The sequence below is a fragment of the Amphiura filiformis genome, chromosome 11 (assembly GCF_039555335.1).
Source record: "Amphiura filiformis chromosome 11, Afil_fr2py, whole genome shotgun sequence".
In the NCBI taxonomy this organism is placed as follows: domain Eukaryota; kingdom Metazoa; phylum Echinodermata; class Ophiuroidea; order Amphilepidida; family Amphiuridae; genus Amphiura; species Amphiura filiformis.
The window spans coordinates 29,980,004-30,096,222 of record NC_092638.1 but is presented as its reverse complement, the minus strand read 5'-3'; the positions used below and the strand labels follow the sequence as shown (position 1 = coordinate 30,096,222).

Genomic DNA, 116,219 nt, shown 5'->3' with positions numbered 1-116,219 from the left:
ATTTCGCAAAAAGGGGGAAAACTACAAATTTGGGGATATGAATTATAAAAGGGGGAGTTTGGCGGAGATCAGACACCGTACATTTGACAACAAATCAGGGACTTTGCTGCTACAAGAGCGCACACCATAGACATGCCACAAATACCCATCGCAATCAGGATCAGCTCCCCGAGTTTCGTACGGGTTACAACGAGACAATTAGCAGTAAGTTCCTTGTCCAGGGGAATTTCAAGCTCAATTTTTCCACGAGATCGCCACCGCCAGGGCTCGAACCCGCAACCTCTCGCACCATAGTCGAACGCCTTATCGAATTGCTCTAATATGGTTACGATGGCTCATTATACGATTGATAGAAGAAATAACCTGACAGAAAGAGGACCTTAGCAAAACGCTATGTGGCTAAGGTAATAAGACTCGGCTCAATGTTCCTATTCTGGGTCATGATACTCAAAATCCCAAGGATTTCTACCCCACCCCCCTCGGGTGTCAGTGGTATACCATAATATACTGTCTTAGCCCATGGTTCAGCTATGGTGCGGTAACCGCTGTAGTTAAACTTTTAGCAACTACTCCCTATTCCAGAAAAATACAGAACTAATTTTTTTGAATAATTTTTTTTCCTGTTTTGCTCAATGAAACACAGCTAAATCCTAATCCTTTTAGTCCTAACTAGCAATATAAGTTCAAATTTAATGTTTAGCCAATTTTTGGAAATAAGGGCCAAAAACATGCGTTTTTAGGGTGTTTTTCCTATGTAGTGACAATCAAGCCCAAAGACTTGTCCTAAGACTAATTTCAGATTTTGCATTCTAAATTTGTGAAAAGACACATTTCATCATTCTTATAACCAATCATTTAATTTAAGTAGCACAAAAAAGTGAAAATTAAAGCAAACTTTCAGCATATACTCAAGATTTTGAATGCTTAGACTTGTTCCAAGTCTGTGAATTTTGTGACTCGATTGTCAGAAAACATGCCGAAAGTGCATGTTTTTGGCTCTTTTTTCAAGAAATCAGTAAAATAGTGAACTTTATTTTTTTATCCCCAGTTAGGACTAACTAAAGGATTAGTATTGCGCTATGTTTAATTTGGCAAAACTCGATAATATTTTTTAATCCCAAAAAATGAGTGCTGTATTTTTCTGGAATGGGGAGTAATTGCTGGTAAGATAATATAGTGGATGAACTATATTATGTAATAGTTAGGGAGCAACATGTCATAAAACAAAACCCCAAGAGTATTTTGTGGTGAAAGTAAGCCACCATTCTAGATACCTTCAGAGAGCAACAACAAAACAGGAAAAAAACATGTTGCTAATAATCTAGTCCTGTAGGGGGTGTTTTATGCACCTTTTTCAAAATGGCCACCAAAAACATCAAAAATGCCTGAAATATGCTATATTGAACAGCGTTCTTGTAATTGAAGCACACCAAATGTGTGGATAATGCATATGATATGAAGTCACATTAAAACATAAAAAAAACAACAACATCGCACTGACAAATCCATTATGGCTGCCTTAACACAAAAAATCAAAATGGCGGACAAATATATCAGTGAATTTTAATCAAAATTACTTGAAAGGTATTCTTAGGCTGATGATTGTGATTTTGGTGTCTAGGTTTATGTTTTGGGCATGATAAAGTAATTCCAAAATGGCTGCCTTATGATCCAAATTTCAAAACAGCGGGTGAATATAATCTTGTGAATTTTAGTCAAAATTACTTGAAAGGTACGAGCGTATTCTCATGCCGATGGTTGTGATTTTGGTGTTCAATGGTAATTGTTGACCAATATCTTATATCCTTCCCTTTCTGGTGCTGGTTGGTGATATTCATCAAACTGTAAGTATCAAGCCTGGAAGTGAAACCCTCCCCCTCTAGGGAATATTGGCGACAACTTTTTGGAAACGCTTTTTTCAAAATGGCCGCCAGAATCCGATATAATGGCTTTTTAATAGGAGACTCAAGCAGTGCATCAAAATATTGACAATCAACCTGAAATGGATGATCAATATAATATTACTTTTTCTTTGGGGTCATATTCCGGCATAAATGAAGTGCACCAGGAATCGCTCATTCAAAACCTGTTTTTTCATTCAATCTGTTTTTCTCTGGACACTGCCATATAAGAGGGAAAATGACTGGTTGAGAAAAAGAGTTCTATTTTGTAAATCGTCCTCTAGCAGCACCTTCCTTCAATTAAATAGCTCGACTTAGATAACTATGCGAAATTAGGCTACACAAAGGTTATGGTAATAACTTTAAAATAGCTCGTACAATTTAGTCATCTAAATGCATTTTGGCAACCATTTATTAATGCGCCCTCTATCACAGCTTTTAATTGACAAAAATGAGCTTGAGTCAATATTACACCATACTAGCAAATAGAATAAATTTAAAAAAAATCTAACAATTACTTCAAATTGCTATTTAAATGCCATTATATGGGATTTTAAGGCATTTTGGCGGCCATTTTGAAAAAAGCGCACCCTATCATAAATAGGCTTGAATCAATATTACCCCATACTTGCAAAGAAAATAAAATAACAAAACTCAGAATGACTTCAAATTGCTATTAAAATGCCATTATATGGGATTCTGGCGGCCATTTTGAAAAAAAAAACGCCCTCACCGCTTAACTCAGGGTCAACATTTTTGCAGACAATCTGATCTCAATTCCCAGGCGGCATAGGAAGCGCAACACGTGACGTACGAGGCTGGCGAAGATACAGGGCTGACAGCCCCATTCCAAATACACGGTTAGCAATTACAAATGGATAATTAACATACTTGCAGTGTGGTACACGGTCATACCCTGACGGTTTTAGAGTAAGATAATTTTGCTTTGGCACCACATAACAAATTTAGAATTGTTTGTAAAGATTTCATGATTATGTGTGAATCCAATGGCGACCTCAAAATTGGCGATATCGCTTCCATCACCGCCTGTCAATTCCCATATGAGTAAGGTTTCCAAAAAAAGATTTTCTCCAAAATCCCTAGATGGAGGGGGTTTCACTTTTAGTCCAGGGCCTACCGATCACGTTATTGTGGCCTGAACATTTGATGAAAATGGCCATTTTTATGGGCTTATATCTCAATGCGCCATTAATATAGCCCTACCACAGGGCCTTTTTTATTACACATTATATACTTTACACCATGCTATATACTGAGAACTGCTCAAACCCAGTGACAGCTCACAACCCACTAACCGCTGTCCCCGAGAGCAGTCACTGGCAGCATAGACCCTGGAAGGGTGGTCTATGCTGGCAGCAGCTCTCTGGACATAGCCAGGTTTTATGATATAGCATGGTAGGGCTACCATTAAGATCCCATGAAAGAACACCAAGTTCTGAAACGTATAAAGTTGTCGGGATCTTGTTAGCTCACAGAGATAATACAGGTCAAAGGTAACATTTTACCATTCTGTTGCATTTTTGGACTATCATTTTGTCACAAGCTACGAGGGGCGGTCAATAAGTTTGTAGAACAAGGTACTTGAAAGAGGACTAGCCAAATTCTTTTTATATCACTCTTGAACATGGTCAATGCATACCTTAATAATGCACCCGTCGCAATTTTTCATGAAACCTTCTATGTCAACAAATTGGAAGTCTTCCGATTGCTCCATGAGCCCTTCAGTGAAGGCTCACCAGCATTGATCACCAGCAAACCTGATAGTATGAAGGTAGGACTTAAAATTCAAAAATAGGTTTCATTAACTGGAGGCCATGCCTGGACCACAATATGGTTGATTTAACTTGACAAACTGAGAAAAGGGTACAGGATACAATCCAAGAACAGTCCCATTCCTACCACCAACCTTCTTCACTTGATGGCTTGCGCCTTAATTTTGCTATCAACATTGTATGATATTATGCCTATGATTGTACTTTTATTTGGCAAATGATCTGTCATCAAGACTCCCTGAATCTCACAAAACAGCGACGACCACTATGGTGACCGAGTGAGGATCTTCTTAGGGGTGGGAGATCCAGGTGCTTCCACTGAATGGACTCATAATTCTAGTGATTAATGTATGTCATATTCTAAGTGTATAGAAGGTGTGGATCTGATTATGTCAACTGATATTAATTTTGTGCGTGAAGATTCTGGGACCAAATGTAGAAGACACCCTGGAATACCCAAATGTTAATGGATTTATGTTGAAAACACTTTCATCAGAGATGTCATATTTTGTGGCCATCTCATCTTTCTTGTTTGGTTATTTATTAATTATCAATGCCACAGTACCAGCGCGTATATCATTAGTGGTGACGTTAGCAAGTCTTTTGGACCTTGGATGATCTTCAAGAACGATCATTCCATTCTTGAACTCTAAGAACCATTTCGTTGCCGTTGAATATCGACTTCATTACCATTTTCAGCAACTGTACATTGTTAAATTTCATTTGAGTTTTCCCCACCGTCCGGAGAAATTTCCATGATGACCCTGTATTCATTTTTGGTAGTACCTGTGAATTCATGGAGGTTGGCTTCCTGTGAAGAGTGTCCTGCCCATTATACAGTGATGCAAAAATTCTAATATCATTACAGTAATGTTTTGAGGGAACAAGCTTTCAAATGAGACCAAACTCAATACCGTGCTACAAAGTAGCATACCGAGTTCTACGAACTTTTTGACCGCCCCTCGCATTAACACGCAACGCGAAAAATCACACCAGATGGTAGAGAGCAGAGAGAGAGTTACCCTCTAACAACAAATTAAAACAAATATTTTTCAAGTGATCCTTGTTCGGGACCATCTAAATAAACTAAACATGAGGTTACTTTGATGGGATCTTGTTGGCGCATGGATCTACAAGGACTTTAAAAAGTGCATTTTGCCCGGTGTGTATTACGTACTGCCATGAAATTTGCAATGTGCCAAAACATGCGGGATTTGATATTGTGTCGATCATCTAAAACATGCCCCCTGTCCCCCGGGATGTTATATTCTTGGGTGTGACCTCCTCCCCGTGACTCCTCAGAAAATTTGAGCAAAAAATGGGTTAAAAGCTGTTATTTTTTCATCGTTGTTTTTACTTTCTTTGAATAATTATTGGGGGCCCAAGGTTATTTGATCCACCGCACCCAATTTTGAGCCCCTCTAACTCCCCTCCCATTCCTCCTTCCGGTTTCAGAGTCTATTATTTATCGTGGGTATGCAAATGATAATGGCCCATCCAATCGAAGCAATTTAAAACTTCCATTGCAGATAAATGACCAGTACTGCCCTCCCTTCCTATGAGAAATGTGGCTTATATTGCAGTGGGCATTTTCTTGGATCCGTTTTACATCAAAATTAAACTTTCGACCATGCACCAAAATGGTACCTGAAATATGCTAATTTTGATTTAAAGTTGATTAAAGTACAGTACATTAAATGTACCATGGTACTTGTTTTGGTGTAAAGTATAATTAAAGTACAGTACTTTAAATATGCTTTTTTCTGTATGCTTTAAATGTATTTTTCTGTTCACTGTGCTTTATTTGCACTTTAAAGGTACTTTATTGTCGTTCCAAATGTCGCACATTGGAATGTTGTTTTAAAAGTATATTTAAAGCAGAGTACTTTATATACCGTATTGTTTGTAATAAACGCACCGGGGCGTTGCATTTTTACAAAAGGGGCGTTTATTGAAGGTGAATTGTCAGTGAAAAAAAACTTTAAAATCGGGTTAAATTTCCCGATGGTGCTCCTGTAGAAATGAGGAATTTACGGCTTTACGAATGGCGACGCCCATGGAAAATATCATTTTCGTTGTAAATGCATCAAATTTACTCCCGCAAGTACATCATCAAGCAAGAATCTAGTGAAATTCTACCATAATTAGGCAATGGATAGGATGGAAGTGTGAGTCATAACAGGTTTTGTCCATGCAATTTACCGATCGTCTCTGACAAGACTGACTGATTGATGCCAGTTTTAAGCTTACTCACACGATATAGCATGGAATTTTTGTCAATTTTTCAAAAAAATTGGAGGGGGCGTTTATTACAAACAATACGGTATTTATTTTTGGTCCAGGGTATTACGAGCATAGTTTTAATTCAAAATGATACTTTCTTCGTGAGGAAAATAATCATTGGCTGCACGTTGCACTAACCGCTTGATGTAGTACAAAACGGAATATTTCGACGCTTTGAGGGCGTTAATTAGAGGATAGGATGGAAGTGTGAGTCATAACAGGTTTTGTCCATGCAATTTACCGATCGTCTCTGACAAGACTGACTGATTGATGCCAGTTTTAAGCTTACTCACACGATATAGCATGGAATTTTTTTTAATTTTTTAAAAAAATTGGAGGGGCGTTTATTACAAACAATACGGTATTTATTTTTGGTCCAGGGTATTACGAGCATAGTTTGAATTCAAAATGATACTTGCTTCGTGAGGAAAATAATCATTGGCTGCACGTTGCACTAACCGCTTGATGTAGTACAAAACGGGAATATTTCGACGCTTTGAGGGCGTTAATTAGAGCGCGTATGCGTGTGTGACAGATATCAATCGCAACCTCGTTAGTTGTGCGTGATCTTTCACATACAAAGTAACGGACAATCAACGCGTATGCAGATCGCGTAATACATATAGCCAAGTTGTCACACCTCAATATTTTTATACTCGTAACAGAGCTTTTATTTCGTGGCAAATAAAAAACAACAATATTAGTACATGCTCAAAACAATATAAAATGAACACCTATACAAAATACAGACATACCAGCAAGAGTTACATTTAACCAATGTTTTACAATTCAATGGTTATTACTAATACATTGTTCATTGAGTGGGCCAAAGCCGAAATCAATAGAATCCCAGACCAATGAGCCACCCTCCTCATAACATACCCCCCCCCCCCCCCCACACACACACACACACCCTCCCCACACACATCAGGTAACCTCATTGGCAATCACCCTTCCCGGTACGAAAGATCAAAACCACATTTCGGGGCACTCGTAATTCACGGACGTCTCTGATTTCAAGTACGGCATGCACGGGGAATCTGTGATATCACATATATCACATATCGAGCTTTGTTGACAGCTGGGCACTCGATGCAGCACATCGGAACAAAGCTGAGTGTATTAGAATAAGCTTTCCTATATTTAGCAAATATCTACCTGTGCAAAATTTATATCTATCTGTGCAAATTCTAACTAACGGTCCCAGAACACACTTAGATTGCAAAATCGAGCCATTTATGGCCAAAATCGAATTCATGAATTGGATAGTAAATTTAGCAGGCACTCAACTTGGGCTAGCCCCCCCTGATAAAATTTTTCCCACTGCGCCGGTTCACGTTCACCAAAATACTAATATCGTTTGCGACTGGGTTTAGAAACTAGGGAGTATGTGATTTATGAGACGTCCCTGAAATATGATACTGTTATGTGGCATGACCCTTCAAGACTGCACTCTCTGTGACAAGTTCAAAGTTTTATTAATATAGGCCTCTGGTCCAACGTTATACAAAATACAAACAGTTATAACTTATGCAATACATTATAAAGGTTAGTGAACATTATGTGTAGTTAACATTTCTATTTTTTAGAGCAAAATAAATATATTTTCCAACATTTTGTTGAATTTCATCTATGTTACACATTAATAAGTGATTCAAAGTGATATTTGAAGGGTGTATATAATATATACAATGGTAATGGTTTAGATCTTAGACCGGCATCTGCAGATACGCTCTTTGGGTGGGGTACCCCAGCAAACACACGTTTTCGACATCATTCGAAAAAGGTTAGAAAAGTTTGCCAGAAAGCGTTTAAATGTCGGATTATATAAAGAACATATAAAGGGTATAAAACGTTTTCATAACATTCAAAAGCATTTGTTGATAACCTACTGCAAATATTCTAACATAATGTTATTTAAGTGTTGACAAAATATTTGGCAAAAAAAGTTTGCACAAAATATTTTACAATAACATTTTGAAAACATTTAAAAAATATTGTTGTAATGTGTTTTCATACAAAACGTTTAAAAACCTTTCCATGATCTTTATATAACCCGACATTTGTTGTTATTAAAAGGTTTTTATCTAAGCCCAAACCCAAAATATAACATGTTTAAAACGTTTTAAAAACATCCCACATCTAAAATCAGCATAGGATTTACGAAATCAAATTATATTATTTATATGGAAGTATGCCTCAGCTTTGATGCTGTCTTGAAAAAAGTCTATACATACGATATCGATATAAGTTGTGATTCGTTCTGTCCATTGTTGGATTGAGATATCATTACATCTAGTCTTAAGGTGGTACTAGCTACAACCCTGGATAAATTTGTGTCTATTTTTGTATTTTTCTCAAAAACTATGAACACACTGGTAACAAACGTTATGTATATTATAGGGGCAAGGAATCCAATTACTACACTGGAATTTTAGTGACTCAAGACAAGCTGTACGTCATTTATGATAAGAAATAAGGTAACGCTAGGATGTACCTCATTTCCTATCATATATACCCAGCAAACACAAAACGTTTTCGACACCATTCGGAAAAGCTTATAAAAGGTTGTCAGAAAACGTTTAAATGTCGGGTTATATAAAGGGTATATTAAGAGTATAAATCGTTTTTTGATAATCTACTGCTCAGCAAACAAAAATGTTTTACAGTAAACGTTTAAATGTCGGGTTATATAAAGGGTATAAAAACGTTTTAATAACATTCCAAAAACATTCTTGAAAACTTGATACAAAACATTCTAAACAAAATGTTATTTTGGGGTTGAAAAAATATTTTGCGAAAAATGTTTGGCCAAAATATTTTCAATAACGTTTTAAAAACGTTTTCATGACCTTTATATAACCCGACATTTAAATGTTATTAAAAGGTTTTGGAAAAAAAAAATTAAGAACATTTCTGTGTTTGATGGGTTCAAATATTTTAACATAATGTTATTTAAGTATTGACACAATATTTGGCAAAAATGTTTGCAAAAATAGTTTACAATAACATTTTTGAAAACATTTAAAAATATTGTTGTAGTGTGTTTTCATACAAAACGTTTTAAAACGTTATCATGACCTTTATATAACCCTACATTTTAATGTTATTAAAACGTTTTTACCTAAACCAAAAGCCAAAATATAACTTATTTAAAACGTTTTTAAAACGTTTTTGTGTTTGCTGGGTACTGAACCGCTTGTCTTGAGTCACTGAAATTTCAGTGTAGTAATTGGATTCCTTGCCCCAATAATATACATAACTTTTATTACCAGTGTGTTATTATTTTTTGAGAAAAATGCAAAAATAGTCATAAATTTACCATAGGGGTGTAGTAAATATTATTAATAAACTTTTTTATATTACCAACATTTTGTTAGTAGAGTCTTTACTTTTCCTGCCCAACAGTCAATACTATGATCATCCATATTCAATTGCATTTGGTAGCATTGATAAACATATCTATTTTCATTCATATATAAATATAAATAGTCCAATATTTAATGATTTGAACAAGGCGAGATACAATAAGGCTATGTCTATCAAGTTCCGCATGAGCATTATCATTTGGGGGTATGGTTATTTACACTTAGAACAAATTTACAAAAATTGGTATGGACTGGTTCGAGTTCAAGACCTTCATGGAATCCCCTATTAGAATAGGCAATATTTGTTACCAGCTTCAACAAAACCGGGAACAAGTTGCCAGGCATGTATTTTTTGTTATAGGCTTTTAAAGATGACATTTCCATAATAAATCAAATTTTGGAATAGTTTCATGGTATTTGAGGGACTATGTGAACTTTCAAATCCTTGAAAGTGCTTATTAAATATTAAAGAATGATTTATTTAATCAATAAATGACAGTTGAACTATGATAATCTCAATTCAATCCTTTGTAAGGCAGGAAATTAATTTGCCCATTACTCAGAATAGAAATTTTACAAAAATATCAAGGTATCATTTACCGAATTATCCCTATCTTAAAAAGTATTGATGCTATTTATATAATTTTGGTATCAATTTAAAGCTTATTGTCTAGTGCTTACATTTCTGAATCATGAAATGTCAAAAATGCGACTTGTTCCTGGTTTTGTCAGAGCGGGTCACATTTTTGTATCAAATAACTTATTGTACATATAGACAGGTAAGTGACCTATTTTAGAAAAAGTTGTTTTCAAAGAAAACATTGCCTTTTTGGCTTGATCAGAGAGGTATTTTCGAGTGAAATTCCATTTACCATTACATGAAAATTTTTAAACCAAGATATACACATTTTCTTTCACCAAAGGAGTACCATTTATGTCCCAATGTTCATAACTTGTAGGAACATTTCCTTTTTTTTTTAAATACAACCACATTTGTTTTTTCATTATCGATAGCCAATTTCCATTTGATACAGTATTGAAACAATTTATTAATAAGTAACTGCAAACTGAACATTACTAAATAACCAACATACAATAAACAGTGTATTTTAGAATTGATATACCCTTGAACTGCAGTAGATTCAAGTTTTCTTTTCATTCGTTCATTTTCGTTTCGTTCATTGCGCAAACATATTTTTGTGTTTCCTTTAAAAACTATAAATTAATGAATATTTTCAATCTAGATCTTTGCTTTTTCGGGTGCTACCCATTTTTGGAATCACATTCCAATAAAAAACTGCAAGTTGATGTTTAAATTTTAAAAAAATCAAATGTCAAAACCCGGACATTCTTAACAGTGTATCTATGGCATCAGCTTCCATCGCTGTGTAATGTATGTCAATGTAGCTGCAGCAAAAGCTGCGGGTATCACGACTACCGAACCAGCCACTGCACCTGCAGCAATAGCTGCATAGGCAACAAACACAACCGCAGCAGTCTTTGGATTGCGTCCAACCAGATACCGACCAGTTTGCGCAATACCTGTGCCATACCATCCAAGTTGCTTGACTAGATTGTCATAGTCCTGGTTGGTAAAGCGTTTGTGTCCATTTACAGCAAGCATGATCTCTACTTCTTCTAGCAGATCGACGGCTTCATTACCAGTGCGCCCTGCAGGACGGTTGTCGAATGTAACATACGCTGCACTCTCTGTTACGAACTGTTTGCCAATATCGTTTCTTTCCGCGATTTCCGTGATGATGTCTTCAATACGTCTGTTACCTCTTTGAAGTTCATCTAAATGCGTGAAAATTACGATAGTGTGTCTGCAATGTAAAAATCAATCACCTCAATAATGATCTATAGGCGAGAAATGTTAGGCTTTTACCACTGCGCCGAAAAATAGACCCACGTTAAGAGTGCTATTAGTTGACCTGTCTGGTCTATATTTGTTTGTTACAGAAAGTACATAACGTGTAGGACTTCTGGCGAGATATCACAAGATAAAAAATATAATATTTTGATATTAATCCGCGATGTTATACGATTCGCCAATTACGTGCTGATCAAAGTGTAATTAGATATATTTTCTCACAAACAGTGGTCGTTATAATATGTTGCAAAATATTAGGTGGAAAAGTTTATAGGACAGTTGGACTTACCTAAGCATTTCATCGCCAAATGCATGCTTCAATATCTGCAGTGATTCTCGAAGTTTGGGTGTACGTCTCATGGTAACATTGATAACAACAAAGAAGGCATGGGGTCCCGGTAGAGTGTACAATAGGCACTTACTAAGTTCCCTCATGGTCATTTTGTTGTTATATTGAGGACGAGTATCAAATAGGCCGGGTGTATCCACCAGCTGTACTTTCCTTCCTGCTATGTAAAACTCTTCAACCTGACATTCCTCTGTATTCGATGTTTGCCCCACTGTTGCATTGAATCTATCGTCATTGCGTCCCATCGCTGTTGAAATAATGGTGTTTCCACTGGCACTTTTCCCTGTACCCGTATGACCAAGGAGAACCAAGTTGAGAACTGGCAAGGGAAAAAGATGAAACCAAGGTAAGTCTCATGTAGCTAAACTTTAAGAAAGAAAGTTCAAGTTGAACTGATGATCGGCAGATGAATGTGTTAGATTTAATCAAAATATAAATTAAAATGAATAACAATGCTACGTTCCCGATGCAGTGCTTTAGATAGCCTCATTAGACGTTTTTGCCTAAATTAAATACTGACATGATTATGCTTTCATAAAGAACACCCCTTTGCCAATTCGATTAGATCACATGACACTATATCATGTATAATAACCTATCCAATCAGTTGTCTAGACTCCAACAATGCACTTGGCAGCATCACCCTGGGGGCAATAAACACAAATGACCATACGGGCATTCTCCCGGGAAATCCCCTGTTTTTGGACCACGCAGCTCCAAAATACCCCTGAATTTGACCAAAAAAAGCCCTAGATTACTCTTTAGCCACATATTATCTGGGTTTTTATCAGGTGAGTTTCAGCTAGAAAGCCAAGAAAGCACCCTTGATTTTTGACCGTTCGCAGCTCTGAATGATCCCCTTAACCGGTGCTTCGTCAGCTCCCAAAGACCTACCACTTCGAGATTCCGGGGGAGCACAACCCCCCAAAATTAATGTATTCCCGCGTAGGACTATAAAATAAGTAAATGTCCAGCCCCGAGCGGCACCTATTCTGAATTAATAACTATTGATTAGTAAACAATAACATGCTATATCTGTTCTTCCAAAACTAGAAAGCACTTTGGACAGTGATGTTAATTATACTAACGAGGATTAAGATTCATCACTTGTTTCACCAACTCCATCAGAACTTCATTCTGATTCGACCGTGACGCATTATCTAACCGGACTTCCACGTTCTTATTCTTGAAAGCGACACATCTCCAGTGACAAGCTGAAAGTATATCCCTTAACGGACCTCCACGCATGCGATGGAGAAATGCTTTGAAGTTCTGCCTTCCGCGATCCAAGAAGTCTTTCCTAGTGAATAAAAAGATAAGCTTCCTGGAAAAAAAAACAAAAAAATAATAATGAAGAAATTATGTAAAGATTTTGAAACATTATGGGAAGGGGTATGAACGTTTGGACAGTATTTATTGTGGGACATTAGAGCATATCAGACATATCGAATTGTATTCTGAATACGAAGAATGTCCTTCTGATATCAAATAATTTTGATTTTTTGAAATTCGCAATGTAATACACATTTTATGGCAAATCATTAAAAATTGATATTTTTGATATTTAACAGTACTTGAAAAAAAACTTTATAAATCTGATGATTTATACTTAATGTGTATGTAGGTGGGATGAAAAGCCGACGATCAATTGAAAATTTTGACCTTTCGTATTGAAGATATGATTTTTTTTCCCAAAACACCAAAAAAATAGGTCTTTTTCGGAAAAAAATCCATATCTTCAATATGAAAGGTCAACATTTTCAATTGATCGTCGGCTTTTCCTCCCAGCTACATACACTTTAAGAATATGTCATTAGATTTATAAAAATTTATTTCGAGGACTGTTATATATCAAAATGTGAAAAATATCAAATTTTAATAATTTGTCATAAAATTTGTATTATATCGTGAATTTCAAAAATGAAAATTATTTGATATCAGAAAGACATGCTTCGCATTCAGAATTCAATTCGATACGTCTGAGGTGCTCTCATGTCCCACAAAAAATACTGTCGAAACGCCATAAACGCTCATTCTAGATCCCTTAAGGTGATCATAATACGTGTCTCATCAATGTAGTTGATTATCTGTTATTCTGCGGACTTTTAATCGGGTTCAATGATTATATACCTTTCTGCTGTGTTAAACCGATTTTTAAAACTTTAATACTCATATGACCAATACCAAGAATCTATATAAATACAATAGTAAAACATACCCTGTATGATCTTCTGGCAGCTTGTTTCTAATGTACTCTATGAAGCGAAGCTCGTTGACGCCAGGGTCACGATCACATTGTAAAACTATCGCGATTGGTCGTACGGTTTTGTCAGGAAGAAAGATACACTTCTCAATTTCTCTAAAAACATGTTCATCGAGTGGTTTTAAACTCGGTGTATCCGCAATGAGTACTTCATTCTCACCGATAGTACGCATAGCAACTGAAACGCGACTAATGATGTCAGCCCCTTGTCGTCTTTCTGTGTCAAATACATGATCCCCGTCTGGGATGTTGAGAATGTTATTTGCAGTATGACTTTTGCCTTTCCTGCTGGGGCCAATAAGCACAAGAGAAATTTCCTTTTCTGCAACAAAAAGGTATTATAACTTAAGAAAAAAGATATTGCTCATCAAAAAGGTATTATAACTTAAGATATTGCTCATCAGATATACGGTAAACACAGTCCGACATGATCGACATGATGTTGCATGTTTTGAATACCATTTTGGCGTTTTCCTCACAAAATTGTCCAAAACAAAGCGCAGATAGTGCGCTACGCCTAGACGTTGATCCACAAGCCTCAGCATACTTTACAGGTTGTAGCAGACCACTGCACTACGGCCCCATATCATGCCATAAACCATTAATCAACATTAACAAAACACAGCGATGTGTAGTTAGGAAGCGCATACCCTAGAGTTACGGGTTACATTAAATTTCTGAAAGGCGTTATACCAAATCTCATTGTTTTGGAAAACCTGGTATCTCAAAAAAAATCCAATCAATGTACTCCCGAAATGTTTTAAATATTTCCCATAACCTAAAGAACTATTGTAGAGGTGCTTGGCTTGAACAATCGTTAACTTTGCCCATGAGTGTTTGCCTATCAAGTATCAATTACATGTAGAAATTGCCAATTGACCTTTTCGGTAATAATTCATTGCGGTACTGATGTCGTCATTTGATGTTGCCAGTTAGAACTAACCAAATTGAGCTATATTTCATTTGGCAAAACAGGATTTAAAAAAAATCCAATAGGGAGTAGTCACTTACTGGCTATTGATTGAAATAAGTGTTGAAACTAGAGCTAATTGCGTATACACATATACGCGACCTTAGCAATAGCTAATTAACTAGGCCTATAGCTAATTAGCCCAGCTATCTAGCATGCATGCATGTATTAAGGCATATAAACAGCCAACAGTAGTATAATATGCTGATTTTACTGAGAGGTCTTTTTTGAAATGCACTGTAATTTGAAATTGACCATAGGGACAATGGGAGCAAGGTTAATTTGTTAGCTCACCTATAGCATATGTGAGTTCAAAAGGTCCAGCAGTTTGGTGTAATTCATTGGAATATACATGTATAAGAACAGAAGTTTGTAGTATCATATAATTAGGCCAAGTAAAATAAAAAACATATTTCAAGTCCGGGTTTTTGAAAAAAAGGAGGAAGAGGGGCCTTTTTATTTTATATTTTCATGGCAAAATCGGTGTGAATACCCATAATTTGAGCTGTTTTAGCATACACAATAATACCTGGAAAAAGGAGGAGGCCTCTTTTTATTTTTGTTCTGAGGATATAGGCCGGCCCCTCTAAATTCCATAAAACCTTCCAAAAGTGTTTCTTGTATATTAGCAAGGCTATAGAAATATTTCTGCTTCCTGGATATATTTTTTGAAAAGTTATAACTGAATAAATATATAATTGAAGAAACCTCAAAAAAGGAAGCAGGAGGGTACGTGAAACATGTTTATTTTTTTATCTGGCCTTTTAATTATTAATTCTATTACATATAATTATTTTCCATAGTTGTAAAATCATTTTGTTGACCAAAAATTATTCAATATTCATGTAAATATTTCTGTGCAACTTTGGTCATGCGCTATTACAGTGCGACTTCCTAAGGTATTTTGCTACATACCGGAAATAATATCTGCATGACCTTTGACCCCAATGACCTTTGACCCCAATGGATGAATACAAGTAATGTCATCATGCTATATTATAATTTGTGGAATGACATAGCATTTTTAGTAACAGAACAGAAAATCACATCAGCCATAATGACCTTCGCATGACCTTTGACCTCAAGGCTAATGCATGTGTCAAGTGACATCATCTTGCTGTGTAATTCATGTAAGGAGTAGCAGTTTTAATAAAATAACAGGAAATAACATTTTCGGCCATAATGACCTTTCCATAACCTTTGACCTTGAGTTGGTCACGTGACATTTGTGCCACCAGCTATTGGTCCTGATGACCAAGTAACATTGTTGTACCATATATATTTGCGACAGCAGCAGCATTTTAGGGTATTTGGTCATATACCGGAAGTATCCCCTTAATGACCTTTGACCCCAATTCTGGACAATAACTTTTAGACACTGGGTATAGCTGATGCATGTACCCAAGTGCCATCATCGTGCTGTATAATTTGTGGAAGAAGTAGCATTTTTAGTGGTATCACGTTTTTGGCCATTGACCGGAAGTGGATGACCTTTGACCTGAAGTTGATCATGTTTCATTTGTCCCCCCACCCAATGGTCCTAATGACCAACTATGGTCAACATGACTCAAAGGATATGGCTACGGTGGCTCATTATAAGATTGACAGAAAGAAAGAAAGAAACAAAGAACTTGACAGAAACAGACCTTAGCAATTTTGCAAATTGCTAAGGAATAAGCAATTTTTTTTCGGCCCAATGAAAAGCAGTAATTTTCTTTTCAGTATCAGTAAAACCGAACTTGCTTGATACTATTTATTTTTATAATCCTGGTGTTAAACTTAATGAGTAACATTTAGTCTTCTAGTGTAAGATTTTCGACTTTGACATCAGGCCTTAACTTGCCCCGTGAGGATTTTTGAAAGTCAACTTTTTAGCTTTTCAAAGTTGTATAGTTCGCTAATTTTCGCCGACTTTTTAAAGGGCTATATATCATAGTTTTGTCAGAATTTCTGTTTTGATAGCACCATTTTTCACTTCCGACTGCTTTTTTCCCTCAAAATCAACGCGTGAATATACCCATGGATCGATGATTCTGCACGCCACAAAAAAACTAGATCTAGCTATAGATATAAACCTAGCCGTAGCCGTTAAGCAGAAATGACCCTAAATGACCTTTGACGAAATGACCGCTAAACTTTGACTTTTAGGGTCATAAATATTTATAACATGTTTAGAATGTTGTAAGGATCATTCCTGTTGAATTTGAGCTCGATCAGACCAGTTTATAGCCGATGCACAATATGTGCAAGTGACGTCATTGTAGGATGTAACATGTAAGAGAAGAATCATTTTGAAATTTGTTGCCAGAAAGAAGAAGAGGAAGAAAGAACGGATTGGATTTCAATACCTAGCAGGCAAAAAAATATCGATTATTTCTGCTGGTTAATTGTATTCGAAATAAAGTACTGCGTAGGACATTTCATAGTCGGAAGTTAAAAATGGTGAAATAGCTACAGCTTTGTGGTCTGTGAAAAATAGATCAGATGTATTCTGTAAATCCAGAAAAAAGCAATAAGTTCTTCCAAAAAAAATTCTGTGAAAAAAAACCACAATTCTGTAAAAAAAAATAACCGCAGTTTTGTCATTATTTACGGAAATATGTTTAACAATTTAGAGCTATAGGTTCTACGTACGTACTTGTAGTTTCAACGTTTTTTGCAAGAGACATGATCTTGTGCTGGATATCAACAGTACCGATAATGAATCTTTCACCCAACTCATTCTTTATCTGGCGTAAAACCCGTGGAACGGCCTGACGTGCCCTATCTCTCGGTTTGAAAACCACTATCAAATGCCTGTGGTAAAAGACGAATAAAAACAGGAAACGAACAAAGTAATTGGGTTTTTCTAAGTTTAAATCCATTGTGAAATTGTTTGGGCCAACTGATGCAGTGATGTTGAGTTATGTTTCGAGACAGGTGCTTCGTATAATTATTGTATTGAAAAAGCTAAAGACAAATTTATTTGTATGACGGTAAAAAGGTTGACGAATTATCTCAAAGCATAATAATTGCAACAGCAAGCCACAAATGCAGTCCAATTCATACAAGACTAATCCGCTAAGTATAATTATCGCAAAAGCAAATCATAACATAAAGGTCTCTATTATTAAAATCGGAACCATAGGTAATAATGGCCGCATATTTTGCTATATATTCGCCAGCGAAGTGTTATGTGAAGTCCGATTATCACCATGTCAACTGGATCACGCTTTTGAGTTCTGCACCACGATCGAAATGATCGCAACACAAACACTATGGCGTGTACTACCATTTCCAAAAGGTGCGTGATCCAGTTACCAGGGAGTTATGTAACCACTTCGCTGGCGAATTACCCCCACCCGGTCCCGCCAAATAAATTACCTGCGAGCAGCCTTCCCAAAGCGTTTCTCGAAGACATTCAAACAAGCTGACATATCGTTTTCACGTTCTTCGTTTTCATCAATCACCATAACATACACTCGTGGTCCAGGCGACGTGAGCAGCAAGCTTTCACCAATTTTCATCTGGACGTCAGTGAAAGGTGGAGTGGCTGTCTCCGATTGTACAGCTGGTGTATTTACAACGAGTATTCTTTTTCCATCAACAACTCCTTCCACGACAATACATTCAGGTGGTTCTGATTTACCAAACACATTTTTGTTAAGAAGTAAATTCCCAATACTAGACTTTTTACTATCTCTACCTCCGAGAAGAATGAACCGGTGCTTGAAAGGTCCTAATGAAAGATGCAAAACCAAAAGAAACGAATTGTTAAAGAAACAAAACACAAACACTCAGTTGCAAAATTCTAGCGTAAATTACGCGGACAAAGAGAGTATAATATACGAGGGTCATTCAAAAAGTTCTACCTCCACCATCATATCTCAGCTTCTACATTTAGTAGCTTTTTCATATTTTGTAACCTAGGGTCTTACCTAACATGCCTAACTTGTGAGAATTATTTTAAATATCTTTTTCCATTTGTTTTAAGCAAATTAAAAATGAAATCAGGATTCGGAGTCACGGAAATGGTGACAATCTGTGCTTATATCTATAAAGAAGACACATATAACAAGTATTATTTTTCAGGTGACTAACTTTGGAATTAAAAGTGCTCAAACCCATTACAGGTGAGCGTAGAATCAAATTCAAATTATAGACCTCTGGAAAAGGCAACCGTTACTACTAGTTTCACAACATACCCTCACTTACGATCATTGGGTATACTGATCATCAGACGGATTATAAGTCGCTCAATACCGGTAATAACTCTGTTATATCCGACTGTGTGAACACGACTTAAGATCTGATATCTAACGTCTCAACGCATGAACAGTTTTACACGCTTCGCTACGTTTAGCCCACAAAATCGCCATGATAAATCAACATTATTATTATCTATTAGCCGGCGAAGTGACGTAATAATCGGATTAACTACCATAGCAATAGGTGAAAACAATTTTTGATTATTCTCTACCTCTCCATTATAATGCTGATCACTCACACCTTATTAGTATTTTTGAAAAGAGCGGTATTGTATTCAATCTATGAATGCAACATACACAAGTGATGAGTGCAACCTGCTTGTAGTGCAGCGCGATATATGTGACGTGTCATGTCAAAATCAGACACTTTTGGGCAGGTTATCAATTTTGAGGTTTTTACATATCTAAAATATAGAGATATTTTGCTCCACAACGCTGTTTTCCCCAATGAAATAGGACATTCCTAAGCGAAGATATTGAGTTTGTAAGTTATGGTATTATAACATTCGAAATTGAGATATTATACTTCTCCGTAGTCCACTTGCACATTTTGCATAGGCCTACTCTGGCTTTTACATTTAAGCATAAAACTCCGATTTATATTGATTTGTGTGCAACTGATAGATTTTCACATCTGTATCTGATCTTTTCAGTCACCCCACTCCCTCTGTTTGTTAGCTTCCCAAGTGGACTACTGACTTTGCCTTGTGGTTAAGATTTTAAACACGGGACTCTATGGAGAGTTAGGCCAATTTCTGGCCTAACTAAAATTGGCCATGATGTAATGCATCTTTAAATGGATCTGCCTTGTGATTGGTCGCCCATATCTCGCTATGGTTTAAATCTTCCGGGCCCGCGCCATTACCATTAACTACACCGTACACAACTATCTGTGGTATTTGCGGCGCTTTTGTGTTGACGCGAAAGTTAATCTCTCATCAAACATCTAGCGCATCTATTTTAAATAAAATTCGACCATGGCATAGTCTATTGAGATATCGGCATTTAAATATATTACTGACAATGTTGAGAGTAGGAATTACCTTGAAAAATGTCTCAAAAAATACAAAATGCCAGTTATATTCTGGTCTGAAACTATCAGACAATATTTTTAACATTAATAACATCACAAATTTGCAACAAACCCAAATTGTGAAAAAACCACCCGCGGGCAGATTTTTGGCTATTTCTCCATTTACGATCCTGTCCAAAAGGACCTATTGGACCTATTGCTATGGTAGTTAATCCGATTATTACGTCACTTCTACGGCGAATTCGCCGTAGAAGTGATGTAGTTAATCGGATTAACTACCATAGCAATAGAGGAATACAATTTTGACTATATCGCCCTCACTTCAACGTTCACATGATACCAATGCATTGAACCATAGATGTCAAAGAAAATGCTAATCACTGGCACCTGTAAGATTAGTATCTTTGGAAAGAGCTGTATTGTATTCAATGAATGATTGCACACATGCAGGGCAGGGAAATCTATTCAAAAATTGTATTCATCTAATATTGCTATGGTAGTTAATCCGATTATGACGTCACTTCTACGGCGAATAGTGATGCTAGGTGCGCACAATGTATTGCACAACAATCACATAATGCTATATTTAATATCATCCTTTCTTACCGCAATTTTCAGCTGTGACGTCATCTATGCACCGTTTCAGACATTGTATTTCATCCTCGCTGACTGTATCATTACCAACATGGACAAGTACCCATCGATGTTCGCATTTCTTCAATAAGTCCTTGACTTCCTCTGAGCCATACTCGTCGATGTAGTCAACTGGATTATCAGGCCCTGTCTCCTCACATAAAAGTACCACAGTTATGTGCCTGAAAAAGTAAACTTCTTACTATTAACAAAATTACCGATGGTGCCGATTACAGTAGTTTCGCCTGAATTTTAACTAGGGGGAGGGGGCAATGAGTGACATTTGCCACCAAATTTAAGTCAAATCGGAGCAATGTAAAATTCGACCTCGATCTTTGACATCGGAAGACATCTGGTTCTTTTAAATAAATCTCCCACACATTCATATTTATTTACAACACGTATTTGCCAAATCAAAACAATTTTCCAAAGTTGTATGATGCCCGTTTGACTTTTGACATTGGTATCCTTGGCTCCCCACTTTATCCCTCCCCTAAAAAGTATTTTCACTTTATTTCATTACTTGGGCATATTGACCTCATTTTACCCCACGATGACCCTTGATCTGAAATGCTTCAGCTGATCTTAGGTGTCCTACCCAATGGTCAAGTTGCTACTATGTTTAAGTTTACTAGTAGTGAAGCTTTTGGAATCTTTTTACGAAACTTTAATCTAATTATAGCACATACATATACACCCATACACAGTCAAATAGTGATCAGTGACCGTATCCCTTTATAAACAAGTTCAGGCAAGACAAAAATATGATAGAGAACTCGATTTTATCAAAAGGGTGACACGTGATACTATTATTTGAAGCTATTTGATTTAGATCAGTTATGTAAAAGGGATTCGTTTAATAAATGTAGGCGAAAAACGCATACCGAACTTCTTTTTGTCAATTATTCAAATATACTGGGAGTATCTATCTATTAACAAACAATAACTTACAATGTAGTTTTAAATAACTACGCAAATCATGTTTGATTGGTTAGTTTAAAGCCAGAATGCACGATTTCAGTTTTAGGAAGAGTTTTGGTCCATTTTAAAAGCCGATATATCGAGGTTAAGTGAAAGAAAACCCACTGACTATTTTGAGTATAACGAGGAGTCCTTTAGGGGACTTAAAGGGGGAAATTAATATGTACATTATGGCTTTAAATTGGATTTCAGCTTACGAAACGTGTCTACCGGTATCATGGTACGTTATATCAGGGAAGTGGTTATAAATTATTTTCACCTGTAAATACTCTTTCCAAAGTGATTGACCAGTCTTTCTTTTCCTGCTAGGTCTAGTGTTCGATCTCTCAGAGCTTTTAGATCAAAAGCAAGTATAACTGTATCGCATGGCTCGTCTGTGCACCTTGAAACAACCACCCGGTGACGTGCAAACAGTTTATCTAGTCCTGGTTTGACAAAAACTGTGAAACGGTCGGTTGTCGCTTTGTCGGCCAAGACAAGAATGTTCCATGCTGTTAGGATACACAGAATCAGGCTTATATTAGCTTAAAATAATTATGTCTGATTAACAGACATAACAATTAGAGATTGTGTACACCCAGTGAATTTTATAGTGACAAATGGTGGTACTTATTTTGGTATTGCTGAATAGAGGGGACCCATAGCTATCCTTTGGTACCAAACAGAACAGAATAGGGGTTAGGTATCCATATGGGGTTAATATTTTCTTTTAAAGTGGTAACCCAAACATACATAAGGATCAATGGTGTTTTTTTTTTTAATAATCAATGCTACACCTCAACAGCCGTGATTACGCTTATTTAAGGGATCTAAAATGAGCGTTTATTGCGTTCGACAGTATTTTTTGAGGGACATGAGAGCACCTCAGACCTATCGAATTGCATTCTGAATACGAAGCATGTCTTTCTGATATCAAATAATTTTCATTTTTGAAAATCACAATATAATACACATTTTATGACTAATTATAAAAATTAGTATCCAAATTTTTGATATATAACACTAAGTAAATTATTTTAATCTAATGACATATTCTTAAAGTGTGTGTAGCAGGGAGGAAAAGCCGGCGGTCAATTGAAAATTTTGACCTTTCATATTGAAGATATGGAATTTTTTCCCAAAAAGACCTAATTATTTTTGGTGTTTTGGGAGAAAAAATCCATATCTTCAATACGAAAGGTCAAAATTTTCAATTGATCGTCGGCTTTTCATCCCACCTACATACACTTTAAGTATAAATCATCAGATTTATAAAGTTTACTTCAAGTACTGTTAAATATCAAAAATATAAATTTTAATGATTTGCCATAAAATGTGTATTAAATTGCGAATTTCAAAAATCAAAATTATTTGATATCAGAATGACATTCTTCGTATTCAGAATGCAATTCGATATGTCTGATGTGCTCTAATGTCCCACAATAAATACTGTCCAAACGTTCATACCCCAGCCCTTAAACTAAACAAAAAGACCTAGCTATTTGACTGACCATCAACCTGCTCTCTTTAATTTTTCGATTTTTTAAAATAGATTTTTTCAATCTGATTGAACATTAGCGGAGGCGCCCTATTTAATATAATAATATTATTTTCTTTACTTTTCACTCGGGTAAGTCGGGTGGAAATTAAAGAAAATAATTAAATGTCCAAAACTAACATTAAATAGGGCACCTCCGCGCCTAATGACTTAGGGAAACCGTTTTCGACTGAATATTGAGTCTACTATATTGAAACTCTTTAATCAATCGAAAGGAGTGATTCTCAATCTTTAAGCGATTAATGTCATGAACAAATAATCTTTTTTAATTGAATACCCCATCGAAAGGATTGATTTCAATTAATTTTCAATCTTTTGTCGGCTGATGTTAGGGACAAATCCTTGAAAACAAATTGAAAATATTCACTGCATTCATGTATATGCAACACATGCCAATTGGCATTTGGCAGTACACTAGAAGTAACACATGATTGGATGGTGAAAGTAGTGTACAAGAAAGAATGAATCCAAAAATTTTAAAAGTATCTTATTTTCCTTTCATGAAGTATTTAAATTCTAATAAAGAGCTTTGGGATTAGGACTTGAAATTAAATATTTTAGGCAGCGAGGTAGGTACCAGGATAAATCACACGTCTTGGTAGATGCGTCTTGGTTCACTCGTCTCGGCTAGTCCGTCAGATTGGTAGTTCTATTCCTCGGCTCTTCATTGTAGATGTGGCATTGGTATGGGCGCTTATAAAAAGCTCTCCATAGAACTAGAGGTTCGACCAGGGTCTTATTTAGGCTTTCAGACTCAGCCAAGCACGAATATTATCACACCAACATGAATGACAAAACAAAATTGATATTGATCAAAGTTTGTATTATAAATATATAACTTACGTTGTTTACGCCCGAAATGGGCGATGGAACAAAACAACAGCGGGATAAAAACTGCAATGTACACCACTCGATACATATCAGACGATTTAGCCCCTAGATGATTCGAGAGAAATAATAAAGTATTTATTTGAAATTATTTAGTAAACTAGTGCACCTGTAGCTGTAAGAGCACCTGTAGCCGTGATAGTGATAATGTTGCTGTGATAGCGGTACTGTTTGACCCCTGATGACCCTTCCTGTCATATTGAAAATTCTTTTTACCACGTTTAAGCCCAATTGGGCGTACTTTAACGCTTGACCCTCATTTACATGACCTTTGACCTCGGGTGACTTAGATTACCTTTGACCTCGGATGACCTCGATTTAATTTTGTTCGTGTTCCCCTCAAACGAATGATTCCTACCACCAAGTTTAAATCCAATCGGGGGACGTTTCAATTTAGCCCCTAGATGACCTTTGACCTCGAGTTCATTTCGTCAACACACCCACCAAGTTTAAGCCCAATCGGACGAAGTTTAAAATTCAAAAATCATTTGCAGCAATGCATTCTGGGTTGACATTACAGTGTATTTCAAATTGGGCAAGTCGCTGCTTGCTGCTTTAGGCCTATTTGCTATCCACTTGGGGTATTCCCCCAGATGACCTCGAGGGGGCCCTTCGAAAACCACCCGGTCAACACCCGTTACCTATCCATATCCGAAATTTCAGCGCGATGCGTCGAAGCGCGGCGAAAGGCATAGCCAGACAGATAGACACACCGACACACACACAGACAGATAGACAACGCTCATGATTTTATTAATATATAGATAGATATATTCTCAATTATGCAAAAAGGAAGGTCACTTCACTGGTTGTTGTATTTAAAGTTGATGCTTAGCCTTAATAGCCATTCGACATGTTACTTGATGATAATTGTGAATAATGTAAATAACGTAAATTAATATAAATATATTAGTAAATGAATTGATAAATAAATAAACGAATAATTCCATGAATAAAATGAATTACAAACATAAACATGATAAAGGCTCTCACTTATTACAAAAATACCATTCAAGTGGCTGCCTTATTAGTAGACCGGAAGCAGCTTTATTTATTTTACTAAGGCCATCTTAATAGTTCGTATCAAAGCCTTTCCATGTTTTAAAAAACCTAATGAGGAATGCGGTTGTTAGGTGTTTTTTTTTACTTTAATTTATTATATGTGGCACTTGCTTTTAGACAATAATAGACCACCTTTTCATTCCCCAAGGAGGTTTCACTGTGGGTAAGATGAAGAATTTTATTGAGATTTACGATTTAGGCTATTTTTATGTGGTGGATTTGAAGAAACAAAACCCTTTGAGACGAAGTATCAAATTAAGATGGCAAAACCTTCAACAATGTTAGCAAACAAATAGCTGCCCCATGAATCTCGGATTTTGACAAAACTACAGCACACAGGGTCTTAATTTTTGCAGGGTATGTTGGTTTAATAAAGTACAATATAATCGTGTAAAAAACAGAATTTTGAAAAATATTGAGGGCGCCCTCCTCAGCAAATGTTATAATATGTCTTTAAAGCAAAAACACCCCCCCATTAGTTCGCAGCTGCACAGCCATATGGCCATTTTTCTCAACTATTAGTTTTGAGCCCAAATTTTTGCATTTTGCATGTAACTCGAGAAACATACCTCTCAAACTTACTATGAAATGACCCCTGTATGACCTCAACTCTTTTCTGAGCAAGGTGCATTTCATGAACGTTTTTCCTATTCTTTGAGGTCAGTTTATGATCATATAAAGCCGTAATCACAAAAGGCTCACGATATTCTTCTGAAAATGATCGTTAATTGATGCATGGATATTAATCAGAATGGACACTACGAATGAGCCGTAAACTCGGCACATTGTATTCTGAGATACAGTGCAAAATGTGTGTGAAAGTCGTATTCATAGGCGTCTCAATAAGGCTCGACATGTTTCTCATTTGATAGCATTTAAACCAATCAATAATCCTATTGCTGAAGAGGATAATAATCTTCTACATAATAGAATCATTAAATAGCACTAGTCTGTGTTTGCTTTGGCTAAACCCTGTTCAAGTGGTGGGTTACAATTGCATTCTATTTTGTCTAGGTATGTATAACCAACAATTACAATGAGAGGACATTCCTGAACCTCGCTGACTTGGGGATGATTTGAAATGATCGCTAATTATGACTTTATTACCAGCAATGTGGAACAAGAGACACATGTAGAACCGAAAGAAGTTACCATTTTGTTGAAGGAGCAGAGTTCAACAAACCATAACCCCGCTTCTGGATATCGTTTGAAGTCAAATGATATACTATTTTAAAGCTTATGATATTATTTTCTAAACACGAAATAAAACAAAATTGACCGGGCCGACTTTACGGCTGATTCGTAGTGTCCAGTCACATATACGCATTAACAAAGCAGGCAAAGTTGAACTTACCAGGAAGTAGTGCTAATAATAAAGCGAAAACAACCGCCACAATAGCATATTGCCACAATCTAGTACAAAATCAAAGAATTACACATAGTTGATCAATACAGTTCACGATATGTTGACTCTATTATACAAATTAACATTGAAATCGGACCTCGGGCACTTCTTAATGATAAAAAACGAATGAGGCTATTGATTAGTAACAAAATTTAATGTTTCTAATGAAAACAATATAATATACTAGCTGGATAGCCGCGCTTCACGTGGGGACCCGCTAGTTGAGTAAAAGCGAGCAGTTAGTAAACTGGAGTGGTTAGTAAAGTAACATTGGAGATATAAATCATGTTACCTCCTGTCATGTTAAAGAAGGTAAAAAATTTAAGTGAATATAGTAAGACTCATATTATTTATCTCTCATAATTCTTTTCAAACAGTTTATGAGTGCCCATTGGTTTCATAGTGCACATGGTGCATGGCGCTATTGGGAGATTTTTGAGTTAGTTTTCCTACATCAGTGGAACCAATGTTTTTCGCGGGTGTTTTTTGGCATCCTTACACCTCAAAGAATAAACTAGAATTGCTTCCATTTTTTCAATGCCCCCTATACTTCCCACGAGGGGTCGAAGGTCATAATGGGGCCAAAGGTAAATATCTGTTCTATCATGCTGCAATACGGTATACCTCCAATATTATTCCTCTCATTGCTAGGAATAAAAAACAGACGACGGTGGACGACATTATTCAATGTGGCAACAGCCAAAAGCGTAAACAAAACAGACAATATGACGGCAACACTGCCTGCACGTTGGACGCAATTATTTTTTCCCGAGCCAAGATGCGTTTTTAGCTCTATTGGCCCCATTACAGAAAAAAAATGCACAAAATATATTTCCCAGTGCAATGTATACATTTTCACATGAAAATAAATAATTTTAGATGCAAAGAAAAAAGAAGAAGAAACATTTTTAATCATTGCCGGGGATGGGAAACGATCTTGGGACCCTCTGCGTGGGAGGCGAGTCTCTTAACCATTACACCACGTAGTCGCATTGGTAAACGTGGAGGGAATTTTCAGTATATATCGTAACATATCGTGCGTTATTCATACAAAAAATTCAAATAAACAGTACGTACAATGAGGTTCATTGTCGAACCTCAACGGATTTAGACTGATAAAATAGTGCTTGATAACATGCATACACTTTTGGAATTATTTGAGACATTTTTGTGTTAACGTGTAAAACCAATGACGACGTCAAAATTCAGTCAATCTTGGCCGGCCCCCCCTGAAAAAAAGTCAATTGTCATATTTGCACTAGGGTGCATAATTAAAAAGGAGTTATAGGGTAAATAAGATCAAATGTTTTTAAAATATCTCATGCACAGAAGCCAAACTTTCAAAATGCACCGATTCAATCGAAATTTGTCTTAAATTATTCCTCTCGGCAAACCAAATTATGAAAATAATTTATTTGAGAAATTTCTAACCTCAAAATCGGTTGAAAATATGGGTCAAATGTTATGCTTGTACACATTTCTATTGGACTTACATGACAATACACAAATGCACTCAAATTGTGAATTAAATATATGTTTGAGATTTCTTATGTTAAGGGGAGTAATCTTTTAAGGGGGCATAGAAAAAATGGAACCAATTGTGACACGATCTGGTCCATAGGGATCCAAAGGCGGCAAATTTGAAACTGAGATAAAGGTAAAAATATGGAGTAAAAACAATAAAATACATAAGAAAATAGACTTGAAAGAAATTCATAACTTTAGAACCAAATATGTTTTTCAGTAAATGATAGCCTATTGTATGTATAATGTAATAAATACAGTAACTCAATTTCCAAAAATGCCTCTTTTGGCCGATCGTGTCACAATTAAATTGAAGACCTGAGCGCAAGAAGACCGTAAATCCACTTGGCCCCTCAACATGTATACACTAAAGTTGCGCATAGTTTCGTATAGCTTGGTAATGTTTTATACATGTTCAGGGGCCAAAACAAATCACAACTTTTCATGATGTTTTCACCCTGGAACATGTATTAAACATTATAAAACCCTAAGAAGCTATACGTAACTTTAGTGTATACATGTTGAGGGGCCAAGTGGACTTACGGTCTTTTTGCGCTCAGGTCTTCAATTCTTATCACTTCAGGTTCATCATCATTAGAAAATGTTGAAGGGGACCAAGGTTCCCTAACCTTATCTTATCTACTGATACAAATACGCCCGCCTTTGTAAAAATGCTCGCTCAGTCATTTACTCCAGTAATTAGGCACTAATTTTGAAAGAAAATGCGAAATTGTGAACTACACTTTTTCAATCAAAATGAATTTTCTCGGCCAAATAAAAATCAATAGAATTTACTTTCTTTCAGTAAATACCAGAAGAAAATTATAATATGCTTGATACTATATTTTTTATTTACAATCCTGGTGTTAAACTTAAGTGTGAAATTTTGTCGTCTAGTGTATGATTTCCGATTGAGCTTTTTTACTTGAGTCAACTTGTTACCTTTTCAAAGTAACATATTTCGCTAATGAAAGATCTTTCCCAACTTTCTAAAGCACATCATACAGGGCTATATCCCGGGGGCTATATATCATAGCTTTTTTCAGAATTTCGGTTTTGATTGCACAAATTTTCACTTCAGACTGCCGTTTTTTCAAAATCAACGCGTGAATGGGATGGATGATTTTGCATTCCACAATAGAAATATCGATTATTTCTGCTGGTTGAATTCGAAATGAAGTACTGAGTTAGCTATTTTGGCAGTTGCAAGTGAAAAATCATACTATGTTTTTATCTGACATTACTGAAAAAAAATATAGTTTTTTATTTGACCGAGAAAATTTATTTAAAGGCAAAAAGGTGTATCTCTGATTTTTTTCCAAAAACAAATGTAGGTATTTGGGGGATGTATATATTCAATATGAAAGCTCAAAATTTTAAATTGATCGTCGGCTTTTCATCCAAGCTATATCATACACCCTAGCTACATATCATTAGATTTATAAAGTTCACTTCACGGACTGTTAAATATCAAAAAAACTTTATGATTTACCATAAAACTTGTATTATATCAGCGAATATAGCGAATTTCAAACAATCAAAATTACTTTATATCAGAAGGACATTACTCAATAGTTACGCCGGGGTCTGGGAGTTCATAATTTCTATGTGACTTTTTGAAGCCCCCCCTTCGTGTACACTTCTTCGTATTCTACAATTCCAAGCAATTATCACATTTTACTCCAAAATCCTGTGTAAATGATTGTCAATGTCACACAGACATTATCCTAGAAAAATTCTATTAACATTACAGGCAGAATGGTAGTCAGTTAATGCCTTAAACAAGACCCACCCAGTCACTTAATTATGCGCTTGAAACGATTGAATTCGGTGTTGAAATAAACAAAATGTTTAGTTACACCTTTTCATTTCATAATTAATTTTCTCGGTCAAACGAAAAGCAATAATTTTCATTTCTTCGGTAAATGTCTGAAGAAAACTATAATGCTTGGTATTGTATATTTTTTCAACCCCTGGATTTTCACAGGCTTCATTTTGCCCCGCGAGCTTTTTCCGGGGTCAACGTTTTTGCTTTTCAAAGTAAAATAATTTGCTAACGAAAGATATTTCCTAACTTTCTAAAGCACTTCATATAGGGTTATATGTCATAGTCAGAATGTAGTTTTTGATTGCACCGTTTTTCAATTCCGGCTACAATTATTGTCAAAACCAACTCGCGAATGTACCCATGGATGGACGATGGACGATTTTGCAAGCCACAATGGAAATATCGATTATATCTGCTGGTTATATTAGAAATGAAGTACTGATTGGACATTTTGGCAGTCGCAAGTGGAAAAAGGTGAAATCAAACGGATATTCTGACAAAACTTTAATATATAGACCCATACAATGTGTCTTACAGATTTGTGAAATATCTTTCTTTATGTTTATATTATTTATATTAGTCTGAAACGCTGAAACATGAATTCCGAAAAAAGCTCGCGGGCGAAGTTAAGGCCTATAAAAATCAAATATCTTACACTAAAAGACACAATTTCATGCCTACTTTTAACACCAGGATTTAAAAAAAATGTATATCCAAGCACTATGTTTTTAACTTACATTACTGAAGGAAAAAATATTGCTTTATATTTGACCGAGAAAATTAATTTCATAGCAAAAAGGTGTATCTGAATTGTGCTGATTTCAACATGTATTGATCGGCTTTTAGCGCGACTATGCACAACAAAAGAAGCTGGTGACCACCGTTCTGAGTGATTAGAAAATATTGGACTATATATCTTGATGTTATACTAATTATTATTAATTATGAAATCAGTTCAAATATACTTTTGTATTCACTTTGTTTCAAAATAGACTTATTTTCTTTATAATATACACTAATTCATTACTTTTGTATTCGTTTTGTGTAAAAAAATAAAAATATTCCCATTTTCGGTATAATATATTATTGCACTGTGATATTATTGTATATCATTGTAATATTGATGTATATCTAATTCTAATGTGTATTATGTTATTGTATTATTAATTTTCTTATCATGATCAAGGATTATTGAATAATGAATAAAAAATTGAATTGAATTGGAAATTGAAGTAATAAGAATTCAATCATCGCGGCATCGGCGCAACTAGCCCCCGCATGGTATTGAAGGTCGTAACAGATAATCTGATAACATTTTGTCGTAGAAGTGATAATTTATCACCATCTAAAAGCGATGTTAACTGACCAAGATAAACAATCGAGTATGTATACACATGACAATTAATTACATGTAAACCAGCCGCCAATCTTAAAATAATGCAGGCTGGCCCACGTGCTTTTCAATAGCACAGAAAAAAGTCAGACTTTTGGTCCATTTGTGCTTTACTCTAACACCGTAGTCACTATTGTGTGATTTTCTTTACCTGCTTATTAAATCAGTAATTCATGCCGGGAGCCAGATACAATTATATCTGGTTAGTAAAGATTGACATTTTTATTCACAGGACAAATCTAGACAAATACGACGCCATAATGAAAGGTCACGTGAGATATCACATGTTTTTACATTTCAATGCATTTCCTTATCAAAAGACGCCAATTTAGAAGACTTTCTTGGAAAAACTATCACTGCTGCCTGATGGGATTATAGTAGTTGACCCCATTTCCGCCTGTCGTGACCGCTATAGAAGGCGTTTCGCTTACTTGCGACACCTTTATGTGGTGAACTCAATCACATGTTGCCGAGTAAGAGTTGATGTGAATTATTCATAACCGATCGATATCTTGCCTCACTTTGTTGAGAGCAAGGCAACAAAATTCGCCATAGGTTTGCGTGGCTAATACAAAAACCGTGAATTTAGTGCCACCCCCTGGTCCAATGCTGAGGCACCGCGTAAACGTACTAGTGCAATGTGTTATTTTCCAAAAAATGTTTTAACCTATTGCTATGGTAGTTAATCATGTTACATCATCACTTCTACGGCGAATAGCCGTCAATAAGCGGTTTCCAGTCCCTTCATTACACGTTCCCTGGTCTTTCGCCCAACCCTGCCATATAGATGCAATCCCAGCAAACACAAAACGTTTACAAAACGTTTTTGTTAGGTTCTGGTTAGGTCTTTTACGTCTTCGTCTTCCAAAACGTGTTTAAAACGTATTTAAAACGTTGCGATTTGGTTATAATGTTGAAGCTTTAATTTCGTCTTATTAGGACGTTCACAAGACGTATTGTGAACGTTATAAACTGAACGTTATTTCGCGACTTGTATAAAACATTCGCCTGCAACTTTCTCAAAACATATTGTGCTGACGTCTGTTAAACGTTTCTTTATCAATAGAATATTGGAAATGTACAATAGAATGTAGGCCTAAAAGAAGAATTTAAATTCTACAAGTAGAAATTTGATTTTAATTTATTCATAAACGTGTACAAGAAGATGACGCGTTTATTTGCATTTTGCATAGGCCTATGGAGTCAATATAAATAATTATTGCGATTTTGTATTTATATACTCATGCATAAATAGTTCTATAGGCCTATATGTACACGTAGAACGCAAACATTTCAAAAACTGAAAGGGAAGTAAGATTTCAAATGGTCCCATGAAAACGGTGTATATGTGCGTATACACATACACTTTCACTTTGTGTCTTGACCTCAAGAGCAAGACTATGATAGCACCCACGCAGAATATGGAAAGAATACATCAGGTTGAACTTGACCTTAATAACGGTCACTCACCAAAGCAAGTACAGTACTATGTGCAACGTGTATGTATCAACTGTATTATTATGTATGCCGGAATCTCACTGTGACACATGGCTCCGGGAATAATTCCTCTCTCTCTATATATATTATCAAAGCATCAACGTTTTCCAAGAAGTGACATTTTCAGGTAGGCCTATAGTGATGTTTTTTCCTTGATTTGTGTTACCGACTAACCACTTCCCTGTGAAAACGGAAAGTGTGTTGTAGTGTTTGTAATGCAAGTATCTTGTTGGTACATGTATTGGCGGAATTATTAAGGTGCAAACATAATAATTATCCCAAACAGGTATGCATACAGGGATGTGTTTCTGCTTATCGTGTATATTTTCCCGGGATCATGCTGATATTCCTGCCGGTAAAATGAAGAACCTGCTGCTGCTGTCGAACACGTAACTGTTGAGGTCATACGTATTACCTTTGGTGTGAATACTATCATCATCATGGTAGACATATCACTACAAACGGTTCTCGTGTTTATACTACAGTTTTCGTCCGGAGTTTTCTTCACTTAATTGGTCACTGTAAAACTGCCATGGACCGCGTTTTTTCTTCTAGAAGCCGGACCTATAGTTTTGTATATTATGTATGATATTTTTGGTACTTTGTAAAGTGTACTAATAAAAGTTTTCAATACGTCATTATAACGTTCTAAATACGTAGTAGAAACGAACATAAGTGCGTCCTGCAATAAAAAACAAAATATACAATACGTTTTTTACGTTCCTATAACGTTTTCAGGACGTTTTGGACGTTTCTACAACGTTGGTAGTACGTTCGTTGCGTGCTCCAACGTCCGATACGTTTTCTGTAGGTCCTGGATACGTCCTGAGTGACAGAAAGAAAGGTTTTTAAAACGTTGTTTACGTTGTGAAAACGTTTTTAGAACGTCTTTTAATAACGTTTTTAGAACGTAAAAAACCTTCAACAAAATTACGTGTTTAAAACGTTTTATCGAAACGTCTAGAAAACGTCAACGGTACTTTCTCAGAACGTTTTGAGAACGTTATTTGGTTAGCTGGGATGGTGCTTTTCTGTGCATATGCAGAAAGTATTTCAAACATTCTTATGTAAAAAAAACCCACAAACTTACTACTAAAGGCAGAAACTTTTAATTATTGACACATAAAAACTTTTTGGTATGATCTCAAAGAGGAAACCATTTTTATACTGTGGAAATGAGGCATACTAATATACTATTATATTTTCATTGAAAGTTTATAATTGTCAACAGATTTGCTTTTGCATCACCACTGGCTAACATACGTTTCACAGAGTTCTCTCTTAGAGCTATAAACTGCTGCTGAGATTTTTTATTATCCAGGCTTTATATATAATTTGTTACCCTTATAGAATAATAATCCTTATAATGGCATATTACATAATTTCTAAAAATAACTCATGACCTCAACACAAACCAATCAGAAGCATTCCTCTGTGTACTGTACCATGGTTACTGTAATAGCGCCACCACTTACTACTTTGGCAAATATGTTCATTCTAGTAGTTTCCATTATGTATGATTGTTAACTAGCATTTTCCATTGAGTTTCCAGAATATTCCATGTATAGTTCAGCTGCTCTATGAAAACGGATATAAATCCAGGCCCAATTACTGATAATTACTCCCTTTGACCAATTTTCCTACCAGCTCGCCAAGTCCACCCCATTGATAAACCATTATTGGACAAACCAATAGATAGAAAATTGTTATGTAATAATGTTATCATGGAACCTGCTGGTACACTTTTCATACCATGTTAATAGCTTTATAATAGTTGATAAGCGGGGGATAATTGGAGGGATTTATAGTGGTTTTGATTTTTATTCTTTTTTCGTAGAGCAACTCAAGTATACAAACAAATGGAGATAAATGTCAAAACAAGTGAAAACTAATATCTGATGACAAAATAAATAACTTTTAATACATATTATGGACTATTTTTGGGGCACATAACAGACACATTGTCCAGTTTTCCAGTTCAGTGGTTTAGAAAATGGATATTCACACTCAGCTACTCTCAGCACACAAGCCAGTCTTTCCACCCAATTTCAAAACTACCAGAGCGTGAGCTGCTATATTTAAAAAGGATGGTCTTACCCCAAACTTGCCTTAAATATGCAATGGAGGTTAAGGTTGAAACCAATCAAATGACGACCTTTCCTGTTCATATTCATACATTTCAAACATTCTTATAAAATTGACACCACAAACTTACTACTCAATGCATATGCTTTATACTTATTGATGACACCAAACAACTTTTTGGCATTATGCCAGAGCCAAAACCATACTGGAGCCATTCCATGTCAACTCCTGGGATGTGCACCGCAGCACCTCTTCAATTTTTTTCTTTTTCTGTGTGGTGGTAGATATCGATGAGAAAGTAAAATCCTGAAAATTTGAGCTTCATACTCCATTTCGTGTTCCCGTGGCATCAATTTGAAATTCAGGGGGGTAAGCGTAAAAAATGTGTCGCAACAGGAAAGACGATGTTTGGAGGTCCATAAATGTATAAAGGGAACCCCCAACAACTTTGAAAAGTATGTATCCTGGGGTACTTTTTTGTGTACAATCCAAATCTGGCATCAGAAAACTTATGACTCCTTTACTTTAAAAGATAAAGGGCCCTCAAAATGCAACTTCGTCCATCCAGGACCAACTTCGGGGGGTCAGAACTCCAAAAGTAAAAATAACTTTATTGTCCATTTTTTGGCCAGTCAGAGCCCTTTGGTAGGATATTACTCTTATCCCATATTGAGCCTATTAGAATACTTTTAGCTGAGATATTACCCATGCAAAACCAATGTCAGACATTTTGCCCCACCATGTGAGTAGGCAAACCTAACTGATGTTTTTAAAGCCATCGAGTCCCAAAGCCAATATCTCTCAGAAATGTTGTCCAAGAACATATTTTCAACATACCTGAAGTTGATGGTGGGGCAAAATGTCTGACATTGGTTTTCAGGGGGGTCAAAATGTACAAAAAATGTACAATTGGAGTTTTGCATGGGTGATACAACCGAGCCCTATTTTATAATATCTATTAGTATATTGTCTATACTCAAACTATCATGTATGATATGTATTATGTCTTCCAGGGAGACCAGTACATTTTGTATTGATGGAATTAACTAACTAATCAATTAATTAATTAATTAATTAATCAATAATAAATTAATTAATTTGATGTGTCTGATGTGCAAACGTTGCTATCCGATTCCCTAACCTCTGTGTATGAAATGTTTGACATTTGACCTATTTGACCTTATAACTCCTAAACTAAGCACCGTAGAAAATTATGATAACTGACCTTTTTATTCTCTGTAATGAGAGGCGTTACCAGCGAATACAAACTTTCATCAATTTAACATTCAGACAATATCTCACGCCAAGCAATTCTGAAAAATTTCAACAGCCCTGACTCTATCTTCACCACCGCGTGCACATAGATGATATACCATTATAAGCACAGAAAAAGCGTACCAACCGCCGCCAGATTGGATTTTCCTTTCTCCTCCGATCGCCGACCGCGACCGGGGTAGAAGGGAAAATCCAATATGGCGGATTCAGCAATAGGCACATAGGCTGTTTAACATTTAAGTCCGGATTCTGTTGTGTTACCTCTAGCCTTATTGACCTTCGAGCATTTTCCTCAGTAATATTTTAGGTTTATTGGCTACAAAAGTATTTTTAATGTCATCCGTAATGTTAGGTTATGGTGCTGGCCCGAATATTAAACAGTCAATAGTTTAAAATGATAGGAATATTTTAGGCACAGCCCTATGGTTGTTCAAACTAATAAATGCTTACCTTTCCATTGTTCGTACTTTCCTGCAACAATTTTCGACTGCTTACCTATGTCGTGATTATTTCAATGTGTCATTGCATTCGTCCGGGAAATCCCAGAGAAAAAAATCTACCTTCATATAAATATTGGTTAATGCGCATGTCATTCATTTTGCTACATGTACGGATGTCTGAACGGACCACAAACAAATTTATAATTACCTCTGGTATCAATGGATATAGCGACTGAAGTAGTTCGCTCTCCATCATTTATCTATTTAAGTGCAAGTTCTGTGAACGCAATGTGCATGTGCAGCTTCATTTAGATAATCCAGAAATTAAAAAAAGCAACGATTTAACATTATTAGATGCTATGTGATTTTCGACGACACTGTTTTTCCTCCGTAGATATATTATTACCTGATCCGACACAACGGAGGGGAAAACCCGAATCCGGATTGTAAACGACATAATGGCGTGTCTGAGGACAGGCACTAAAACTACGTGATTGGTGATTCATATTATTTCATGATTCATGTTGGATATCATCATGGACGACAAAAATGGTAAGCGTATGTTAAATTTTTACTTCTAGCAACTGATTGCTGATACGATAATACAATAGTAGGTATACGCATGTACATGTCGCCTCATGTAAGCTTAGTCTTTCATTCTCGCCATTACAGCTACAAGCGTAAGCAATTACAAGTGCGAGGACATCACCATTGAAGTAAAACAGCACACTAAATATGTACGTTAAATGTTTTAAAAGGGTAGTGCCGTACCAGAGTGACGGAAATGTGTGAAAGGTTATATATAATGAATACACGTCTAAAAATAGGACTACACTGTAAAACAATACAATGTATTTAAAATTGTCTCAAAATATAAAGAAAATGAAAGTTTTACAGATTAAAAATAAATGCTATTTCTACATTGGTCAAATAATCTGGCCTGAATGAGCTTACGCCACTCCCCACCTATGGATTTTCATGCCTGCATTTTAGTCAATTTTAATATGAGATCCAAAACATGCATTATTTTGAAGGCCACATAGAATAATTTGTAAATTTATAATAAGTTAGTTAACCCACTTTAGATATATTTTGGTTAGGAATAAAATCGGCTGCACTGCACTCAAGTTTCTCTCTTAATGCAGTTTTTAAAATGTCATGCAATTCAGCCGGCGGGGTCAGCCGCATGCTGCCATGTGATTTTTAATCATTATACAATACAATACAATACAATACAATACAATACAATACAAATACAATAAAGTGGATATAAAATGTTATAAACACCAATTAATCTAGGAACTGCTGCGGCCAGACAATGCATGTGAAAGCATGAGGCGGACATTATCTAAAACACCTAAACATTAAAATTAATATGAACGATTATAGAATTACACTTGACACCCAGTCAATTTGACTGGACTTGCACAATATTTAAAATGACTGGCAAGAAAAATATCAAGATCGAAATCTATTCCATGTGGAACCGATACTCAATTAGTGGGATCTTGCTTTGTGATACTTACTTGGTGTGTGAAAAGTGTGATTTGCATAATTTGCTTATAATGATCCCTATGGTCATATTGCTACATGCTTCAAACAGAGTGATGCTATTTTATTTAAGTTGAATATATTATTGCTTTAATCTATTAAAGGGAGTCTATGGCAATCATAACATTATACCTTATATTTTAGGAAAAATAATTATCAAGCACGAATCACATGGTTTTTATTTAAACCAAACTCATGTTGACCATAAAAACGAATAAAAACAGTCGGCTCTCCTCAACACGCGATATTCAAAATTCCCGCCGAAATTGTCTACTGGTCTAAGTGCAATGACGTAATGGTAATGGTTATTTGTGTTCAATTGTCGTCAGCTTTCATTGTAATACTGGGACGTCATTGCACTCGACAATTTCGGCGCCCGGGGAATTTTGAATATCGCGTGTTGAGAGACGGATGTTTTACTCGTTTTTATGGTCACTATGAGTTTGTTTTTAATAAAATCACGTGATTCGTGCTTGATAACTATTTTTCTTACATATAATGCATAATGCTGTGATTGCCGGAGTCATTCTTTAAAGTTTATAGGCAGGTTTGTCCCTGGAAAACACTACCACATTTTCTTAACAAACCCATGCATACTTGGCATGTATGTTACTTTGGATGAAAGAAGTAAAGTCAACCAGGGGCCACCTCATTTTTTTCGTAAATCAAAATTTATCAGCACTTCACTGTTAAACTGTATATATTTGTGCATTAAACGGAGCAACAATTTAATTTGAACTCATACTGAGTAAACATTTAATCAATACTGAGTTCCATATTTGACTCATTTTGTGGCTCTGTTCCCTTTTTACTAGATAACATTGAGTAACTATTACTATTTTCATTTAGAGTGTGGGGCCCTTCCTGAATGACAGATCCAGGGTTTCAAAAGATGATTGACGTAGAAAGGGTGGAACTCGTCAGTTTTGTTCAGAGTAGGCATATACTGATCATTTTTACCTATTTTTTCTACACTACAGAATTACTTTTGCTGCGCCAAAAAAGAAGTACACTGTTGCACAGCTTGGTACTCTAGAATACCCGTGTGGGTACATACATGGGAATCACATGTATAGTACACACGCTGGTGCTGAATTGGTACTGCACTGTTACTCTAGAGTACTGCCACAAAGTAGCTGGGCAGCAGTGTACATATCTGGGGTAGGTAGCAATAGGAATCTGGTAGTGTGCATGTACAAATTTGTTTGCATTTTTGGAACAAACCTAAACTCACTTTAGTAAATGGTATGAAAAGACAAACATAAAAGCGATCTAACATTAGAAGTTAACTATGAAGGATTGTAGATTTTTTTTATTATTATCAAACGACATATCTAAGTAATCTAAACCTAAGCATCAATGGTAAATAATTATTGCAAACCAAGTTCATTGCCAATATGAAGTATATAATGTATAATTATCGAATTCTATGTTAGCGTTGTAATGTCTGAAGAAAAAGATCAAATTTAGGACAGAATTTATTTTTAGATTTTCAAAAGAAAATTGAAAAATGTGCCACGTTTAAGCTAGACATGCACGTATCCCGTAGACAATTATGTTGACGTGGAATGAACCATTTAATTTAACAAGTTGACCGGGCATGCTGAATAGACATCATGTGACACATTCCCATGCCTTTATGCCTCATTAATTGCAAATTCTAAAAAGTCTGTACATTATGTGCGAATGAAATAAATTCATGGTTTCAAATTCATGCTATCAAATTAACCACACATTTTATTTGCTTGTGAAATTATATTCATATTAAAAGTACCATGTGTCACTGCTTTATTTTCACATACATGTACATGTACATATCATACCAGCAATCTAATACATCGATGTGTGCCCAGTATGAAAAAAAGACCCAATATAAGGCCTACGACATAAATCATAAAACTTAAAGCAATGCTAGCAACGTTTGGATAGTATTTTTGTGGGGCATGAGAGCACATCAGACACGTATATCGAATTGCATTCTGAATACGAAGAATGTCCTTCTGATATCAGATATCTTGAAATTCGCCATATAATACACATTTTATGGTAATTGATTAAAAATTGATATTTTTGATGTTTAACAGTCCTCGAAGTAAACTTTATAAATATAATGTTTATGTACTTAAAGTGTATGTAGCTGGGATGAAAAGCCAACGATCAATTGAAAATGTTGACCTTTCGTATGGACTTTTTCCCCCAAATTTTAATAATGTCTGGTGTACTGTCAGCTCCCACAAAAATACTGTGCAAACGTTAATATCCGATTCCTTAAGTCAATACTAAGACAGTGTATGTGTTTAAAATTGTCCTTCTGATGATTGTAAATAATCTAAATATAATTTCGGGGTAAATTTAAGGGATCTGATAGCGACGTTTGCACAGTATATTTTGTGGGATATAAGAGCACATCAATACATCAATTCATTCTGAATACGGAGAATGTCCTTCTGATATCGATAAATTTAGATTTGTTTGAAATTTGCAATATAATAAAAAAAAATTATGGCAGGTTATTTAACTCCTTTTCCCACTTCACCACTGGCACAAAGTTGTATAACCTTTTAAAGAGCGGGGAGTTTGTAATATCAGAAAAAAGTATACTTCTGTATAGACGAATCCAACGAGCCAAGTCATGGTCAGGATTTGGTCGGCCATGACGGGTCCCCGCATGCATCACACTGGTGTAGTGACTGCCCAATTGGATAGATTAAAGCCGCTTAAAAATCGATGTTAGATTCTTTTCTGTTGTAAGCTGTCATCATTCTTTTGTCTACGTGTAACACGAGTGATAGAATGCAGTTTAAAATACCCTCCAAGGCCGCATTATTTCACATTTTATGTGGAATTAAGCCGACGGGGACTCAAATTTGGCAGCCATTAAGGTATAGGAATGTGTGAATTTGGATTCGTCTATACTGCAACAGTAGAGCTAATGGCGGGTTCGATCCTAGATTCCATTATGACATTTATTATAGGACTCACTAATTGCTTTTGGATATGCTTTTTAACGTCAGTAATAAGTTTAAATTTTCATTTCAGATTATCGTGTAGTGCTGCTAGGCTACACTGGAGCTGGCAAAAGTAGCACAGGCAATACCATAATTGGTAAAAAAGGATTCGATAGCTATACCGGCACGGAATCGAAAACGAGCAAATGCACACCAATTTATGCCGAGAGGAGAATAGATGGTAGCCGAGTCCTCGTATCTGATACACCAGGGTTTTCTGACACAAAGAGAGAACAGAGAGAAGTTGAAAAGCAAATATTTCAATATGTCAAAGAATTCAGACCACATGTATTCCTACTTGTGATATCTTTGAGAGGTAGATTTCCAAAAGAAGAAGAACAATCTCTTGACCGTCTCGAAACCTTGTTTGGTTCACAAATTTACCGGTAAGTTTTGACATTACGTAATTTTCGGAGAGACAAAAACTAATTTTTAAACTATTCAACCCTGTGGTGTTCCATATATATATATATATATATTCAAGTTAAAAAATTAATGGAGATACACGGAGCTGTTTTGCATTACTGCAGTTTCAGTTTAATCGTCAGATGCAAATAATAAAATTACAAATACAAAATACAAAATACAAAAGAATTACATTGACGCACTTTATATATATATATTAGGGTCTGGGGAAAACATTTTTTTTTCTCGGATCAACTTGGAACTCTCAGAGAACTTTACTCGGGTGCATACTACTATTGTGCTGAAATATCAGTAAGATCGAAGCATGTTTCACCCACGCAGTATATTTTCACAAAATCCCTACTTATTTGCTATTTCTAACTGTATAACTATGTAGAGAGATCAGTGGGAACAACCTGGGAAAAGTAGGCATCCAGATGACACCATAGCCAATATTAAAACTCTTTGGGTAGTTTGGTCCCTCTAGAACGGTATGTAAGTAAATATTGATATTTGAATTGCTAAATTAAAGGGTAGTGCTAGCATTATGGAGCATTTCCCCAGTTCTACTCAGTCACATGTTACCATTTTAATCTTGTTGCATTGCTATGAAATGAATCATTACCAAATATAAACGATATACATGCGCGTATTTTTTTGGGAGGGGGCTTTAGGGCGCCAGCCAAAACGAAGGGCGGCGGAAGAAGAAGGGCGGCAAACGAAGGGCGGCGGAAGAAGAAGGGCGGCAAAAAGAATTAGTAAAGAAAAAGGGCGAAAAAATTTGAAAAGTATAAAAATTGTGAAAAAATTGTACTATACATCAAAATGTGTTGCTTTTAGGGCGCTAGCGCTTATAATCCTTTTATTTTATTATTTTTTTTTCTCTTCACTTTTTCAAACCACCGAAAAAAAATTGGGTCAAACTTTTCGGGTTGTTGAGGAAGGGGCGGCAAAATTGAAATTTCTTCAGCCCCCGGGCTATTAGCGGCCACAGTACGCCACTGACATACGATTTTCGGGTAGCCATGTTTTGACCAGAGGTCAAAAGGTCACATGACCTTGAAAATTACTGCAAATCAGATGTCCCATGACCCTTTCACCCCATGTCAAGTCATAGCTGGTGTAAAATTGTATCTTGTTATGTCAGGCGGATTTATGTCAGGCGGATTTATCCGCCTGATATACTTTCTTCTTTAGTAGAACCAAAATTGCTACTAGTGCCAGACGCTTGCACCAATTTTGCACCAAACTTGGCCAAAAGAAGCACTGACCCAAGCTTAATATAACCTCTACACGGATAGGGGTCAAAGGTCACGTAAGGGTTATTAGGGGTCATTTTGTGAAAATCTTAAAAATGCTACTGCTCCTTTAAATGATATGTTGTTAGGTTTGGAAATTATGCAAAGGTCATGTGAGGTCAAAGGTCTGGTCAAATCTAAAGTTGCTCCGATTGGGCTGTAACTTGGGGAAAATGATCCCTGACACTTGGGGAGTATGAAACCGCAAAGGTCATGTGAGGTCAAAGGTCAGGTCAAATTAGAAGTTGCTCTGATTAGGCTGTAACTCGGGGAAAATGATCATTGACTTTTGGTGAGTATGAAACCATAAAGGCCATGTGAGGTCAAAAGTCAGGTCAGATTTGAAGGTGCTCCGATCAGGCTGTAACTTGGGGAGAATGATCCCTGACACTTGGGGAGTATAAAACCGCAAAGGTCATCTGAGGTCAAAGGTCAAGTCAAATTTAAAGTTGCTCCGATTGGCCTGTAATTCAGGAAAACAATCCCTGACACTTCAGGAGTATAAAAGTACAAAGGTCATGCGAGGTCAAAGGTCAGGTCAAATTTAAAAGCTCCGATCGGGCTGTAACTTGGAGAAATGATCCCTGACACTTGGGGATAATGAAACCATAAAGGTCTTCTGAGATCAAAGGTCAGGTCAAATTTTAAGTTGCTCCAATGGGCTGTATCTCAGGGGGAATGATCCCTGACACTTGGAGATTATGCAACTGCAATGGTCATTCGAGGTCAAAAGTCAGGTCAAGTTAAATATTGCTACGATCAGGCTGTAACAGCTTGCGGAAAATGATCCCTGGCACTTGGAGAGTATGAAACTGTAAAGGTCATCCGAGGTTACAGGTCAGGAAAGGTCAAATGTTAAAATAGGCCCGATTGGGCTTAAACGGAATGCAAATTACCCTTGATTTGAGAGAGTCAACTCAAGTTTACCCGAGGTCAAAGGTCAAATGAGGTCAATCAGAAGTCACCGCCTGACATTCGTGGCTCGTGAGCCACAGTAGCTCTAGTTATATACTGTGAAGCTCCAAAATCTTCTTTCTTCTTTAGTAGAATCAAAAATTGCTACTAGTGCCAGACGCTTGCACCAATTTTGACCAAACTTGGCCACAAGAAGCACTGACCCAAGCTTAATATAACTTCTACACGGATAGGGGTCAAAGGTCACGTAAGCGTTATTAGGGGTCATTTTGTGAAAATCTTAAAAATGCTACTGCTCCTTTAAATGACATGCTATGACCACCAAACATGGTCAGCAAGAACCACTGGCCCAAGCTTCAAATAAGTTGTACCACAGATTGGGGTCAAAGTTCATGTAAGGCTTTATAGGGGTCATTTTGTGAAAATATTTGCGTGAAATGTAATGAAGCAGCTATCATTAGAGGCAGCAATTTGGCAGATAATTTGAATTTGTGCAGGGAGACAGCTATTTGATAAAATAGCTGAGGAAAATGAAAAAAAATTATGCTGTCCCATGATGCATTTATGAAAATACACACTAAAGGTATGTGGTATATGCTATATAGTTGCTTGTGCGGTGGGGATGTTGGTCAAATTTTATTCCTTCCCATGATGCATTTATGAAAATCAATACATACACACTAAGGCTATATGGTAAATGCTATATAGCAATAATGGTGAATACTTGGGTGGGGGAGGATTTTGAAATATGTCCGATTTGGCTAAAACTTATATATAATAATCCTTGATATATAAGGGGATCATGAAACATCAGCTAAGGTCATCCAAGGTCAAAGAGCAAATGTTAAAGTTTCTCTGATGGGGCCGTAACTCTGGGAAAACAATCCCTGGCACTTGGGGAGTATGAAACTGCAAAGGTCATCTGAGGTCAAAGGTCAGGTCAAATTTAAAGTTGCTCCGATTGGCCTGTAACTCAGAGGAAATGATCCCTGACACTTCAGCAGGAGTGTGAAACTGCAAAGGTCATCGGAGGTCAAAGGTGAGGTGAAAGTTAAAGTTGCTCCGATTGGGCTGTAACTTGAGGAAAATGATCCCTGACACTTTGAAAGTGTGAAACTTCAAAGGTCATCATAGGTCAAAGGGCAGGTCAAATTAAATATTGCTCCGATCAGGCTGTAACATCTTGCAGAAAATAGGCACGATTAGGCTTTAATGTGATGCAAATTACCCTTGATTTGAGAGAGCATGAGTAGTCAACCCAAGTTTACCTGAGGTCAAAGATCAAATGAGGTCAATCAGAAGTCACCGCCTGACATTCGTGGCTCGTGAGCCACAGTAGCTCTAGTTTATTTTTGTACTTTTGCAGTTCATATCTATGCACAACTACCAAAACTATGACAATTGATTGAGTAAAACTGGGGAATTGCTCCATGATACTACCCCTACCCTTAATTTAGCAACTCTTAAGGGATCTGATATTAACGTTTAGGGACGTTTTCACGTATTTTTTGTGGGAGCTGAGAGTATACACCTGACATATCGAATTGCATTCTGAATACGAGGAATGTCCTTCTGATATCAAATAATTTAATTTTTTGAAATTCGCGATATAATACAAATTTTATGACAATGTATTAAAATTTGATATTTTTAATATTGAAAATTTTGACCTTTCATTTTTAAGATATACAATGTTTTCCCCAAAAGACCTACATGTTTTGGTGTTTTGGGGAAAAAAATCCATATCTTCAATACGAAAGGTCAAATTTTTCAATATTGATCGTCGGCTTTTCATCCCAGCTACATATACTTTACGTACATGTCATTAGATTGATAAAGTTTACTTCGAGGACTGTTTGATATCAAAAATATCAATTTTTAATCATTTGCCATAAAATGTGTATTACATAGCAAATTTCAAAAAATCAAAATTATTTGATTATCAGAAGGACATTCTTCGTATTCAGAATGCAATTCGATATGTCTGATGTGCTCTCATGTCCCACAAAAAAATACTGTGCCAACGTTCATACCCCAACCCTTAATACAATAGATATTTACCTACATACCTGTCTTTATCGAAAAAAATAATTGTAACAAACTAGAGATTATTTACTTCCTGGTGAATGTTTTTGAAGGTCCAAAAAGCTACCCATAGTTTTTATTATTGACTATGATATCATTTGAATGCCAATTTCCACCAGATTGTTCCTACTGAATACTCTATAGAGTTATACAGTACGAAATAGCAAATAAGTAGGGATTTTGTAATTCATCTAAAATGTCCCGCTACAGAAATAGGTTTGAAGATTCATCCAGGTAGTAAATATTGATTTTTAAACTTAAATCTGAACAACTGGACCAGGGGCGTAGGCAGCTTTCTTGGTCAGGAGGGGCAAAATAAAATGTCGGGGGCACAGACGAAAAAACAAATGCAGTTGCATCATACATAGCCTAAATTTATACCGGTTTTGTTTTTAGAGAGCTTTATTGGGACGATGCGCGCGAGTAGCGCAAATTTTTTTTTATATTTTACACTATTATGGCCCATGATCGGGGTGAATTTTGGTAGAAAAGGGGCTCCTTGCCCCCTTTTCTAGGCTATGCCCTCCACATTTTCTCTTTCATTTTTTGTCAGAGGGGCACTTTTTTCTTTCATTTTTTGTCGGGGGGGGGGCACTCTGCTCCCCTTGCCACCCCACTGGCTACGCTACTGAACTGGACTTACTGATATGAGTGGCAAATGTTCACATCCAATCCTGAATGCATTTTAGCGGAAATTTTAGCGTCAAAGTTAGCATTCAAACAGTTACCTCGCAGGTTGAACTCGACTGTAACCTATACAAATTAATGTTATACAAAAGAGGGGACAGTCTTGCCTAGAAAACGTATTTTTGCCTCGTAAAAGTCTCGACCATTTTATTGTGTGAACTACATCGCAAAGAATATGACTTTCCCTTGTAAAGGCACCAGCCGACATATTAACATTCGTATCTCAATGATTAAAACTGATTATACCTGGCCATGATGATTTTGCGATCCTGTTCCAAAGTACATACACCCTTAAAATAGTGCATGACGGGATATACGGGGAAAGGAAATTCTGAAGAAAATGAACTATAAAAATGTTAATTAAACGATTCATTACAGACATAGTGTGGTGGTTCTCGTCGGACAAGACTATCTTCAAGATCATGTGATGACCTTGGACAGTTTTATGGAGTCGGGAGCTCATCAGAAAGTTAAGCTGCTGGTACAGCACTGTGGTGATAGAGTCGTTGCTTTAAACAACAATGCAGAAGGACGCGAAAGAGAAGACCAGATTCAAAAACTGGAGAATGAAATCACAAAGATTGGCAATGCCGAAGAATACACGGGCGATGGCAGTGAGGCAACCAATACATCCATGACATTGGGAGGAGATATCAGTAATGCCGTAGAAACAGCAACAACGTATTTTCAACAGTCACGGTTTTGGCAGACTATCAAAAGGTCAAGCAAACCTAAACTAATAATAATATCCTTACCTTTAATTGTAGGGTTAGGGTATATTGGTAGGGGTAGGCTCCTTAACCCTATGTGCAAGTCCCTACACGAACTTTTAAAATTTCTATTACTCTTGTACAGTCATTGGTTTGTTGGATGTCAGCATGATATGAATATCCTATAGAATTATGTGAACGTACTAGTGCAGTGCGATATTTAAAAAAATGCTTTAATCTGTTGCTATGATAGTAGATGGCCTTTGGAATGAAATGTGGTCAGAAAACAATTCGTCGGCATTTTTTGTTAGAAGCTGTCAACCACTCAGAACTTTATACCCATATTATCACTCTGTATAGAATGGGGTGTTGCCAAAAATATAAATTTCATTTCCAGTTATTTTTTAGTCAATTTGCCCAAAAATTGTGATTTGAAACATTTTTTACAAATGAACCATTGTAGTGTGCTTAGGACATAATCTTTTTAAAACAATTTTTGGAATCAATGGAAGACACTTAGCAGAAACTAAAAGTGACAAAATTCAAAAGTGATTGTTCTGGTATTTCCCCCCTGAAAATCGCACAATTTGGACAATTTTGTTACATATATAAATTTAAGTCTAATTCTTTGCTCTACTTAGTTTATGGCAATCTAACAAGCCTTCAAAATTTTCTCTACAAATACCACTTGATATGAGTAAAAGAAATTATGTGTTGCCAGCGATCAAAATGTAATTTTTACGTAGTTTTTGATGATTTCATCCTAATTTAAACATGTTACACATGGATGGTCATTGGATCTCATTGTACTTGTTGTCGGCATTTTGTTGTACTAGTAGAATTCCTTCTTCAAGAATTTTGTGTTGCCACAATTAATTTTAACAAAAAAAATGCTTAAATGGACCCAAAAAAGGTCAAATGCATTACAAATAATTTGCTTTATCGTAAATCAGCTCTTAAATGTTTTATGTCGTCTGATATTATTTTAAGTAATATTGTAAAGTATTGCCATTAGTAAATACGAGTGTAAGGAATATTATAATATAAATATTCCAAATTTACCCAAAATGTGTAAACATTGCAAATGCCACAAAACACTTTTTTCACAACTGCTAAGATGACACGCAATCAGTAAACAACACACAAAAGTAGCGTGATCAAGTTTGATAAGAACGGTAAACACAACCAAATTTATACATCCAATGTCTATTAGGGAACGTTTGATGATATCCTATAAACGAAAGTGATTTTGTTAGGAGGCTGACAATTCACGCCCTGTAACATAAGTGTGAAATGTTGAACATTCCGACCCGAAAGATCAACTTTGACCGACATTTAACATCGAAGTTATTTTGGACCACTTCTGGTCTCCTTACAGTCTAGAGGAAAATCTCAAATACGTGCTTGTATAAAATTGTTGAAGCATTTTTGAGTAAAAGCTGATCACCTAGGTATCTTTACTAATTTGGTCCTGCTGAATAAAAAAAATGGTGGTGAGCAAGCGTTATTTTGAGTCTATGACCTTCAAATTGACCTCATATTGTTATACAGGGGTCACAAATTAAACTTCATACTTAACAAAGCACATCTCAGTCCTTTGCCACCATTCCACTGAAGTACCTAACTTAAAACTTTTAAACAAAATTTTGCATGCATATTACCTGCAAACATTTTAATGTAATTCCATAGCTCTTTCATTCTGCAGCTATGCTATTTAGCAGAACTGATGACTGGGTTACATCAGTTTTACATTTATATAGATTGATATCCGCAAGTCATACATGCCTCTTAAACTGATGGAATTGAAGACTGCACTTTCTTCAGATACTCATCATTCATTTCAGGCCATCCCCCTGTCGCTAGTAAAATAAATCAACAGTTTGTATTGCGGAGTTCCCTTGTAGCCACACCTTTGCTTCAAGTTCAAATTCAGCGAAATATATAGCCTATACTTTGCTTGAAATTATGTGTCAAACGTACCTACCGGTTATTACGCTTCAAAATTGTTCAGATATCACCAAAACATAAATTGGCTATAAGCATACGACAACATGCATAACCATAATCACGCTACTGTTGATCATTCCCACCAGGGGCGTAGCCAACTTTCTTGGTGGGGGGGGCAAAAATTCAGGGCACAGACAAAAAATTGCAGTTACAATACATACCGGTTTTGTTTTTTAGAGAGACATCGAAGAATCTGTCGGTAATCGTGGTGCACTCCGAACTCTATAGTCACCCGATGCCTATTGTTGTACAAGGCTCTCTCAATCATTCAATGAGGCAATATAAACGACCACATTTGGTGTTGAAATGAGCAAAATTTGCGTTAACCCTTTTCACTGTAAAATCAATTTTCTCGGACAAATGAAAAGCAATGATTTTCAGTTTTTCAGTAAATGTCAAAAGGACACTATAATGCTTGGTACTGTATATTTTTTTTCAAACCCTGATGTTAAACTTAGGTGTAAAATTTAGGCTTCTAGTGTTAGATTATCGATTATCATAGGCTTCAACTTGCCCCGCGAGGTTTTTGGGGATCAACGTTTTTGCTTTTCAAAGTAACATAATTCGCAAACGAAAAATATTTCCCAACTTTCTAAAGCACATCATATAAAGCTATGTCATAGTTTTGTCAGAATTTCGGTTTTGATTGCGCCATTTTTCAATTCCGATTTCCAATTTTGTCAAAATCAACTGGCGAATGTACCCATGGATGGATGATTTTGCAAGCCACAATAGAAATATCGATTATTTCTGCTGGTTATATTAGAAATGAAGCACTGGTTGGACATTTTGGCAGTCGCAAAAAAAAAACGTGAAATCAAAACGACATGATGTGCCTTACAGAGGTGGGAAATATCTTCTTTTTTTTTTAAAAAAAAAGGTATATCCAAGCACTATGTTTTTAATTGCTTTATATTTGACCGAGAAATTGAATTTCATAGCAAAAAGGTGTATCTCTGAATTGTGCTGATTTCAACATGTATCGATCGACTTTTATTTATTATTTATTTATTTATTTATTTATTCATTTATTAGACTTCATCACTGGTACGTATAAAATTATTGCGCATCAAAATATTGAAAAATAAAAATATTGAAGATTTAAAAAAAACATGACTGTTAAAAGACCAGCGAATAGGCTGGGATAAACAGGTGTAAATTCACCTCTAGAACCATCCCACCTAAAAAGCGCCCACCTTTTAGCGCGACTATGCATAACAATAGAAACTGGTCAGTAACGTACTGAATGCAATATTCATGAAGTCGTACAATTGGGTGACACTAGGTGTTTGTATTCATACATTGGGCGTATCGACCCGTATCGACAACTTATAGCGTTTTCATTTATTTTATTCAAAATAACCGCACAACCTACTTTGGGCGCCGCCTTGGAATTACATATGTGACCCCTCGGCACAACTGAGCCCTGAAGTCGCCAATCATCATTTTTGAGATATTCAACCAAAATATTCTGCTTGAAATTAGCTTTAAAATGATGTATATCATGTCTATAGTACTTGACATTTAAGTAGTGAAAAATCAATAAAACAGTCAATAAATCCTTTGTTTCCTATTGTTTATTGTTAAGTTCGATGGAGCATATCTCAATAGTGGCACTGGCGACATCCGGGCTCAGTTGTGCCGAGGGGTCACATATAAGGTTTGTGTGTGGCCAATTTGAGGTTACTCAAGCATACCCTTGGGCTGTAATAATGGTACCACTTTCTCGAGTTGTTTATTGTTTTAAAAAAAATTAACTTGTTCCATCCAGGGCTTGTTCAAATAAGTAATGTTAAGCCGTGAAACACAACATATGTATAGGACTACTTTAAAACAAAATGCTAATAATGTTATGTCATTATGTAATTAGAGTCACGCGGTAGCCGTGACCAGCAAGTTTTTAAAAAAAAAGACTGATAAAGAAGACTAATAACATATGCTCCCGCGAGACTATATTTACACCTAACATTAAAACACTTGACTTCTATTGTTCGATGTTATTTTTCGCTGGGTACAAAATGTATCTAAAACCATGGTAAATGTTATTTACAGTCCCAGGTGTAATATCTTGACAACTCATTAATTCCAAAAGGGCCACCAATCCTACAGTCAATCATTGTTCGTAATAAACAAATATTTTTGCTTCCATTTCACGCGGTATTTCATAGCGAAAATTAGTTGCAAATCAAACTGATCCAGAATTTTTGGACACTGCTACAGGTCTACCTGGTTCTCACCTTCACACTACTTTTTCAGATTCACTTCCAAATATACCCTAGCAGTTTCTGAGATACCCTACATACAAATTCTGAGCCCCATTCGCCAAAAAATCAAATTTTTCACAATTCTTTTGTTCTTATCGGACGACGCATCCATTTATATAATAAATGCTGTATTTCGACACAGAAATTTTCAGCAGAGGCCCGTGGCCTAATGGTTAGGGCGTTTGACTCCAGATACGCTATCCCGAGTTCGAAACCCGGTGACCAACTGATATTTTTTTCAATATTTTATTAAACAATTTATTGTCATTAATCAAGGATAACATAATTTTAAACATCCAGTGCTATTGTGATATTATTTTTTTATTAAAGCAATTTAAAAACACAGCATAGTGTGATACAACACCATCAAGGATCAAAAGAAATCTGAATAACACAAGAAACTAGATCAGGTATTTATAGGGTATACGACGTTACTCATTGTTATTCTCATAATATATTTTGTCCTACCACGGACAAATTCGCATGATAATAGGACAATAAAACATGATTGTGATATGTATGAATGGTTGTTGAATCGATTTAGAGACCTGACTCTCTGTCATCTTCAGCTATCGTAGAACATGACAATTGTCATACCGTCCCGGTAGGTTGATTACAAACACTCTGTAGGTGTGGAAAATTGTTCCGCTAGTATGGAAGGCCAGCAGGAAAAAAATCCAAATAACATTTATCAAGCATATATAGTACGGAAGCGTCTATGTGACACAACTTGACAAGATAATTATCTTGCCATGTCGACTTATTATCAGCATTATGTCAACATGACGATATAAAATATCTCGCCAAGACAACTGAACAAACAAGTCAACATGGCAAGATATATTATCATGCTAAGTCGACATACCAAAAATGGACATCGTCTTCGCGAAATAAATTATTATGCCAAGTCAATTTAGCAACAAATTAATGTCAACATAGCAGGATATTTTGTCACGTCCAGTTAACTTAAAAACAAACAACAAGTCAACATGGTAAGATAAATTATCATACCAAGTAATAGTAATTTTTGACACCGTATAATTTAAATTATTGAAAAGCATCCTCGGGATGTAGAGGAGGGGCGGCCCGAAATTAAAGGGAAAATTAAAACCACAAATCTCAAAAGACCGCCGACAACCGCCGCTTAATATGGATATCCAACTAGATTGCCCCGCAGGGCTACAAAGAACCACAAACTGCGAAATTTGGATATCCAGCTAGATTGCCCCGCAGGACTCAGGAACCACAAATCTTGAAATATGGATATCCTACAAATTAAAACCACACACCGCGAAAAACCGCCAACAACTGCCGCTCAATAGAAATATCCAACTAGATTGCCCCGCAGGGCTACAAAGAACCACAAACCGCGAAATTTGGATATCCAACTAGATTGCCCCGCAAATGCTAAAAGAACCACACACCGCGAAATATGGATGTCCAACAAGTTTTAACTATAAATTAGTCCTCGATAGAGGGCAAGGCTTGAAGGATTAGGGAAATTATAACAACGAACCGCGAAAGTTACCTTAACAAACAATATAAGTCAAAATGGTAAGATAAATTATCATACCAAGTAATAGTAATTTTTGACACCGTATAATTATTGAAAAGCATCCTCGGGATGTAGAGGAGGGGCGGCCCGAAACTTTAAAAAGAGGGAAAATTAAAACCACAAATCTCAAAAGACCACCGACAACCGCCGCTCAATAGGGATATCCAACTAGATTGCCCCGCAGGGCTACAAAGAACCACAAACCGCGAAATTTGGATATCCAGCTAGATTGCCCCGTAGGACTCATGAACCACAAATCTTGAAATATGGATATCCTACAAATTAAACCCACAAACCGCGAAAAACCGCCAACAACTGCCACTCAATAGAAATATCCAACTAGATGGCCCCGCAGGGCTATAAAGAACCACACACCGCGAAATATGGATGTCCAACAAGTTTTAACTATAAATTAGCCCTCGATAGAGGGCAAAGCATGAAGGATAAGGAAAATTATAACCACGAACCGCGAAAGACCTCCAACAACCGCCGCTCAACAGATATATCCAACTAGATTGCCTGCAGGGCTACAAAGAACCACAAACGGCGAAATTTGGATATCCAACTAGATTGCCCCGCAGGGCTACAAAGAACCACACATCGCGAAATATGGATATCCAACAAGCTTAAACAATAAATTAGCCCCGATAGAGGACAGGGCTTGAAGAATAAAGGAATACCACAAACCGCGAAAGACCGCCAACAACCGCCGCTCAATAGAGATATCCAACTAGATTGCCTGCAGGGCTACAAAGAACCACAAACGGCGAAATTTGGATATCCAACTAGATTGCCTCAGGGCTACAAAGAACCACGTACATTTTATAGGTTTAGCTACATATACTCGTATAGTCGACATACCAAAAATGGACATCGTCTTCGCGAAATAAATTATTATGCCAAGTCAATTTAGCAACAAATTAATGTCAACATAGCAGGATATTTTGTCACGTCCAGTTGACTTAAAAAACAAACAATAAGTCAACATGGTAAGATAAATTATCATACCAAGTAATAGTAATTTTTGACACCGTATAATTTAAATTATTGAAAAGCATCCTCGGGATGTAGAGGAGGGGCGGCCCGAAATTAAAGGGAAAATTAAAACCACAAATCTCAAAAGACCGCCGACAACCGCCGCTTAATATTCAAGTGCAATCTGGGATTATATGACATCAATCTAGATGATTATGTAGTTTTTAATGGTATTAACAAAGACCGTCCCACCACCAGATTTTCCTCTGATCCTTTGTTGCTGGTAAATCAGCTTTCTAAAACTGAGTGCCACAAGATGGGCTTTTTTCAGCGTATGGTGCCCATTTGGAACCAGCTCCCTAGTATTATCAGATCTACAAATTCTGTTGCTTCATTTAAGCACCAAGTTTTGGAGTTTTACCAGTCCAAATTTGCTCGCACCTTTGATGCAACTTCTGTTTGCACTTGGACCTCTTTTTGTAATTGTCCAAATTGCAGGCAAATGTAACTTACCTGCATTTTCCCCCTCTAATTTATTTTTCCCTTCCTTCTTTTTTGGTTTTGGTGGGGCGGTCTTAGAGGTGCCTGGCACCTGTTCGCTCCAGCCATTCACTGGACTTTTTCAAACAAATGTTCCTTTCATAATTTTTTGTAATTTTTGATGTAACTTATGTGCAATATTATATATTTCTTGTAATTCTGTGCCAGTGATAAAGTGTAATAAATAAATAAATAAAATAAAATAAATAAAATAAATAAAATATGGATATCCAGCTAGATTGCCCCGCAGGACTCAGGAACCACAAATCTTGAAATATGGATATCCTACAAATTAAAACCACACACCGCGAAAAACCGCCAACAACTGCCGCTCAATAGAAATATCCAACTAGATTGCCCCGCAGGGCTACAAAGAACCACAAACCGCGAAATTTGGATATCCAACTAGATTGCCCCGCAGTTCTATAAAGAACCACACACCGCGAAATATGGATGTCCAACAAGTTTTAACTATAAATTAGTCCTCGATAGAGGGCAAGGCTTGAAGGATTAGGGAAATTATAACAACGAACCGCGAAAGTTACCTTAACAAACAATATAAGTCAAAATGGTAAGATAAATTATCATACCAAGTAATAGTAATTTTTGACAACGTATAATTATTGAAAAGCATCCTCGGGATGTAGAGGAGGGGCGGCCGAAACTTAAAAAAGGGAAAATTAAAACCACAAATCTCAAAAGACCGCCGACAACCGCCGCTCAATAGGGATATCCAACTAGATTGCCCCGCAGGGCTACAAAGAACCACAAACCGCGAAATTTGGATATCCAGCTAGAATGCCCCGCAGGAATCATGAACCACAAATCTTGAAATATGGATATCCTACAAATTAAACCCACAAACCGCGAAAAACCGCCAACAACTGCCACTCAATAGAAATATCCAACTAGATTGCCCCGCAGGGCTATAAAGAACCACACACCGCGAAATATGGATGTCCAACAAGTTTTAACTATAAATTAGCCCTCGATAGAGGGCAAAGCATGAAGGATAAGGAAAATTATAACCACGAACCGCGAAAGACCTCCAACAACCGCCGCTCAACAGATATATCCAACTAGATTGCCTGCAGGGCTACAAAGAACCACAAACGGCGAAATTTGGATATCCAACTAGATTGCCCCGCAGGGCTACAAAGAACCACACATCGCGAAATATGGATATCCAACAAGCTTAAACAATAAATTAGCCCCGATAGAGGACAGGGCTTGAAGAATAAAGGAATACCACAAACCGCGAAAGACCGCCAACAACCGCCGCTCAATAGAGATATCCAACTAGATTGCCTGCAGGGCTACAAAGAACCACAAACGGCGAAATTTGGATATCCAACTAGATTGCCTCAGGGCTACAAAGAACCACGTACATTTTATAGGTTTAGCTACATATACTCGTATTTTTTATTGTCATAAATCAAGGATAATATTATTCAAACTTCTATTTTTCGTTTTATTCGTCTTATGTAGTACTTCGTAACCGGATGACTTTTCAAGCTTGGAGCTACTCGGCTTCATTCATAAAAAGAAAGGAAATCTACCAAAAAACGTTGACAACGTAAAGAAAGCAGCAAGTTTAAAAGCCCCACCTCGGCTCACTTTTTGAAACTTGGTCCCATTTTGAACATCAAATACAGCGCTTCCAACGTTTTAATAATAGCATGACTGGCATTATATGCCTATTTGTTATTTATTTAATTCGATCATTAATCATGAAATTAATATTATAAAACAAAACATATATAGGATGTTGGCTTACCATGCAAGAGCAAGATTATAACCTTTCTGATCTTACAAATTAATATCGCATCGGCACATTAAAGACTCATAACACATATGGAAATGTTTGAAGTTGATAATATTATGATAAAGTTTAAATCAGTTCCAGGAAATCAGTACGTTTTACAAATGGGACCAAGTTTCAAAAAGTGAGCCGAGGTGGGGCTTTTTAAACTTGCTGCTTTCTTTACGTTGTCAACGTTTTTTTGGTAGATTAGGTCTTACATGTATATACTACTTGCACTCTTAGGGGTTTAGAAGAGTAAAAGAAGCGAAAAAGAATAGAAATCTTATATTTGCTAATGTGAATGTCTTAAAATAATTACAGTTGCATACTGTATCACGTTGGACCATTTGAATCAGGATTATATGGATTAAAAATATATTAATAAATTTTCAAACCGAAATACTGCGGTAAACATCGTGGTAGTAAGTTTATGTAACTACAATGCGTATAATAGTATAGCTACCATTGATTATTATAATGACTCGCAAATACAAAATTGGAATTTGTTAGGCTATAGGCTGTTCCCGGCCCAATTTTATATCAAAAGTGGACATTTTTGGGTAACAAAATTTATCACCAAATGTTTCAAAATGCCCATGGTACTCTTTGTAAATCCATCTATAATTGTCCCACAGCTACACTCTTATTTTCCGCATACGAAATCATTAAACAACTTTATGCAATCGTAAGCAACGGGTTCACTACATGGCGCGGTAACCCGTTTATTGGTTAAAAGTTGTAACTCTCTTCACGGTTTAAGAAACCTAATCAATGGTTAGTTAAATTTGTAACTTTTGACATATTAAACAGCGAAATTCGGCATTAATCATCCCGAGTTAAACAACTTAGTTGTTCACAAAGATTAAGCATTTATTGTTTGCATAATTTTTATTCAGCTATTGTTTACTTATTTAATGGATTATATTGGGACCATGAAATTGGGTATTCATTTCTTTCTTTTTTATTTTTTTAAAAAAGGTCCAATTGTGTTGACCTCCGAGTGCAGGCAATGATCATAAATTTGCTTGGATATCCACTTTTAACGACTAATCTCCTTCGGCATGTCTTCCGTCCCATGTACACCAGGCATGGCATGTACATAACGAGGTCCATACATAAAGCAAGACACTCATTTGGGAAGGATCAGACCAAAACAAACAAACAAAAAACAGACAGATACCGCCCGTATATCCATGTGTATCTATGCTGGGATCAATGCATAGAGGTGTCCCTCTTGGAGTCCTATTTGTAGTATATTCACAACACTATACACATGCATTCATCGATCGCGTATCGAATGCGACAGTGTACCGTGCAATTTACACGGCACTGAGCTGACAGATTCGAATACCAAGTTCGATCTGTTAAAAATCAAAACTTCTCTATATTCGCCGGTCATGTTGTAATTCAGTATTATCCTGGGCTTCCCAGCTGCACACCTGAATAATGTAGATGGAAATTGAAGTAGATATTCCGGCAAATGGTTATGATCATTGCTTGTCAGCCACCGCACAATGCCTTGTCGATGCCGTCCGCCATTTTTATCGTATTCTTTGATGAATCTTCGATTAAAATAAGGGTTGCGCGAACTTTCTTGCCGAAATAATGACTTACTTGACTTAACTGCCCGGGCCGGTGTGGCCCTTTGCCTTCTGCCGAGTAAGCCTCCTCCATTCAGTTCTGTCTGTTGCTTGTGTCTTTGCTTCATGTGGGGTCATTCCCAAGTTCCTCTGAATTTGGTCCTTCCATCTGGTTGGTGGACGACCTGGTGGTCTTTTCTTGCTGAAGTCATTAATGTAAGCTTGGTAGGGAAGCCGACGCAGAAGCATCCTGAAGATATGCCCATCCCATTCCACACGTCTCCGGCAGATAACATCATTGATGGAGCTAGTGATCTTGAGACTCTGTCTGATGGAATTGTTGCGGATTTTGTCAAGTAGTGAATCTCAAGCATTGCCCTAAGGTATCGCATTTCAAAAACATCCAGTCTGTGTCGATCGGATTCACGTAACGCCCAGGATTCTGACCCATAGGTGGCAATGGGGAGGATGAGCGACTGGTAGATCCTTACTTTCAGGGATCTGGTGATGTCATGGTTAGACCAGATGGTATTTTTAAATCTACCAAATGCCCAGGCTGTCAACTTGGTTGACAAAACCGGTATGTATTGTATGATGCAACTGCAATTTTTTTGTCTGTGCCCCTGAATTTTTTTGCCCCCCCCCCCCCACCTTGGTTGTCAACATGGATTTCTATTGCTCCCTGTATACCAGGGGAAGCCCATTACTGCAATCAAACACCATGTACACAATTGTGTATTCATATGCTATCCTCCCGTGCAGAGCTCCCTCGCCTAACTGAATGTCACTTTTCATAATCTAAGAGGGCATCACCCACTAGATCACGTTGCCAGAAGACAGGTACTTTCCCTTTTTGATTTTATATGAAATATCATTGTGGACAAGCTAAATTCTAGTCAGGAGGTTAGTGTAAGACCTGCAGAAAACATGAACACTATTTTTGTTCAAATGCTTCAAACATATGTGGTGTAGAATTTTTTTTTTAAATGGTGTGTACAATTGTACACAGTGTGTCTCACCTTGTAAATATATTGTGTTCAGATGTACACAGTGTGACTAATCTTATCAATATATAGGAGTTATTTAGAATACTTTGTACATCATTATAAGTACACTCTTGTTCCGGCAGTTAACAGTCGCCAAGTAGGCCTATAAGAAGAAAAGTTTAAGATTTTTAAACAATTAATGTTCAAAGGCGTGATTTTGCGCTTAATCTGCAAAGTTTAACGTATGTTAAAAGACTGTTAAACTCGAGCGTATAAAGGTGGTTATTTTTTGTTGCGTTAAAAGGCGTTAAACTGTGTAATGTTTAGTGGAATTGTACTTTACCTGTTTAACGATACATCTCGCGCCACGGAATTTTAACCAATTATTGTTTAAAATGACAAAAGCAAATGGCGGCCACGAGTGAATGCTGGTCGTGCTGCTTATGGTCTCCTGAAACTTCGTTCAAATAAGTAGGTTTGAGTCAATCAGGTTGCACCAAACTCGAGATTCGTTTGATAAGTTATGCATAGACATCGTTGAGACATAAAGGATGGATATTGATGCGTTCATTTGCTAGATTTAACAACGTCATTGGGATTGACATTCTAGCGATACTGTACTGTACTGTTCTACGTGCACTGTACATGTATATCACCAATGTGTGTACCGCGATGTTCAGTTTTGGGCATACGCACAATAGCTTACAATGTAGACGAGATGCATTGAAGTATCGGTATGCTGGATACCGTATCGAGTGTGTGAATTTAGTAGCGTTGATGTATTGTATTTTAGCATTGTATCGTAATGCATGCGAGAGAAAAGGCTTACTAGATTTTAATTTTTACTCGGATACATTGCCCGGATACATAGCGGGTTGAACTGATAAAAAAACCAAAATACTTTATGCATGAAATTGTATTTTTGAACGAATCTCACAGTTGACCAAGATCTGATGACTTCAAATCTATCATGAATTATGTTTCAGTATTAAAATTTTTAAAAAAAGAAAGAAAGAAAGTCCCAATCATAATTAAATCCAATACAACCATTGATTAAGCAGTTGTATTTCTTAAACAATCCTTAGATAAAATAGAACATATAAATCATTATCTGTTTAGAGTTATTAAGCAAATATTGATTAAAAGACCTTAAACAACCTAGTTGGTTAAGCACTTAAACTTGAAGCTGGTTAAAGTGCTATATGCATTTATTGGTTAAAAGTTTTAACCAACTATTGATTTGAGCCTTAAACAACAAGAAAATTAAGGGCCCTTAACCAATATTTCGACGAGAGGACCACGTGACTAACACGAGTTTAAGATTGATTAAGATTGTTTAAGACTTTTTTAATTGGCGAAATAAGAGTGTAGTTTTTAACTCTTTTGTGAATACTTCCATTCAATTTATAATTTGCTCTGGATACATTTTTTGGCAAAACCACTCTGTAGGCCTATTATTACAGAGGTAGTTAGAAGTAACTGGTCGGTGATGTGCCCGAAAATGGATCGTGTAGGGTGGAGTAACAAAATTAGTCTCAGAAATCAAGTTTGTGATGTCTTTCTCGGTCTCTCCAAAGACAAGAACCGTTTATTAGCATTTTATACCAAATTAATGAAAAGAGCCTACAGATACGGACGTATGAAGACAACAGAAAAAAGAAACAAAGGGTTGAAGTTTGTTGCTTCACACATGTTACCAAGTTTTACTGCCATTAGTTAGTCATAATGTGTACAATTGTATCCAAAAATCATTGTAAACGTCGTCACTTAGTCACAATGTGTATTTTTTGTACACATGCCCTAATGTGCATAATTGATAAGGTAATTTTTTTTTTTTTAGTTTTTCACAAATTACTATCCAAAATAGTTATAATAAGCATAAAAAATATTTTTTTGATCGAGCCATCTTCCTTCGTGTCCGAAGGGGGTTAATCAAACATGCTGATTAAAGTATTTACTTCGCAAATGTTTAAACAATATTAATGGCACCTGATTAACCCTAAAAATACGAGTAATATGCGCTGTTTAAAACAAAAAATCTTGATCAGGGCAAAAATATTAAATAATTTTCTCCTCAACAGCGTTTTCTTAATATCGGCGATAAGAGTGTATTAAAGAGGATGTTGAGGCGACGTAGTGATATGGCTTTAGAGACACCAATGCCCAAAGTTCTCTGTCCTCAACTGTCTGTACGAGATGATCAAAGTTCAATCCAGTCCAGTCTTTGATGTTATCAATCCACGTCTTCATTGGTCTTCTTCTGCGCCTTACCCTCTGTACCTCCCTGCAGAATGATGTTTTCTACTCCCCATTCCAGAAAAATACAGCACTAATTTTTGGGATTAAAAAAAATATTATCAAGTTCTGCCAAATTAAACATAGCTAAATCATAATCATTCATTTAGTCCTAACTGGAGATAAAAGAAAAAGTTCACTATTTTACTAATTTTTTGAAAAAAGAGCCAAAACATATATTTAAAATGTTAATAATTGTCATGGCTTTTGACATTCCAATACAGCATTCTTCTTTTGCTAGAATAATTATTTGTATTTGTTTGCATTCGCAGAAAGGACCCAGGTGAATCTCAGAACAAGAATGAAAATAACCCTGAGAAGCCATCGCCAACGCAAGGGATATTGGAAAGAGATGTTGAGAAACACGCATATACAAATGCCACATGTACAAAGTGTCATTATTATATCAAAGCTCTAAGCATTTGGGCATTCATGTTAACAATCACCTGTATCATTTTGGGATATTTTCAATTCGTCTTTGCTAATGTTGAAACGCCTGATTTGCGTATTGAGTTATCCCTTTCAATGAATAACTTTAACTACTTTCCCCCATGTCCATGTTTTGCACTTACAAACACTACACTCGATTCTTTTATCAAATCGCTCGAAAAGAATCTGTCCAGTATACTCTGCAAAGAAGACGGACACTGAGGGCACACAGTTATTCAATTATTGTTACCCTTTTTTAAAAGCTGAAGTCCGACAACTTTAGAGCAACATATTGTAGGACTTTACTCTTCATCAGAGCGTTATGCTCTTTTAATAAGCAAATATCTTTGAACGAATAATTAGTAAAATGAGCAAAATATTATAAGCTAGGCCCTAACCCTCGGGAATTGAATGCAAACGTCTTTGTTCTCTCTTTATGCATTATTAAAATAACATTGGATTTGATAAAATTATACACAAAACACCTATGGGAACGAACTATTGAACTTCTGACAACCGGAAGTCACCACATTTCCCACAATGCTTAGGGAAGACGTAACCCCACAATGGATGACTCGCGAGATCCGCATCAATGCACACTCCTCGGATGGCATTTCAATGTGAACTCATTGTGCGCGCAGACGACATCGCGTCATGAGCACCCTACACACACGCAACATGAGCGGCATACGCTGTAACGCTCTTACACAAAACATTCTTAGTCAGTGGGAGTGGTCTATTAGTAGACACATAATCTGATTGGACAATCGCATGATTTTGGGTGTCGTCTATCAGGCGGTAGACGACCCCACGTCATCATGAGTGTTGATAACGCGTAACACGCTCATAGAGGTGCGCGTATGTATCGCGTTGTATGCGTAGACGCAGGTTGGAATACTCGCACGCGCTAGCAGTACGCGCAACAAAAGATGTGAAGTTGTAAACAAGTTTCGTTCATTTTAGAAAAGGGGGAGTTTTTATGACGGTAACTTAATTTTTCCTTTAAAAAATATTTTACAGTTATTAAAATAATATTTAGCTGACTAAGAATGAGAATAAACATAGGAATTTTTATTTTGCCTATCCTCTACCTATGATAGACGACAGGCAGGTCCAATATTTTTATCGTAGTGGCGCCGGCATCCACTACTCAAAATATTGGACCTGCCTGTAGTCTATCACACGGTAGAGGATAGGCAAAATAAAAATTCCTATCGTTTATTCTCTAACTCAATATACGATCATTTTCCAAATGCGGTTTCGGGTGCTGTGTAGGGGCTGTGTAGATAGCTAGCTGCTATTAAAGGTGGTAACCCTATCAGTTTAGGATATGGATTGTCTTCAAACTTACATACAATTTCAAATATTGTCCCCTTTATGCATCTATGTGAGAAAACGAGAACATTTTCAGCGTAAAAGTGAATAATTAGCACAATTAGCAAGCCAATACGTTGGTAAGCATGAATTGCATTGTGGTCCGGCATCCAGAAACAACACTCCCGTCGAGTGCTTCGCCATACCACTACGCCCATCATTCTTGTGACAAAATATCTCATTCTTTTTATTTTAATTTGACCCTTATACATTTCCTTTTAATTTTGTATATTATCATCATGTACATTTTACACTTTTCTTTTATTGTAGGATTTGTTTTAATAAAAAAATGATTTTTTAAATTTTATTTCTAATTAATTAATTAATTAATTTTATAGAGGGGGCATTTTTTCTCATATTTTTTTCATATTCCTCGTATCATATTTAACAAGATAAGGCCTTGTTTTGTATTTATTTCATCCCTTATGTATTTCTTCATTTTTGTTTTAAACGTTTATCATTATAGCGCCCTCATCATTCCGGACCTATTTCCGTTCGTGCGAATTGGTACGGGAGTAAAACGGCTCTTATTCACCGATTCATTTTTTCCTACCCAGAATGTCGAAGGTGGCTACCAGTATAGCCTGTTTGTTTCTTGATTTCTCCGAAAATACATCAAATTGGATCGTCAAATTTCAGGATGGTAATGAGAAAAATATAATCTATTAAATGATACCAAAAACTCATCAACAATGAGAAAAATCGGGGGGATGATGCTGTCGATCGGGTTACGGACCTTTAATGATGCGGCATATTGGTGCGGATCTCGCTCTCGTGTGGAGTCGCCCTATGTCAATATTTCATTTTTGAAAATATAGCTACATTGGAAATTGAATGAACACAGTCTGACATACCGTGATGATTTTCTGCGTACACTGCGTGATGTACTCCAGCGTGTGCGACTGTGAGTGGGTAACGCGGAAGTGAATCCAACCATGCCAACTCAATCGTAATTGGTTAGTACCGTATACAAGGTCGTGCGTTCGCGTTGTAGTTTGAATTACGCAAAATATGATCGCGGCTGGGTCGAATACAGCTGTTGAAAGCTGCGTTCATTCAATTGGAATTCCCACTGTAGTACGAGTAGTGTACAATCATGGTGTGTAATATTGCCTTTGCAAAATATGTTGTAATGTATTACAAAATATAGGCCTACATTATTTGCACTGATATATATTGATTTGTTTGAAAGGTAATAAGGTATTATTGTGTTTTATAATGCACGTAGTTGTGGCGACAGTAAATCACAATGTGCATGATTCTTATGTCGGATGATTAACTCGCACATCGAGGAGACGTTTATGTTTTTATTAATTTATGATCGTATTCTGTATTTTCTTTATTGTACTCTTGTTTTACCTTATTTAAATTATGGAATTCTGATTTGGGGGATATATGTAAAATGTACTAAGATAAAATTATGAAATTACAGAATGGGCTATGAGGATAGTAGCAAATAGTCATTATAGAAGTCATCGTTTCAATATTCATAAGTACCAAACGAGAAGCGCTAGTAAATTCAACTTGATAAAGAACAATAAACCATTTACTGACCATGCCATTCGTACTGCTGGTCCACTATTTTGGAATTCATTGCCAAATTCAATTAAAAAAACCCTGCCAATTCAGTGAAACATTTCCGCGAAATATATAAACTTGAGCATGTTGAGCATTGTGTTTCTCGTTTGTTTGTCTTGCTTTTGTTTCTGTTGGTGGTAACAATTTATTCTTGTTAAGGTTAGCAACTATTTGAAACTGTTGCGATTTGGTAGTGCACAGCATCTTGCGAATGGTAATGAGCTTTGGCAAAAATTTCATTGATCATTTCATAGCGAGTGTGTAGACGAATTCAAATATCACAGATATACTTTTGTAGGTCTTGTGATTCAAACAACACTTTTTGTAGAATGAACTATTGCAAAACATCAAACTGTTATTTTTCAATAATATATTGATTAAGATAATGACAATCGATTTTTTTTTTTGGCTGCTTCGACCAACAATACATCGTGTACCCTTAAGGGCGTGACTTCCTCTGGCCTTACTGATACTTACTTTGTTGATATTGCTTTTTTTTTCTTGCTTTTTTTTTTAAAATTTATATTTGCGTGATTTGTGTGATTTGTGTGAATTATGGAAATTAAATTATCCTGTATCTTGTATCTTAATTTAACAAAATACATGAAAGCCTCATCTATTTCCAGGCGTAACCCATTCGAATTTTAACCACGCAACCATGATTGACCAAGATCGAATTAATGTCCCACCTTTGGTGCGTAAATATCAGTAAGAACTGACAATAAGTCAAAAAGTAACCAGGCTGGAGATCAGGACGATATTCAGTTTTCCGAACGGTTCTTAATCGAACACGCTATTTTCTATGTTTTTCCGAACACACTTTTCTATGGAAGTTTATAAGCCCGAAAGCAAAGAATCATTTGACCAAAACGTGTTTTTTTTTTAATTCCGAAGAGTCATTTGAACGAATATTTCAACCCTTACTCCAAAAGGTCATTATTCTAACATAATATTCATGGAAGGTTTGTTATTCTAAAAGTTTTTATTCCAATACGGCATGTTTGCAGAACAAACATTTTTCGAATAATATTATTATATTTTATATTTCATTTTATTTGTATATTTATTTTGGAGTAAAAACTCGTCGGAGAATGACGCAGTTAAACGGCCCTTCGGACCAAACCCTTGACTATGCCATAGTCGATTTTTGATCATGATGAACGCATTCAGTTGAACTCGAAATTATATTAGTGACATTTTTTTTATATTAGTGACAGTAAAAGTAAAGTATACGTAGGGCGGCTTATATTATTGAATGCAACATATCATAATGGCATAATTATAATGGCACTTCAAAACTAAACAGTTTATTAATCGCGAAAGCCCGAGTTAAAAAAATCTTAGGAAGCTAACAAACAGAGGGAGTATGGTGACTAAAAAGATCAGATTTGAAAATCTATCAATTGTGCACAAATTAATTAAATCAGAGTTTTAATAAGCTTAAATGCAATAGCCCGAGTATGCACAATGGGCAAACGGACTACGGAGGAGTCTAACCAAACCCCTTCAAAGCAAACACCCTTCGGAATTCAGTCCTGCACATATCAGCTTGGTCGTTCCAAGGGGTGAAATCCTAGTCATTGCAAGTAAGTTTGTGCCCCCCCCCCCCGATTAGAGAACCTGGATTACCCAACCAGTGGTGTAGATTTCTGTTTGACATTGGGGGATGGGGTTGAAAATTTCTTGAAGTATAGTGAATCCAGCACCTTTTGACGACTGGTACAAAGGTCGACGGTGTCGGCGGGAGCATTATACTAGGACATTTCCGCGCAAAGCGCGCGAAAAAAGTTCAATACTAAACTTTTTTAGCCGAAATTGAAGCTGAATTTTGCTATAAAGGCCAGGAAGCGTGCAAATATTTGCAATTTTGTCCCCTATTTTTGCCCAAAACATGGTGTTTTTGGCTAAAATGGAAGATGCACAGGGAAATTTGGGGGGCCTGGGCCCGGGCCCATCTGGCCCAATGGTAAATCCGGCCATGCAAATATGCAACCTACATACAGGCGTCAACATTGGGGGATGATTGTATGGACCACCCCGGCAAAATATTTAAGGGATTCACTGAATAGGCCTTTGAAGAACTAGCTGGGTTGAAAATGTACCTCAGTTAACTTGACTCACATCCATTTTACTATTCTACGATTTATTATGTAAGTAACATTGTAAACTTGCTTTGGGTTAATAGTGTTGTTACAAAAATTGCACAGTTTGTAGATAATTCTTTAAGAAATGTTGTGATACCAAACATGCCTATGTGGTCATGACTCTTTGGCATGAAATTAACGGATATCTACCGTACCGTTAAACCCACTTTTATAAACGTAAAGTAAGTCTCGTCATTTGAGACGTGATAACACGATATAACGTGTTATCGTTTTAAAATCTGTTTTGTTTAATTTTGCTATGTTTGTTTAATTGTCTGTTTGTTTTTTGTTTGTTTTCAATGCGTAATCTTCATTTTGTGTTTTATCTGGATTTTATATGGAAACTGCTTAAGATCTTTTCTGAGGATTCGGTGAACAGTTGTACGTTGTTCTCCATTGAAAGTCGACGTACTGATCGTCTTGGGCTTTTCGCCACCGCTCTTCGTATAACATCGATGATTGTAGCCGATCTTCCTGTTCTTCCACGTCCTGCCCGAGATAGATCATGAACAGATCCAGTTAATAGGAATTTCTGCACTACTTGCTGGATTGTATTTCGGCTGGGTGCATAATTTACATTAAAATGTTCCTTAAACTTTGCTTGAGTGAGTTTGTCCGACTTTGTCTCAGCAAAGAACCATACGATCTGAATCTGTTGATCTATAGGAAATTCATCTTCACTTCAACTGTTTTAAAGTAAAGTTTAATATTGTCAATATATCCTATTTTTAATCTAAAATAGCAGTCGCGCTTACGCTAGGCCATGTAATCGGGCGAACTTCGCTACTCCGAAGGTTCGGTATTCCGAAGGTTCGCTATTTCGAAGGTTCACTATTCCGAAAATTAAAAAGGTTCTCTATTACGAAGGTTCTCTATTCCGAAAACAGAAAAGGTTCTCCATTCCGAATATGAAAAAAGGTTCTCTATTCCGAATATGCAAAAATGGGTTCTCTATTCCGAAAACGAAAGAAGGTTCTTTATTCCGAAATAAGTCACCGTGTTCTCTACTCCGAATATGAAAAGAGGTTCTCTTTTCCGAATATGAATTAAGGGTTCTCCATTCCGAAATCTAAAACAGGTTCTTCATTCCGAAATGAGTCACCGTGATCTCTATTCCGAATTATAAAAAAGGTTCTTTTTTCCGAATCTGTCGTTGTTGAATCATGTTGCGCCCTCTAGCAAAGTCCTTGTTTGTTTGGCGGTATGATATAGGCCTGGGCGGTATGATTAAGGGTGCTTTGGCACTGCATTAAATTTTTAATGCTAATTTATTGCACATTCTAGGGAATCGTGTCTAGGGAAGCGTGGTTACCTTTTTGAAATCGCCGAGTGGGAGGGTTTTCAATGAAATATTTTTTGTGTTAAAACTGAAGCATCCTATGTATAAAAGAATATATGAATATTAACTGCACATCATATATAACGATTCATGATACCCAATCGTGAAAATTTATGTGGTTTAGGAGGCAGAGAATTTTATTTTAATTTTATATACGCCAAAATATTTTCTGAATTTAGTCAAAATTAACGCTCAATTGATGGTAAAAAATTTATGTAAAGATTAAGGGATCTAAAATGAGCGTTTATTGCGTTTCGACAGTATTTTTTGTGGGACATGAGAACACCTCAGAACTATCGAATTGCATTCTGAATACGAAGCATGTCTTTCTGATATCAAATAATTTTCATTTTTTGAAAATTACAAAATAATTCAAATTTTATGACAAATGATGAAAATTTGATATTTTTCAAAGTTTTGATATATAACAGTCCTCGAAGTAAAATACATAAATCTAATGATATATTCTTAAAGTGTATGTAGCAGGGAGGAAAATCCGACGGTCAATTTAAAATTTTGACCTTTTTATATTGAAGATATGGATTTTTCCCCAAAAGACCTTATTTTTGTTTGGTGTTTTGGGAAAAAATCCATATCTTCAATATACGAAAGGTCACAATTTTCAATTGATCGTCGGCTTTTTATCCCACCTACATACACTTTAAGTATAAATCATCAGATTTCTAAAGTTTACTTCAAGTACTGTTAAATATCAAAAATATCAATTTTAATGATTTGCCATAAAATGTGTATTAAATTGCGAATTTCAAAAATCAAAATTATTTGATATCAGAATGGCATTCTTCGTATTCAGAATGCAATTCGGTATGTCTGATGTGCTCTAATGTCCCAAAATAAATACTGTCCAAACGTTCATACCCCAGCCCTTAAAGACTAAAGATTACTGTTTCGTCTTTATGCGAATCTAATCTCCAATATCTGGAAGAAACTTTTGAGGACCTACGTGGAATTATCCTATAACTTGCAAAAATCCAGACCGTGTATACACGAAAACTCGAAAAATGGCATACTGAACCACATGTAGGCCTATATACTCGGTATAATATAGGAGTAGGCCTATAGCACGTGCAGCCCAGCGAGTTCAAATCGATAATGTATTGTGTATGTTTAAGGATAATATGTTTTTAAGGAATGGGGTGCAAGAGCACGGAAAAGCCCCATTAAACCAGGGACCATTTTTCTTACCAGCTTGGGTCTAAAACTCTCTATTTATACTATACTATTACCGGGTGAAAATCATACTTTTCAGCAACAATAAATCCATAGAATATCCGTTTATTTTGGCAAACTTTAAGTATTATTTCCAGTGGATATTTTTGAAATCAAAATATAGCAATGAAAATCAAACCTTCATTTTGATTGATGTTCAATTTTAGGTCACTTTACGAAGCTTATAATTGGGGGGAGGGGGTACGCTTCTGCAAAGGATCATGGGTAAATTTAGATCTCGTACAGTGACGTAGTCACGTAGAAAGGGGCAAAGGGATCAGCTGCCCCCCCCCCCCCCCGCGGCCCTTTTTTAGTACTTTTTTTCTTCAAAATTCCCCCCCTTAGAAGTTGGCATGCCCCCCCCCCCTTTGCCCACCCTCTATAAACTGAGTGCTGCATGGTCTTGTAGCCACGGTCGACACGATACCGATATCCATTCAATTTGTGTGTGAAATTTGGCCAACTTCAGCACTATTTTATAAGGTGTCACGTAGATTTTACAACATGGGCTTAGTTTAACAAAACCGTTCGTTTTCTGCATAATGGTTTTAATAAGATGTAGGTTACACACTCCAGAATTTTTATAAATAGCGCACAAAATGAATGTCCGACGCCATCTTGAGGGCTGATTTTGGCGATGATCCATTTTTGTAGCCCAGTTAATCAATAAATACGAGGGACATGCAAAAGTTCTACCTCCACTCTCAGCTTCTGCAAGTAACAGCACATTCGTATTTTCCATGATAATAACCAATGGTTTTATCTAGCTAATGAGAAAAATGTGTTTTAATATCTTTTTCCGTTAATTGTAGGCGAAGTATAAATGAAACCAGGAATCAGGACAGCGGAAACGGAAACGGAGAAAATCTGGACCTATATCCATATAAAGAACACATAAATAGACCAATTTGACTTCACCATGATAAAATATGATTTAGTCATCAGGTGGCTTAAATTAAAGCTGACATAACGAAAAATATTGACAATTATGTACAATTATGTAAAATGACAAAACAATCGGCATTAATCCAACAAAAAAACTTGCTTTTTAACAAATTGCAGATAAGAATTTAATCAAACTAGCAGTCACCCGTCTTTCGCGGTCATTGTCTTTCGCGGTCACTGTTTTTTGCGGTACTGATGTTTTATATAATTTTTTAATGTTCTATTTAATGTGATCAGTGAGGTGAAGGATATTGTCATTTAAGATTACAATTGAGATGGTCAAATGCAATTTCAATGTTTGATTTATTTTTTTTACCTTGGGGTGCACCCCATTTTGAAAGTTGTGGTTTAATTTCACCTGATGCAGCGCAATTTGAAGTGCAGTCTCAGAACAATCACAATAAATGTACAATTTTGTAGGACACTTACGTTCAACATGGGCCTAAATATATTGCACAGCACAGTCCCTTAATTGAATAAATGTTTGGAGCATGTTTGTCTTATTGTACAGTGATATGAATGAGAATGCACTAGGAGCTTGAGATATCATACCAATGTCTGATTTTTGAAATACAGTCACTGCTTTACTTGCCCAAAAGTATAGTATAGTTTAACTCACTTTACCAAATCTGCTTCTGGGAACATGTTTATGTTGTCTGTACAATGATGTGAATGAGAAAACTCCAGGAGCATCATACCAATGTCTTATTTTTTTTAAATACATCACTGCTTTACTTGCCCATAAGTAGGGGAGAGCGGGGAGTGTTCGCCCTATTTTTTTCTGACCAGCCTAGCGATGTCAATTTTAAGGTTAGGGATGACCTGATTAGCCCATGTGAAAGCCCTATGTCTTAGCTATATATGACCACAATCCCAGAACTATAGGCCTGACAATAACAACAGGATAGAGCAAACAAAAAAGTTTTGCAAAGTGGCGAACTTGCCCATTATTGGGGCAGGTTCGCCCATATGGTGGGGGTAAGTTCACCCTAATCACAAAAAAGGTTTTAACATTGCGTAACAATAACATATTTAATGCAAACATTTAGCAAGAGTATACAGGGCATTCATTCTCTTCTGGGGAATCACTAAATTTGTTGCAGGGGTCGGGTCAGGGTAAAATGTTGGGGTCCAAAGTGAGCTTAAACGTATCATGTTTACAACTTCAGGGGGATTATGGATTAGGACATAAACGGTGGTATGAGTATTAAATACTGATACCACATAATTCAGCTTTTCAGTAGTTTTACCTTGTTTAATGGTATAATTATCAATATTTTGCATAATACGCTGATGGGGCAGGTCCGCCCTGCAGTTTGGGGTAAGTCCGCCCGGGGAAGATATAGGGCGAACATGCCCCATCCTCAGGGCGAACGTGCCCTTGTGCACATTTTTGTATTTTCTTCAGGGCATGCAAAATACAAATCGAATAAGGAGTTTATAACTGCATTAAATCTTTAACAAATCCCATATGTTCCAAATACACATTTCCATTAAGACCATCTGTATTTATGTATCAATGATAATACAACATTATCAATGCAAGAAAAAATTACGTTTTGGTGTAATTTTTTTGTTTTGGCTGCAGTTCGATGAACACGTCCCTATATGTCGCGTAGCTAATATGAGAAGTTTATAATGACCTATGTCACCTAATTTTGCCATCACCAAATCCCCGATAGCCGTAGTGCTGAGAAACAAGGGTGGGCGAACCTGCCCCTAGGGCGAACACTCCCCGCTCTCCCCTATAGTTCAACAAATTATATCAGAACTGCCCCGGGAGCATGTTGTCTGTACGACGATGTGAATGAGAATGCTCCAGAAGCATCATTATCAATGTCTGATATTTGAAATACAGTCACTGCTTTACTTTCACATAAGTATATATATAGTTTAACACATTATATCAAATCTGCTCCTGGAGCATGTTTATGTTGTATGTACAATGATATAAATTAGAATGCTCCATGAGCATGATGTATCAGCGATCACCTAAATCCGGGACAATCCCGAGAATGGAACATAACACCCCGACAATCGATAGTTCAAATATGCTGATTGGCGCTGACTGCTCAGGACCATATGCTCCAGGAGCATATGCTCCTGGAGCATATGCTCCTGGAGCATAATTTCGGGCAATGGAGAATGAACTTTGCAAACAATGCCACAATGAAATAAAATATGAATTATAAATGTTTCGGCATATCTAAAACCACACATTTAATAACAATTTAAAAACAGCAAATGTTGTGAAGATGTTTTGTGTTTGCTCTGCTGGGTATAAGGACCGCTAATAATAATCCAAAATAAAGGCGACCCAGTTTTGGAGAGAGAAACATGATTTCGGTGATATTTTCATCCCGGTTTCTGTAAACACGGTACATGACTATCAAGATGTGCCACATTTCGGTTCTTATCTTTGGTTTTAATTTTAATATTTACATATGCCTGTACGGGTGCATTTCTTTGAATTTTTTAAAATTACTTTCAATTGAAAAAAGAAAAAAAATGCGCATAAAAAGGTATAGACTATACACATTTCAGGTAAACATTGCAAATATTAGGCCAAAAACATGTTTTATGTCCGGATTTTCGATAAAAAATAGAGAGGTTTTTTTAAAACTTTATATCGCACGCATCTGTGTGTATAAATAGACCTTTTTATGGTTGTTTTAGCGTGATAGCGTCTAAAGCCACGCATTTGTTTGGCTTTAGGCCTATATTATAACTTAAGGTGGTACGAAAGGCAAAATCAAGTTGCTCTGATTGAGATTAAAATAGACTTGTTGCAGAGAGATATGCAAAATAATCTTAATTCCAAAATTTGAGCCAAATCGGACAAACGGTTTTGAGATATTGCTGTTGAAATATTCTTTGTATTCTATTGTTTTTTGCCAATATATTGATGAAGTTAATGAGAAAAATTGGCAAAATGTGCTGATTATATTAATTTTTGCCAATATTTTCCCAATATTTATGAATAAACCTTCATACTACTTTTACCTTTAAAATTTGACCTGAAACTTTGCCAATGTGTCTCTATGACCTAAACCTTTAACATGTGATTTTCCCGCCCATCTAATTTGCATATTTGCATAATTAATTAGCTTTAAGTATAATGCTAATTAAAAAATCACATGTTAATGTTTTAGGCCATAAAACACATTGGCAAAGTTTCATGTCAAAATCATATAAAATAAAAGTAGTATGAAGGTTTATTCATAAGATATTGGTATAATATTGGCAAACATGAATATTCATGAGCACATTATGCCAATTTTCCTCATTAACTTCATCAATATATTGGCAAAAAACAATAGAATACAAAGAAACTAAAACATGTATATCTTGACAACCGTATGTCCGATTTCCTTCAAACAAAAACTATTTTTCTCAGTGTATTTAGCTTAACTTATTCAATCTATTCAAATGGTTCTAAATTCAGTTTCTGTTTTCCAGAAACATCGTTTCGAACCCCCTTAATATATTAAGTCCGAGGTAACCCAAATGGAACAAGTATATCGCATTATATTACATGTACCTCATTTGTAGGTGACATCCCAATGTGTATCTTCGCCATGTTTTACGAAGCTATATACCGTAAAATGGGGTAACTTCGGTCAGCAGGGGTAACTTTGGTCGGTCAAATATCGGTCAAATGGTCTTATTTTCGAACAGCAATATTGTTTTTAGTCATATTTGGTGTTATTTTGTTAAGAAATTAGCATTTTTTTACATTTTTTTCAGAAAAAATAAAAATCAATATTTGTGAGCAAGGATGTGTGCTTGCTTGATTAACTTTGCAAGGGGTCAAATGTCACAAAAAACAACAACTTGCTCATATATAACGAAGGTCAATTTTTTTGATTTTTTTTTCTTCGTGGAATGTAATACTCTGTCCAAAGTTCCCCCAAATGCGGGGTAACTTTGTTCAGGCTATTTTTAACCCCTAGGGCACCCTTAAAAAATTACTAAAAACATTTTTTTCAACATCGAGGTGAAGAAGGAACCCTAATGTCACAAAAAAGAGATAATTAGAAATATAATCGGATTTGTTTGGAAGCAGTGGTTTAAAAACTCTCCAAAGTGCCCAAAGTTACCCAATTTTACGCTACGCTTTACACAAATTTTACGGGAGTTGAAGCAGAACCCAGAGGCAGAGAGAATGAACCTCAGTCATCGCGTGATTTTAACGCCCAACACTTCCCTTATAACATATAGTAGCCTACAGGGCGCCATAGGTTTTTTGCTACAAATTATACACTCTCAGAAAAAAAGGTGCTACTTAGAACCTTTTTTTGTCCTGTATGTAGAACCCTAAGCAGTAATAAGGTTCTAAAAAGAACCTTAAAAAGTTCTATAAAGAACCTTAAAGATTTAAGTAGGCCTGGGGTCATTCTAATTCATTCATTCAGGGACTCATCACAAAGTTAAGAAAAGTAAAACGCAGTGTTAACCCATTTTGGTACTAAAAATAATTTTCTTGGATAAAAACCTTGTTTTTCTGTTCTACTAAGAACCCTTTGAGGGTTCTTCCTTTAAGATTCCTTAAACGTTCTTCAATCTTAAGGTTCTACAAAGAACCTTTTTCTTGGCTACTAGAACCTTTTTGGTTCTACAAAGCATTGGTTTCAATTGGGTTCTTTGTAGAACCAAAAAGGTTGTGTAGCCAAGAAAAAGGTTCTTTGTATACCTTAAGCTTGAAGAACCTTTAAAAATCTTAAAGGAAGAACCCTCAGAGGGTGCTTAGTAGAACAGAAAATAACCTTTTAAGGTTCTTTTTAGAACCTTATTATTGCTTAGGGTTCTACATACAGGACAAAAAAAGGTTCTAAGTAGCACCTTTTTTTTCTGAGAGTGTAGTGGAACCAATGTTTTTTTTTACATCCTGCTCCTGGAGCATGTTTATGTTGTCTGTACAATGATATAAATGAGAATGCCCCATGAGCATGATGTATCAAACAAATGTCAGGCTCAGCGATCACCTAAATCCGAAAATCCTTTGAAGGATAAACATTTAATTGGTTCCAATTTTCTATACCCCTGTGGTTCCCACGAGGGGTCGAAGTTCACAGTGGGGTCAAAACTTAAAATCAGCCCCATAATGTTGTATTGGCGGAATAAAAAAGTCTATTGTCATATTTTTCCACAGTGCTTAGTTCAGGTCGAATAGGTCAAATGTCAAAATTTTCATACACACGGATCAAAATTTTAAAAGGTCCGATTTCATCGAAACAGAATGGTGTCAAATTACTCCCTTTAACATAACTCCCTTTACTCCTCTCAAACATATTCTTAATAGATTCACAATGTTCACAGTGTAATTTCTATTGTCCTAGCGGGCCTTCAGATTTTATAATGCAGGCAAAGTCCAATAGAAATAATGTAGGCCTACATACATACATGCATAACCTTTGACCTATGATTTATTCCGATTCCGAGATTAAACATGCCTCAAACAAATTCTATTCTTATTCGTTTGTCGAGAGGAGTAATTTGCGACAAAACGCGATTGAATCGGTGTATATTGAAAATAGCTCTGTAACTCCTAAACTAAGCACCCTAAATGAAAAATGACAGTTGACTATTACATTCTTATTAATGAGAGGAACAGTTTTGATATATATTACAACATGATAGAACAACTTTTACATTTTGGCCTCATTCTGACCTCCGACCCCTCGTGGGAAGCATATGGGGCATAGAAAAAAATGGAACCAATTCTAGTTTTATCATTTGAAGTGTACGGATGCCAAAAATCATTGGTTGCACTATATGTAGCAAGACAAAATGCTTTATACCCTTCATTAATATATTCTCGTTCATTATTTGGTTAAAAGAGTATCATGTGATCAAAAATAGTTTTGCTATTTTGCAAAGCAGTCAAAAAGCTGATTGATTGATGAGGGACTGAAAGGGTATACTCAAAGTATCTCCCCGGAAATAGTTATACTATCTCCATCTGAGCGCGTATGACCTCATAGCCGCGTCGCAGTTCCTAGTGGTCGGAGCCATATCAGCTATCTTCAGTAGATGACATCTTTAGTAGACAGAAATGACCTTTAGTAGATAGCCATTACCTCTCTTCAGTAGATGTCAATGACTTCGCATGGTCATCAGATATCTTAGGTAGATAGCAATGACTTCACAGAGCTATCATGGATCAGAAGCTAGAAATGTTGCTACCTGTCACTTTGCCCCCCCCCCCACGTTTTCTAAATTGGCAAATATCAAGTTTGCAATTGATACAGGGCCCTAATCCTAACCCCGAATCTAACCTTAAACCCTAACCCTAAGCCCTAACCATAAATCGTAACCATAAGTCCCAAACCCTAATCCCTAACCTCAAGCAGCGACATTACCATTTCAAAGTTTGGCGACCTTGACCAAAATTAGGAATTTAAGGGTCCAATTTCCCGTCCAAATGACAAAGTGCTCTCTTTGAGGGTTATTTTCTTCTTAATTGAATCAGTTGTGACCCTCTTTTTGAATATGGTCACTCACTGGCTGTGTCTGATTTTGACCCCCCATAAAATCCCTGAAGAAAATTAAATTGTGCCGCCCCTTCGTCAACAGCCCGAAAAGGTGGACCCAATTTTTGTTTCGGTGGTTTGAATAGGCGCTAGCGCCCCAAAAGCAACACATTTTGATGTATAGTACCATTTTTTCACAATATTTTATACTTTTTCAAATTTTCCGCCCTTTTTTCTTTACTAATTCTTTTTGCCACCCTTCGTTTTGCCGCCCCCCCTTCGTTTTGGCCGCCCCAAAGCCCCCCCCCAAAAAAAATATGCGCATGATGATCCTGCTGAACACATCTACTGGGTGTATTTGTCATTGCCTAGCTGGGGGTCAGTTTGTTCTTCCAGCTTGCAACAAATCTCTGTGCATGTGGGCATGTACCATAATGGAAACTTGATAATGCTAGATGCAAACCCGGCCATAAGGGCGCATAAAATTTGACGGTTCACCTCTGGTTACCTAGCTGGGGGTGGGGTTCTAATGCTATCTGATGCTTCTTTCACCCCCAGCTAGGTATTCTAATGCTATCGGATTCTGCTTCTTTCTTCTTCTGGCAACAAAAACTAGGTAATTTCAAAATGCTTCTCCTATATACATGTTACAGCCTACATGTACCTTGCACATATGTATCGCCTATATCCAGTGCCCATTATAGGGTGTAAACAGAATCGGAGTTATAGATTATTAAAGGGGTATTTCTGGTATATAACCAAATACCTTTAAAATGCTTCTTCTGACACATATTACATAGCACAATGACGTCACTTGCACATATGCATCGGCTTTACCAAGAGCCTATAACTTGAACATGGAATTAGGGTCAAAGATCATTAAGGGTGTAAAATATTACAATTGCATTATCTGGACATCTGTATGGGGTATGGGGCTCAAACTCGGTGACAACAAATCTTATGACCAGGGGAACATTTTATATAGGGGTCAGGTCAAAGGTCATGCAGAGGTCAAATTGTAGAAATACATTTCGTGCGCCGCGTTGGGGAGTACGGGAGATATACTTAGTGACAATAAACTTAATGATCAGGGGAACATTTTGGTTCACTTTGCAGGGTCAGGTCAAAGGTTATCTGGGGTCAAATCTTATAATTTCATTTTCTGGATATTTGTAAGGTGTGTGGAGCTCAAACTCAGTGACAACAAATTTCATGACCAGGGGAACATTTTGCAGGGGTCAGGTCAAAGGTCATGCAGAGGTCAAATTTTGGAAATGCATTTTCTGGATAACTGAACGGGGCACGGGGCTCAAACTCCGTGACAACAAACTTAATGCCTGGAGGGGTTCTCCTGGTTGAAGGTATACGGGATGTGCCACTGTTTTGGGGTACCTTTTCAGCAATTTTGGTATATCAATGGGTGAGTTTAATGCGCCCAATTAAGGCAAATTTGGGTGCTTTTGTGGAAAATTGGTATAGGCCTACTGATGGGTGGCAAAATCAGCCAAAAGTACAGTATAGAGAAAGTCAGCATCCGAAAGTCTGCGTGGCACATCCCCGTAAATTTTGTTTGGAGAACCCCCCCCCCCCCGGGACTTAATGATAAAGGGAACATTTTGGAACACTGTGCAGGGGTCAGGTTAAAGGTTATCTGGGGTCAAATCTTAGAATTTCATTTTCTGGACACCTGTAAGAAGTACAGGACTCAAACTTGGCGACAACAAAACTCAAGACCAGGGGAACATTAAGGAACATCATGCATGGGTCAGGTCAAAGGTCATCTGGGGTCAAATCTTAGAATTGTATCTGGCTATCTGTTAGTGGCCTTTTGATACGTGAAATGTGAATTTACCAATTTTCCAGCGTTTCATGCACAGTCAAGACACCTTCTATTCCAATTGCAACAGTGTTGTCATTTTTCAACAAAGTAAGCTTAAAAGTTTCAAAGAATAAAGATATACTCTGTAACTTAGGACTTACGGAATAGTGTAACTATTTGTCTAGCGCATGGGAATGTTTCGAATAAGATGCATTTTTGACTTGCGACAAAAATGTTGCAACTGTAACAACAACAACAATAAAGAAACAAAGGCCTTTTTTGTGTTTAGTTTTATCTTATTGCACATCATTCCATTGATATTTACAAGATCCACATTGCATGAATTTATTACAAATATTTTCAATATCTATTTTGCAATTAGTGTGCCTATATTATTCAATTATTAATTGTCAGATTTAATCTTAGATATACTCAATTGCACTATTATTCTTTAATTGTACCTGATTTACAAACATTTCAAAAAAACATTAGTGTGCAATATGAACAGTTATAAAAATATATTTTGTAGTATAAATTTCTTCTTACGTTGTACTTAATTTCTTACCTATTTAAACGCAACCAAATCATTAATCTTTACTACATTTTTTTCCTAGCAAACTTACACAACAATACTAAAAACCTGAAAAAGTTTATACATACGTCGTAGTTTAAAATTTTGACAAGTTTATATTATTTTTGTCATAAATGCTTTCTCTTTTTCTTTTTGGGAACATATTTACAGACATGAAATAAACTATAAGTGCAATATCATGAACATGCATAAATATTAAAGTAACGTCTTCTTAAGTTGTACATTTTTTTCTTGGCAATTTTCAAAGAACACAAAAACCTGTCAAAATGATTATACAATATTCCCAGGTTTTAATATACTATTTGAGTCATAAATGCCTTCTCTTTTTTCTTTTTGTAACATATTTACAAATTACATAACATAAATAATAAGTACACAATGGTCGAGTTGAAATAGGGAAGGTTTAAATTTGTAATTGGCCATGGCCACCATCAAAGCGACTTTAATTTTTGCACTTGTCACAATTTATATAACCCATTTAACCTAAAAGGAACATTAAATGTTAGTTTTAGGTCGATATGAATTCATTTTGATCATGACAAAAATAATTTAAGATGTTCAATTGTTTGCCTTTCCCATATGCTATATAGGCGTAATAGGTTACAGAAGGCCCATTTCAAAAAAAAAATCAAAAGGCTAATTTCAATCAAGAAGGGTCAACACCTTCTGAAAGTGCCCAATTTGAAATTAAAACCTTCAATATTTCGCTCACACTAGTACTATGCAATAACATTATAAACCTGCTTAAATATAAAGTAACTTATTCTTAAGTTGTACATTTTTTTCTTAGCGATATAAATGCTTTCTTTTTTCTTTTTTGTAACATATTTACAAACATAGCACAAATAATATGATAATCCAAGACTATGTAGCAGGATCAACCTTATATTTTGCTCCTAATTTAATACATTTTCCTAAATCAAGTACATGTACAATAGTTCTCACTTTGTGCCCACCTACCTTGGCAAGAGTTCAGCTGTTTTTTCCCAGGGTCTGAAAAGCCTACAAGCCAAAATTCGCTGTCGTAGTGCACGTTAGTAACCATTGGTTATCCTGCTCCAAACCTGGGCTCGTACACCTGTTCCGAATTTTGATATGCCATAGGCTTTGTGTTGTGATAATTTCGATCAGTGGTTCGTAACAAATAAAGCGTTGACTAGCAACGGTCATATTCTAACGTACACTACGACAGCGACTATTGTCCTGGTCTGGTCACCATAATTCTTTTATATCAATTATACTATTGCAAGAGTCCCCAACAATGTCTGATAGCAATTGAACCGGAATAGCTTTTGGCGGGAAAAGGTCATCGAACTTTACACAGGGTCAAATTGCAAAGTTGCTCAAAATGTATTCCTCTAGTCACAAGGATTCAGAAAATGTATAGTTTGACCTATCTATGATGTACCGTTAACGTTCTTGAGTTGTAGACGAGAAGGTTAAAGGGCACGTTTTTGGCTCTATGGTGTCAAAAACACCAGTGCTCCGATTTTGCCAAAAGAGGTGTCAAAATGTTCGTTCTGATATGATTACAATATCTCAGGTGTTTTTTACCTGGGTAACACAACAAAGTAGGTCATGGTCTATATGCCTCAATGGTATGCCGCCTACTTGACCGATTTTGCTGTGTCACCTAGGTAACGATGGTGCAATCCTATCCTTATTCTGAATTGTTTTATCAAAACAAACAATTTGACATCTCTTTTGGCAAAATCGGAGCACTTTGATGTTTTGAGCCCCAGAGCGTGACCTTTGACATTTTTGGTCATAACTCAAGAACGGTACGTCATAGATAGGTCAAACTTTACATTTCTCTGCATCCTTGTGACTAGAAGAATACACTGTAATGGTTTTAACACAATTTGAGCAACGTGCTACTCAGGTTCAATTGCTATCAGGCATTTTTTTGTGTAGCAACACCCCATCTGAGGGCATCAGGCTCACACGCTACTCTAGAGTGTATGCAATAAACCAACCGGGACGGTATAACAATTGAAATGGCTGCCATGCTGCAGGACAGTTCTAAGATAACTTAAGATGACAGATGGACAGGTCTCTATCCCGGGTCTCTATACCGATTCCACAACCATTCATACCTATCACACGTTTTATTGCATTACCCCGGTATCATGCGAATTGCCCCGTGGTACCTAAGCCTCGTATCCATAGGCTGTTCCCTTGTGGCGTGTGCCCTTGTTCCGTGTTCACTTTTTCCCATGGGACCTGCCACACAGACAATGAACCTGTCTTTTGGTGAGTGGCCACTAAGCAAAACAAAGGTTCGTTGTCTGTGTGGCAGGTCACATGGGAAAAAGTGAACACGGAACAAGGGCACACGCCACAAGGGAACAGCCTATGGATACGAGGCCTTATGGAGGACAGCATTTTATTTAAATGAGGATGACTCTGTTATGAGTGACGTCGTATACATACATGGCCAGCAGGCTGGCACATTATTAACAGGATAGTCACCGATTGAGACCACTGACTTTTTGCCCTCACCAATATGGTATGTTGTGCGTGAAATTATTGAATGGCTCCAAACAAAGGATTTAAACCGGTGCCCTTCGCCGTAATCATGGCGCAGTGTAGTCCATTCAATCAAATGTTGTCATCAACCTATTTGATCGTAGTGCATTTGATATGTGTGAGAGGAACTTTCGCGATAGATTGCAATCATGCTTTTTTCCTGTTCGTGGTATTGATTCTTTTGTAGGCCTACTCCATGCTTTTGCATGTCTTCTGTGGGACGATTTTAATTTCAATTTTGACGTATAGGCCTATACCTATACAGAGTTGGTGGATTTTGTTTTGTTTTTACTCATCAGTGAGGTGAAATTTTTTCCCTCACCAATATGGCGGCCAATTTCACTTTTTGGTCGCAGCCTGCTATCCATGTATAGAGGTCAGTGGCGAAATAGTGAAACCACTTGGCCGCCATGTTGGGGAGGTAAAAAAAATCACCTCACTGATGGCTAAAAAATATCCCCCATCCAACTCTATATAAAGGTATACTTACTTAAAAATTGAAATTAAAATTAAAATTGAACAAAAAGTCGCTGCCGAAAGTGCTGTAAAAATAGTTCAATTCGTTTTCCATGCAGAAGACATGCAATGTGATGGAGTACAATACCAATTAACGGATGATTGGTATTGTTCTCACTGACCTCTGCCATATTGGGGAGGGCAAAAATCAATAGTCAGTGGTTTCAAGCGGCGACAGGTGAAACAATTTTTGTATATATCGCCCTGCACTACAAGCAGGTTACACTCATCACCTGTGTATGTCTGTAATCCTAGTCCTATTTAGACTGGGTTTAACTATTTTGTGCATACGGATCTTAATGCTTAATATAAGTAAAAGTTAATGGCAAAGTTGTATGTTATATTCGATAAATTGAGCAAGCAATATTGTGCAACTTATAGTCTGTGAAGTTCTAGGGAAACATGCACATATGTGTTTCTTAAACACACTTTGGTGACATCTTCGAAGGCACCATGGAAGCCACGTGCATGAAACAACTGATATCTTACTGATCAGGTCAACTAACTCATTGAGTGAATTACAGTTACATATATGTTCCAGGTCCTGTCAGGTACGATACTGCTCTCCAATACTCGTCAATATTCCTCCGCCCCTGTCGGTAGTCTCCTTTCAGTCTTCTAATTCTAGCTTCCAATCTTCTCCACTTTCGTCGTCTTCTGGGTGGGTCATCTCCCCTCTCCGCCGCTCTAATAGACAATTCAGACCTGCGACCCTCGTCCTTCATTTTCCTGATGCATGTCCAAATGGATGGATGACGTCTTCCGATCAACATGTTCCACCTTGCGTGAAAGGCTGTATAAATTATATAAAAGGAAATTATAGTTTTAGGATAGTGATTATACTGATTATTAGATGCTACTGTTGATTATAGCAAATAATAACTTAAATGCTATCTACTGATGATAGCAATAATCTCGATACTATCTTCTGATGATAGCAATTAATAACACAGACGCCATCTAATGATGATAGTCATCTACTGCGGCGTAACTTTGGGCAGGGTGCCCGGGGCGAAAGTAGATCGGGTGCCCCTGACCATAGATTTTAATCTATGCCCTGACCAAGGGTGTGCATGGTGCAGAGCAAATCAAAGTTTGGTATTGAAAGTCATATATACCTACCGAATGACTTTCAAGTTTCAGATAAAATTTATTTAATAGCTGCAGTGACGTAGCTAGGGGTTGTGGTGCCCGGGAGCAAGAATACAAAATACAATTGCGCGCGGGCGCACGAAATTGTGCAGAAATACCACTAATTTGGTATAAGCAAGTAGAATTATATTTCAAATGACAATTTATGTTGTAATGCTCGCGAAGCGCCCGAAAATTTTGTGTTGAAGGGGGCACCCTAATGAAGAGTAATAATGATTGATTCAACAGAATTCAATGGGACTCAATGGGTGTTGTCGATTTTGCTATGTTACTAATGTAACGAAACATCTTACATGGCGCACAGTAGGCCTATTATTTTTCTGATTTCATGTAATATATCATGAAGACCAATAATTTGGGACCATTATCAACAAAATCGGAGCATTTTTCAAATTTGCTCCATGTGGTGCCAAAATTAGACTTGTGACGTCACGATGATACATTTTTGTAGGAGAGACCGGGGTAAAGTGAACCACGGGGCACTACGAAACACACCATTAACTTCTTCCCCTTAATTGCGCATATTATTATATCAAACTATACATTTTCTGAATCCTTATGACTAGAGAAATACATTGGTTGTATTTTTTTAACCAAGTCCGAGCAATTTTGAACTTGACCTCGGTCGGTGTAACGTTCAATGACATTTTGCTACCAAATAGGCCTAGGCTGCGATCACATAGAAGTATACGGTATACAGTATTCGCTATTTGCTATACGAAATATAGGAGTGTGTGAACTCAGCCTGATCGAATGAGCGTATTTCGTATAGCAAATACCGTATACATGATCGCAGCCTAATGGCGCTGTTGAAATGCCTATAGCCTGCAATGATCAGCGCTAAAATATACTGTATCTCTGGCAAATGCAGCAAATTTAACTTGATTTGCACGATTGTTACGGTAATATATTGGACTATTATAGCAAGAAGGCCTAACAATTCACATGCTATTTAGCCTACTTCATTTATTTAGGCTAGCCTATCAGATTGCGATCCTTAAAAAGTTCGAAACTTCACTAAATATCATGTGGAATATGATTCCATTGTGATACAATATAGCACTTGTTCAGTGCCTGTATGGGACCATGACAACCCCTCTCTGACATTACAAAATCCACCAGTCCGGCGCAAGCGCCTCGTTGGCCGCTTTGCGGCCATGCGCGCGCACCCACGAGGAACTAGAACTAGTTCTATACGACAATAGCGAGGTTTTGCTAACGTTTTTCGATTTTACGTGTAGGCCTACGTGTCAAAAAGAGCTAAAAAGGCGTGTAATGACTTGTGCATTTTTTTATTGAGTGACTTTCAACAAAAAGTGAAATGTTTCCAGAGAATGGTTCAAAACTGCATTTAATATTTGAATTCGCAAACATTATTTTATTTCGACCTGGACATCATGAATTTCATTTTATACGTATAAACGTGTAGTAAAACCTCATTAATGGGCTATTCCAGATGTATTCCACCCCCCCCATGGAAGACATTTAAAAAAAATACAATTCCAGCTGGAATTGAGATGTGTCTAGAATTCCAGCAGTCATTTTTAACACAGATTCCGGCTGGAGGGTATGGAAGACATTGAGATTAGGTGAAATTCCGGCTGCTAAAATTAACAAAAAACAAGAGTGGGGATTGTGAAAGGCCATGATGTGCCTATGGAAGACATTCATATTTCTTAATATTCCGGCTGGAAAATGGTCAAAATGCTCCAATTCCGGCAGGATCTTCACTTATGATCGCCATCTCGATTAACCTATGAATGACATTTACAATTTACTTGAATTCTGACTGGAAACTGAAAAAATGTTCTAATTCCAGCTGGAACCCTATGGAAGACATTTACTTGAATTCCGGCTGGCCATATTACCACAATTCCGGCAGGGTCTTCCATGGGGTTTTCCTGACATGTGAATTCCGGCTGTCAATTTAGCCCCGAATTCCGGAAGTGTCTTCCATAGGGGGGGGGTGCGGAATACATCTGGAATAGCCCAATATTAGTACGAGTACGGATACATACACTCCACATGATTGTTGGTCCGAGTCGTCATTGTACGGCCGAATACATTCCACATTCTTGGAGGAAACACATTCGATACTATGTATGTTGTGTTGACATAAAGAAGGAATTGTTGCAATGGTGGGTAGCGGCGAATGAGACGTTGGGTCGAAATGCTCTGGCGATGGTTCCTGTTAAAAATTAAGAAATATACATGTTAATCACTAAACAAGAATTGAATAATTTTCATGATCCACAACCCAGCAAACACAAAACGTTTTCGACATCATTCGCAAAAGGTTATAAAAGGTTGTCAGAAAACGTTTAAATGTCGGGTTAAAGGGTACATTAGTGATATAAAACGTTTTCATAACATTAAATAACATTTGTTGGTAATTTACTGCACAGAACACAAATGTTTTACAGAAAACATTTAAATGTCGGGTTATATAAAGGGTATAAAAACGTTTTAATAACATTCCAAAAACATTTTTGAAAACTTGGTACAAATCATTCTGAGCAGAATGTTATTTTGGGGTTGAAAAAATATTTTGCAAAAAATGTTTGCCCAAAATATTTACAATAACGTTTTTAAAATGTTTTCACGACCTTTATATAACCCGACATTTAAATGTTATTGAAACGTTTTGTAAAAAACATTTTAAGAACATTTCTGTGTTTGCTGGGTGCAAATATTTTAACATATAATGTTATTTAAGTGTTGACAAAATATAACTTATTTAAAACGTTTTAAAAAAGTTTTTGTGTTTGTTGGGAATCTACACAATCCCTTTTCTAGAAAAAATCATTTCATTCGGACTAAAATTTTACAAGACATGGTATCCCGAATAGATGTACAGATTTTGCGTTTTGTCCACGGTTCCAAACTGAAGTTTTAAGCTTATAAATGTCCTTTTAAAATCATGAGTGGCGTAACTAGTGGGGGGGGGGGGGCAAACTGGGAAGAAGAGCAAAGGGGAAAAGGGGGGGGGAGAGAAAAAGGGAAAGAAAGAGGGAAGAAGAGACAGGGGAATGGAGAAGAAAATAAGGAAAAAGGAAAGAATAGGAAAGGGGAAGGAATATAGGAAAAAAGGAAAGAAAAAGAGGGAAGAAGAGAAAGGGGGAAGAAGAAAAGAAAAAAGATGGAAGAATTTTAGTAGAGCTTCAAACAAATCTATACTACTACTTCCATTGTGAAACAACCTTACACACCAACCGCGTATGCCGAAAACCGCGCAACCCGAGAACCGCTCTAGTTTAATTATAAGATTGAAACATGGGGAAAATTACTCATTAGAACTGAGACGAATATTCGTCTCAGAATTAGAATACATAAATTTAAATCAAACTTCTTACAAGTCATGTCACAGTGTGTGAAAACACCCTAAACTGACATGTTTGTAAGAAATAGACCTACCATGTACAAAATTTATAAATAAATAAATGTATATTAAAAGGGCATTTCGTAATTCACAGCCTCATCCCCCACTTTTTTCAAAAAAGTTGAGATTTTTATACCACTGGATACCTCTGGCTACATAATGTTTAGGCCGTATAAAATTAATATTTTGGTTCTCGTCCAGAGGATTTTCATGAATTGATGAGGAGGGAGGTTTTTTTGTTTCTTTTTTTTTCAGTGTAAAATCAGCATTGTCTGTATAGTTTTCGGTCTTTTCCAACAGTGCTCGAGGAAACGATGAGGCACTTTTTTTTTTCAAATGTGAGATTCTGAGGGATAAACCCCCTAGAGTACCCTTAAAGACTTGGAAGTGGTCCTTGTTCTCTAATAAACTTATTTATATGGCGTGATTGGGGCTCGAGCAAACTGGCATATGAAAATATTGAGAGAGAAAAATCAGGACTCAGCGGGTATTGAACCCCGGTCGCTGGATTACCGGTTCATAAATCATTCCAAAGTCTAACTAAAATAATTGAAAAATCTAAAAAAAAAAAAAAAAAAATCGTTCTGATATAAATGTATACTGCATAAATGGAGGAAGTGGGGGGGGTTGTATGTCTAAAAAGTGCCCGCACTATTCCCCCCCACGCACACACAAAGTATTTCTGAACACTCCCTAAGCCTAGTTAGAAAGTTTGCTCAAGCCAATCAATAAGTGCTTTCTGTGCTTGCTTTATTCATTAGAGTTAGACCCTGGAAAATATAATATAATCCAGGGTCTATGCTTTATTGCTCGCGCCGGGAGGCGCGAGTATACTTCTGAACGGAACGTGGAGAATAGCTGAGAATTGAAGAAAAGCCTGTATACTTCTGAACGGAACGTGGAGAATAGCTGAGAATTGAAGATAAAAATTCCTTTAAAAGGAATAGGGCGGGCAAATGAAAAATTGTCAAGAGAAATGAAAGAATGAGTAAGTCAAGTTCACAATTAAAAACAGGGAAAATATGACACAACATCGATTTCCAATGGGGGAATAACACAAAACGTATAAACAAAGTTAAAAGAGTTTTTAACTTTATACGTTTTTACACGTTTGTCATTCCCTCATTGGAGGTTGTGTCATATTTTCCTTGATTTTAATCTTATCTATTGCTTATCCTTTGTTCTCTGCTGGTCAGTTGGAACAGATTTTCCCTGTTTTTATATTAACCCTTCACATCATAACAGAAGACGTTTTATGTTAACATTCTATATAAAACATTGTTATAAAACTTTTGTAGATAATAGTTATTTAAAACATTTTCGTAATCATTTTTTTTAATCATCAGATAGAAAGACTTCTGCTCATCTTGCGGGTGAGATAACAGGGCTGGGGTATCTTTCCATATCAAAGTTTAAAAATCTGTCATATCAATTTCCTCAATATGTTGTTTTGATACAACTTATGAGGTGAAAAGTTTGATTTTACAATATTTCGATATTATTTTTTAACTTTGTAACTTTATTATGATTAACATAACTGTATTTCAAAGCGTCAAACTATATCATTATTTTGTCCCAACAAAAATAATCCAGGGAATAAAATATTCATTCATATGTTTATTTATTTTATTCAACCTGGGCCATTTCTACTGGTGCACATGCATTCTAATAATTTGTCTATAATACCTTATACAAGCATCGGCAAGCACTATTTGTCACAAGATTTAAAACGTAAATAGCCTTTGTACACACTGAACACAATGCACATACAAGCTGTATTTAAGTACATGCCGAAGCTATTAGTATAAAATGATATATATGACCTTCACGATGCTATTAATTTAGCCCAAAGATTATAGGAAAACTAGCAAAACTGGTGAACTGGTACTGTTCAAATAAAAACATCTGCAAATCTTGCTGCAATTTCCAAATAGTATTTCTATTACTTAAATAATTATTTTTGTTATTTCTTTTAATACAAACACATTACTGCCTATGACGACTTTATCGTATTACTTACATATCAAAATCAAGTAATAATTACAAAACTCGTCGTAAACTATCACCTCTGTGGGTGTTTGGGATATAACCGGCACGAATATTTTCTCAACACTGCGGCATGTGAGAAAGTAGGTCAATAGTCAGAGAATTTTGACCTATGTCTGATGTGCTCTCATGTCCCACAAAAAATACTGTCGAAACGCTCATTCCAGATCCCTTAAGACCTTTGCTCAAGCCAATCGATAAGTGTCGGCGTATCACAATGCAATGACCAATTACCAGGAAATAAAAATCAATATCTGCAAACTTGGTTGCAGCAACTGGGTCGTAGGGTAAAGTGGGGCATTAGGGACCACCATTTTTTAGTTTTCATCATACCTGGCTTTTATTTAATACTTTTTTTCTGTTTTTAATGGTTTCACTTGATAGACCAGTTATTCAGCTAAGTGCTGCAGGAAAAAAAATGTGCCAAAAATGCATTCATTTTCAAACACCATGCATTTATTTACAGTGATGTCAAGTGGTCCTTATTGCCCCGATGCTGGGGCATTAGGTATCACCATGGACGTACTAAATTTTTTGTTGACCATTTTCGGATTTTAATAGCTTTTAAAGTTTCTTTTTACAAGTCTTATATCAGTATGGTGTTTATTTAATGTAGGGAACAACTGACATATGCAGTCCTTGTCTTTCCAGTCCTCTTCCGAACCCACAACGGCCCTATGCAAAATGCCAGAAAAGTAATTTACAAAACGTGCACCGTAGTCATGGTAGTCAACCACTACCAATATGATGACCAATGTCCTCCAGTCCACAATCAGGACATCTTTTATCAGGATCATCTTCATTGTCCACTTTTTGCTTCTTTTACTAGCTTGGTTTTAGTGTTCTTGTTATTTTTGTTGGTTGGTTGACATTGAGGACCACTTCTAACATCACTATCTTAGTATGATTTGACCCTAAAATGTCATAGTTGGGTGATTCAACTTACTACAAACCCATTATGACATAAAATAAGCACAGGCTTTAACAGTTGTTGTTGGACAACCGATACATACATGGGAAATCACCGATATTTCACTGAAAACGTAGTATGGGGGCACTAGGGACCACGAGATGTTCTTTTAAGATAACATTGCAAAATTTTCTTTAAAAGTATGCCTACATTTAGGGTCTATTTTCTGTTCATTGAAACCCAATGGGGTTCTTTGTAGAACCAAAAAAGGTTCTGTAGCCAAGAAAAGGGTTCTTTGTAGAACCTTAAGCTTGAAGAACCTTTAAGGAATCTTAAAGAAAGAACCCTCAAAGGGTTCTTAGTAGAACAGAAAAAAAGGGGTTTTTTTATCCAAAAAAATGATTTTTAGTACCAAAAAGGGTTAACACTATTTTTTACTTTTCTTAACTTTGTGATGAGTCCCTGAATGAATGAATTAGAATGTCCCCAGGCCTATTTAAATCTTTAAGGTTCTTTATAGAACCTTTTAAGGTTCTTTTTAGAACCTTATTACTGCTTAGGGTTCTACATACAGGACAAAAAAAGGTTCTAAGTAGCACCTTTTTTTTCTGAGAGTGTATAAACCACCCTTGCAAGGCATATTGAAATAATGGTCAGGATTTATTGGGTGGTACATAAATATAGTGTCCCTCTTTGCCCTATACGTTGAAGTCAATGTTCAATAAATGCCAAATGTTGCTAGCAGTGAAGGGGCTAAATACAACATGCAATTAAATGCCACTATTAAAGTGTATATAATGCCACGCGTAGATCTTAATGCGACAGACAGATTAATATAAACGACTGGTTGGAGATCTTGATACGGGCGAGGAAGAGCGAGGTTTTATATTAAATAAAAATTCCCTTTAAAAGGGAAAGCCAGCTTCAATGTAGAAGAGGTCTTGTAATTAGTTTGGGTGGAAGGCATTTTTAGGATCACGCTTTTTTAGGATCCATAATGTTTCATGACAGTCCACCAAACCATCAATGATGAGAACGTGCACACAGAAACAGCAAACTTTTAGTCTTTTACTCAGAGGTGTAAGTCTTCCGGAAATTCCCGGAATGACTGATTACAAGAATGACTGAAAGACTGATTACTCACTCCAATCTTATCTTACCCTGTATTCTCTGACTATTGACCTACTTTTTCACATGCCGCAGTTTTGAGAAAATATTCGTGCCGGTTATATCCCAAACACCCACAGAGGTGATAGTTTACGGCGAGTTTTGTAATTATTACTTGATTTTGATATGTAAGTAATACGATAAAGTCGTCATAGGCAGTAATGTGTTTGTATTAAAAGAAATAACAAAAATAATTATTTAAGTAATATAAATACTATTTGGAAATTGCAGCAAGATTTGCAGATGTTTTTATTTGAACAGTACCAGTTTACCAGTTTTGCTAGTTTTCCTAATCTTTGGGCTAAATTAATAGCATCGTGAAGGTCATATATATCATTTTATACTGACAGCTTCGGCATGTACTTTTAAAAATACAGCTTGTATGTGCATTGTGTTCAGTGTGTACATAGGCTATTTACTTTTCAAATCTTGTGACAAATAGTGCTTGGTGATGCTTGTATAAGGTATTATAGACAAATTATTAGAATGCATGTGCACTGGCCCAGGTTGAATAAAATAAATAAACATATGAATGAATAATTTATTCCCTGGATTATTTTGTTGGGACAAAATAATGATATAGTTTGACGCTTTGAAATACAGTTACGTTAATCATAATAAAGTTACAAAGTTAAAAAATAATATCGAAATATTGTAAAATCAAACATTTCCCCTCATAAGTTGCAATACAACATATTGAGGAAATTGATATGACAGATTTTTAAACTTTGATATGGAAAGATACCCCAGCCCTGTTGTCTCACCAGAGAAGATGAGCAGAAGTCTTTCTATCTGATGATAAAAAAAAAAACTCTAGGTATGATTACGAAAATGTTTTAAATAACTATTATCTACAAAAGTTTTATAACCATGTTTTATATAAAATGTTAACATAAAACGTCTTGTGTTATGATGTGAAGGGTTAATATAAAAACAGGGAAAGTCTGTTCCAACTGACCAGCAGAGAACAAAGGATAAGAAATAGATCAGATTATTAAAAATCAGGGAAAATATGACACAACCTCCAATGGGGGAATAACAAACGTATAAACGTATAAAGTTAAAAACTCTTTTAACTTTGTTTATACGTTTTGTGTTATTCCCTATTGGAAATCGATGTTGTGTCATATTTTCCCTGTTTTTAATTGTGAACTTGACTTACTCATTCTTTCATTTCTCTTGACAATTTTTCATTTGCCCACCCTATTCCTTTTAAAGGAATTTTTATTAGCTTTTTAAATGTGTTGATTGTTAGTCCGATACTACATACATACATACACTGGGCTGTTATATTGCGCCATTTCATTTAGACCACAGCGCATAATAATACAACAACAACATAATATTTACAAGCAAAAACAATTATCAACAATCTGAGTGAAAAATTTACTATTGAAAGCAATGTGTTTTGAGACCTTTTTTAAAACTGTGTAATGAGCTGGAAGTTCGGTTTATACTGATGGGTAATTTATTCCATAAACCTGGTGCTGCGAGCGAAAAACATTTATCAGCGGCAGAGTTGAGAGATTTGTGAGAAAATGTGGGCTCTGTGAGACGGCGAAGCTATGAAAATGGAATCTTACCTACTCCATTCCATAGTCTGCATTGTGTGTTTTCTCATCAATCATTTTGTTGAATACTAGTACCATAATAATTATTTAATAATCAACATGATAAAATATAAAAAAATTGGATTATTATTTATTGATAAAATAATATAATACAATAGGCCTAATTCATTTGTTTATCTACCTATTTATAATACATGTCAAATGGGGTATATTGTTCAATAGGCCTACATGTATGAATAGATAGACCCTGAAATAGCATCGCATTTTTCCCATTGAAAAGACAAAACTGATGTTTAAGATATCCATTATTTCATTCATGACATTTTGAGTCATTTTTATCCATAAAACGATACAGGATGGGATATTTTTTTTACTTTGACTTTTATATCCATCAAGGTTTTAAAAAGGTTTTAATTCTGTTATCAATACACTCACATCTCATGCTGTGTTGGTCTACAGGATGTCTGCAAATGTAAATCTAAGAACGTCTGTTAACAAGGATACCATAATTTTCTTTCGTTGATATGCTGTGGTAACTATTATAGGCCTGGCATATAACTTTTAATGTCATATTTCCTTCAAACCATAACTTTTGAAATTCTCACTCGTTTTCATTCGTTGAAACGGCAAAACATACTTTCTTTTTCTTACAAATCAAATAGTAAGCCTTACATTATATTTTCACCATGAGGTCCGCAAAGTAATTCAAACCAATGCTAGTAGGACCCCTACCCTGTAATCTCTTTAGCAAACAAAGACGATCTCCGAATTAAATAGCCAGCTCTTAGCTGGCGAAAATAATATTTTCCAAAAACATGATTTTTCACTAATTGCATTAATCATGTTGATTTAGCGTTTTCAACTCGGTAGACTTCATTTACACTTTATTTAGTATTACAGGTAATTACAATTTTGGATACGTGTTGCTAACGCTTTACAGAAATAATGTATGTAAAATGGAAATAACTGGTTCCTGATTTTTTTCTTTTAAAGTTTTATGATTTCATGAACTTGGTGATTTTCAGTGCTCCACGCCTATTAAAAAACGAACTGTTAAAATGCTTCCATTTTCGATGTTAAACGTTTTCGTCTCATATCAACTCGACCATATTAAAGAGATGGCACGTGATAAATTTTATTTAAAACACATGTTGCCTGAAAACCATTTAATGGGCATAATTAGGCCTACATGTACTTTATGTGCAAAATGTTATTAGTAAATAATACTTTTTGGAAATTAAAGACTTTTTTTTCATGCCTGACGTGTTTGAAAACCTTTAAACGCGAGCTGTAAGGTACAGGACCTAATTGTGTTCATATCACTTGCGCTGTTGTCAACAAATCTATTAAATCATGATAAAGCTTAAGAAAACGTTGCGCATGTCATATTTAGCGGTTGGCAAACATGAATTTCAAAAACTTTTTAAAAAGGGGTCTAAATCCGCCGGAGCAAGCTCTGATAAAATAAAGTTCAAATCAATTTAGACCAAAAGTGGAATTAGGTCATGCACACCCCCTATTATATACAGTATATAAGCAAAATAATTAAGGTACCAGTTATGTTCACCCCTGTACATGTATATCCTAAACAGACAGATATGTCATAATTGGAACCAGCAGGCAATAGCTCTGCATCTTTTACTCAAGAAATAAACACACGACGATCCAAAACTCAAGGAAGATGCCGATTTAAAAGTTGTAGTTTGCTCCATTCCCGGGGGCGTAATTTCTTTCTGCAACCATAATGGGCCGCAATATATCACTAACCGCATAGTCCGAGGCAAGGTTCATTATTGTCAGGTTAGGGTTAGGGGTTAGGGTTAGGGTTAGGGTTAGGGTTTAGGGTTTAGGGTTAGGGGTTAGGGGTTAGGGTTAGGGTAAGGGTTAGGGTTAGGGTTAGGGATTAGGGTTAGGGTTAGGGTTAGGATTATATTCGTATTTATTATACTAGTAATAGTATATTGTGTGTATGCAGTTTATTCCGTAATCAATAAGTATCATAAACAAACACCTTTCTGGCACAACGAATCATAGCACAGTCGTGTAGGCATTAGACTATGGATACAAAGGTTGTGGGTTCGAACCCCAGGTAAACCGTTATAGAATTTTAATTCTATCGATTTCTTTTATGTTATTAAGTAAGAGGAAATAATAATGGTAATAAACTCGTGTTATATCTAGCCTCATAGGCCTATTAATTACATGTATGTACTATGTGTTATCGCATTGCGGCCCATTATGGTTGCAGAAAGAAATAACGCTTCCCGGGGCTCCATTGAATGCCCTATTGATTTGTACACAAAGCGTTCATGATCAAGAAAATGATCGCCGTGCTTCCATTGATTAGCACGTTGAAACCGGGGTTGAAACTAAATGATGTACTTTCATTGATTAGAACACAAAGGTGCAACTTCTGATTTAGTTTCTTCAAGCTTCTTCATTAGGTTTTAGATTACCGTATCTTCAATTCTCAACCAATTTCAACAAGTAAGGTCTTAAATCAGAGCTAAAAAGAGTACAGGCATTGGCTGCCAGTTCTATAATCTTAATATAATAATAGTTATACGGAAACATTAGCCCTGCGCGCTGGACAGGGCCTGCAAATGTGCCTGCAGAATAATATCACTTTTCTCCGGTAATTTAGAATGACTATTCTAGAATAAACATCTCAAACAACTTACCTACCCCCGCTCACATGTCTATTATTCAAACAGGGGCTATTGAAAATGCGCTGCTGAAGCAGAACTTATTTCTGCGCATTTCACACCTCATTTGATACGACAACCCAGAAAATAATAAAACACCGGTCAATTTAATGTAATGGTCCAGATTTGAAAGTTGCACTTATACATACAAATTTTTTACAAAACACTCGGATACCATCACACAGATTTCCTTCCATTTCACTGAATACAAACTCAATACAATTTACTGCAACTTTCAAATCTTGGCTTACATTGATTAAATGTACATGTAGGGGAGAGCGGGGAGTGTTCGCCCTATATTTTTCTGACCAGCCTAGCGATGTCAGTTTTCAGGTTATGGATGACCTGATTCGCCCATGTGAAAGCCCTATGTCTTAGCTATATACGACCACAATCCCATGAACTACAGGCCTTACAATAGCAACAGGATAGAACAAACAAAAAGTTTTGTAAAGCAACATCATGCTCTGTTTAGGGCAGGTTCGACTTATGCTGTTTCAAGTTCACCCTAATCACAAAAAACGGTTTAAACATTGCATAACAATAACATATTAAATGCAAACATTTAGCAAGAGTATACAGGCAGGGCATTCATTCTCTACTGGGGAGTCACTAAATTTGTTGCAGGGGTCTCAGGGTAAAATGTAGGGGTCAAAGTGAGCTTAAACGTATCATGTTTACAGCTTCAGGGGGATTATGGATTAGGACATAAACGGTGGTATGAGTAATACTGATAACACATAACTTTAAAAAACATGCTTTTCAGTAGTTTTACCTTGTTTAATGGTATAATTATAAATATTTGTCATAATACGCTGATGGGGCAGGTCCGCCCTCCAGTTTCACTTTTCTCCGGTAATCCGACCCGGGGAAGATATTGGGCGAACATGCCCATCCTCAAAAAATTAACGTGCCCCGTGCACATTTTTGTATTTTCTTCAGGGTATGCAAAATACAAATCGACTAAGCAGATAACTGCATTAAATCTTTGACAAATCCCATATGTTCCCAATACAGATTTCCATTAAAACCATCTGTATTTATGTATCAATGATAATACAACATTATTAATGCAAGAAAAATTACGTTTTGGTGTAATTTTTGTTTTGGCTCCAGATTCGATGAACACGTCCCTATATGTCGCGTAGCTAATATTTAAAGTTTATAATGACCCTGGACCTAATTTTGCCATCACCAAATTCCCCGATAGCCGTAGTGCTGAGAAACAAGGGGTGGGCGAACCTGCCCCTAGGGCGAACACCCCCCGCTCTCCCCTACACTGTGACGTCAATATTTAGTCAATTGTTGCAAATGAGTGTCAAAATGTGCAGAAATACATTCTGCTTGCAACGCATTTTACAGATTTATAATACAATCACCCGTTTTTGATTAATGGTCACTATTTAAGGGGTGTTAGCGGGGGGGGGGGTAGTTACTTTTTTGAGACGTTTATATGTTATTTCTTGCAGCTACTAGTATGCATTTATATGACCATGATGACAAGAATGATAATTATAAATAAGAAACGTGATATAAAAAGTGAACTTACGCAAACGATTGCTGAACCAGATTGAGTGGCAGATATCCCAGGCTTAGGACCTTCCTCACGCACCTTTTAAGAGCTCGGTCATTGTGGTAAGCTTGCTGTAGACCCAGCGCCTGTATGTGTGCCCACAGCGCCTTACAAAAATGAAAATAACATCCTTGATGTCTTGAGGTTGGAAACTCTGCCGCAACCGCCTGTGTGAGGGCAACCTCGAAGTCTGTGATGACTTTCATCGGCGTGAGGCGTTGTCCTGTCTGTCTTCTTACCACAATCTTGAGGGACTGTAGCATGTACTCATATGATGCTCTCGTCTTGTCGGATAGCAGAGCCATCCCCAGTGGGATGACCCTGTCTTCGTAAAAGCCGTGTATTGTCACGATTTGGGCATATGGTGCCGGGGTAGATCTGAAAGTACCGTCGAAAAACAACGTTTCGCACTGCTGTAGTGCTGCTAGTTCTCTATGTGATGCGAACAGCGCAATTCCCCGCCGGTTATTCAGTCGCTGCAAACGCTGCGTTCCATTCCATGACTCTGCCCATGTCCCGGCGATTTGCACATCTGCAACCCTTCTTGGGATAGGGGGGCATTGTGCTGCCCTGCATCTGTGTAGCTGCGAACGAAGTGCATTGAAGGGCGGAATGTCTTGATTTGGCCATGCTGCAACAACATTGTCATAGGCCCTTTTAATGGGCTGTGATGGGTCCCTCATTATTTCTGTAAGCACACTGTTAATGAAGTACTGCCTTGTAATGGCTTCATCCTGGGGTGGGTGCGTATGTACGGGCATGCCGCGTAATATCATAATTGCTTGTGGTGGATTGGCATTGACATCCACCACGTTTGTAATCACTGAAGTCCTGCATGTTGTGATGCAGCATCTCCAATAGATGCGGTTATGTTGGTGATCAGTTTTATTTCGTTCAAATCTGTCATTGTTAAGGACAAGAAGTTTGCCATTTCGCCTATTGGCATCTATCAAATATGGTACCGCCTGAGCGGCCATGGTATAGGCCTATATGCTACCAGAGAAGATGAGAATCGCTGATGCTACGTACAGACTATAAAGTAGAATTTAACTCCGAGTTTGATATTAATCACAACAACAAAAACGTGCGTTCGAAGAAAACAATTGTCGCGTGTTGCACTCAGCAAAATCTATCTGAAGAGTGAAGAATGGCAAAGTTACTCAGGCAAACAACAAGTTACAAAAATCGAGCAGTGACCACGCCTTCAAATTTCATGAAATGCCGCCTCTTGAATGACCACTGCATTGTTTAAGAATCGGCAATCATCGCATGAAGTGTCAAAGGCTAAGAACTTCATAAACATTCTTTTAAAGTTTACGTTAATAATTATATTGATGTCATAGTAGTAGATTCTTTATTGAGATAATCCCAGATTAAAACGATGAAGACAAGATGCCGCGCGGTATTTCGATGTGCTATTGTTACACGTCTAACACCAATCTACTGGATTTCAACGTTATGTTCGTGTTAATTTGTCAATAATTTATCAATGGGAACATAATACCGAATAGAGTGCTAGACTTGAGTCCAGTCCTCGTTTACGGAGTTTAGGGTTAGGATTTAGGGTTGGGGTAGGGCAGTCTTGTTATAAGACTAGTATAGAGTTTCTTTTATTATTATTTAAACTATGTTTATTTACCTCCAAATGTTGGCAAAATTTAAAATAATTATGACTATCTGTGATGTTGCGATATCGTCTATTTTCCTGTATGTTGCACAGAGCTGGCATAAAACATTGCGACGAAGATGTCCTGTCTGGCCAATGAAAGTCAATTCCTTGTTTCCCGTTACACAATTTTTCATGACTGTGTAGGTGACCATTTCATTTTCATTATTCATTATTTCATACCATTTTATTGTTGCATCTGTTACAGGTGTAAACCAATAACTACCCATGTAAAATCACAGTTTGTAGTTTACAGCCACATGAAGGTGAAGTTGTACAACTATATCAAAAGTTTCACAATATTTTTTATGGGATGAGATCAGATGATCAGAGCAGATCAAAAAGTGCGGGACAGAGAAGTGAGTAGGTATTCATTATTACCTACGGTGTCTGATCTCCGCCAAACTCCCCCTTTTATAATGCATATCCCCAAATTTTTAGTTTTCCCCCTTTTTGCGAAATGCTTTCCCCCTTTTTCAAATATTTCCCCTTTTAACTTTCCCCCTTTTCAAATAGTTCCCCCTTTTCGACTTTCCCCTTTTCAAATAGTTCCCCCTTTCGACTTTCCCCTTTTCAAATAGTTCCCCCTTTTCGACTTTCCCCTTTTCAAATAGTTCCCCTTTTCGACTTTCCCCCTTTCAAATAGTTCCCCTTTTCGAATTTCCCCCTTTTCATATAGCTTCCCCATTTTCGAATTTCCCCCTTTTCATATAGTTTCCCCTTTTCGAATTTCCCCTTTTCATATAGTTCCCCTTTTCGAATTTCCCCCTTTTCATAGTTTCCCCTTTTCGACTTACCCCTTTTCAAATAGTTTCCCCTTTTCGACTTTCCCCTTTTCATATAGTTTCCCCTTTTCAATCCCCCTTTTCAAACTGCTTTCCCCCTTTTTCAAATATTTCCCCTTTTAACTTTCCCCCTTTTCAAATAGTTCCCCTTTTCGACTTCCCCCTTTTCAAATAGTTCCCCGTTTTCGAATTACCCCCTTTACAAATAATACCCCTTTTTTATTTTCACCCATTTTGTAAAATTAATAGTTCCCCCTTTTTTTTAATCCCTTTTAACTTTCCTCCCGCTTTTCACAAATAGGTTCCCATTTTAAATAGTTTCTCCCTTTTTTAAATAATACTCCCTTTTTGTTTTTTATACTCCCTTTTTGTTTGGGTACTCCCCGTTTTCCGTGCGTAGGCTTTACCAGTAAGCCTGGACCCTGGAGAGTACCGTGCACTCACTAGAGCTCATTTCGCTACATCCATTATTGGAAAGGCGTTCTACATGAATTTGGATACCAACGTAGGTAGATTTATAGCCTGTTGTGCAAGCGCCGCTAAATTCAATGGGTTAGGGATCCGTCAACTTTTATGCACGTTTATAGAGGGGCTGTACCCCGGGGGGGGTACTCAGTACAAATGACCATACGGGGACGTGCCGCAAACATGGGTAGCATTTTCAGCCTTCTGGTATATCAATGACCCCTTTTTCAAAGCCTATTTTGGTATATGAATGGGTCCTTTTTTCAAAATTTTCTCAATTTTTTCGGAAAACAGCCCAATTTTTCCTTAATCTAGCCAAAATTTTCCCAAAATTTTGGGAAAATTTGTAAAAACTAAGACAATTTTGGGTAAATTCGGCCGAAAATTTTGACTTTTGGTATATCAATGGGTCCAAATTTCTTGAAAAATTGGTATATTTATGGGTCTACTTCCAAAATCTCAGCGGCACGTCCCTACCAAAACCAAACTTGAGTACCCCCCCCGGGGGCTGTACAAAGAGCAAATCCGATATGATTGATAAACCAAATGATGTTCAGAATGTTAAACGGGCGAAATGGCATGCATAAATATTTATGCTGGTCAAATTCATAGCAATGATGTTTGAAAGTCTGTGAAGAACTTGTCTATAAACAGGGATATGTCAGAGACAAGAAACAACTGGCTGCCATTGTTACAGAAGCCTAGATAATAAGAATTGTTTGTGCTATATAATTATTCAAAAGTTTTTTTCTAAAGTTAGCACCAAAGTTTAAAACAAGCGGTCTTAACAGTGAAATGACAATAAAAGCATACATTTATAAAACGGGCCTGGACAAAATGGGCATTGCATATTTATGACAAGTGTGGCTGTGTGATTTTATGCAACTTTATTTTTAAGCCAGTTCCGAGTAATTTTCTCTATTCTTTGTTTGTCAACAATCCCGTTAACAATAAAAATGTGCTTTCTAATCAAAGGCTCTATGGCGTATATTCAATTGACCAGACAAATGAACCAGGGACTTCGGTCAGTGGTGCACGCCTCAAAATTCCAAAAAGAATTAGTAGGCCCTATATGTTAGATGAAGAATTAAGTAGCAATTAAGGGGTACCGGTACTACACCCCTGCCCAATTTTGTGCCTATTTTTGCATTTTTCTCAAAAATTATGGCGCATTGGGGACAAGTAAGATATGTATATTATAGGGGCAAGGACTACAACTACTGCACTGGAAATTTTATTTCAGCACAGCCAACAGTTGTGGAGTTACAGTCAAAAATGAGGGAAAACCATTATTTGATCAATAAATCAATAACTACTTGCTTTGTGTTGCTACTTGTTTATTTAGTTGCATGATATAATTCAGATTATGATTTTTCTTAAATGTAGATCTATATCCTATAGAATTCATAAATTACATAATAAGTATCATTTTATTCATTTTATTTAACTCAAGAATTTGTATCAGACAATCACGTGCTTTCAACGTGTAGGCCGGACCTATTTCAATATCGAAGTACATGGGACGTGAATGCACGGTACTATAGATGGCCCGTGCCTACGCATCGTGGAAAGGGGAATAAAAAAAAGGGAGTAAAAAAAAAGGGAATAAAAAAATAAGGGAGAAACTATTTAATGGGGGAAAAATCTGTAAAATGGTATTATGTAAAAGGTGAAAAGAAAATTCGAAAAGGGGGAAACTATATGAAAAGGGGAAACTATATGAAAAGGGGAAATTCGAAAAGGGGATACTATATGAAAAGGGGAAATTCGAAAAGGGGAACTATATGAAAAGGGGGAAATTCGAAAAGGGGAAACTATATGAAAAGGGGGAAATTCGAAAGGGGAAACTATATGAAAAGGGGAAATTCGAAAAGGGGAAACTATATGAAAAGGGGAAATTCGAAAAGGGGGAAACTATATGAAAAGGGGGAAATTCGAAAGGGGGGAACTATATGAAAAGGGGGAAATTCGAAAAGGGGAAACTATATGAAAAGGGGAAATTCAAAAGGGGAACTATTTGAAAAGGGGAAAGTCGAAAAGGGGAACTATTTGAAAAGGGGAAAGTCGAAAAGGGGAACTATTTGAAAAGGGGGAAAGTCGAAAAGGGGGAACTATTTGAAAAGGGGAAAGTCGAAAAGGGGGAACTATTTGAAAAGGGGAAAGATAAAAGGGGGATTATTTGAAAAAGGGGAAAACTGAAAATTTGGGGAGATGAATTATAAAAGGGGAGTTTGGCGGAGATCAGACACCGTAATTACCGGTAATTCATTTACCACTATATACCATGCTCCTATAGGCCTACTGCAAAGAAAGGCTTGAAAATCAACAGAAATAGATTTGTAATATATTTAAAACCACAGTTATTTATTGGTATGCTCACGTTTTTTAGAAATCAACATTTTATTCAAAATAATGAATATTTGGCCAGCAATTAGTTTTGAGCGGAGTAGGGTAACGGGAAACAAGGAATCGACTTTCATTAGCCTCATTATGTCATCATCGATGTGTATAGCAGTTATTCCCATCCCGGTGATTATTATTTTGTTTCATGTCTTCTCTAAACGTTGGCGCTAGTAATTATTGCTTTTTTAAGCACCCATAAATATGTCAAAAGTGTCAAAATAACCCTCGTCCTACTGAAGGGGTGCAGGTCCCACCCCTAGTGATTATGGCCCAGATCATGAACATTTATAGCTCTTAAGGGTAGACGAGGTATTGTTGGTCGAAGCAACCTAAAAATAGATTTTCATTATCTAAATCAATATATTATTGAAAATGGCCTTCATGTTTTGCAAAAGTTAATTCTACAAATCGTATACTTGCTTAATTTATTGTTGTTAATGAGTTATGTATACGTTTTACAAAAGTGTTGTTGTTTCATCCCTCTTTAAAACGTAGCTCAAGAACCGCAGCACCTTTAAAAGTATATCTGTCATATTTGAATTCTTCTACACGCTCGCTATAAATTGAGCAATGCAGTTTTTGCTATAGCTCACTACCATTCGTAATATGCTGTGAACTACCAAATCACAACAGTTTAAAATAATTAATAACCTTAATAAATGCGATTTAGGCTATATTTTTGGGTACGATTCAACAGCAAATCCACGCTGGACAAACACAGAATTTAGAGATATTCTGGCAATTGTTTACGGCGGGGGACTTCTAGATGTAAAACTGTGCCTTTATATGTTGGGAACCACATGCAATGGGACCGTGAGAATGAAGTCAACAATTGTTTTGATATGTCTTGCAAAAGATATTTAAAACGTGCATGGTCTTGCAGTGTAAGCAAATACTACTATTTGTACTTTTTCTATTTTATTTTGTCAAAAAAAAAACACATTTTAGTTACCCATTTGCATCCATTTTGCAAATTTGCTTGGAACGTCAATTTACATTATTTTCGCGATTTTTGCTACTTTTGACATTACGTCATTTATGACATCACTGCGACAACATACTTGCAATGTTTGTACTTTTTCTGACGTATTTCAATAGAGGACCAAAAACAGTATATTTTTCAGTCAATAACGAAATAACGAAAAAGAGAATAGCTCCGTAGGAGAAGGGTTAATAGTGGGACCCCTTGTCATGTGTACTACAAGAACAGTGCCATGTAAACAAGTAATCGATGATTGATTTGTACTGTCGACTCCTATGCGGAGAAACTATTAAGCGGATTAACCAATTAGGCAAGGCGGTCATTGCTGTGAGAGTCGCGTGGCATAAGTAATACGGGCGCACACTACTAAATCATCGTCCCATTGAAATACACGGGAAAATACAAGAAAGTATGTTTGTTTTTCTACCCCATGTAACAACATTTTTAATATTTTGATCAAACCAACGCCTTAAATAAAGATTAAACTTTTATTTAAATTCAATTTTTTGGGACAAGTTAAGGGATCTAGAATGAGCGTTTATGGCGTTTCGACCAGGGTTTCGACAGTATTTTTTGTGGGACATGAGAGCACCTCAGACGTATCGAATTGCATTCTGAATACGAAGCATGTCCTTCTGATATCAAATAATTTTCATTTTTTGAAATTCACGATATAATACAAATTTTATGACAAATTATTAAAATTTGATATTTTTCAAATTTTTGATATAGGCCTATAACAGTCCTCGAAATTAATTTTATAAATCTAATGATATATTCTTAAAGTGTATGTAGCTGGGAGGAAAAGCCGACGATCAATTGAAAATGTTGACCTTTTATATTGAAGATATGGATTTTCCCCCCCAAAAGACCTTTTTTTTTGGTGTTTTGGGAAAAAAATCCATATCTTCAATACGAAAGGTCAAAATTTTAATTGATCGTCGGCTTTTCATCCATCTACATACACTAGTATAAATCATCAGATTTATCAAGTTTACTTCAAGTACTGTTAAATATCAAAAATATCAATTTTTACTGATTTGCCATAAAATGTGTATTACATTGTGAATTTCAAAAAATCAAAATTATTTGATATCAGAATGACATTCTTCGTATTCAGAGTGCAATTCGATATGTCTGATATGCTCTAATGTCCCACGATAAATACTGTCCAAACGTTCATACCCCTTCCCTTAAAGGGGCATTTCGTGATCCACAGCCTCATCCCCCCAAAAAAAAAAAAAAAAGTTGAGATTTTTATATCACTGGAAACCTCTGGCTACATAATGTTTATGTACAAAATATTTCTTGCAGATTAATTCGTTTAGCAAAGATATCGTGAAATTTGAATTTCGTTCTGGTGCACCAGAACGAAATTACAACGTATTGTCTATGTAGCAGTGTAATACACATAATCATGCATAACTCGCAAACGCAATATCGGAATCAACTGAAATTTTGGAAATAGGCTTTTTTCGTGGATATGTACTGAAAAATGTCATAAAAAGAGGATCATGCCAGGATCACGAAATACTCCTTTAAGACAAACTTGAGAGATACGAACTCCTGAACAGCGCCATCCCGAATTTCAGCCGGCACTCTCGCCTCCTTACCAGTTCCGGCCATGATATTGTTCTGAGGGCCTATTACCCATGCACATTCGATTCGAAACATTTTCTAAACAGATTTGTAATGTTGAGCTCCTATTCTATCGTTTTTATCAAAACAACCAAGAGTCACTCAAATTTGGTTCCATCGGGACGCCGATATATTTCGCATAGGCGCTATTTTTTACCGGAACTATCAAGGGTTACACCAAATGCGGAAGGATTTAGTGTAGTGCACCCATAGCACAGATGGAACACAATATCTGTGGGTTTAGGGGAGACCGGGGCGTGTCCGCCGTATTTTCTTCAATCTCGCTAGAGAGGGCAATTCTCATGTTAGAAGGCTATAGTTTTTACATTTGTAAGCTGTATACTGTAGCTAAATACTACCACATTTGTAAGGACATTGAGCTTTCAGTAACGGCAGGAGAAGGGAAAATAAAGGGACTTGCCCCGTGCTCCATAACCGTTGTTTTCACACCAAATCTATTATATTTAGATGCCTTTATGTCTTGCATTCGGTCACAAACCAATTCGTTTTACTTTGCGCTATCTTTTTAACCAAATATCCAAAAGAGTCGTACGATATGTCGAACTTTTCATCTGGTCATAAGGAACAAAAAAGTTAGTGGTCGCATATCAGGATCATTGGTTAATCCCAGCAAACACAAAAACGTTTTAAAAACGTTTTAAATAAGTTATATTTTGGCTTTTGGTTTAGGTAAAAACGTTTTAATAACATTAAAATGTCGGGTTATATAAAGGTCATGATAACGTTTTAAAACGTTTTGTATGAAAACACACTACAACAATATTTTTAAATGTTTTCAAAAAATGTTATTGTAAACTATTTTTGCAAACATTTTTGCCAAATATTCATTAACATAATAAATCGTTTATAATTTTGGTCAACATCGTATTGGTTTGTGGCTGACTAAGCTTGGGACCAAATGGCATATGGCCAAGTCAACTGTGGCCGAATTGGTTTGGGTCCGAATCGACCTGCTTCCATGCTGAATAGCAGAGAATGAGAAATTACGAAAAAAATGAAAAAAAAGCAACTTTTCTAGGCATTGTTGACATGGTGCCTTCGCGAAACAAAGTTTCCTACTATAAAGACCAGACTTTTGAGATGGTTCGTATGTTTGAAGGTGCAAAATTAATAACGGCGCCCGGTATATACCGCCGCGTTCAGCAAGTCATCATCACGACACTCGCACTCCCACTATACATGTACGTGCTCTATATTATTATTAGTCCATAGAATTGATGATAGAATTCGCCATCTTCGTCCTGTGGACATTTTTGAAGAATAACACGTAGGCTTATGTAGGCCTAAAGTGTAATGATAAATGAACCACCACTAAATATTCCTATCAGTGCTGCAGTGCAAAACTTCTCATGCAATTCCATCTTTAACATTACATTCAAATAATATATAATTACATTGTAAATTGGACCTGACACCAATTTTTTTCAGGACTATCTTGTTTAGCTTGAAATTGGCATTGAAATTGACAGACTTTCTGCACTTCGCGCGGAAGTTATTCAGAGAAACTTTTTAATCTGGGAGCAATTAACGCCATTTTCAAATGACACAAATATTTGCGCGCTTCGGATGCATTTGTTTCCTTCGTATTTGATTAATTTAACTTGAAGGTGCGATATCACGGAATTTGATCAAGAAACGTACCGGTAATATGGCTATATGATGACAGCTAAACACGCTACTTCGCTCCGGGGCCCGTGCGTTCATAAATACCTGTTTACCCCCCCCCACACACACACCCACCCCCAGTACCGTAATGGCTCTCTGTGGCAACATTGCTGTGTTAAAGAGATTGTGCATGTACAATTATCCCGAGATAAACATGTTATCCCGGGATAACATGATTATCTCATAAGTTGATATTTCAAACTTATGAATGTTCGCATTAGTTGTTATCAATTTCGATATTATTTCACGAAATTGTGAAGCCTACCAAAATTAGTTGTTATCATGCAGGTGTGTTGATAAAAAATTGGGCAGGTGTAATTATGCGCAATAAGAGAAATATAAAATGATATATATTTTACAATGTAAAATTGCCCGAATGTACGGAGCCTCATGGGTGACATGTAACAAATATTTTTTTTGAAAATTATCCCGAGATAATCAGGTTATCGCGGGATAATTATCCCGAGAAAATCAGGTTATCCCGGGATAATTAGCTATAGTGATCTGCTATCCACTGAAGATAGCTATATTGATCTGCTATCTACTGACGATAGTTAAGCTCCTATATTGATCTGCTATCTACAGAGGATAGCTGTATTGATCTGCTATCTACTGGAGATAGCTATATTGATCTGCTATCTACTGAAGATAGCTATATATGAAGCTGCTATCTGCTGAAAATAGCGATATTAATCTGCTATCTACTAAAAATAGCTATAGTGATCTGCTATCTACTGAAGATAGCTTTTTTCATCTGCAATCTACTGGTGATAGCTAGGCCTACATTGATCTGCTATCTACTGAAGACTACTATATCGATCTGCTATCTACCGACAATGGTTATATTGATATCTACTGCCAACAGCTAGATTGACCTGCTATCTACTGAAGATAGCTATATTGATCTACTATCTACTGACGATTGCTATATATTAACCTGCTTTCTACTGAAGATAGCGATATTAATCGGCTATCTACTGAAAATAGCTATATTGATCTGCAATCTACTGAAGATTGCTATATTGTTCTGCTATCTACAGAAGATAGCTATATATTAACCTGCTTTCTACTGAAAATAGCGATATTAATCTGCTATCTACTAAAATTAGCTATAGTGATCTGCTATCCACTGAAGATAGCTATATTGATCTGCTATCTACTGACGATATTTAAGCTCCTATATTGATCTGCTATCTACAGAGGATAGCTGTATTGATCTGCTATCTACTGGAGATAGCTATATTGATCTGCTATCTACTGAAGATAGCTATATATGAAGCTGCTATCTGCTGAAAATAGCGATATTAATCTGCTATCTACTAAAAATAGCTATAGTGATCTGCTATCTACTGAAGATAGCTTTTTTCATCTGCAATCTACTGGTGATAGCTAGGCCTACATTGATCTGCTATCTACTGAAGATAGCTATATATTAACCTTCTATCAACTGAAGATAGCTATATTTATCTGATATCTACTGAAAATAGCTATATCTGCTTTCTACTGAAGAAATCTATATTAATCTGAAGATATGTTATCTACGGATCATAGCTAGGCCTATATTGCTCTTCGGTCTACTTTTAAGATAGCCTTTTTGATCTGCTATCTACTGGAGATAGTTATATTGATCTGCTAACTACTGGATATAAGTATATATTGATTTGCTATCTACTGAAGATAGCTATATTAATCTGCTATCTACTGATACCGAAGATAGATATATTGATCTGAAGATAGCTATATTGATCTATATCTACTGGAGCTAGTTATATTGATCTGCTATCTACTGACGATAGTTGTATTGATCTGTTATCTACTGGACATAGCTATATTAATCTGCTATCTACTAAAGATATCTATATATTAACCTGCTATCTACTGAAGATAACTATATATTAATCTGCTATCTACTTATGATAGTTATATTGTCTGCTGTCTACTGAAGATAACTTGGTCTGCTTGTTGATAATAATCGTATGGTATTGCATATCGTACGGTATGGATTCCCATCTCGTTTCCCCTCCTCTCCAGCTCTCTTTTCCTCTTTTTTCCTTGCGCTAGGGGGCGGGGCCCAAATTGACCATTTTTTGCCAGGGGGCGATCGCCCCCCCCCCTGCAGCTACTGATGTGAACACACAGGCCCCTTTGATCAGGGATGACGGTGCAGGACTCCATAAGTGTGTGGGGGTGTGTGAGTATGTAGGGGGGGGGCAGCAGTGGCATAAATTTGTTTGTGACATAGGGGAGGGAGGTTGGTGTAAAATTCTTGAACATTATGTTAAAGCGGAGCGAAAGTAGTATGTTTAGCTGCCAATAATCAAATATTGCTCCCAGATTAAGTTTCTCTTAACAACTTCCACGCGAAGTTAAAAAAATGCCAATTTTAAGCTAAAATGATCTACGAGCGTAAGTATGAACCGTTGAATGGACAAATGGGTGTGAAGCGCGCAAATTTACAATTCGAATTGGCGACTTTTGCCCCCAGATTGGACTAATGGACAAGAAAAGAGACCTTGCTTGGCCTTTGTTGGTCCATAAAGCAATATCTGATATGCCTTATTATAGAAGGTATCTTTGCTTTACCTTTTACCCCCCCCCCCCCTTTGACGGCGGCACTGGATGTAGGCCTATATAATGGTAAAATTATGTTGAATTTTCAGTTTGAGTGATTGGCAATACCGGTACTTGATGACCATGCGCCATGCATGATGACGGTGAGGTGACTACCTTATATGCAAATTCTATGCAAAGTATATAGCTAATTTTCTATTGTTCCTCACGTGCAAAGCATTGCACAGTTGACAAACCTTAAACTGTTCGATACCTTTACAAGTAAACTTACAAGGAACTCAAGATAAAAAAACACCCAAAAACACATGACACATTGATTGGTAAAGCGGTGATTTGCTCAACTCCAAAGGACATTGTTAGAGGGCGCAAACATGTTTCAACATCGACAGATTCGGAATAGAGAACCTTTTTCATAATTCGGAATAGAGATCACGGTGACTCATTTCGGAATACTGAACCTTTTTTAGTTTTCGGAATGGAGAACCTTTTTTTCATATTCGGAATAGCGAACCTTTTCTTATATTCGGAGTAGAGAACACGGTGACTTGTTTCGGATTAAAGAACCTTTATTCGTTTTCGGAATAGAGAACCCATATTTGAATATTCGGAATAGAGAACCTTCTTTATATTCGGAATAGAGAACCTTTCTATTTTCGGAATAGAGAACCTGTTTGTGTTTTGGGGATTTTCGGAATAGCGAACCTTCGTAGTAGAGAACCCTTATTTCGGAATAGCGAACCTTTAATTACATTCGGAGTAGCGAATGGTAAAATTACACGTTCGGAAAAGCGGACCTTCGGAATAGCGAACCTTCGGAATGGCGGACCTTCGGAGTAGCGAGAGGACCCCATGTAATCCACGAATGTTCATACCTAAATGTAGCGTGTGCAGTGAGTGAACCAACTCTATCGTTCAGGGAAGCACATCATTCATGTGCTTGAACAAATAACATATGAGCTTGCTTTTGTGGGTTTGATACAAACATTATGTACAGTCGCACAGTAAGGTCAAGGGGTCATCAATAATGCTGTTTTTGGTATCAGAATAATTCTAAAAGATCAATCTATGTGGTTATGTTATCCATTTTGGTATGGAGTAGGAAATATTTGAGATATGGCAATTCCCAATGTTAAGTTACTTTTGGGACACGCTGTACTATGGCAATAATGAGGACAATATCCTGTATCATTTTAGGATCTGTTCTATACCTCTCAAAGTTTGATGTTGTCAAAGATAATGTTCAAGATTAAGTTTTGCGGATTGAATTATCTCCGTCAATAAACAATTTCAAATGCTACTTCCCCCATGCCACTGTTTTACGCTAACAAATACTACACTCGATTCGTTTATCAAAACGCTTGAAAAGTATAATCCAATTTGCTCTGCAAAGACGATGAGTTGGTAACCGGGTTGTCGACTGTTTATAAAACACAGTTTTCAATAGAAAATGCTTGATTTCGGGCGGAATTTTCTCATATTGGGAACCCTCACAGTTAAACGCCAACAATACCAGATGAAACTAGATGGTTAAGATGGCAAGTGATCAAACACTCAACTTTTCTTGTTTTAACGTACTGAACTGCAGTGCACACACGAAGCTGAATGTTACAATTAGGTAGGGTGAATATTTACTAAAAACCAATGCCGTGCTGATGAATTTTGGTAACATTTCAACAAAAATGTCATAATGAGAGAAAATATAAAATTTCAAAGCATTAAAACCCAAAATTGTACTTTCTTTGTTATACTCGTATAACTTGGCCAATATCAGTGATTTTAAAGCAGCCTATTTAATTAAGTAACCTATAGAGGTTGTGCATATGACGTATCATCCCGTAAATATTCCAATTGTTTGAATTTTTATTATATGGTGTGTGAAGCCTTTCTGAGACTACCATCGGGTCAGTAAAAATTAAATATTGCTTTGTTTAAGAGCTACTGCCTGTTTTATGGATTTTTTTGACGATCGCTCTTAAATCAGTATATAGGCCTATTGAAATAGTCTGACCTACCACCATTTAGCTGAAATACTAATCTTTCTTAGCATGTAAATTATTTCCGTCGACATTGAATGAAGCACTTGAGGAAAACTAGTTGAAACATAATATTATTAAAGATATTTCATAGGGAGTAGTTTTCCAAACCACAATAGCTCTAAGCCATTGTGTGTGTCCGAGGCCATACTATTTTTGTATACGCGGTAGAGTGGAATGGCGGTTCCTTTTACCATTTGCCCTCCTATGTTAATCCAGATAATAAAATGAATATATGAATACAAAAGCCACCTAAGTCCATACTTTGGCCAAATTGAGTTAAGCATGGGAAATTGTTGCTATACATAGGCCTGTCATATGCATGAAAGAACAACTCAAATTCATTCTCTGTGTCTATTGGGCATGTGAAAAATAGCATGTATGAAAGAATCACCCAATTCCATGATTTGAGTCTTGTAACACATTGATTGAAATCCAGTATGTATAAAAGTCCACTTGTAACACATTCATTGCTAGAGAATGACTTTTGAACAAAAATGGGTTTAATAAAGGAAAGTGTGTGGTTTATATTACATGGCAGAATGCTTATAAACATTATACATACCTGTGTGCTTTATTTTGTATTTTCTTACTAGTGGTAATCTCAATCTAACATTGTTGTCTTTGTATATGATTCAAAAAAAAAGTCCAAAATTTAAAATGAACCCCACGAAGTCCCTGAAATGCTAATCGTCATACCTAATACAGGTTAATCCACTCATTTGCAAGTAAAACTTACCATATTGACCAGGTAAATCTAACTGAAGGAATTAAAATGATACACGGGTTTTTCTCTCAAAATAACTTCGCATGGACTTAGGTGGCTTTTGTATTCATGTATTCAAATGTTAAGGGATCTGATATTAACGTTTATCGACGTTTTCACGTTTTTTTGACATATTGAATTGTATTCTGAATACCAGGAATGTCCTTCTGATATCAAATAATTTTGAGTTTTTGAAGTTCGTGATGCAATACAAATTTTATGACAAATTATTAAATTTTGATATTTTCTAAATTTTTTGCATTGAAGATATGAATTTTTACCCCAAAACACAAACAAAATTGAGGTCTTTTTGGGAAAAAAACGTATATCTTCAAAATGAAAGGTCAAAATTTTCAACTGATCATCGGCTTTTCATCCCAGCTACATACACTTTAAGTACATATCATTAGATTTATAAAGTTTACTTCGATGACTGTTAAATGTCAAAAACATCAATTTTTAACCATTTGCCATAAAATATGTATTATATCGCGAATTTCAAAAAATCAAAATTATTTGATATCAGAATGACATTCTTCTTATTTGGAATGCAATTCGATATGTCTGATGTGCTCTCATGTCCCACAAAAATACTGCCCAAACGTTCATACCCCACCCTTTAATTTAAAGTCTCATTACAAAAGAATTTTTTTATTTTTACTTTTCGGAATTGGCTTTGAGTAAAAGTGACACATACCAGATTTACATTTAAAAAAAAATTATTCCAGACACCATCAAAATGTCAAACTTTGTATTTTTCGTATTATATTTAAGTACTTAACTGCAGTTTCTTCATTCAACATCATAACAGGTTCATACTTAACAAATTTATGATGAATGAATAGACTTTCATTAAATATTGAAAAAAAAACCAAAATTACTCATGCCTAATTTACATAATAATATCATGAATACATAATTAGCTGTAATTAGCTAATTTGCATAATTAATTACTTTTTGTGTATTTAAAGAACTTTGCAAAAAAACACCGCACCCTGATATCATTTACGGTTTTCTATTGGCATCAATTTTGCATATTAATAAGCTGAACTTAGTCATTTTTTCAGCTTTAATTTGTCGGCAGATTGGCCAAAATTGCTAAAATAGTATATTTGGTTAATTTATTATAATTATTCAATGATAGATTTTGTTAATTTTGTTTTCTTTAACGAAGTCAGGAAAGATAGGCATTTAACCTGTGATACTTAAATTAACGCTGCTTTTTCAAACATGCGTCCAAAGCATCTTTAAATTGACACTACATCACAATGCATTGACCGATTTCAATTTCGTTTTTTTTTAAATTTTTGATGCTTTAATAAAGCTCATTCATGTAGAAACATTAAATAACGTGTTTCTGCTGCGCTTATTTATGAGGTGATATGCCAAATAACAAACCTAATCAAAATGAACAGTATATCTCATCAAAACGAATACTGAGTGCCCCTTGTCTACAGAAAACAAGCAGACCTCGCCTATCTGTTAACTTTATAGGTTTGGTGTCTCAGAAAAGAGCCGTTCTCTGAAGACTGCCCCTTGTCTACAGAAAACAAGCAGACCTCGCCTATCTGCTAAGTTTACTTAACTTTCAAAACACATGGCTTTTATACAACAACAACAGCACATACACAAATCAGTATATGAGCATTTAATTGATAATGAAATATTGCAGGGCTACTATGGCAGTATTCTTTATTCAAAATAAAGAAATATTATTGAATACACTTTTGATAACTTTTGATGATAAGGTTAATTATTTAGCTAGCTCAAATTAGCTAGCTCAAATCTCTAGTTTCAAAGTGCCTCAATGCACGTAACAATTAGAATTAGATATACTCATCTTCATAATAAAAATAGGTAACGCTATAATAATATGTGACGGTACACCACAAATGAGCCTTAAAGTCTGCCCGGTCAATTTTGTTTTATTTCGTGTTTAGAAATTAAATATCCAGAAGCGGCGTTATGGTTTGTTGAACTTTGCTCCTTCAACAAAATGGTAACCCTTTTTCGGTTCTACATGTGTCTCTTATTCCACATTGCTAGTAATAAATATCAAACAGTCATAATTGGCGGACATTTCAATCCAAGTCAACGATATTCAGGAATGTCCTCTCATTGTTAATTGTTGGTTATACATACCTAGACAAAATACAATGCTTTGTAACCCACTTGAACAGGATTTAGCCAAAGCAAACAAAGACTACAGCTATTTAAAAATTCTATAGACATATGTAGAAGCTTATTATCCTCGTCAACAATATGATTATTGATTGGTTCAAAAGGTGTTTGACTGGCGCTATCAAAATGAAATACATGTCGCACCAAATTGAGGTACCTATGAACACGACCTTCATGCACATTTTAGGACATTTACGGCTCATTCATGGTGTACGGTCACATATAAACTATTATGTTATAAGATGAATTGTATGTATATTAAATGAAGCATTGTAGTAATTCATTATCAATTGTTATAATGTTAATATCCTAGCCGTTGTTGTAGTTGCATCTGGCACAACTAATTTATACTAATCGTTTCAATTTGATTGAAAATGAATCTTCATTGCGTGTCGAAGGTTAAGATAAATGTATATAAATATTGATCTTTTTGATGTTCATGTTAGATAATGTGAAAATGAAAAAATAAATTTATTGATTGTTAATGAATGAATTTTTTTTTTGTATTGTGTTGATAATACATGATTTTGAATTTTATCATGATTTTATGAAGCTTCGTATTTGGTGTTCCTTGTGGACAAATTTTGTATTTGCATGGTAGTAATTATTAGTACAAGCCGTATTAAAATGATTAGTTTTGGTATATATGATTGGTATAGAAATAGTGGCGTACCCAAAAGAGGGGAGGGGGTTGGGGAGGGGCAGATTCACCTCTGTGAGAAGTCTTGGGAGGGGGGGGGGGGAAGAGGGGAGGAGGGGATATGGAGAATGAGAGAGGGCTGGAGGAAGGGAGAAATAAAAAGATATAATAAAGACAAGTAGATAAATAGAAATATAAGGGAAATGGTGGGAATGAGAGAGGGAGGGTGAGAGGGGACAATGAGAGCGAGGGAGGGATAAAGTGTAGGCCTAGGAAAGAATAAGTACAGAGAAGGGAAAAGAAAGGAATGATGAACACATTTAATAATTATTATTAGGCCTATATAATAACTAAACACATAACAGCACTGGGCAGCCATTCGATGATGTCAATGCCTTTATTCGTTACGTAATTAAAACGCCCAGTCAGATGTATTTCACACCTACCAAACACAACTCACCCAATTTCGCAAACTGGACGTTGAATGTACACTCTCATGAATATTGATTGGCAACATTTTCCAATATGTCAGCGCTCTAATCGGAAACAATAGAACAATAGACCCTGCAGAGCGTTGTTCATATCCGTTGTCCAATGCTGCCCATGATTAATTAATCTCTAGTATCAAGTAGCCCCCCTCCCTCCAAGTCCCCTCCCAAGACTTCTCAGAGAGGGAAGCTGCCCCCCCATCCTTGGCAACGCAACTGTTTCTCCTTCAATAAAATGAAATGGAAATTCGAGAAAATTTTTTATAGACCTATACTGATACATGTTACATGTATACGTAGCGAATATTATACAGAACTATAGATATAATGGACCTGGCAGCCTTAATACATTCTGACGTGTAATCGATCAGCAAGAGCATTCAATTTATTTAAATGAAGCGCCTAAAGGCAGGTTGGTGGTAAAGAAGTGTACATCGACAGCTAAAGCCTGGTTTAAAATACTTAGGCCTCACACAAACACACCCTAGGGATCAGTGGCGACGCTACGGGTTGAGATAGAGCATTTCCCCCACCAAAATATTTTCCTCCCCCCCCCCCAATTTCAAGGTAAAACCCCTAAATTAACAAATGTCACCTTTTGGCATGAAATGAAATCAATTCACTTCCCCCTTAAATTCACTTAATGCCCCCCCATTCCTGGTGCCGCCACTGCCTGAGATACGTGAGAACAATGGTACCACTTTCTCAAGTGGTTCGCTTACGTATAACTTTTTAATAATCACTTATTGACAGTCACCTGCCCGTAAAAGCGTTGTTATACTGTCGGCAAATCAAATCGGCATTAAAGGAACAAAGCATTACATAATCTATTGCTTCTCCTTTCTATATCTAAGCAAATGGTTAGCAAATTCTTGTGGTGCTATCTAGTGAGTCCTTTCTAGATGGACAAGGGAAATTGGGCCAGCCGAAGGTAATTTGGCGTAGAGAGGAGTGATTCTAAACAGAGCAAAGCTATGCCCTTCAGAAGTTTAGCAATCCAGAAATTACGAAAATCAATCCAAAAATTACGAAATGTGAACTATATGCATTAATTTGTGTCTTGTTCTTAATTCTAGGCGTGATAACGAGTGTTAGTGGTGTGCCTGACTGGGGGCACCGGGGTGCGATCGCCCACCCACTGACAACTCAAA

General features: G+C 36.4%; 3 protein-coding genes across 4 annotated transcripts; 1 reads left to right on the top strand and 2 right to left on the bottom strand.

Moving 5' to 3' along the window:
• Positions 1–6,872: 6,872 nt before the first annotated feature.
• LOC140164706 (GTPase IMAP family member 8-like) lies at positions 6,873–36,812 on the bottom strand. Of its 2 annotated transcripts, none has more exons than XM_072188061.1 (11): positions 36,639–36,812; positions 26,536–26,594; positions 24,075–24,167; positions 21,954–22,185; positions 20,687–20,895; positions 18,164–18,518; positions 17,439–17,596; positions 13,786–14,152; positions 12,656–12,891; positions 11,508–11,886; positions 6,873–11,171 (listed from the first exon to the last, which is right to left on the bottom strand). In XM_072188061.1, the coding sequence occupies exons 1-11, from the start codon at positions 36,644–36,646 to the stop codon at positions 10,709–10,711; spliced, it is 2,559 nt and encodes an 852-aa protein (XP_072044162.1). In that variant the 5' UTR covers positions 36,647–36,812; the 3' UTR covers positions 6,873–10,708. The 2 variants fall into 2 exon arrangements, with proteins under 2 accessions (XP_072044162.1, XP_072044163.1); XM_072188062.1 differs by having other exon boundaries at positions 11,046–11,142; positions 36,639–36,808.
• Positions 36,813–36,863: 51 nt separating this feature from the next.
• LOC140164707 (uncharacterized) lies at positions 36,864–66,394 on the top strand. The gene is made up of 4 exons (XM_072188063.1): positions 36,864–37,180; positions 41,219–41,573; positions 46,956–47,297; positions 61,566–66,394. Exons 1-4 carry the CDS (start codon positions 37,150–37,152, stop codon positions 61,942–61,944), a joined length of 1,107 nt encoding a protein of 368 aa, XP_072044164.1. The 5' UTR covers positions 36,864–37,149; the 3' UTR covers positions 61,945–66,394.
• A 15,995-nt stretch (positions 66,395–82,389) lies between these two features.
• Positions 82,390–97,815, bottom strand: LOC140164703 (uncharacterized). Its single transcript, XM_072188057.1, has 3 exons — positions 96,741–97,815; positions 85,432–85,601; positions 82,390–83,054 (listed from the first exon to the last, which is right to left on the bottom strand). The coding sequence occupies exons 1-3, from the start codon at positions 97,739–97,741 to the stop codon at positions 82,786–82,788; spliced, it is 1,440 nt and encodes a 479-aa protein (XP_072044158.1). The 5' UTR covers positions 97,742–97,815; the 3' UTR covers positions 82,390–82,785.
• Positions 97,816–116,219: the final 18,404 nt, after the last annotated feature.

What these genes read in the sequence shown, in the direction of transcription:
- LOC140164707 (XM_072188063.1), top strand. Translation starts at nt 37,150, where the DNA reads ATGTTGGATATCATCATGGACGACAAAAATG. An exon ending in CATCATGGACGACAAAAATG is followed by an intron (nt 37,181 to 41,218) that starts GTAAGCGTATGT and finishes TTTTCATTTCAG; the next exon opens with ATTATCGTGTAGTGCTGCTA. An exon ending in TTTGGTTCACAAATTTACCG is followed by an intron (nt 41,574 to 46,955) that starts GTAAGTTTTGAC and finishes GATTCATTACAG; the next exon opens with ACATAGTGTGGTGGTTCTCG.
- LOC140164703 (XM_072188057.1), bottom strand. Translation starts at nt 97,741, where the DNA reads ATGGCCGCTCAGGCGGTACCATATTTGATAGATGCCAATAGGCGAAAT. An exon ending in CTGGTTCAGCAATCGTTTGC is followed by an intron (nt 85,602 to 96,740) that starts GTAAGTTCACTT and finishes AATTTTTAACAG; the next exon opens with GAACCATCGCCAGAGCATTT. An exon ending in GACCAACAATCATGTGGAGT is followed by an intron (nt 83,055 to 85,431) that starts GTATGTATCCGT and finishes TAATTTATACAG; the next exon opens with CCTTTCACGCAAGGTGGAAC.
- LOC140164706 (XM_072188061.1), bottom strand. An exon ending in ATTATTAGCACTACTTCCTG is followed by an intron (nt 24,168 to 26,535) that starts GTAAGTTCAACT and finishes CGAATCATCTAG; the next exon opens with GGGCTAAATCGTCTGATATG. An exon ending in AAAAAACGTTGAAACTACAA is followed by an intron (nt 14,153 to 17,438) that starts GTACGTACGTAG and finishes TTTTTGTTGCAG; the next exon opens with AAAAGGAAATTTCTCTTGTG.